At 32.4% G+C, this 142,655-nt stretch overlaps 3 protein-coding genes across 8 annotated transcripts; 1 reads left to right on the top strand and 2 right to left on the bottom strand.

The window, feature by feature from the left end:
* Positions 1-21,063: 21,063 nt before the first annotated feature.
* LOC143246805 (hydroxyacid-oxoacid transhydrogenase, mitochondrial-like) lies at positions 21,064-52,389 on the bottom strand. The gene is made up of 13 exons (XM_076493970.1): positions 52,242-52,389; positions 50,754-50,791; positions 49,854-49,912; positions 38,040-38,093; positions 37,562-37,716; positions 33,439-33,635; positions 32,494-32,571; positions 28,414-28,519; positions 26,468-26,620; positions 26,273-26,371; positions 24,011-24,089; positions 23,478-23,574; positions 21,064-21,284 (listed from the first exon to the last, which is right to left on the bottom strand). The coding sequence occupies exons 1-13, from the start codon at positions 52,295-52,297 to the stop codon at positions 21,079-21,081; spliced, it is 1,377 nt and encodes a 458-aa protein (XP_076350085.1). The 5' UTR covers positions 52,298-52,389; the 3' UTR covers positions 21,064-21,078.
* A 2,544-nt stretch (positions 52,390-54,933) lies between these two features.
* Positions 54,934-87,856, top strand: LOC143246804 (uncharacterized). Of its 6 annotated transcripts, none has more exons than XM_076493966.1 (8): positions 54,934-55,228; positions 59,785-60,428; positions 61,235-61,342; positions 68,822-69,078; positions 73,649-73,777; positions 77,763-77,975; positions 82,101-82,169; positions 87,395-87,856. In XM_076493966.1, the coding sequence occupies exons 1-8, from the start codon at positions 55,215-55,217 to the stop codon at positions 87,494-87,496; spliced, it is 1,536 nt and encodes a 511-aa protein (XP_076350081.1). In that variant the 5' UTR covers positions 54,934-55,214; the 3' UTR covers positions 87,497-87,856. The 6 variants fall into 6 exon arrangements, with proteins under 6 accessions (XP_076350081.1, XP_076350083.1, XP_076350082.1 ...); XM_076493968.1 differs by having other exon boundaries at positions 54,981-55,076; XM_076493967.1 differs by lacking the exon at positions 54,934-55,228 and adding an exon at positions 57,243-57,392.
* Positions 87,857-107,379: 19,523 nt separating this feature from the next.
* Positions 107,380-141,854, bottom strand: LOC143246803 (uncharacterized). The gene is made up of 11 exons (XM_076493963.1): positions 141,789-141,854; positions 141,347-141,591; positions 123,733-123,825; positions 123,243-123,428; positions 122,314-122,607; positions 121,585-121,764; positions 121,201-121,442; positions 120,067-120,151; positions 113,706-113,877; positions 110,633-110,754; positions 107,380-108,996 (listed from the first exon to the last, which is right to left on the bottom strand). Exons 5-11 carry the CDS (start codon positions 122,426-122,428, stop codon positions 108,935-108,937), a joined length of 978 nt encoding a protein of 325 aa, XP_076350078.1. The 5' UTR covers positions 122,429-122,607; positions 123,243-123,428; positions 123,733-123,825; positions 141,347-141,591; positions 141,789-141,854; the 3' UTR covers positions 107,380-108,934.
* Positions 141,855-142,655: the final 801 nt, after the last annotated feature.

Below are 142,655 nucleotides of genomic sequence, written 5' to 3'. Positions count from 1 at the left end.
AATAGGTAAACAAAACAACCTACTGAACACAACAATATACACACTTAACTAAAGAAAGTTCAACCAACAGGTAAACAAAACAACCTACTGAACACAACAATATACACAGATTTAACTAAAGAAAGTTCAACCATCAGGTAAACAAAACAACCTACTGAACACAACAATATACACAGATTTAACTAAAGAAAGTTCAACCATCAGGTAAACAAAACAACCTACTGAACACAACAATATACACAGATTTAACTAAAGAAAGTTCAACCAACAGGTAAACAAAACAACCTGTTGAACACAACAATATACACAGACTTAACTAAAGAAAGTTCAACCAACAGGTAAACAAAAAAACAACCTACTAAACACAATAATATACACAGATTTAACTAAAGAAAGTTCAACCATCAGGTAAACAAAACAACCTACTGAACACAACAATATACACACTTAACTAAAGAAAGTTCAACCAATAGGTAAACAAAACAACCTACTGAATACAACATTATACACAGATTTAGCTAAAGAAAGTTCAACCAACAGATAAACAAAACAACCTGTTGAACACAATAATATACACAGATTTAACTAAAGAAAGTTCAACCAACAGGTAAACAAAACAACCTGTTGAACACAACAGTATACACAGATATAGCTAAAGAAAGTTCAACCATCAGGTAAACAAAACAACCTACTGAATACAACATTATACACAGATTTAGCTAAAGAAAGTTCAACCATCAGGTAAACAAAACAACCTACTGAACACAACAATATACACAGACTTAACTGAAGAAAGTTCAACCATCAGGTAAACAAAACAACCTACTGAACACAACATTATACACAGATTTAACTAAAGAAAGCTCAACCATCAGGTAAACAAAACAACCTACTGAATACAACATTATACACAGATTTAACTAAAGAAAGTTCAACCAACAGGTAAACAAAACAACCTACTGAACACAACATTATGCACAGATTTAACTAAAGAAAGTTCAACCAACAGGTAAACAAAACAACCCACTGAACACAACAATATACACAGACTTAACTAAAGAAAGTTCAACAAATAGGTAAACAAAACAACCTACTGAACACAACATTATACACAGACTTAACTAAAGAAAGTTCAACCAATAGGTAAACAAAACAACCTACTGAACACAACATTATACACAGATTTAACTAAAGAAAGTTCAACCAATAGGTAAACAAAACAACCTACTGAATACAACAATATACACAGATTTAACTAAAGAAAGTTCAACCAACAGGTAAACAAAACAACCTACTGAACACAACAATATACACAGATTTAACTAAAGAAAGTTCAACCAACAGGTAAACAAAACAACCTACTGAAACAACACACAACACAGATTTAACTATAGCACAGTTCAACCAACAGATAAACAAAAACAACCTGTTGAACACAACAATATACACAGATTTAACTAAAGAAAGTTCAACCAACAGGTAAACAAAACAACCTGTTGAACACAAATATAACAATATACACAGACTAAAGAAAGTTCAACCATCAGGTAAACAAAACAACCTACTGACCTACAACAATTATACACAGATTTAACTATAGCAGATTTAACAGTTCAACCAACAGATAAACAAAACAACCTGTTGAACACAACAATATACACAGACTTAACTAAAGAAAGTTCAACCATCAGGTAAACAAAACAACCTACTGAACACAACATTATACACAGACTTAACTAAAGAAAGTTCAACCATCAGGTAAACAAAACAACCTACAAAACAACAACTACTAACTATAGCAAAGTTCAACCAACAGATAAACAAAACAACCTGTTGAACACAACAATATACACAGATTTAACTAAAGAAAGTTCAACCAACAGGTAAACAAAACAACCTACTGAACACAACAATATACACAGATTTAACTAAAGAAAGTTCAACCATCAGGTAAACAAAACAACCTACTGAACACAACAATATACACAGATTTAACTAAAGAAAGTTCAACCAACAGGTAAACAAAACAACCTACTGAACACAAAACAATATACACAGATTTAACTAAAGAAAGTTCAACCAATCAGGTAAACAAAACAAACAACCTGTTGAACACAACAATATACTGAACACAACAGATATAACTAAAGAAAGTTCAACCATCAGGTACAACTGAAGAAAGTTCAACCATCAGGTAAACAAAACAAAAACAACATTATACACAGATTTAACTAAAGAAAGTTCAACCATCAGGAACTAAAGAAAGTTCAACCAACAACATTATACACAGATTTAACTAAAGAAAGTTCAACCAACAGGTAAACAAAACAACCTACTGAACACAACAATATACACAGATTTAACTAAAGCAATAGTTCAACCAACAGATAAACAAAACAACCTGTTGAACACAACAATATACACAGATTTAACTAAAGAAAGTTCAACCAACAGGTAAACAAAACAACCTACTGAACACAACAATATACACAGACTTAACTAAAGAAAGTTCAACCATCAGGTAAACAAAACAACCTACTGAACACAACAATATACACAGATTTAACTAAAGAAAGTTCAACCAACAGGTAAAACAAAACAACCTGTTGAACACAACAATATACACAGATTTAACTAAAGAAAGTTCAACCATCAGGTAAACAAAACAACCTACTGAACACAACAATATACACAGATTTAACTAAAGAAAGTTCAACCAACAGGTTAAACAAAACAACCTACTGAACACAACAACAGATTTAACTAAAGAAAGTTCAACCATCAGGTATGTATACACAACTTAACTAAGAAAGTTCAACCAACAGGTAAACAAAACAACCTACTGAACACAACAATATACACAGACTTAACTAAAGAAAGTTCAACCATCAGGTAAACAAAACAACCTACTGAACACAACATTATACACAGATTTAACTAAAGAAAGAAAGTTCAACCATCAGGTAAACAGGTAAACAAAACAACCTACTGAACACAACAATATACACAGATTTAACTAAAGAAAGTTCAACCAACAGGTAAACAAAACAACCTACTGAACACAACAATATACACAGATTTAACTAAAGAAAGTTCAACCATCAGGTAAACAAAACAAACAAAACAACCTACTGAACACTGAACACAACAATATACACAGACTTAACAGGTAAAACAAAACAACCTGTTGAACACAACATTATACACAGATTTAACTAAAGAAAGTTCAACCAACAGGTAAACAAAACAACCTACTGAACACAACAATATACACAGATTTAACTAAAGAAAGTTCAACCAATAGGTAAACAAAACAACCTACTGAATACAACAATATACACAGATTTAACTAAAGAAAGTTCAACCAACAGGTAAACAAAACAACCTACTGAACACAACAATATACACAGACATAACTAAAGAAAGTTCAACCATCAGGTAAACAAAACAACCTACTGAACACAACATACACAGATTTAACTATAGCACAGTTCAACCAACAGGTAAACAAAACAACCCTGAACACAACAATATGAACACAACAATATACACAGACTTAACTAAAGAAACAACCAACAGGTAAACAAAACAACCTACTGAACACAACAATATACACAGATATAACTAAAGAAAGTTCAACCATCAGGTAAACAAAACAACCTACACAAGATACAACATTATACACAGATTTAACTAAAGAAAGTTCAACCAACAGGTAAACAAAACAACCTACTGAACAAACAAAACAACCTACTGAACAAAACAACATTATACACAGTTCAACCAACAGGTAAACAAAACAACCTTAACTACAGATTTAACTAAAGAAAGTTCAACCATCAGGTAAACAAAACAACCTACTGAACACAACAATATACACAGATTTAACTAAAGAAAGTTCAACCATCAGGTAAACAAAACAACCTACTGAACACAACAATATACACAGATATAACTAAAGAAAGTTCAACCATCAGGTAAACAAAACAACCTACTGAACACAACAATATACACAGATATAACTAAAGAAAGTTACCATCAAATAAACAAAACACTGTTGAACACAACATTATACACAGATTTAACTAAAGAAAGTTCAACCATCAGGTAAACAAAACAACCTACTGAACACAACAATATACACAGACTTAACTAAAGAAAGTTCAACCATCAGGTAAACAAAACAACCTACTGAACACAACACTTAATATACACAGATTTAACTAAAGAAAGTTCAACCAACAGGTAAACAAAACAACCTACTGAACACAACAATATACACAGATTTAACTAAAGAAAGTTCAACCATCAGGTAAACAAAACAACCTACTGAACACAACATTATACACAGATTTAACTAAAGAAAGTTCAACCATCAGGTAAACAAAACAACCTACTGAACACAACAATATACACAGACTTAACTAAAGAAAGTTCAACCATCAGGTAAACAAAACAACCTACTGAACACAACAATATACACAGATTTAACTAAAGAAAGTTCAACCATCAGGTAAACAAAACAACCTACTGATACAACATTATACACAGATTTAACTAAAGAAAGTTCAACCATCAGGTAAACAAAACAACCTACTGAACACAACATTATACACAGATTTAACTAAAGAAAGTTCAACCAACAGGTACTGAAACAAAACAACCTACTAAAGAAAGAACACAACAATATACACAGACTTAACTAAAGAAAGTTCAACCATCAGGTAAACAAAACAACCTACTGAACACAACATTATACACAGATTTAACTAAAGAAAGTTCAACCAATAGGTAAAAAAAACAACCTACTGAACACAACATTATACACAGATTTAACTAAAGAAAGTTCAACCAATAGGTAAACAAAACAACCTACTGAACACAACAATATACACAGATTTAACTAAAGAAAGTTCAACCAACAGGTAAACAAAACAACCTACTGAACACAACAATATACACAGATTTAACTAAAGAAAGTTCAACCATCAGGTAAACAAAACAACCTACTGAACACAACAATATACACAGATTTAACTAAAGAAAGTTCAACCAACAGATAAACAAAACAACCTGTTGAACACAACAATATACACAGATTTAACTAAAGAAAGTTCAACCAACAGGTAAACAAAACAACCTACTTGAACACAACAATATACACAGATTTAACTAAAGAAAGTTCAACCATCAGGTAAACAAAACAACCTACTGAATACAACATTATACACAGATTTAACTAAAGAAAGTTCAACCAACAGGTAAACAAAACAACCTACTGAACACAACAATATACACAGATTTAACTAAAGACAGTTCAACCAACAGGTAAACAAAACAACCTGTTGAACACAACAATATACACAGACTTAACTAAAGAAAGTTCAACCATCAGGTAAACAAAACAACCTACTGAACACAACATTATACACAGACTTAACTAAAGAAAGTTCAACCATCAGGTAAACAAAACAACCTACTGAACACAACATTATACACAGATTTAACTAAAGAAAGTTCAACCAACAGGTAAAACAAAACAACCTACTGAACACAACATTATACACAGATTTAACTAAAGAAAGTTCAACCAACAGGTAAACAAAACAACCTACTGAACACAACAATATACACAGATTTAACTAAAGAAAGTTCAACCATCAGGTAAACAAAACAACCTACTGAACACAACAATATACACAGATTTAACTAAAGAAAGTTCAACCAACAGGTAAACAAAACAACCTACTGAACACAACAATATACACAGATATAACTAAAGAAAGTTCAACCATCAGGTAAACAAAACAACCTGTTGAACACAACAATATATACAGATTTATACTAAAGAAAGTTCAACCATCAGGTAAACAAAACAACCTACTGAATACAACATTATACACAGATTTAACTAAAGAAAGTTCAACCAACAGGTAAACAAAACAACCTACTGAACACAACAATATACACAGATTTAACTATAGCACAGTTCAACCAACAGATAAACAAAACAACCTGTTGAACACAACAATATACACAGACTTAACTAAAGAAAGTTCAACCATCAGGTAAACAAAACAACCTACTGAACACAACATTATACACAGACTTAACTAAAGAAAGTTCAACCATCAGGTAAACAAAACAACCTACTGAACACAACATTATACACAGATTTAACTAAAGAAAGTTCAACCAACAGGTAAACAAAACAACCTACTGAACACAACAATATACACAGATTTAACTAAAGAAAGTTCAACCAACAGATAAACAAAACAACCTGTTGAACACAACAATATACACAGATTTAACTAAAGAAAGTTCAACCATCAGGTAAACAAAACAACCTACTGAACACAACAATATACACAGATTTAACTAAAGAAAGTTCAACCAACAGGTAAACAAAACAACCTGTTGAACACAACAATATACACAGATATAGCTAAAGAAAGTTCAACCATCAGGTAAACAAAACAACCTACTGAATACAACATTATACACAGATTTAACTAAAGAAAGTTCAACCAACAGGTAAACAAAACAACCTACTGAACACAACAATATACACAGATTTAACTATAGAAAGTTCAACCAACAGATAAACAAAACAACCTGTTGAACACAACAATATACACAGATTTAACTAAAGAAAGTTCAACCATCAGGTAAACAAAACAACCTACTGAACACAACATTATACACAGACTTAACTAAAGAAAGTTCAACCATCAGGTAAACAAAACAACCTACTGAACACAACATTATACACAGATTTAACTAAAGAAAGTTCAACCAACAGGTAAACAAAACAACCTACTGAACACAACAATATACACAGATTTAACTAAAGAAAGTTCAACCAACAGGTAAACAAAACAACCTACTGAACACAACAATATACACAGATACACAGACTTAACTAAAGAAAGTTCAACCAACAGGTAAACAAAACAACCTACTGAACACAACAATATACACAGATTTAACTAAAGAAAGTTCAACCAATAGGTAAACAAAACAACCTACTGAACACAACATTATACACAGATTTAACTAAAGAAAGTTCAACCATCAGGTAAACAAAACAACCTACTGAACACAACAATATACACAGACTTAACTGAAGAAAGTTCAACCATCAGGTAAACAAAACAACCTACTGAACACAACATTATACACAGATTTAACTAAAGAAAGTTCAACCATCAGGTAAACAAAACAACCTACTGAACACAACATTATACACAGATTTAACTAAAGAAAGTTCAACCATCAGGTAAACAAAACAACCTACTGAACACAACACAATATACACAGATTTAACTAAAGAAAGTTCAACCATCAGGTAAACAAAACAACCTACTGAACACAACAATATACACAGATTTAACTAAAGAAAGTTCAACCAACAGGTAAACAAAACAACCTACTGAACACAACAATATACACAGATTTAACTAAAGAAAGTTCAACCATCAGGTAAACAAAACAACCTACTGAACACAACATTATACACAGATTTAACTAAAGAAAGTTCAACCATCAGGTAAACAAAACAACCTACTGAACACAACAATATACACAGATTTAACTAAAGAAAGTTCAACCATCAGGTAAACAAAACAACCTACTGAACACAACATTATACACAGATTTAACTAAAGAAAGTTCAACCATCAGGTAAACAAAACAACCTACTGAACACAACATTATACACAGATTTAACTAAAGAAAGTTCAACCAACAGGTAAACAAAACAACCTACTGAACACAACATTATACACAGATTTAACTAAAGAAAGTTCAACCAACAGGTAAACAAAACAACCTACTGAACACAACAATATACACAGATTTAACTAAAGAAAGTTCAACCATCAGGTAAACAAAACAACCTACTGAACACAACAATATACACAGATTTAACTAAAGAAAGTTCAACCAATAGGTAAACAAAACAACCTACTGAACACAACATTATACACAGATTTAACTAAAGAAAGTTCAACCAACAGGTAAACAAAACAACCTACTGAACACAACAATATACACAGATTTAACTAAAGAAAGTTCAACCAACAGGTAAACAAAACAACCTACTGAACACAACAATATACACAGATTTAACTAAAGAAAGTTCAACCATCAGGTAAACAAAACAACCTACTGAACACAACAATATACACAGATTTAACTAAAGAAAGTTCAACCAACAGATAAACAAAACAACCTGTTGAACACAACAAAACACAGATTTAACTAAAGAAAGTTCAACCAACAGGTAAACAAAACAACCTACTGAACACAACAATATACACAGATTTAACTAAAGAAAGTTCAACCATCAGGTAAACAAAACAACCTACTGAACACAACATTATACACAGATTTAACTAAAGAAAGTTCAACCAACAGGTAAACAAAACAACCTACTGAACACAACAATATACACAGATTTAACTAAAGAAAGTTCAACCAACAGATAAACAAAACAACCTGTTGAACACAACAATATACACAGACTTAACTAAAGAAAGTTCAACCATCAGGTAAACAAAACAACCTACTGAACACAACATTATACACAGATTTAACTAAAGAAAGCTCAACCATCAGGTAAACAAAACAACCTACTGAACACAACATTATACACAGATTTAACTAAAGAAAGTTCAACCAACAGGTAAACAAAACAACCTACTGAACACAACATTATACACAGATTTAACTAAAGAAAGTTCAACCAACAGGTAAACAAAACAATCTACTGAACACAACAATATACACAGATTTAACTAAAGAAAGTTCAACCATCAGGTAAACAAAACAACCTACTGAACACAACAATATACACAGATTTAACTAAAGAAAGTTCAACCAACAGGTAAACAAAACAACCTGTTGAACACAACAATATACACAGATTTAACTAAAGAAAGTTCAACCATCAGGTAAACAAAACAACCTGTTGAACACAACAATATACACAGATTTAACTAAAGAAAGTTCAACCATCAGGTAAACAAAACAACCTACTGAACACAACATTATACACAGATTTAACTAAAGAAAGTTCAACCAACAGGTAAACAAAACAACCTACTGAACACAACAATATACACAGATTTAACTAAAGCAAAGTTCAACCAACAGATAAACAAAACAACCTGTTGAACACAACAATATACACAGACTTAACTAAAGAAAGTTCAACCATCAGGTAAACAAAACAACCTACTGAACACAACATTATACACAGACTTAACTAAAGAAAGTTCAACCATCAGGTAAACAAAACAACCTACTGAACACAACATTATACACAGATTTAACTAAAGAAAGTTCAACCAACAGGTAAACAAAACAATCTACTGAACACAACAATATACACAGATTTAACTATAGCACAGTTCAACCAACAGATAAACAAAACAACCTGTTGAATACAACAATATACACAGACTTAACTAAAGAAAGTTCAACCATCAGGTAAACAAAACAACCTACTGAACACAACATTATACACAGACTTAACTAAAGAAAGTTCAACCATCAGGTAAACAAAACAACCTACTGAACACAACATTATACACAGATTTAACTAAAGAAAGTTCAACCAACAGGTAAACAAAACAACCTACTGAACACTACAATATACACAGACTTAACTAAAGAAAGTTCAACCATCAGGTAAACAAAACAACCTACTGAACACAACAATATACACTTAACTAAAGAAAGTTCAACCAATAGGTAAACAAAACAACCTACTGAACACAACAATATACACAGATTTAACTAAAGAAAGTTCAACCAATAGGTAAACAAAACAACCTACTGAACACAACAATATACACAGATTTAGCTAAAGAAAGTTCAACCATCAGGTAAACAAAACAACCTACTGAACACAACAATATACACAGACTTAACTAAAGAAAGTTCAACCATCAGGTAAACAAAACAACCTACTGAACACAACATTATACACAGATTTAACTAAAGAAAGTTCAACCATCAGGTAAACAAAACAACCTACTGAACACAACATTATACACAGATTTAACTAAAGAAAGCTCAACCATCAGGTAAACAAAACAACCTACTGAACACAACATTATACACAGATTTAACTAAAGAAAGTTCAACCATCAGGTAAACAAAACAACCTACTGAACACAACATTATACACAGACTTAACTAAAGAAAGTTCAACAAATAGGTAAACAAAACAACCTACTGAACACAACATTATACACAGATTTAACTAAAGAAAGTTCAACCAATCAGGTAAACAAAACAACCTACTGAACACAACAATATACACAGATTTAACTAAAGAAAGTTCAACCAACAGGTAAACAAAACAACCTACTGAACACAACAATATACACAGACATAACTAAAGAAAGTTCAACCATCAGGTAAACAAAACAACCTACTGAACACAACACAATACACAGATTTAACTAAAGAAAGTTCAACCAACAGATAAACAAAACAACCTGTTGAACACAACAATATACACAGATTTAACTAAAGAAAGTTCAACCAACAGGTAAACAAAACAACCTGTTGAACACAACAATATACACAGATATAACTAAAGAAAGTTCAACCATCAGGTAAACAAAACAACCTACTGAATACAACATTATACACAGATTTAACTAAAGAAAGTTCAACCAACAGGTAAACAAAACAACCTACTGAACACAACAATATACACAGATTTAACTATAGCACAGTTCAACCAACAGATAAACAAAACAACCTGTTGAACACAACAATATACACAGATTTAACTAAAGAAAGTTCAACCATCAGGTAAACAAAACAACCTACTGAACACAACAATATACACAGATTTAACTAAAGAAAGTTCAACCAACAGGTAAACAAAACAACCTACTGAACACAACAATATACACAGATTTAACTAAAGAAAGTTCAACCAACAGGTAAACAAAACAACCTACTGAACACAACAATATACACAGATTTAACTAAAGAAAGTTCAACCATCAGGTAAACAAAACAACCTACTGACACAACAACATATACACAGATTTAACTATAGCAAAGTTCAACCATCAGATAAACAAAACAACCTGTTGAACACAACAATATACACAGATTTAACTAAAGAAAGTTCAACCAACAGGTAAACAAAACAACCTGTTGAACACAACAATATACACAGATATAACTAAAGAAAGTTCAACCATCAGGTAAACAAAACAACCTACTGAACACAACATTATACACAGATTTAACTAAAGAAAGTTCAACCAACAGGTAAACAAAACAACCTACTGAACACAACAATATACACAGATTTAACTATAGACAGTTCAACCAACAGATAAACAAAACAACCTGTTGAACACAACAATATACACAGACTTAACTAAAGAAAGTTCAACCATCAGGTAAACAAAACAACCTACTGAACACAACATTATACACAGACTTAACTAAAGAAAGTTCAACCATCAGGTAAACAAAACAACCTACTGAACACAACATTATACACAGATTTAACTAAAGAAAGTTCAACCAACAGGTAAACAAAACAACCTACTGAACACAACATTATACACAGATTTAACTAAAGAAAGTTCAACCAACAGGTAAACAAAACAACCTACTGAACACAACAATATACACAGACTTAACTAAAGAAAGTTCAACCATCAGGTAAACAAAACAACCTACTGAACACAACAATATACACAGATTTAACTAAAGAAAGTTCAACCAACAGGTAAACAAAACAACCTACTGAACACAACAATATACACAGATTTAACTAAAGAAAGTTCAACCATCAGGTAAACAAAACAACCTGTTGAACACAACAATATACACAGATATAGCTAAAGAAAGTTCAACCATCAGGTAAACAAAACAACCTACTGAATACAACATTATACACAGATTTAACTAAAGAAAGTTCAACCAACAGGTAAACAAAACAACCTACTGAACACAACAATATACACAGATTTAACTATAGCACAGTTCAACCAACAGGTAAACAAAACAACCTGTTGAACACAACAATATACACAGACTTAACTAAAGAAAGTTCAACCATCAGGTAAACAAAACAACCTACTGAACACAACATTATACACAGATTTAACTAAAGAAAGTTCAACCATCAGGTAAACAAAACAACCTACTGAACACAACATTATACATAGATTTAACTAAAGAAAGTTCAACCAACAGGTAAACAAAACAACCTACTGAACACTACAATATACACAGACTTAACCAAAGAAAGTTCAACCATCAGGTAAACAAAACAACCTACTGAACACAACAATATACACACTTAACTAAAGAAAGTTCAACCATCAGGTAAACAAAACAACCTACTGAACACAACATTATACACAGACTTAACTAAAGAAAGTTCAACCATCAGGTAAACAAAACAACCTACTGAACACAACATTATACACAGATTTAACTAAAGAAAGTTCAACCAACAGGTAAACAAAACAATCTACTGAACACAACAATATACACAGATTTAACTAAAGAAAGTTCAACCAACAGGTAAACAAAACAACCTACTGAACACAACAATATACACAGATTTAACTAAAGAAAGTTCAACCAACAGGTAAACAAAACAACCTGTTGAACACAACAATATACACAGATATAACTAAAGAAAGTTCAACCATCAGGTAAACAAAACAACCTACTGAACACAACAATATACACAGATATAACTAAAGAAAGTTCAACCATCAGGTAAACAAAACAACCTACTGAATACAACATTATACACAGATTTAACTAAAGAAAGTTCAACCAACAGGTAAACAAAACAACCTACTGAACACAACAATATACACAGATTTAACTATAGCACAGTTCAACCAACAGATAAACAAAACAACCTGTTGAACACAACAATATACACAGACTTAACTAAAGAAAGTTCAACCAACAGGTAAACAAAACAACCTACTGAACACAACAATATACACAGACTTAACTAAAGAAAGTTCAACCATCAGGTAAACAAAACAACCTACTGAACACAACAATATACACAGATTTAACTAAAGAAAGTTCAACCAACAGGTAAACAAAACAACCTGTTGAACACAACAATATACACAGATATAGCTAAAGAAAGTTCAACCAACAGGTAAACAAAACAATCTACTGAACACAACAATATACACAGATTTAACTAAAGAAAGTTCAACCATCAGGTAAACAAAACAACCTACTGAACACAACAATATACACAGATTTAACTAAAGAAAGTTCAACCATCAGGTAAACAAAACAACAAACTGAACACAATAATATACACAGATTTAACTAAAGAAAGTTCAACCAACAGGTAAACAAAACAACCTACTGAACACAACAATATACACAGACTTAACTAAAGAAAGTTCAACCAACAGGTAAACAAAACAACCTACTGAACACAACAATATACACACTTAACTAAAGAAAGTTCAACCAATAGGTAAACAAAACAACCTACTGAATACAACATTATACACAGATTTAGCTAAAGAAAGTTCAACCAACAGATAAACAAAACAACCTGTTGAACACAACAATATACACAGATTTAACTAAAGAAAGTTCAACCAACAGGTAAACAAAACAACCTGTTGAACACAACAATATACACAGATATAGCTAAAGAAAGTTCAACCATCAGGTAAACAAAACAACCTACTGAATACAACATTATACACAGATTTAACTAAAGAAAGTTCAACCATCAGGTAAACAAAACAACCTACTGAACACAACAATATACACAGACTTAACTGAAGAAAGTTCAACCATCAGGTAAACAAAACAACCTACTGAACACAACATTATACACAGACTTAACTAAAGAAAGTTCAACAAATAGGTAAACAAAACAACCTACTGAAAACAACATTATACACAGACTTAACTAAAGAAAGTTCAACCAATAGGTAAACAAAACAACCCTACTGAATACAACATTATACACAGATTTAACTAAAGAAAGTTCAACCAATAGGTAAACAAAACAACCTACTGAATACAACATTATACACAGATTTAACTAAAGAAAGTTCAACCAATAGGTAAACAAAACAACCTACTGAATACAACAATATACACAGATTTAACTAAAGAAAGTTCAACCAACAGGTAAACAAAACAACCTACTGAACACAACAATATACACAGACTTAACTAAAGAAAGTTCAACCATCAGGTAAACAAAACAACCTACTGAACACAACACAATACACAGATTTAACTAAAGAAAGTTCAACCAACAGGTAAACAAAACAACCTACTGAACACAACAATATACACAGATTTAACTAAAGAAAGTTCAACCAACAGGTAAACAAAACAACCTGTTGAACACAACAATATACACAGATATAGCTAAAGAAAGTTCAACCATCAGGTAAACAAAACAACCTACTGAATACAACATTATACACAGATTTAACTAAAGAAAGTTCAACCAACAGGTAAACAAAACAACCTACTGAACACAACAATATACACAGATTTAACTAAAGAAAGTTCAACCAACAGATAAACAAAACAACCTGTTGAACACAACAATATACACAGATTTAACTAAAGAAAGTTCAACCATCAGGTAAACAAAACAACCTACTGAACACAACATTATACACAGACTTAACTAAAGAAAGTTCAACCATCAGGTAAACAAAACAACCTACTGAACACAACATTATACACAGATTTAACTAAAGAAAGTTCAACCAACAGGTAAACAAAACAATCTACTGAACACAACAATATACACAGATTTAACTAAAGAAAGTTCAACCATCAGGTAAACAAAACAACCTACTGAACACAACAATATACACAGATTTAACTAAAGAAAGTTCAACCAACAGGTAAACAAAACAACCTGTTGAACACAACAATATACACAGATATAACTAAAGAAAGTTCAACCATCAGGTAAACAAAACAACCTGTTGAACACAACAATATACACAGATATAGGTAAAGAAAGTTCAACCATCAGGTAAACAAAACAACCTACTGAACACAACATTATACACAGATTTAACTAAAGAAAGTTCAACCAACAGGTAAACAAAACAACCTACTGAACACAACAATATACACAGATTTAACTAAAGAAAGTTCAACCAACAGGTAAACAAAACAACCTACTGAACACAACAATATACACAGATTTAACTAAAGAAAGTTCAACCAACAGATAAACAAAACAACCTGTTGAACACAACAATATACACAGATTTAACTAAAGAAAGTTCAACCAACAGGTAAACAAAACAACCTGTTGAACAAAACAATATACACAGATTTAACTAAAGAAAGTTCAACCAACAGGTAAACAAAACAACCTACTGAACACAACAATATACACACTTAACTAAAGAAAGTTCAACCAATAGGTAAACAAAACAACCTACTGAACACAACAATATACACAGACTTAACTAAAGAAAGTTCAACCAATAGGTAAACAAAACAACCTACTGAATACAACATTATACACAGATTTAGCTAAAGAAAGTTCAACCATCAGGTAAACAAAACAACCTACTGAACACAACAATATACACAGACTTAACTAAAGAAAGTTCAACCATCAGGTAAACAAAACAACCTACTGAACACAACATTATACACAGATTTAACTAAAGAAAGCTCAACCATCAGGTAAACAAAACAACCTACTGAATACAACATTATACACAGATTTAACTAAAGAAAGTTCAACCATCAGGTAAACAAAACAACCTACTGAACACAACATTATACACAGACTTAACTAAAGAAAGTTCAACCATCAGGTAAACAAAACAACCTACTGAACACAACATTATACACAGATTTAACTAAAGAAAGTTCAACCAACAGGTAAACAAAACAATCTACTGAACACAACAATATACACAGATTTAACTAAAGAAAGTTCAACCATCAGGTAAACAAAACAACCTACTGAACACAACAATATACACAGATTTAACTAAAGAAAGTTCAACCATCAGGTAAACAAAACAATAAACTGAACACAATAATATACACAGATTTAACTAAAGAAAGTTCAACCAACAGGTAAACAAAACAACCTGTTGAACACAACAACATACACAGACTTAACTAAAGAAAGTTCAACCAACAGGTAAACAAAACAACCTACTAAACACAATAATATACACAGATTTAACTAAAGAAAGTTCAACCATCAGGTAAACAAAACAACCTACTGAACACAACAATATACACACTTAACTAAAGAAAGTTCAACCAATAGGTAAACAAAACAACCTACTGAATACAACATTATACACAGATTTAGCTAAAGAAAGTTCAACCAACAGGTAAACAAAACAACCTGTTGAACACAACAATATACACAGATATAACTAAAGAAAGTTCAACCATCAGGTAAACAAAACAACCTACTGAATACAACATTATACACAGATTTAGCTAAAGAAAGTTCAACCATCAGGTAAACAAAACAACCTACTGAACACAACAATATACACAGACTTAACTGAAGAAAGTTCAACCATCAGGTAAACAAAACAACCTACTGAACACAACATTATACACAGATTTAACTAAAGAAAGTTCAACCATCAGGTAAACAAAACAACCTACTGAATACAACATTATACACAGATTTAACTAAAGAAAGTTCAACCAACAGGTAAACAAAACAACCTACTGAACACAACATTATACACAGATTTAACTAAAGAAAGTTCAACCAACAGGTAAACAAAACAACCCACTGAACACAACAATATACACAGACTTAACTAAAGAAAGTTCAACCAATAGGTAAACAAAACAACCTACTGAACACAACATTATACACAGACTTAACTAAAGAAAGTTCAACCATCAGGTAAACAAAACAACCTACTGAATACAACATTATACACAGATTTAACTAAAGAAAGTTCAACCAATAGGTAAACAAAACAACCTACTGAACACAACAATATACACAGATTTAACTAAAGAAAGTTCAACCAACAGGTAAACAAAACAACCTACTGAACACAACAATATACACAGACATAACTAAAGAAAGTTCAACCATCAGGTAAACAAAACAACCTACTGAACACAACACAATACACAGATTTAACTATAGCACAGTTCAACCAACAGATAAACAAAACAACCTGTTGAACACAACAATATACACAGATTTAACTAAAGAAAGTTCAACCAACAGGTAAACAAAACAACCTGTTGAACACAACAATATACACAGATATAGGTAAAGAAAGTTCAACCATCAGGTAAACAAAACAACCTACTGAATACAACATTATACACAGATTTAACTAAAGAAAGTTCAACCAACAGGTAAACAAAACAACCTACTGAACACAACAATATACACAGATTTAACTATAGCACAGTTCAACCAACAGATAAACAAAACAACCTGTTGAACACAACAATATACACAGACTTAACTAAAGAAAGTTCAACCATCAGGTAAACAAAACAACCTACTGAACACAACATTATACACAGACTTTAACTAAAGAAAGTTCAACCATCAGGTAAACAAAACAACCTACTGAACACAACATTATACACAGATTTAACTAAAGAAAGTTCAACCAACAGGTAAACAAAACAATCTACTGAACACAACATTATACACAGATTTAACTAAAGAAAGTTCAACCAACAGGTAAACAAAACAACCTACTGAACACAACAATATACACAGATTTAACTAAAGAAAGTTCAACCATCAGGTAAACAAAACAACCTACTGAACACAACAATATACACAGATTTAACTAAAGAAAGTTCAACCAACAGGTAAACAAAACAACCTGTTGAACACAACAATATACACAGATATAGGTAAAGAAAGTTCAACCATCAGGTAAACAAAACAACCTGTTGAACACAACAATATACACAGATATAGGTAAAGAAAGTTCAACCATCAGGTAAACAAAACAACCTACTGAATACAACATTATACACAGATTTAACTAAAGAAAGTTCAACCAACAGGTAAACAAAACAACCTACTGAACACAACAATATACACAGATTTAACTATAAGACAGTTCAACCAACAGATAAACAAAACAACCTGTTGAATACAACAATATACACAGACTTAACTAAAGAAAGTTCAACCATCAGGTAAACAAAACAACCTACTGAACACAACATTATACACAGACTTAACTAAAGAAAGTTCAACCATCAGGTAAACAAAACAACCTACTGAACACAACATTATACATAGATTTAACTAAAGAAAGTTCAACCAACAGGTAAACAAAACAACCTACTGAACACTACAATATACACAGACTTAACCGAAGAAAGTTCAACCATCAGGTAAACAAAACAACCTACTGAACACAACAATATACACACTTAACTAAAGAAAGTTCAACCATCAGGTAAACAAAACAACCTACTGAACACAACATTATACACAGACTTAACTAAAGAAAGTTCAACCATCAGGTAAACAAAACAACCTACTGAACACAACATTATACACAGATTTAACTAAAGAAAGTTCAACCAACAGGTAAACAAAACAACCTACTGAACACAACAATATACACAGATTTAACTAAAGCAAAGTTCAACCAACAGATAAACAAAACAACCTACTGAACACAACAATATACACAGATTTAACTAAAGAAAGTTCAACCAACAGGTAAACAAAACAACCTGTTGAACACAACAATATACACAGATATAGGTAAAGAAAGTTCAACCATCAGGTAAACAAAACAACCTACTGAATACAACATTATACACAGATTTAACTAAAGAAAGTTCAACCAACAGGTAAAAAAAACAACCTACTGAACACAACAATATACACAGATTTAACTATAGCACAGTTCAACCAACAGATAAACAAAACAACCTGTTGAACACAACAATATACACAGACTTAACTAAAGAAAGTTCAACCATCAGGTAAACAAAACAACCTACTGAACACAACATTATACACAGACTTAACTAAAGAAAGTTCAACCATCAGGTAAACAAAACAACCTACTGAACACAACATTATACACAGATTTAACTAAAGAAAGTTCAACCAACAGGTAAACAAAACAATCTACTGAACACAACAATATACACAGATTTAACTAAAGAAAGTTCAACCATCAGGTAAACAAAACAACCTACTGAACACAACAATATACACAGATTTAACTAAAGAAAGTTCAACCATCAGGTAAACAAAACAACAAACTGAACACAATAATATACACAGATTTAACTAAAGAAAGTTCAACCAACAGGTAAACAAAACAACCTGTTGAACACAACAATATACACAGACTTAACTAAAGAAAGTTCAACCGTCAGGTGAACAATACAACCTGTTATTCCAGACCAATTATCTTACTGCCTCAAAGTTTTGTTACAAGATGTCTAAATCACCAAAACAGATTGAAACATATACTGCATACAAATCATCTTCAATACACACTTAGATGAAACACATGAAAACCAACCTGAAATCACACAGACAGATCACCACAAGTGAATTTTAACACATTTAAACATTGATATGTCAGCCAGATCCAATAAACCTCTACCTCATAATATTAGGGGGCTTGTTATGAGGGTAGTATCTATATTCCCTCTTCCTTGATAGGATCCTACCACACACTATGTAATAAGGCCCAATCCCCCCCCTCTTGGTTCCATCCTACCACACACTATGTAATAAGGCCCAATCCCCCCTGGTTCCCCTCTTGGTTCCATCCTACCACACACTATGTAATAAGGCCCAATCCCCCCCTCTTGGTTCCATCCTACCACATGCTGTGAAACAAGGCCAAATATCTCCTTCCTTGGTGGAAAGTCTACCCTCACTTTATAACAAGGCTGAATCTCTTCTTCCTTGGTCCTATCATATCCCACACTGTATAACAAATCCATGCCAACATTTGGAGATAAAAACAAGTTATAGAGTCACATAATGAAGTAAGCGAATAAAACTATTTATATGTATACTGGTAATGATGTTTTAACTATCAAATGTGGAAAACACTGGATAGATATTGGAGCATCAGTAGAGTACATTTAGCCTATAACTGAAACTTATTTGATACCTCAGTGCTTTTTAAATAGGTTGAGCCAGCCATTGCTGTATTTAAAATCATTAGGGTTCCATTTCCATCGCTGTACTGATACAGTTCTTTGTAGATCTTTCCAGACTGGTCTTTGATGGTTTTAAAAATGAATGTTTCTTCAACTCATTCTTGGATAAACCATGTTAAGATGGTTCTTTACAGCTGGCTGTCACTAGCAGTTTTTGGAAACGTTTGTTGTAGGATATTATTACCATTTGGGTCCATGAAGTCTTAATCCATCTGTACAATGTTGACTAACCTAAGCCTAGTTTGTAGAAGATGTCTACTTGGTTAAATCCACATTTTAGTGTACACAATGTGTTTTATATTTGTTCCTATTATCTTCTTTTGCATGTTGGCAATGATATGAACATAGTGCAGTAAAGCACAAGGACTAATCTTACACATGTTTGAAACGTGGTCAGCTATCGGTCAGTTACCTCTTTCTTTCTTTGTGAACCTGACGATGACCGAAGAAGGTCGAAACGTTGTTCGCTCCTCTACATAAAAATTTTCTCAACCCAAACCAGCCGTTTTTACATATATATTTTTCTATACAAGTAGGCTTTCTCATCATCACGGATTAGTGTTGTATTGAAGTTCCATATGTCAAGGTTTACGTGTATACATAGACATAACACCACCAAAATCAATCTGAATACACACAGACATAACACCACTGAAGTCAATCTGAATAAACACAGACTTATTACTTCATGAACACAAATCAAAAGTCAAGTTCTTAACAGCTGAACATAACTGTAGTTTTATGAGAATCCCAAAACCTTACCAAATATAAATTATTGAGAACTCGTAATCCCAGCTGGTTGTTAGTTTTCAACAAGAGGTTTGAGTTCTAAGAATCCAATTTTATATAACTAAAGATAAGGTTAAGTTAAGCATCAAAACTTTTAGAGTTTAGTTTTCTTGAACCATAGCTTACCTGAGGTAATGTTCCCTTTACCAGATTAGGGATATCCTCTTCAGTGAACCCAAGCTTTCTCAGACCATCGTCTATCTCCATCTCAAACATGAATTGTTTAAGAATATCTGCAAGAATAGTGCCAGCATCCTCTTTCCGATCATTACGTGTATCTCTCCCTAGTATGGAAATTGTCCTGATGTTAGAACATGATGAAACATTCACGAGGATGTGCCACTAAATTTGGAAAGTTGCTTGAATCTCACTCTATTTTAAGGAACATATTTTGATACTTCTACTCAGATTTATTTGATAGTTTCTTTTACAGAATCTGTTTGATACAGTAGCTTCTTTAGACACTGTATCAAAGGGAACCTGAAAAAACAGTGATGGGGATAATTGTGGTGACATGCAAAACCATAGAGTAGGATTACCCTAAGTTTAAAGGTTTCACACAGAAGACACTTCAGTAAGCGTGCCTGCAAATGTGTTCAGTATAGGTCTCGTAATATAATGTACAATTTAATGCTATATAAACAAACAACAACTAACATTGCAACTGAAAGTTTGAACTGGGTTTGCTGTTATCAGCATAGTTAAATAAACTGCAGATTAATGGTTTAATCATGGAGCCTCACTATATTGCCATGTCTGATGAACATGCATTTTGTCAATTGTCCTGCAGTGTAGTTTCTATTTTCCAAAAGCTTCGTGTTATGGTTGTAATGTTTATGGTACACCACTCACACGTTTATTCTTTTCATAATTTATATATAATATGAATACTGCCCATATCAATAATCCAATCACACAGAAAATCATGCATCCAGTGATTCAACCAATATGCCTTCATATGAACATTTATTTTACAGTGAGGTACACAATGGTTGAACAGAAGATCTCATCACAGTGAAACCATACATACTTACTGGCCCTGTTTACACTTGGAGATTATTAATATTCATGTTGTTTACTTTTGTTCAGGTCATGTGGTTGGATGTTTCCACAAAATTTCTATTAGTGGGTTTTATCTGTTACAGGTTGTTCACTTTGTGTACTATATTTGGGATATGACCTGTTACAAGTCTATTTATGCATGGTTTTGGGACCTTAAGTTGATCCATTTTCTTTTCTTTTTTCCCAATGTCATAAAATACAAGGGATATCCATTTCTGAAATTACAACTCCATGATCTGTATATATCTTTATGACCAAGTGTATGAATATTTTATATTGGAAAGGGCTGCTACATACCCTTTAGAAAAATTTAGAGAAATAATGAATTTTAAGTGACATAAAACTACCTCTGAGATGTCAGACAATGTCAAAATGTTTTGATACTTTCCATTCCACTTTAGTATTTTATCATATGTGACTGTCACATGAATTACTGATTTGAATACTCAAAATGATTTTAATATAATGTATTCAACACTGATTATGTGTAGTTCTCATGACAAGTTTGCTTGATTTCAACTTCACTGTTAAAAACCTTTTAACAACTCTTTCAAAATGAAAGAGTATTAACATTAAACAGCCACGCCTTTACATTATTAAGAATTATGTCGTATTAACATTAAATAGCCATGTCTTCACATATAAAGAATTATGTCATATTAACATTAAACAGCCATGTCTTCACAAATTAAGCATTATGCCGTGATTAACATTAAACAGCCATGTCTTCACAAATTAAGCATTATGTCGTATTAACATTAAACAGCCATGTCTTCACGCGTATAAAGAATCGTCTTATTAACATTAAACAGCCATGTCTTCACATATTAAGAATTACGTCGTATTAACATTACACAGCCATGTCTTCACATATTAAGAATTACGTCGTATTAACATTACACAGCCATGTCTTCACATATTAAGAATTACGTCGTATTAACATTACACAGCCATGTCTTCACATATTAAGAATTACGTCGTATTAACATTACACAGCCATGTCTTCACATATTAAGAATTACGTTGTATTAACATTACACAGCCATGTCTTCACATATTAAGAATTACATTCAGTATTAACATTACACAGCCATGTCTTCACATATTAAGAATTACGTCGTATTAACATTACACAGCCATGTCTTCACATATTAAGAATTACGTTGTATTAACATTACACAGCCATGTCTTCACATATTAAGAATTACGTCATTATTAAAACGGTATTAACATTACACAGCCATGTCTTCACATATTAAGCATTACGTAGTATTAACATTAAACAGCCATGTCTTCACACATTAAGAATTAGCCGTCCAACTTCAAAACAACAGTTTTCCATTTCTTATAACCTTTATTTAACTGAAAACATCCTCAGTTAGATTTTCAATGAAATGCATTTTAAAATATTTTACCTAATAAAGAAGCTGCCTCCAGGTGACGTTCTGGACACATGGCTCCAGTAAATCTGAAAACTGCTGGAGCACTTATTACAACCGAAAGGCCGTGAGGCTGAAAAGTATAAGTGAGCAGCACTTAAAAAGAACTAGATAATCTCACATATCAATACGTTTCTTCTGTTTTGTTACATTTCATACCTAGCACGTAGAAACTTGAAATTTAAACATTGTTTATCCCTGAACAATTCAATGAAGTGATTACAATTCTTACTGTGGTGAACAATAAGACTTTAAAGACTCATATTACAATTAGAAACAAGTTTTTATTGTAAAAAAAACCTAATTAACAAAAAAAGAGATTACGTATTAGAAATTTACAGAATATCTTTGCAGAAGTTTTACGGTAACATTAAATAATAAAAGCATCTCATTACTACCAGTTCAAACTTTTGAGACACCTGAAGAAAGATCACATGCTTAGATTAATTTCAATACCAGTAAAAAATATAATTTGATAACTCTTATATATAACAAGTTTATTATCTTACTATAATAGGATGATCTGTATTATAACCTTTAACCTTGTGTTTCTTTACTAGTCCAGAAATAGGATAGGACATCCCATGGCTGAAATAGAGTAAATAATGTTAACTTATTAAACTGTTGAAAACAAAACATTACAAGACAGAGTTAATAAACAATCTTTATCTTTGTTACATTCTACTTCATACTGTAATACATGAACAAGTTGGTAAACATTCTCTATATTTATTAAGTTCTATTTAACGTTGTAGTACATGAACAAGCTGGTAAACATTCTCTATATTTATTAAGTTCTATTTTATGTTGTAATACATGGACAAGTTGGTAAACATTCTCTATATTTATTAAGTTCTGTTTCACGTTGTAATACATGAACAAGCTGGTAAACATTATCTATATTTATTAAGTTCTGTTTCACATTGTAGTACATGAACAAGCTGGTAAACATTCTCTATATTTATTAAGTTCTGTTTCACATTGTAGTACATGAACAAGCTGGTAAACATTCTCTATATTTATTAAGTTCTGTTTCACGTTGTAATACATGAACAAGCTGGTAAACATTATCTATATTTATTAAGTTCTGTTTCACATTGTAGTACATGAACAAGCTGGTAAACATTCTCTATATTTATTAAGTTCTGTTTCACGTTGTAGTACATGAACAAGCTGGTAAACATTATCTATATTTATTAAGTTCTGTTTCACATTGTAGTACATGAACAAGCTGGTAAACATTCTCTATATTTATTAAGTTCTGTTTCACATTGTAGTACATGAACAAGCTGGTAAACATTCTCTATATTTATTAAGTTCTGTTTCACGTTGTAGTACATGAACAAGCTGGTAAACATTCTTTATATTTATTAAGTTCTGTTTCACATTGTAGTACATGAACAAGCTGGTAAACATTCTCTATATTTATTAAGTTCTGTTTCACGTTGTAGTACATGAACAAGCTGGTAAACATTATCTATATTTATTAAGTTCTGTTTCACGTTGTAATACATGAACAAGCTGGTAAACATTCTCTATATTTATTAAGTTCTGTTTCGCGTTGTAATACATGAACAAGCTGGTAAACATTCTCTATATTTATTAAGTTCTGTTTCCACGTTGTAGTACATGAACAAGCTGGTAAACATTCTCTATATTTATTAAGTTCTGTTTCACGTTGTAGTACATGAACAAGCTGGTAAACATTCTCTATATTTATTAAGTTCTGTTTCACATTGTAATACATGAACAAGCTAGTAAACATTCTCTATTAAGTTCTGTTTCATGTTGTAGAACATGAACAAGTTGGCAAACATTCTCTATATTTACTAAGTTCTGTTTTACATTGTAATACATGAACAAGTTGGTAAAACATTCTGTATATTTATTAAGTTCTATTTAACGTTGTAGTACATGAACAAGCTGGTAAACATTCTCTATATTTATTAAGTTCTGTTTCATGTTGTAGTATATGAACAAGCTGGTAAACATTCTCTATATTTATTAAGTTCTGTTTTACATTGTAGTACATGAACAAGCTGGTAAACATTCTCTATATTTATTAAGTTGTTTCACGTTGTAATACATGAACAAGCTGGTAAACATTCTCTATATTTATTAAGTTGTTTCCGCGTTGTAATACATGAACAAGCTGGTAAACATTCTCTATATTTATTAAGTTCTGTTTCATGTTGTAGTACATGAACAAGCTGGTAAACATTCTCTATATTTATTAAGTTCTGTTTCATGTTGTAGAACATGAACAAGCTGGTAAACATTCTGTATATTTATTAAGTTCTGTTTCATGTTGTAGAACATGAACAAGCTGGTAAACATTCTCTATATTTATTAAGTTCTACCCTTCATGTGGCGTCTTCAAGTATTTTGCTAAGCATAGTCTGATCCTTAACATACACCCACTCCTTGCATTGGATCTATTCTAGATCTGGTTCCTTTTTTATTATACGAACTAGACTAGAGGATGATGGACATTTTCCATCTTATGTTTGCAACATTTTAAAGATGCATTGTAATGAAAATAACCGATAAAAAATAGCAGCCCTAAATCTAGTGTTAATAAGGAAGATTGTGTTTTCTTTGATAGCAAGATTTTTATAGCATACTTCATAAAAACTTATATTATGACCTATAATCTTGTAATGCTTTGTTTTTACAGTTCACAAGAGTAGCTTCTCAAATGAACTAACTTAAACAAACAAATTTTATAGTACATCTACAGAAACATCTTTGCACTAAAGGTCTTCACTTACCACAGATGCACCCCAGCATTACCAAATCCGATCCCAGCAAAAGTACTTGCCAAGTGCATGGATGACCGAGCCTCCAAATCATCTTTATTGTATACTGCTCTACAAAGAGTGAAACATGTTAGTCAAACAGGTATCACAGTTTGAATAACAGCTTGAAATATGCAGTCAACAAGTAAGGGTTTCAAAATCTCTCACCTTTTGAAATATCGCTGGATTATTTTCAGGGCATTAAGAGCCCACGTGTCACTAATAGGATTGCTGCCTTGATATGCTGGCCGTTCGATGGGATTTACTGGACAAGGAGATCGCTGGTTGTATGGGATAGCGGTGTAGGACTCTAAGGCATGACTATTATAGAAGAGTCAGAATAATTAGTTAGATTAGTTCATGACTATAACACATCAAACGTAATAAGACAAAGGCATAATTGTAACATGACACTATAAATAACTAATCAAACAAAGGAATCATTATAACACAAGAGTCAAGTTTAATTATTCAGATTGTGGTATGGCTCTAACAACATATATTGATAAAAGTGTGATTATAACATGAGAGTTAGGTTTAATTATTCACATTGTGGTATGGCTATAACAACATATATTGATAAAAGTGTGATTATAACACAAGAGTCAAGTTTAATTATTCAGATTGTGGTATGGCTATAACAACATATATTGATAAAAGTGTGATTATAACACAAGAGTCAAGTTTAATTATTCAGATTGTGGTATGGCTATAACAACATATATTGATAAAAGTGTGATTATAACATGAGAGTCAGGTTTAATTATTCAGATTGTGGTATGGCTATAACAACACATATTGATAAAAGTTTGATTATAACATGAGAGTTAGGTTTAATTATTCAGATTGTGGTATGGCTATAACAACATATATTGATAAAAGTTTGATTATAACATGAGAGTTAAGTTTAATTATTCAGATTGTGGTATGGCTATAACAACATATATTGATAAAAGTGTGATTATAACATGAGAGTTAAGTTTAATTATTCAGATTGTGGTATGGCTATAACAACATATATTGATAAAAGTTTGATTATAACATGACAGTTAGGTTTAATTATTCAGATTGTGGTATGGCTATAACAACATATATTGATAAAGTGTGATTATAACATGAGAGTTAGGTTTAATTATTCATATTGTGGTATGGCTATAACAACATATATTGATAAAAGTGTGATTATAACATGAGAGTTAGGTTTAATTATTCAGATTGTGGTACGGCTATAACAACATATATTGATAAAAGTGTGATTATAACATGAGAGTTAGGTTTAATTATTCAGATTGTGGTATGGCTATAACAACATATATTGGTAAAAGTGTGATTATAACATGAGAGTCAAGTTTAATTATTCAGATTAAGACACAACTATAACACAAATAAATCAGTTGATGGCAGGACTAAAACATGACAGACAAAATAATTAATCAAATTAATTTGAAGCAGTGTCTATAATAAGTGATTTTTAGTCTTCCATGATACAATTATCACAACTGAAATCACACTATTATGTTGTCTATAAAACAACTGTAACATGGCTCTCACAAGTGGCCCCAAACCATGGAAGTCTTAACAACTAGCCCATATTAGCACATTCAGAGTGCAACATAAATTGTTAGCAGCATGTTTACGTAATGCGAAATAAAACTAGTTACAATGACACTTTGTAAAAATACTGTCAAATACTGCTTTAAATACTTAGCATCAAACAATTTATCCTTAAACTAAGGGCCTGGCATGGCCAAGTGGTTAGGGAGCTTGAATCATAATCTGAGGGTTCCAAGCTCGAATCTGTATCACACCAAGCGTGCTCGCCCTTTCAGCTGTGGGTGAGTTGTAATGTGACAGTCAATCCCACTATTCATTGGTAAAAGAGTGGTCCAAGAGTTGGCAGTGGATGGTGATAACTAGTTGCCTTCCGTCTACTCTTACACTGCTCAATTATGGATGGCTCGTGCAAATAGCCTTCATGTAGCTTTGCACAAAATTCAAAACAAACCAAACCTTAAACTATAAATTAATATTTATATGCAAATTATTTCTGTTGCTATGCCTACCTTAGGATTTAGTAATTACTTTCCTGCCAATTAATTAATTTAGTTTCTTACCACAACACATCAAACCCACTGAAAGCTGCTACACGTTCTGGCATGTGCAGTGCATGTAAAGGGTCAATAATTCCCAGGGTAGGCCTCAGAGCTCTGTTTGCTATACCTAACGACAAGAGTCAGATATATTTTATGTAATAAACAGTTCAAATAAGATATTATCAACATTATAAAACTGATAACCAATGTAAGAAACTTTGTCTTCTCTTCAGTTTGTACCAGTAAGGTTTGTGAATTTGTTTATTTATTGAGAAAAATATAAACTTTTGACAATGTGAATTTCAATCAAAACTTCTCTAATAAATATATTCAAAATGTCTATTTTTTAAGAAGTCAACAAAAACCTTTTAGGTGCTTTAGAAAAGAAAAAACACAATAATGGTTAAGAGCCAACTTTAAATAAGGCTTAAACATATTTAATAACATTGGATATTTATTATTATAATATTATTATATTTATTATTGATAAGGAAAATCAACAAAGATTTCCCACAGAAAAAGACAGACGTTTTATTTTTGTAATATTTTGGTTCTGTTGCCAAAACCACCAATGTCAGTAAACTATAAATAAAGACAAAATGTTACGTTCAGTAATGAATCACAATACATTTAAATGCATCACTTAGCAACAAGCACCAACAATTATAGTGACAACCTGTCAAGCTTAGAAGGTTCCAGCAACAGATAAAACACAGCCTGACAGGTGAAAGTGTCAGAGCAACATCAAAACCCCACAGAAATGGATAAAACACAGCCTGACAGGTGAAAGTGTCAAAGGAACATCAAAGCAACAAGGAAATTTACACAACACAGCATGACAGGTGAAAGTGTCAAAGGAACATCAAAGCAACAAGGAAATTTACACAACACAGCCTGACAGGTGAAAGTATCAAAGGAACATCAAAGCAACAAGGAAATTGACACAACACAGCCTGACAGGTGAAAGTGTCAAAGGAACATCAAAGCAACAAGGAAATTGACACAACACAGCATGACAGATGAAAGTGTCAAAGGAACATCAAAACCACTTGGAAATGGATAAAACACAGCCTGACAGGTGAAAGTGTCAAAGGAACATCAAAGACACACAGAAACGAAAACAATATCAGTGAGACCATAGAATTAAGAAATTACAGTAGATATGATTCTGGTTAAAAACAATCAAGAGAATAAATAATGAAGTAAAGAAAGATTCATAAGATGGAAACCAGAAAACTGAAAGAACTTTCATCTCCACTCAACAGCTTAAGAAGATACTGTAGAAGTGTAGCACTAGTCTTCAGAAACATCCACAACATCAGAATACAATATCATGTGTACCAGTTGGTAAAAAAACCACAGTTAACAAAGCGAAGTGTCTCTGATATTGAGACTAGTTCTGACCGCGTCATTACAACTACTGTCTCCACTGTCTTGGTCAACGATGTTCATGCTACCCTAGAAGTTTTAATTCCCTACAGGACACTGGTGGTCAGGACGTTGTTTGACTTAAAGTGACATTTGAAGGTATTAAAATAAGGCAGGGTTTTGTTAAGTATTTCTTTGAAATTATTACTTTCTGTGGAGTTGTACATTCTGTATAAAATTCTTGTGGATTTGAAGAGCAGAATTTTTCATATGAAAAAAATAGCACTGTTTGAATTTTGATACTTAATGTTTTTTTTAAGATGTCACCTCATCTGGTTTCACCTGTGTAACCAGCAGGACAGAATATAAACCTCATGGTTCATTAGATTAATATTATTCTTCATGTTCTCTAGAAGCTCAACATTTATACCATAATAAAATGTTCTTATAACAAGGTTTTTCTCTGCCCAAATGTGTCAAAAATAGTTTCTCTAATACCAAGAAATCCAACATTTACTGTGGTTCTGCACTAAAATATTGAAGTATTGAAGCCATCTAACATGACATAAGCACTCATAGGTGTAATGTAAATAGATTCAACACTGAAGATAAGATGATGCACTTGAGAGAAAAAATAAATCAGTCAAACAAAAGTGTCCTCAGAATTAGGGCTAGCAAAGTAGCAGGAAACTATAGGATTATAGCTAGCAGAGTAGCAGAAACTGTAGGATTAGAGTTAGTTATGCAGCAGGCAATATCAGAATTATGGTTTGTAAAGTAGCAGACAAATATAGCTCTGTACAATCTAAAGGTTAATTATGTTACAGAAGAAGATTGGCCTTAATCAAAAACAAAATAAAATGTAAAACATTATGTAAATTAAGCATTCACACAATTAGGAACCTAAAAAACATGCCAACATACACAGCATGACAAAGAAAAATACAAGTTAATCATAGAAGACAAAAACCTTTCTTAAACCTCCAACTTTAATATAGAAATGGAAAAAGTGGCAGTGAGAATTGCATAAGAAAGAAGACAGTTGTAAAAATAAAACATGACTGCCAATAAGAAAATGTTAATTGTGACAATAATGTAGAAACAGGAAACAAGAATCTTCTATATATGCTCCAAAAACAGTTGAGCTACACAATAATACCTAATGTAGAAACAGGAAACAAGAATCTTCTAAATATGCTCCAAAAACAGTTGAGCTACACAATAATACCTAATGTAAAAACAGGAAACAAGAATCTACTATATATGCTCCAAAACAGTTGAGCTACACATTAATATTACTAACAGGTACAATTACTACACATTAATATTACTAACAGAGTACAGTACCACACATTAATATTACCAAGATGCTACAGTACTACACATTAATATTACCAACAGGTACAGTACCACACATTAATATTACCAAGATGCTACAGTACTACACATTAATATTACCAACAGAGTACAGTACCACACATTAATATTACAAACATGGTACAGTACCACACATTAATATTACCAACAGAGTACAGTACCACACATTAATATTACAAACATGGTACAGTACCACACATTAATATTACCAACAGAGTACAGTGTTACACATTAATATTACCAACAGGTACAGTGTTACACATTAATATTACCAACAGGTACAGTACTACACATTAATATTACCAACAGAGTACAGTACTACACATTAATATGACCAACAGAGTACAGTACTACACATTAATATGACCAACAGAGTACAGTACTACACATTAATATTACCAACAGAGTACAGTACTACACATTAATATTACTAACAGAGTACAGTACCACACATTAATATTACCAAGATGCTACAGTACTACACATTAATATTACCAACAGAGTACAGTACCACACATTAATATTACAAACATGGTACACAGTACCACACATTAATATTACCAACAGGTACAGTACCACACATTAATATTACCAACAGGTACAGTACTACTGCGTTAATATTACTAACAGAGTACAGTACCGCACATTAATATTACCAACATGCTACAGTACTACACATTAATATTACCAACAAAGTACAGTAACAAAAAGCCTACAATATAAAGATAATCTTAGATGTATCACTTTATTGTGCAGGTCATTACCTTACTGAATATAATCAGTACATAGATCCAAAGCATGGTTTAACAGTGAGTAGATAAACCAAACATTATGACAAACTTACCAATGACTGAGAGATAGTGTTTGATATCAGGAGAATCAATATGACTGTAACTATACACATTCAATGGACTCACTTCTCAAATTTTCCTCATGTATATGATTTTGAAAACAGGAAAGAAACTGATATTTATTTTACTAATGGTGAATAAATTCCCTTTCATGATTTCACCCCAATTCAAGCATATAACACACGGTACTTTGTCTTACAATATCATACACAAGGCTAATGTTAGACACAATGTTACACACAGTGTCCTACATAATGTTACCCAGCTGATCACTTGACACAGTAAGAATAACCATGAAGTTTACACCTGTGTTTTTATACCTTGGTAACAAACAAGTATGTTTACTGACACACAAACAAAAGCACATGAATGATTATTTTCAGAATAAAAATGTTTTAACAGTAATCTTAGTTGTTGTTGTTTTTTTAAACAAAGAATGAACAGTAACCAAATTCTTACATTTGTTTTATGGCTTTTCTCATTTCATGAAAATAAGTTTACACACCTAATTTTGCCTTCAGAGGTATATAGTCAAATACGGCCACTCCTGTAGTTTCACTTCCAGTTCCTGCTGTTGTTGGCACTAAAAGAAAAGACCATACTTCTTTAAACAAGATAATAATTTTGTTATTTTTCCAAAGAATATTCCTTTACTTTTAACAGGTTCTGTAACTCTCCTAAAGAACACTAGTACCTTGACTGGTTCTGTAACTCTCCTAAAGAACACTAGTACCTTGACTGATTCTCTAACTCTCTTAAAGAACACTAATACCTTCATTGGTTCTGTAACTCATTCAAAGAATACTAATACCTTCACTGGTTCTGTAACTCATTTACAGAATGCAAGAACTTTTGAATGGTTCTGTGATTCAACCACATAAAACAGCTTTTTTGTCTGGTTCTATAACTCACTCAAAGGTTACTGATGTTTTATATCAGTACAGTTCATAACATGTGTCTCTAACTGTTAACTTCACTTCATAAATGGCTGATTATTGTGTGAGACAGTCACAAAGACTACTTCATTCTTAATCCATAAATAATGTTTAGAATTAAACCTTTAAAATGACTACATTTTCTTTTGATGTTAAATATGCACGTCATTCTGTGACACAGTATTAACATATAGGCTAAAATTCAGTCCAACTACCGGACAGGGAAACATGCAAATTCAATCCCAGACACAAGCCACTTCTGGGCTGAGAATTAGGGCATTAATAATAAAAAATTACGGAAATTACTGTTTTAATACATCTTTCATATTCAATAATTTATGAAATATTTAAACAAAAATGCATTTTTTAAAAACATTAAATATGGATGACAGTCACAGTCCAACTGAAACTCTAAAATACAAGTAGTTTCTAAATAGAAACCAGAAGAAAATGCCCACTGAATATAAAAATGATGAAATATACTGCAGCATCAAAGTAACAGTAAAAACCCACACCTGCTATTAATGGTTTGAGGAGACATGTGACAGGTTTTCCTTTACCAATTGGTGGAGTCACATAATCAAGAAATTCTGCTTCACGATCAGAGCAGTATAAATTGGCAACTTTACACGTATCAATAACAGAGCCGCCACCAACTGCCACGAAAGTATCAAAATTATTGCTTCTTGCAAATTCAATGGCTTCTCTAAAACTATAAAAAATCAGAGTAAAACTTACATGTTAGGATGTGACAGACAGAAAGGTGTTTAATCAAATTACAGGTTAAGTTACAAAGCTCGGACCACATTAGAAAGTTTAACACCAACGACAATTTACTTTTGTTCATAAACATAACTGTAACTACAGTCATTTAATTTTTTAGAGTTACTTATTAAAGTATCTCCCTTGAAGAAACAAGTGGTAACTAATTTAAATAGGTACTAATAAACTTAATTTACATTTAGACAAATTAAACAATATTTCTAACTACAAATCATGGATCAAAATGTTCACTTTAACCCATGTTCATATTATGAAAGGTTAGTCTTTGATATTTATTTGAACATCTTCCAGTGTCATATTCTCTGGTGTTTGTGATAATACATGTATGAAAACTAATATAGTCTCACCCACTCTGCTTCTGAAAGAGTTAATCTATTCAACAATGAGGCAATGATATCTCAGGTTATGGAATGTTTAGTTTTTATTGTTATGGTTTTCACAGTGTTGTGAAAAAACAAACACCAGGTCAGTCTCAGTGGTGCTCTACTGAAGTGAGGTTTACCACAACATTAAACCAACTATAAAGTAAATCATTAACCACATGAATTCATTCATTATTGTTATGGATATTTAGAATTAGGAACAGATAAATTAACTTTATCTTCAAACATATAAATGTAATTCAGAAATAGTTTATTAGTAACATGAAAATTCAAGTGAACAACAAAGTTTTTATTTTACAATTTATATATTCATCAAGTCTGTGGTTAACAGACACTGTTTTTTATTTAGAACAAGACACAGTGTAATTTGTTCATAATAAGACATGGTGTATTTTATTTAGAACAAGACAGTGTAATTTGTTCATAATAAGACATGGTGTATTTTATTTAGAACAAGACACAGTGTAATTTGTTCATAATAAGACATGGTGTATTTTATTTAGAACAAGACAGTGTAATTTGTTCATAATAAGACATGGTGTATTTTATTTAGAACAAGACAGTGTAATTTGTTCATAATAAGACATGGTGTATTTTATTTAGAACAAGACAGTATAATTTGTTCATAATAAGACAGTGTATTTTATTTAGAACAAGACAGTGTAATTTGTTCATAATAAGATATGGTGTATTTTATTTAGAACAAGACAGTATAATTTGTTCATAATAAGACAGTGTATTTTATTTAGAACAAGACAGTGTAATTTGTTCATAATAAGACATGGTGTATTTTATTTAGAACAAGACAGTGTAATTTGTTCATAATAAGACAGTGTATTTTATTTAGAACAAGACAGTATAATTTGTTCATAATAAGACATGGTGTATTTTATTTAGAACAAGACAGTGTAATTTGTTCATAATAAGACATGGTGTATTTTATTTAGAACAAGACAGTGTAATTTGTTCATAATAAGACATGGTGTATTTTATTTAGAACAAGACAGTATAATTTGTTCATAATAAGACAGTGTATTTTATTTAAAACAAGACAGTGTAATTTGTTCATAATAAGACATGGTGTATTTTATTTAGAACAAGACACAGTGTAATTTGTTCATAATAAGACATGGTGTATTTTATTTAGAACAAGACACAGTGTAATTTGTTCATAATAAGATATGGTGTATTTTATTTAGAACAAGACACAGTGTAATTTGTTCATAATAAGACATGGTGTATTTTATTTAGAACAAGACACAGTGTAATTTGTTCATAATAAGATATGGTGTATTTTATTTAGAACAAGACACAGTGTAATTTGTTCATAATAAGATATGGTGTATTTTATTTAGAACAAGACACAGTGTAATTTGTTCATAATAAGATATGGTGTATTTTATTTAGAACAAGACACAGTGTAATTTGTTCATAATAAGATATGGTGTATTTTATTTAGAACAAGACAGTGTAATTTGTTCATAATAAGACATGGTGTATTTTATTTAAAACAAGACAGTGTAATTTGTTCATAATAAGACATGGTGTATTTTATTTAAAACAAGACAGTGTAATTTGTTCATAATAAGACATGGTGTATTTTATTTAGAACAAGACACAGTGTAATTTGTTCATAATAAGACATGGTGTACTTTATTTAGAACAAGACACAGTGTAATTTGTTCATAATAAGACATGGTGTATTTTATTTAGAACAAGACACAGTGTAATTTGTTCATAATAAGACATGGTGTATTTTATTTAGAACAAGACACAGTGTAATTTGTTCATAATAAGACATGGTGTATTTTATTTAGAACAAGACAGTGTAATTTGTTCATAATAAGACATGGTGTATTTTATTTAGAACAAGACAGTGTAATTTGTTCATAATAAGACATGGTGTATTTTATTTAGAACAAGACAGTGTAATTTGTTCATAATAAGACAGTGTACTTTAGAAAAGTTTATTTCTTAAACTACTGAAATGTGTGTTAGAAAGTGCTACACATGATACACATAAAAAGTAAATAATGTTTGAGGTTTCTCAGAATGAAGTCTCATGACTTCAGCGCAAACGGTACACGAAATCTCCCCTTTTGTTTAGGGTCCACTTCACAGATGATACAGTTATCACAGCAAGGCACATGATAAACATGAAAGGTAGAAGCTACAAGATGATGGATATACAAGTAAAGTGAAGTTGATTTTCTCTAAGATTCTTTATAAAGTCATACTATAAAAGTGGTAAGATCGTAAAGTAAAATAATTCATTAAAGGGTAAACATGCGTTTATATCTGGCAGATAAACGTTCAAAAATCACGGACTGCTCATGCTAACATTCCATAATTAACAACTACTTATGTTGATAAACCTTTAGTTAGTAACTTCTATGAATAATTTCTTAATCACTGACAACTTATGTTGATCAACCATGAGTTAGTAACTTCTCCTATGAATAATTTCTTAATCATTGACTACTTATGTTGATCAACCCTTAGTTAGTAACTTCCCCTATGAATAATTTCTTAACCATTGACTACTTATGTTGATCAACCCTTAGTTAGTAACTTCTCCTATGAGTAATTTCTTAATCACTGACAACTTATGTTGATCAACCCTTAGTTAGTAACTTCTCCTATGAATAATTTCTTAATCACTGACTACTTATGATCAACCCTTAGTTAGTAACTTCTCCCATGAATAATTTCTTAATCACTGACAACTTATGTTGATCAACCATGAGTTAGTAACTTCTCCTATGAATAATTTCTTAATCATTGACTACTTATGTTGATCAACCATGAGTTAGTAACTTCTCCTATGAATAATTTCTTAATCATTGACTACTTATGTTGATCAACCCTTAGTTAGTAACTTCTCCTATGAGTAATTTCTTAATCACTGACAACTTATGTTGATCAACCCTTAGTTAGTAACTTCTCCTATGAATAATTTCTTAATCACTGACTACTTATGTTGATCAACCCTTAGTTAGTAACTTCTCCTATGAATAATTTCTTAATCACTGACAACTTATGTTGATCAACCATGAGTTAGTAACTTCTCCTATGAATAATTTCTTAATCATTGACTACTTATGTTGATCAACCCTAAGTTAGTAACTTCTCCTATGAGTAATTTCTTAATCACTGACAACTTATGTTGATCAACCCTTAGTTAGTAACTTCTCCTACTAATAATTCCATGGTCAACAACTGCTTATATTCTCCACTCAGTTCCTGACTTCTCCTTATGATCATTGATTAGTTACTGACTTATTTGATCATATTTTAGTTAATGGCCACTTCTATTTACAAGTGAATATTTGCATACCTAAGGAGGATACATGGATTGTTTTTATACTTTGAAACAATGTAAATAATAACCTCACAAGTGAAATTAAAAATATCTAAAAACATTCTCCTAAATATAAGATACTGTAGCTCATTTTAAACAAACTACAAGCACCTGTAATCAGTTGGTTCAATTCGGACTTTGTCAAACATCTTATAATTAATTCGATACTTATGGAGTGAGTCAAGCACAGCTTTCATAGGAGGAAGCTTCACCAGGTTTTCATCTGTAATCAAGCAAACATTCTTTGCTCCAGAATTACTTAGATCCTGTTAAAATAAAACCATTCTTAGAGAAAAATGATCATGATATTACTTTATAACTGTTTTCAAACAGAGTACAAAATTATATTAAGTGTATTTTCAGTAGGATGTACACAGACTTAGGAAACAGGTAATAGTGATGGTATTATCATACAGGATTTTAAAATCATTTTCTTATTTCAGTTTCTCTTTGTTCAGATGCTTAAATTAGTGTTATATTGTCATTATTAAAAATCCCTAAATTAAGTTGTAAACTTTAAAGTGGAAAGCTACAAACAAAACCATTAATATAGTTTTAATTGTTTCATTTACAGTAAGAGTTCTTGTACCATTCCAATTTCTTTTGTGACTCCTGGTCCATACCGTACGCTTGAACATGCCATCTATTGGAATAACAAGAAGGTATAATATGTTATTAAACTGTCGTTTATGTGATAAACAATAAAAAATATTTGAAAATCTAAAAAAAACTAAGCCTTGTTTTATTGTTATCCAACATTTCTAGATGTAAAGTTGTATCAAACAACTTGTGAAAGTGCTTTAAACTCAGGTTAATACAAATGTGGACTTACAGATAACAGTTCAATCAGTTAGTAGTTCAACAAATTAAAGCTTTGTTATAAAACAAAAGTACAGTAGAAAAAGGTTACTATTGGTGTACAAGTTTATATTATCAAAAACAAATTATGTCACATTTTATTATCTAAAGTTTGTGAGAATCTTACCTTCTAACCTCACCTAAATCTTACCTTCTAACACATTAATACCACCAGCATCTAAATATGTAGGACATCATTTGGACCCTTGCCATCAACATAAATGTTATTTTGCAAATAACTGTAAGTGCAGTTTTAAAACTTCATGTGAAATAAAAGTGGTGTTTAACATATTTAATGGCTTCACTACCTCTACCTTGAGAAACATCAAAACTAATGTGGCTTTTCATATTTATTGGGCAGTGTGCTAGCACTCTCTACTTAGAGGTAGCATGGATACCCAACTTAAAGCAATACAAAAGTCATCTGGAATTTCTTTTCTACAAGTTACCAGAAGCTAGATACAAAGAGTTACCTGGTATAGTTAGCCCACCTTCAGTGTATATGCCACTTTTCAGCTATCCAGAACATTGCACGGCCAAAACTTGTGTACAGCCAAAACGAAGATTTCTTATTTTTGTTTCTCATTATCTTTCTTCAATAGGTCTCGCACTTACCTCGCTCTATCAGTAACCATAATTTTACAATAATTTGATAGAACAAAAGAGTCTTCATGACCTTTGACTTCCTATTTTATCATCATTATATGGAAAATTTATAAAGCTTTAGAATACACTCTATAACCTACTAACCCATGTACGCTATAATATATAAAGGTAAACACAAATATCAGGAAATAAATACCAAAAGCTTCATATGGTTAGCTACTTGATCTGTCTAATAACCACATGGCAGACTAAGCCTTCTTCACTTTATATAAGTTAAGAATAAAATCTATACATTACTGTTTTTCTTACTGAAAAAACAAATACAAACAAAATTTCTATTTGTAAAACATTACTTTATTGTAGGATAGTCATACAAATAACATTCTAAAGCTAACTAAAGGAAGGATATAATGTTGAAATATGAGATTCTAACACCAAACTTTTGATTCACAAAGTGGGAATTTTATTATTCTTTACATGAAGTTGAGACAATTTAGTCTCCTATGTGATCACTGGCCAGGTCAAGTGATATGCCCACTTCCATCTCTACCTTGTTTAGTTCCTTTTGTAGAATATTAAATAAAGCGCTGTGAAGGTCACGAAGACACTGCAAAGTCAATTTGTTTCTTCTGTATGTTACATAAGCTAAAAACATCATAATTCTAGTGTAAATGAAATTATCATTACCCCTTGAAGTTAGCTTTCTTACGAACATTTGACTTTTAAAAAAAACAAAACAAACTTAAATACATAGTGAAACAGGAGTTACTAGCCACTAATAAATAAACATTAGATGACTTGACTCTCACATGTAGGTACCCAGTGCTTTGTACATCTTCAAGGAGCCAACCCCATATTATGTATAAAGTGAGGGAGAAGATATCAACTGAAAAGTCTGCTTTTCTAGGACTAAAATCTTATACTCACAAGTGGGGATTGTGTCTCAGTTTTAGGTATACATTATATATAAGAATTTAGTTTCACAAAAACTATAGATGCTTGCTATATTCTCAAACAAATCTCCATGGCAATCTCCAGCTACAGCTTATTCACATTTTACATCTCTAACTAATGTGATCAAATAGTCAACAATCATAGTAAATCATCATGAACCATATGAGTTAGCTGCAACCTAAGTTTATTATCATTACAACATATAAAGTTAGCTACGACATCAAGTAATGTTTTGCCCACGGTTGAGCACATAAAAAAATGTTACCAATAAGGTAACTAAAACAATTGTAAATTTAAAAACTTGTGTGGATCATAAAGAAAAAAGAAACAAGGCTTTTGTTTTGTTTTGTTTTTTTGAAATTTCGCACAAAGCTACTCGAGGGCTATCTGTGCTAGCCGTCCCTAATTTAGCAGTGTAAGACTAGAGGGAAGGCAGCTAGTCATCACCACTCACCGCCAACTCTTGGGCTACTCTTTTACCAACAAAAGTGGGATTGACCGTCACATTATACGCCCCCACGGCTGGGAGGGCGAGCATGTTTAGCGCGATGGGGATTCGAACTTGCGACCTCAGATTACGAGTCAGACACCTTACACGCTTGGCCTTTTTGTTAAATGGGAAGCATTTTATCTATTCTCTCAAGTTCTACTCACCAAGAGCTAGAAAGAATTTTATCTATTCTCTCACAAATTTTACTCACCAAGCAATAACTCTAACTCACAAAATTAAATAATTACTTACTTGTTAAATTTCCTCTAATCACTACTGCACAAATTCTTAAAATGTACAACACTGAACCAACTTATTAACTCACTCACTGGGTGTTTAGTATTGACTGAAAGGCTTCATTAGAACTGGATATAGCAGATGTAGTGTGGTTAGCATATTCTTATACATTCTTCTGTACTTCCACAATAAGTTCTTAAAACTACTAACTCATTCACTCAGAAACACTCTCCAGTTTCCTTATATCATTACTTACACAATAAGTTACTAAAACTACTAACTCATTCACTCAGAAACACTCTCCAGTTTCCTTATATTATTACTTACACAATAAGTTATTAAAACTACTAACTCATTCACTCAGAAACACTCTCCAGTTTCCTTATATTATTACTTCCACAATAAGTTATTAAAACTACTAACTCATTCACTCAGAAACACTCTCCAGTTTCCTTATATTATTACTTCCACAATAAGTTCTTAAAACTAATAACTCATTCACTCAGAAACACTCTCCAGTTTCCTTATATTATTACTTCCACAATAAGTTCTTAAAACTACTAACTCATTCACTCAGAAACACTCTCCAGTTTCCTTATATTATTACTTCCACAATAAGTTATTAAAATTACTAACTCATTCACTCAGAAACACTCTCCAGTTTCCTTATATTATTACTTCCACAATAAGTTCTTAAAACTACTAACTCATTCACTCAGAAACACTCTCCAGTTTCCTTATATTATTACTTACACAATAAGTTCTTAAAACTACTAACTCATTCACTCAGAAACACTCTCCAGTTTCCTTATATTATTACTTCCACAATAAGTTATTAAAACTACTAACTCATTCACTCAGAAACACTCTCCAGTTTCCTTATATTATTACTTCCACAATAAGTTCTTAAAACTACTAACTCATTCACTCAGAAACACTCTCCAGTTTCCTTATATTATTACTTCCACAATAAGTTCTTAAAACTACTAACTCATTCACTCAGAAACACTCTCCAGTTTCCTTATATTATTACTTCCACAATAAGTTCTTAAAACTACTAACTCATTCACTCAGAAACACTCTCCAGTTTCCTTATATTATTACTTCCACAATAAGTTCTTAAAACTAATAACTCATTCACTCAGAAACACTCTCCAGTTTCCTTATATTATTACTTCCACAATAAGTTCTTAATATTACTAACTCATTCACTCAGAAACACTCTCCAGTTTCCTTATATTATTACTTCCACAATAAGTTATTAAAACTACTAACTCATTCACTCAGAAACACTCTCCAGTTTCCTTATATTATTACTTCCACAATAAGTTATTAAAACTACTTGCTCATTCACTCAGAAACACTCTCCAGTTTCCTTATATTATTACTTCCACAATAAGTTCTTAAAACTACTAACTCATTCACTCAGAAACACTCTCCAGTTTCCTTATATTATTACTTACACAATAAGTTCTTAAAACTACTTACTCATTCACTCAGAAACACTCTCCAGTTTCCTTATATTATTACTTCCACAATAAGTTATTAAAACTACTTACTCATTCACTCAGAAACACTCTCCAGTTTCCTTATATTATTACTTCCACAATAAGTTCTTAAAACTACTAACTCATTCACTCAGAAACACTCTCCAGTTTCCTTATATTATTACTTCCACAATAAGTTATTAAAACTAATAACTCATTCACTCAGAAACACTCTCCAGTTTCCTTATATTATTACTTCCACAATAAGTTCTTAAAACTACTAACTCATTCACTCAGAAACACTCTCCAGTTTCCTTATATTATTACTTCCACAATAAGTTCTTAAAACTAATAACTCATTCACTCAGAAACACTCTCCAGTTTCCTTATATTATTACTTCCACAATAAGTTATTAAAACTACTAACTCATTCACTCAGAAACACTCTCCAGTTTCCTTATATTATTACTTCCACAATAAGTTATTAAAACTACTAACTAATTCACTCAGAAACACTCTCCAGTTTCCTTATATTATTACAGAATTTATTCTTCCATGTCTTCAGAAAACTTGAGATGTAATGTGTTCCATGTAAAATAAAAAACTTTGGAAGTTTCAAAGTATCACACATCTTCTCTATGTCATGCTAAAACTACCTCTAGTAATTAACACAAAACATCTAAATTCAAATGTTAACATAGTTCGCAACAATACAACATCTCTCATAAGAATTTGGGGAATTTCTAAACTATGAATTGGTTGGTTAGTTGTTTAACATTTAATTGGTGTGAACTATCTGCACCAAACAATTAGTAAAAACTAAAATCATTAACATATGAATCATGCTAAAACAAAACATAGTCCAATTTTCAAATTAAAACCTCAAGAAGAATTAAAAAGACCAATAGCCCTTAAAAATTTATAAATGCATTGTGATGGTGGCACTCTCCAACATCAAGGGTGAACCCATGGTATAAATATGTTTAAAACGGTGTCATTGCTCTTGACTGTAACAATGGCATGACAGTAAAATGTTGACTATTGTGACCTCAGTGTCATGCGGACCACACATTGGTGGACAGTACCAGATAAAAGAAAGTGATGACTTTAAAACCCGTGATCAGTGTGTAGTTTAGCCAAGACAACTTCCTCCTTCTGATCCTTACAGAAGCAAGACGGCCAAAGAACAACAGAAGGATTTATCTGAAAAAGCTTGTTATCACGTTGCTCACTGCAAATCAATTGCCAACTGGTGCAGAGCCAAACTTTGAATACAGGACTGTAGTCCTTGTACAGGACAAGCACAGCAGTTGCAATACCAGAGCAAACAGACTTAGCTGCAATGTCAGTAAGTTTGTTTGCACGAATACTGCCATGGCTTGGTATCCAAAAAACTGAGGTAGATGTGAAAGAGAAATGGGCCAGTCGGTTTTTAATATTGATGAGAACAGGGTGCAATTCCAGGGTCAACAGCGAGCTGAGCGAGTCAGTATAAATAGTACAGTTTGTGTGCTGCATAGCTTCTATGTGATCCACAGCAAGAGAAACAGTGTACAATTTGACAGCAAACACAGAAATTGTGGAGGGATTCTGTAGGAACAACTGAATCACACCAAACCATGGCAGGACCCACAGAGTCATCTGATTTTCAACCATCCATATAAATGGAAACAGAAGGATGGTTTGAAAGATGTTTGGCAAACAGAAGGTGATACTTAGAATCAAGAGTACCCGTCTTTCTCAGATGACTCAAAGAAAGATCACATTTCAAGATGGTAATTAGTCATGGTGAGATGGGCTGATCAGTTGATACAGCTGTGTCGTCTAAGGACAGACCCAATTCAATCAGCTGTGCCTGGATACGAAGGCCAAAAGGAACAATGGCAGATCATCTGTTCTGAAAAACACGGGTCCACTGAAAACACAACCCCAGATGGGATGCTATGGTAAAGATCAAAGTTTTGAAGCATATAGTAAACACAGTTGCAAAGAGGGAAGGTATAGAGGAGGTTCATGAAACTCAGCGTACAACAACTGGAATGGAGAAATGTGGAAGGCCCCTGAGCAGAGCCAAAGCCACTGATCAGAGACCCAAAGTCCAGTTTTGATCAAATGAGGGCATGATAGATTTTTAGCACAGAATATTGATCCACTCCCCAAAAGGTGAAAGACAGGACACAGAGGATGTTCAGTGCCCTTTTACATTTGACCCATAGCTGTTTGATGTGTGGAATAAAGGTCAGCTTACAGGCAAAGATAAGCCCGAATAACTTTGTCTCAAGGACCATGGGAAGCACAACTCTTCAAGACAGAACTCGGGATCTGAATGAGTACCCTGTTGGCAACAGAAGTGCTTGCAAAAGGTTTTGGAATGAGGAAAGGTTAAACCATTTGCTGTGGTCTATTTGAGTAAGTGATTGAGAGCAGTCTGTAGATGCCATTAAATACACCTCATGCTCAATGACTGATACAAAATGTTTCTATGTTTTTTTCTTTATAGGACAAAGGTCTATCAACTTCCACAGATCCTGCCCTGGGTCAAGTAAGCAGGTCTCTGTCTGTGAACAAAGATTCCAGCAACTGAGAGCATGAATGAATGGTCATTTTACTTCTTCGGGCTGCAGAAGAGGATGGACCCAAGGAAAACCCAAAGCTAAAGGAAGCAGAACAACTGGGCAGTCACTGGAAGGAGTGGCAGGGACAGAGATGGAAGTAGACATAGGTTTGTCAACTCTTTTACCCATGGAGGACAAAAGACTCATCAGATGTCTTGCAAACAACTCTGATGGAGGCATGTAGAGATCTGTCTGCATTCCTGTTGTGGCAGTGGAATCGAGGTGGAGCAGCATAAATCTGAAATGGAGTTAGGAACAATAATTTCCAAGTCTCTGTATAGGAGATGTTATTTACATTGTACCTCTCTCTCCTCCACCCATTTAGGGCAAGAAAGAGAGTAAGAGGGGTGTGAACCACTATATGGTTCTAGTTTGCACTTTTAAGCATCGTAATCTTTGCCACCACAATGAGCATATGTTAAAGAACCACAACATGATGTTTTTGAGTGACTGAACCATTGACATGGAATCACCTGAGAGGGTTGGGAATATGTGACTGTACCTCACAGTTCAGATAACATTCTTTGGCTGTATCAGGAGGACGTGGTGATGTAAACATCAAGATCAGAACATTAGTAGACACCATAATTCTATCTTTGTGAGTGGAGACTCGGCACACTGTAAAAATACTTTGGCTGGAGCACTCATCAAAGATCTCAGACTCAGGAATGTTCTTTAAATCCCTCTCAACTATAACTCCTCTGGAAGAATTCAAAGTCGCATGGGGAGTAACCTCAATGAGTATATCCCCAACGGCTTTTGATTTCAAGAGGAGTTTGGTATGCTGTGATGAAGATGTTTCCACCAAAAGGTCTCCAGAGAGCAACTTCTCTACTGACTTAGAGGAGCCAGCAAACCCCTCTAATCCTTCCTGAATAAAAAAAGAGGGACATCTGCTATAATGGTTTCTCAGACAAGGAATGGATACTTAGAAATCAAGGTACAGAATCTGACTGTGATGTTCACTATACAACAGAGCCATCCATGCTTGGTTGTTTTCCAATAATCTGTTGTTGTTTTCATTTTTTCATAAATGGGGGTACTCATAATAAAGATGCTACATTTCAGTGCCAACTGACCTCACCCATCATGGAGTCCTATGATTGCACTACAATGCCAAACAAGGACACTGCAGCAACACCAAGATTTCTTGAGCACCATACCCAAACACCAGCATCAGACACAAGTTGAGGACATCCAACACTGGTATTTGATTCACCTTAGCCCAATTGGACCAGCTGGTTGACCCTGACGGGCCACCCCAAAGCTGCCCATCTACAAGAATTTAAAGCCAAAGTGGCATACTGGATTTGGATCCATCAACCACCAGGATCCTCTCCTTCCCTTCACAGGTCACCATGCAACAGGGTGGATGTTGAGATCCCAGAGGAGGTAAACTGAAAGTACAGAACTTTCTCTGGAAAGTCCTCTCACTAAGTACAGGAATCCACCTTGAGGGATTCTAAACAATGAAACAGATCTCCTCTTTATCCTGGTACTTATGGAAGAACTTTAAACATTTCTAATCCTCATTTACCAACAGTTCTGATATAAACCAAATGATATAGTAATCAAAACCCAAACCCACACTTACAGCATGAGTGTAAAAAGATATGGAGATCTCATTTCCTACATTACTGCACTGGTGACATCTAGTGGTGTCTTATAAAAGCTAAAATAAAATTATATGTGAAATCATGTTTTTTATTAAATGAAGAAAGTTTCAAGCATGTGGCAGCTTTTGTCTATCTTTCAATCTGTCCCATTAATCAAACTACTTTACAAATCTGTCAGAACTGTATCTTCACTAACTTCTGAAACATGAAACAATATGATAAGCATCACCATCAAGGTTCAGCATCATAGAGAAACCTAGTATTGAATTATCATGTTGTAAAGCTGTTTAATACACAGATAGTAGTCTTCACTGATGCTCTGATATTTAGAAGTTATTAAATAGCTTGTTTAATACACAGATAGTAGTCTGTACTGAGGTTATAATTATAAGATATATAACAGACTATTTAATACACAGATAGTAGTCTGTACTGAGGTTATAATTATAAGATATATAACAGACTGTTTAATACACAGATAGTAGTCTGTACTGAGGTTATAATTATAATATATATAACAGACTGTTTAATACACAGATAGTAGTCTGTACTGAGGTTATAATTATAAGATATTTAACAGACTGTTTAATACACAGATAGTAGTCTGTACTGAGGTTATAATTATAAGATATATAACAGACTGTTTAATACACAGATAGTAGTCTGTACTGAGGTTATAATTATAAGATATATAACAGACTGTTTAATACACAGATAGTAGTCTGGTCTGTACTGAGGTTATAATTATAAGATATATAACAGACTGTTTAATACACAGATAGTAGTCTGTACTGAGGTTATAATTATAAGATATATAACAGACTGTTTAATACACAGATAGTAGTCTGTACTGAGGTTATAATTATAAGATATATAACAGACTGTTTAATACACAGATAGTAGTCTGTACTGAGGTTATAATTATAAGATATATAACAGACTATTTAATACACAGATAGTAGTCTGTACTGAGGTTATAATTATAAGATATTTAACAGACTATTTAATACACAGATAGTAGTCTGTACTGAGGTTATAATTATAAGATATTTAACAGACTGTTTAATACACAGATAGTAGTCTGTACTGAGGTTATAATTATAAGATATATAACAGACTGTTTAATACACAGATAGTAGTCTGTACTGAGGTTATAATTATAAGATATTAAATAGCCTGTTTAATACACAGATAGTAGTCTATATTGATGTTATAATATACTTAACAGACTGTTTGACATATAGAAATTAGATTTTATTGAGGTTATTATAAGATATTAAATAGTCTGTTTAATAAACAGATAGTTGTCTATACTGGGATTATTATAATTATATTAATCAGTCCATATAGTTTGGTAGAACAACTAAATTTCAACATATGTGACACTTCCAATGGAATCCAGTTAAAAGAATCGATAGATAAGAATTGAAGAGACATTTTGAAAAAGGTGCAGAAATAAAAAAAACAACTGTGAGAAAGATTCCAGGTTTAAATACTGAAGATAATGTTCTTAGTGAAGATTCCAGGTTTAAATACTGAAGATAATGTTCTTAGTGAAGATTCCAGGTTTAAATACTGAAGATAATGTTCTTAGTGAAGATTCCAGGTTTAAATACTGAAGATAATGTTCTTAGTGAAGATTCCAGGTTTAAATACTGAAGATAATGTTCTTAGTGAAGATTCCAGGTTTAAATACTGAAGATAATATTCTTAGTGAAGATTCCAGGTTTAAATACTGAAGATAATGTTCTTAGTGAAGATTCCAGGTTTAAATACTGAAGATAATGTTCTTAGTGAAGATTCCAGGTTTAAATACTGAAGATAATATTCTTAGTGAAGATTCCAGGTTTAAATACTGAAGATAATATTCTTAGAAAGATTCCAGGTTTAAATACTGAAGATAATATTCTTAGTGAAGATTCCAGGTTTAAATACTGAAGATAATATTCTTAGTGAAGATTCCAGGTTTAAATACTGAAGATAATGTTCTTAGTGAAGATTCCAGGTTTAAATACTGAAGATAATGTTCTTAGTGAAGATTCCAGGTTTAAATACTGAAGATAATGTTCTTAGTGAAGATTCCAGGTTTAAATACTGAAGATAATGTTCTTAGTGAAGATTCCAGGTTTAAATACTGAAGATAATATTCTTAGTGAAGATTCCAGGTTTAAATACTGAAGATAATGTTCTTAGTGAAGATTCCAGGTTTAAATACTGAAGATAATGTTCTTAGTGAAGATTCCAGGTTTAAATACTGAAGATAATATTCTTAGTGAAGATTCCAGGTTTAAATACTGAAGATAATATTCTTAGAAAGATTCCAGGTTTAAATACTGAAGATAATATTCTTAGTGAAGATTCCAGGTTTAAATACTGAAGATAATATTCTTAGTGAAGATTCCAGGTTTAAATACTGAAGATAATGTTCTTAGTGAAGATTCCAGGTTTAAATACTGAAGATAATATTCTTAGTGAAGATTCCAGGTTTAAATACTGAAGATAATATTCTTAGTGAAGATTCCAGGTTTAAATACTGAAGATAATGTTCTTAGTGAAGATTCCAGGTTTAAATACTGAAGATAATGTTCTTAGTGAAGATTCCAGGTTTAAATACTGAAGATAATGTTCTTAGTGAAGATTCCAGGTTTAAATACTGAAGATAATGTTCTTAGTGAAGATTCCAGGTTTAAATACTGAAGATAATGTTCTTAGTGAAGATTCCAGGTTTAAATACTGAAGATAATGTTCTTAGTGAAGATTCCAGGTTTAAATACTGAAGATAATGTTCTTAGTGAAGATTCCAGGTTTAAATACTGAAGATAATGTTCTTAGTGAAGATTCCAGGTTTAAATACTGAAGATAATGTTCTTAGTGAAGATTCCAGGTTTAAATACTGAAGATAATGTTCTTAGTGAAGATTCCAGGTTTAAATACTGAAGATAATGTTCTTAGTGAAGATTCCAGGTTTAAATACTGAAGATAATATTCTTAGTGAAGATTCCATGTTTAAATACTGAAGATAATATTCTTAGTGAAGATTCCAGGTTTAAATACTGAAGATAATATTCTTAGTGAAGATTCCAGGTTTAAATACTGAAGATAATATTCTTAGTGAATACAAATATGAATTCAACAGTTTACTGAAAGACAGACATTATGGATTTATATATAAAATATGTAATCTCTGAACTCTGAGCTGTCAAAGAAAACAACATAGAAAGGAGTTTTAAAACATAAAAAACAATTGGTAATGTACATGAATTTATAATGTAGTTCTCTTGTTGTCAAAATTTATATCAGTCCGAATCTGTCAGTTCCAAGTCCATGGTGTGTAATTAAATCCATTTCAAAGTTCACAAGCTATTATTCATTTGAACAAAATAAAAACATTACATGTTTCATAATTATACCAGAGACATATATTGGCAAATTGTTAATGTCATTTAACTTTTGGAATAATTATTATTAGAATGACTTTTTCTACAATCCTATAAAACTTTCATGACTATCTTTCAAATAAATACTTGTTTTAGTTCTTACTTCAAAGGCATAATCTGTCTGTGGAAGCTTCTCTTTGATTTGGTCATGGCTATTACGATCTAGAAAAAACAAACATTACACTTCTAACAAGTACAAATTAAATTCTATTAACAAAATTTCATATACTATACAACGAGTGAATGTTAATCCTCAGTGTTTGTTTTGTTACAGTTTTCATTATATTATTATATAAAATAAGAGGGAATGTTAATCCTCAGTGTTTGTTTTGTTACAGTTTTCATTATGTTATTATATAAAATAACAGTGAATGTTAATCCTCAGTGTTTGTTTTGTTACAGTTTTCATTATGTTATTATATAAAATAACAGTGAATGTTAATCCTCAGTGTTTGTTTTGTTACAGTTTTCATTATGTTATTATATAAAATAACAGTGAATGTTAATCCTCAGTGTTTGTTTTGTTACAGTTTTCATTATGTTATTATATAAAATAACAGTGAATGTTAATCCTCAGTGTTTGTTTTGTTACAGTTTTCATTATGTTATTATATAAAATAACAGTGAATGTTAATCCTCGGTGTTTGTTTTGTTACAGTTTTCATTATGTTATTATATAAAATAACAGTGAATGTTAATCCTCAGTGTTTGTTTTGTTACAGTTTTCATTATATTATTATATAAAATAACAGTGTATGTTAAATATATATAGCTGTAGCCTTTTTGTTTGTTTTGAAGTTTAATGTTGTTCACGTTACGACTTTTTTTTGTTTGTTTTAATGTTGTTATGACTTCTTTCTGTTTGTTTTAATGTTGTTCACGTTATGACTTCTTTTTGTTTGTTTTAATGTTGTTCATGTTATGACTTCTTTTATTACATTAATATTCTTACTTGTTATAATTACATAAACTTGTTTCAAACATAAATACAAGAAAAACTTACAAACTTGGTTGACTGCTCCATGGGCTGGACAACGGCAACTGAAACAGAAAGTCCAAGAATAATACAACGAGAACAACAACTATACCACACATCCTTCAACACATTTTGGTTTGGTTTGTTTTGAATCTTGCTCAAAGCTACATGAGGGCAATCTGCACTAACTGTCCCTAATTTAGCAGTGTAAGACTAGAGGGAAGGCAACTAGTCATCACCACCCACTTCCAACACTTGTGTTACTCTTTTACCTACAAATAGTGAGATTTACCATCACATCATAATGCCCCCACAGCTGAAAGGGTGAGCATGTTTGGTGTGGCAGGGATTCGAATCCACAACCCTCAGATTATGAGTTGAGTGCCTTAACCACCCAGATATGCCGGGTCCTTTTAACACATTATCTTTAAAATACACAGAGATGTTGTGTGTATATATAACACAGAAATGTTGTGTGTATATATATCTAATATGAAATAATGTTTGTATAATTTCTATTTGTTCACTTCTTTTTACAACATTTCAAACAACTTTGGTTGTAACATTATATGTGAAAAACATTGTTGTCAGTAAAAAGTACTTGGATTCAATTATGACATATGTTTTCACTGTATCATGTTATATTTATCTATAATAACAATTTTGGAGAATTACCTCTGCTTGGAGGTTAATAAACTATAACTTAAAAAGTTAAATTAATACTGTACATTTTCCAAGATCAATGACCTTCAACCATTGTTACCAGTGCAGAAGGTAACTTCCCGCTTACCTACAGGTACTTTATGGTAAAGTTGTACTGTTCACGTTCTAACTCAAATATGTACATGCAAGGATCACGCTAACTATTAAAGCCAATACAATAAGCTGCAATGATAACTTACGATATGAAAGTATGTTCACTTAACACTTCTTAAAGTGAAAATAAATAACACCTCTCACTATGGAATGTTTTTCTTTGCCTTGACAATTATCATAAGAAGTTGAGCCCTCCATTAGTTTTAATAACGTTTAAAATTAGTATTTTATTTTTGAGTTAATATCGTATTATTTCTTGAAGAGTGAAATTATTACATTTAGCAAACACCGTCTCGACCAGTTTTTTTTTATTTTAATAACCTTCTAACTTACAAAAATATTAAGTTATTTACCTAGTGTCTTGTTCAGTAATTACACTGACACGAGCCGTGGTATAAATGAAATAAAAATATCAGTTTTAACTTCTTGTTAAGTTTCATGTGTCTAATTTACCTTCAGGTGTTAAATAATTCCATATAAAGAGGTTTTAGAGTACAGTTCTCTAACATATATTTGACACGTGTGTATGGGAAAATTTTTTCAGCTGCCGTACAGAAAACTGTACGGTGTCGAACGTTTGCATGAGGTTGTGTTTTATTATGTTAACCATTAATTACAAATTAAATTTTTATATGGTTTCTACCAATGCAGTTTTAATGGTAAAGATGTATTACTTATAATATATTCATCTACACTTACGAGGCTGAAATCGACACGGCTTTCACAAGTTCTCGAACTCGCACACGAGACACCATCTTGTTATACGAGGGAGAAAACTCCTAACACACGCCAAATTCCACAAATATTTATGTTGCAATGCACAAGGTCAAACTTTATGGTGAAAGTAATTTTGAAGTTCAGTACATGTAAGCATAATGAATTAATTTATTTTTTGATAGCGTTTGCTACGAGTTACGTTTACCTTGATGCAAATTGTAGACCCAATTTCACAAATAAAATTTCCAACTTAAATTCTGAAACTCTTACTAATAGCCTAATACTAGTAACGTTTAATAGAAATTTATGTTTACGATTTATGATTCTTAAAAGCAAATATATGTTGTTACTTTTTCGGAGCAATCAAAATTTATGTTTATGTTTTTTGATTCTTAATAACAAAACATGATGTTACTTTTTTGAGGCAATGACAAGGATCAAAGTTACAATATTCTTATATTCTAATACTACTTTATGAATCTATTTGGTTTTTACATCATGCGCTCTTTGATGAACATTTGAGTTAAAACATGTATAGAGCAATTAATTTGTGAAGTAGTTCGAACTAACAAACGAAAAGCATCAGCTGTTATATAGAGTGTTTTTATTTATCAAATAATTACACAATTGGCTAGTTGTGCTCTGTCCATTATAAGGAATCAAGCTTTGGATTTTAATGTTGTTCGTCCATATTCACGTGCGCCAGAAAAGCGCTGGCAGACCGGGATGTTGTTTTTTTCTTAATTTCGTGCAAAGCTACACGCGGGATATCTGTGCTCACCGTCCATAATTTAGAAGTTTAAGAGGAGAGGAAAGGCATCAATAGGGGGATTGACAGTTATATTATAACGCGCTCACAGCTGAAAATGCGACGGGGATTCGAACTCGGGATCCTCAAATTAGGAATCGAACGCCTTAACACACCTAGCCATGCCAGACCTTTTCCATAACATTTTATAATCATCATTTAGCGAGTACTGTATTTCTTTCAGTGAATTTTACTAAGTCTGAACACCACATTGAATGTCGAAATAGAAGGCATAAAAAATGAAATATATTTATAAAAATGATAAGGAAATGAAGAATATGAGAGAAAAACATAATGTATACATTATAAATAATGTATACATAACAAACTAAAAATGTAAAAGAAAATGAAAAAGAAACACAAACACTGAGGAAAGCAACCAAGAATATCAACAGTATATTTTTAAAAAATTGTACATTAAAAATTGAACATGTGAGGTACTTTAGAAGATATTTTTGGGTATTAAGTAAGCCATTTCGGCCCGGCATGGCCAAGTGGGTTAAAGCGTTCAACTCGTAATCCGAGGGTCGCGGATTCAAATCCCCGTCACACAAAACATGCTCGCTCTTTCAGCCGTGGGTACGTTATAAAATGACGGTCAATCCCACTATTCGTTGGTAAAAGAGTAGCCCAAAAGTTGGCGGAAGGCGGTGATGACTAACTGTCTTCTCTTTAGGGACGGTTAGCGCAGATAGCCCTCGAGTAGCTTTGCGCGAAATTCTAAAAAAACAAACAAAAACAATTAAGCCATTCGCTATTCAGTAAAGCGCATAGGCTGTCACATTGAATTAATGGTTAACAGGCTTGTAGCTGCTCAATAAATTATAGATGATGAGATTGTAACTTTTCAAAAAAGATGCAGGGAAACAAATAATATAAGTGTGGATAAGAATAATATTTTGACAAGAAAACGAACGGACTTATGGAATGCAGCCGTGTGTGTGAAAAGGATGCTTTAAATAGTAGTCAGAAAAATAGCCTAATGTATGGAATACCCATATTTCAGGTTATCGCTTTGTGTGTTTAATACTTAGACCGACTGTATTTCATTCTTTTGTTTCCTGGAAATCAGTGACGAAGTACTACAATTAAACGAAAATGCTACTTGAAGTTTCGGGATCCATACTTATTTTTCCATTCTTTATATTTAGGACAACTGTAGCTTAATATACCAGATCAAGATATCCATTAAATCTCTGCATGACATCAAACATTATTGGGAGCTAAAAAGTTTACAAGATAATTTCCCAACCCATAATATTACAGATAACATATCAAGTTCAGTTTTAAATTACTTTTTAAGTAAATGGATATATTGTTGGTTAGAGAGCCATATGCTCTTTTGCAAAGAAGAATGTAAGAGATTTTATAGAATTAATGGAATTACCTCCTGAATAAAGTTAGCCGAATACTGAGCATATCTTTTTGTTCTTTCCTTAGTTGTTAGAAATAAATCATCAGGTATCACGAGCTCTTGTAAAATATCCTGAAAAAAGGTAACGGATTTGTCAATTAACTAAAGATCCTGACAAAAAAAATTCGTATACGATCATTTTACAAATGTAGTTCAATAAGAAGACATAAGTATCATAATGAAGCAAGAAAGCACCAATACCTTCAAAGAAGCTTTTCATCTTATTATGTATCTGAAGCCTGGAAGACACTAAGAAATCCAAAGACAGCTCAATGTTTTCACTCGATAAGACGTAATTATTAAAAACAAATGCGCTAGTTTAGTCTGTGACTTAGGACTAACGCAAATTTCTTAAACTCACCAAACTTTCTGTATTGTATTGAAATTGATCCAAAAATAATGGTAACACCCGTGGTATACAACTCATGATAAAAACATTTGACAGAGGGCGCAATCGTTACAATAACAACATATGATGTCCTATCTATGTAATTATAAGCCTTTTTTCTTTTTTCTTTTATCCCTTCTGGAAGTTATTAATCTCTATTCGTTGATAAATATCAGACTATAAAGGACGTAATTTAAAGTTTACTAGGTAATGTAGTGAGAACACAAGAAAAGGATTTTAAAACAATAACATTTTCTGCTAATGTAATCGCGCGAAATTTCTCTGTGTCAGCGAATTTCACTGATAGTAGTATTGATAATTTTATTAACAGTGTCACTGTTAATAATGATGAATAAAAGGTAAAGGAAGCTACGTTTCATGTACAGTATTATATAATATTAAACTTTTACAGTTTAAGACAACTTTAATCTTTAGATATGTATGGTAACTAACGATTAGAAGTAAACAGAACTTAGATTTTGTTGACAGCACTAATAGGAATATTATTAGCGTTGCTATCACTGTTAAAGAACTTGTAACGTGTCATCTTACATTGATCGATTTAAAATGTTATATATGTGTCCGTGCATGTAAAATTGTGCATTGTTATTAATCATTTTGATATTTATTTCAAGTGAGACATTTAATAATTGTGAAATATCTACTTCAAATAAAGTATTTCATAACTAACTAATGGATTTAGATATTCAAAGTTCCACAGTATTTGAGAGTGTGGTGTGAGATTCAGTGAAAATTCTGTGAGTGTCTTCTATGATAAGTTTTTTGTAAAGTCATATTTTAGTAATTATGTCTTTAATTTTGAATAAAGAATGCTTATTTCACCATTTGTTATTTTATCGATTCCTGTTACTAAAATTACAACAGAATTTATTTACTTCATTCAAATATTTGTGTAACATGCTGATACTTAAAATAAGTGTACCATGCACTTTGTAATAGAACAAAACTATGAAAATTAGTTTGTTTTACCATAGGATAGATACCTCAAGATCTAACTCTTAGATTATTCTGTACATTAAAGCCAAGACCTCAACATCTAATTGTTAAATGTCGTCCTGGTCTCTAGTACTATATCTCAACAGTGTGAACACTGATCGTCTTAATTGGACTTAACTCAGTAAAAACATTCTGCATTCCCACAAACTGTTTATTGACACAACATGATACAAATAATGATTCACTTAACTACTTGGACACGGACAGTTGTCCTCCATGTGGAACTAATCAACTTTTACTTAACAATTAATTATACACATGCCACAGTATATGTTTACAATATTTTATGTAACTGGATGAGACAAACCAGTAAACATTATGTGAATGCCAAGTTAATGATAGTGTAGGCTTTCAAAATGTAAGAATTGTACTTGTTATCCACACAAGTTTTGTATGTATAATATGTACTCAATATTATGATACTGATGTTATTTGATTGTTATGTATACATCTGAAGAAAGAAGTAATAATAACCATGTTCATCACAGAACTTTAAAATAAAACATGATTTCACTTGTATAGATGTTCAAATTAACCTTATATCAACTAAACATCTTTTAAGATTATAGTTCTATAATCTATTTACACAAAGAAAATAGCATTAAATAAAGCTAGAGTTATGCATGGCCCATGTTCTGTAAATAAAGCTAGAGTTGTGCATGGCCCATGTTCTGTAAATAATTAATGCAGTATAAAGTTCCAGGTGAAAAGGACATGACATTCTGTTACAAAAACAATTGTCTTTTTTACTATATTGCAAGTAATCTTTCCTGCAAGAGAACATGAATAACAGCCAATTAGTGAATGTTGGAAGTAATATTTTGAACAACTTAAATATCTGAAGCACTACACTGTCATTGCTTTTGGCTGTCTTTCTTAACTTCAGATTGTATACTTTTTCTCCAGGTCACATATCACAGTAGTATTTACATATCACCACAAGAGGAACCTTGTATTAGACTAAATTAAAAAATAAATCATTCAGTAATTAACACATGCTAGGAGGCTGGCAAGCTAGTATTTAAAGAGCATAAAAATACATAAAAGCTTATGTAAGAATTCCGTGATTACGAGAAAACCCACTTGGAAAGAAAAATCTATATGTAAAAATGGCTGGTATGGGTTTGGAAAGCACTGTGTAGAGGAGCGAACAACATTTCGACCTTCTTCGGTTATCATCAGATTCAGACGATGACCGAACAAGGTTGAAATGTTGTTTGCTTTTCTATGTAGTGCTTTCTGTATCCATACCAGTCATCTTGACATATATAATTTATGTAAGGATGAAATAGAAAGTGAGAGCCAACACATAAACAAACTCGTGCCGTATTAACCTGCTGACTTTTATAAGAAAACTACTTGTTGTCTGAATAAGGAAAAAGGTGTCAGTTTGATGTACTGAGATCTTGAAAAATCTGTTATAAGGTGCCACAGAGAAGATTAGTTCAGGAATAATATCAGTGAGGGTTATGGAGAGACTAGGTGTTTGCACAGTAGGATGGCTAGGTAAGAGAAAAGTGATGAATAAAGTCAGACTGACCTTTCATACTAGTTGTGTGCTTCAGAAGTTGTTGTTTTCACAACTTTATCATAGGAAATTTGTGGTTAACCTTTAACTCGTGAATATTTCTAGCTTATTGAATTTGTTGAAGTAACTTAAAATGATGTGAAACAGTTAACATGTTGAACAAGTAGCTGGCAAATATCATTTAATCATAGAAAGTATAATTTAATGTAATGCATTTGGGTTATCATAACTTATAATCATACATTTAATATAAATCATAATTGTTTAACTGAAAGAAAGGCCAGTGATAGATAAGTTATAAAAGTGGTTCTCTGTTGTTAAGCTAAAAGAATTTAGAATGTTTTTATAGATGATTTTATCACAAGTCAAAATAAATATTTCTCTACAAATTGTTAGTTAGGCCTGATGTTATTTGATTTATTCTAAACATTTGTTGACTTTTTCCTTTTACTTCCATCATTTTATATTTTTTCCTTGTGTGGCTAACGAACATTTTGACTTGAATGTGTTTTTATTTATTGGTATTAGTGAGTACTTCATTATTGTTTCAATGCGAGCATAACATGTCAAGTAGGTTTTCCTGCATTCTTAGTTGAACTTTGGTGCTATTGTATTGAAGATTTGTTTCAAATAATTTGTATATTTTATTTAAAGTGGTATGTTTTTGTTGTGTCAAATAATACTTGTTTTGGTTAAAAGTTCGTGTTGATTAGGATTGAAGCTATCTACTCAAAAAATAAAAATGAATGAATCAAAAATGTTTGGTTTTTAAAACCAGTCTGTTAGAAGTAACTTAGTTTTGTCTGCTCAAGTTCGTGTTGATTAGGATTGAAGCTATCTACTCAAAAAATAAAGTTCGTGTTGATTAGGATTGAAGCTATCTACTCAAAAAATAAAAATGAATGAATCAAAAATGTTTGGTTTTTAAAACCAGTCTGTTAGAAGTAACTTAGTTTTGTCTGCTCATTTATTACATGTCCTGTAGTATCACACAACTAAGACTTTATTATGTCGTGATTACACTTTTATTATCTGATGACTGTTACCTTTAGTATTGTCTAACAAAGGGCATAGGTCAGCAACTGGAAACTTGATGATAAATTAATAAAGAGAAAAGATATGGAATATACTAGAACTTTTTCCCAACAATAGACGTGTTACTCAATAGGTAAACAAAAGCAGTAGATTAAGATAAACAGTTTGTCAGTAATGTTAAGCTTCATTTTCTCAGGTAATACAAAGTAAGTAATTCATTAACACACAGAACTAATATTGAACAAACGGGAGATTTTGAAATCAGTGATATTCTAGTGTTATATATGAGCATACCTAGAGAAATTATGCAGTAAGTTACTTAGTTTTGATATGGTTAATAACTTGCATATTAATACCTAAGTCTGTGTGTGTAGTGACATCTGAAGTTTTTATATTTTGGTAGAAAAAGGAAGTATCGGAGTTTTATGACAGTTAATATAAGCATACTATTCTAACAGGTTAAATAAAACCCTTGAAGGTTATCTAATATAAGCATACTATTCCAACAGGTTAAATGAAACCCTTGAAGGTTATCTAATATAAGCAGACTATTCCAACAGGTTAAATAAAACCCTTGAAGGTTATCTAATATAAGCAGACTATTCCAACAGGTTAAATAAAACCCTTGAAGGTTATCTATTATAAGCAGACTATTCCAACAGGTTAAATGAAACCCTTGAAGGTTATCTAATATAAGCAGACTATTCCAACAGGTTAAATGAAACCCTTGAAGGTTATCTAATATAAGCAGACTATTCTAACAGGTTAAATAAAACCCTTGAAGGTTATCTAATATAAGCAGACTATTCCAGCTTCTTGTGTCAGAGTTATATAACTGAAGTTGAATAATTTTTATTAAGATGTTTATGAGTTATATAAATGTTTTAATAAAATGTTTTTGAGTTGTATAGAGGTTTTAACAAGAAATGTTTGAGTTGTATAAAGGTTATAATAAGAAATGTTTGAGTTGTATAAAGGTTATAACAAATGTTTGAGTTGTATAAAGGTTATAACAAATGTTTGAGTTGTATAAAGGTTATAATAAGAAATGTTTGAGTTGTATAAATGTTATATTACAGAGTTAGAAATTCTGTAAAACTTAAACATGTTGTTTGTAGAAGTTTGGTCCTAGGCTGCTTTAATTGTAACCACTTTATTTTAGTAATGAAATTTCAGATAAGTACAAAGTTGTTTTGTTGTTTATAATTGTGGTTATACTGTTTGATTATTCTAGGTTTAGAATGAAGGATTATTAAAATATTGGTGAACATATAAATATTTTTATCAAATTCATGAATTGAATCCATAAAAATAAAACATTTTCCATCAACACAGGTTTCTTGACTCCTGGGAGGAATGTTGGTCTGCGAATGGTGTCATGAAGCAGGATCGAACAGCCCAGAACAAAAGAAAACAGAGTGAACCTAAACACCTTCCTCGCTGGCTTTGGTTTGTCATTACCAAACTCCTGGGTATTCATTCTGTCTCTGGAACAGCTACGATGTTTGGAACAGTGATTCACTCACTAAACTTCATATTTGCTCTAGGTTTTGTTGTGTCCCACGTGTTCCGAGTGGCTTATGATATTTCTTCCACCCACACAAAACAAGACGTTACAAATGGCTCTGTGAGCATCTTTGTAGTCTTTTGTTGGACGGCTTATGGATTTTATTCCAAGCACCTGTGTAGGCGACTGATTTCTCATACCCGTATCATGAAAGACGTACACATGCATTCAAGAACTTTATTTAAGATACATGCAACACTTCTAGTGTTTTTACTAGGACTAGTGTTTACTGTAGTTAATAGTTATGATGGTGTTTATATATTTTATGATGGCACATGTTTAAACATAAACCTTAACCCTCTGGTGTGTAAGGTGGAGTTTGTCTTGAGGGTTTTATTTTCGAGTGCAACGTTAATATGGAGCTCTTTGGTAGCTTTTGTTTTGATTTCAATATGCAGAACACACACTGTAGGTAAGTTAACTCTGGCATCATTTGATAACCGTTCATTGTTTGGGTCTATACAAGAAAAAATTAATATTATTTGATGTTCTAGCACGTTACACTTTTAAACTTGTATCACAGTTTGTGCATTAGTGTACGGTGACATAGCGTATAAAAACTTGCCATTTGTAGAACGTTAAAACGCCAAATAACTGCTTTGTGTGGATTTTTCAAATTATGAAGCCATAAACTCAGTTGTGGTTTACATTGCTGAGATAAGCTAACAATGCATTAGAACTGATAAAAATAAATTAGAGTGTATGTTAAAAATTTGTTCATCAGTAGTGGAATATTTCACTATATTCTTTACTTTTTAATTTCTTGGTAGAAGGAAAGACTTGTCATGAGTACCAAGATTATTGTATGAACTAGTAAGAATAGATATATTTTTGTAAAAAGATATTTTTAATTGTCTTTTTATATTCTATTCAAAACAAAGCTACTGTCAGTTAGCAAGGTTAAATTATGTTAGTCTTTTCAAGTTTTAACTCATACTTGTTCTCTCTACATAAAACTTATATTTCATGACAAGGAACCCTTTAGAAAATAAATTTGTAGATGGCTTGAGTAGCTAGTAAAGGAACATTGATTGTGAGTGTACTATGTTTTGGTAAGTTACTTATTCCAGCTATCTCCAAACGTTAAAGAAGATTATGTGTTATTCCTTTTTATAGGACTGTTTGTGATTTATAGTTCTTTAAAGAATGTGAAATCTGTTTCTTGAAAATTTATACATAACAGGTTTTGTACTTATTAATCATAACCTTGGGTTTTAGGTATCAGAAAGTTCATAAAGAATATTGAGTGTGATGCAGCTTCACATGTGAAGGACATTACTCATGCTAACCAGTTCCTTCCTGTAACAAATGAAGATATATTTCAAGGTACGTTATTGAGAACTTTCTCAAATTCCACAACAAACTTATTTGCCCTACACTACAGCTATTACTCAACTGATACGGCCTTTTTCTTTGTCATTTCATTGCCCATGGCAATATTTGTCTTGTAACACTTTCCACGTAAGTCTGTGTGCCCTTTATCTTGGTTCTGTGTAAACAGAAATTCTTCAGATAATGTTAGCACTTTTTCAACAAAGCATTCACCAGTGGGTTTCTCTGTGCTGTGGTTGTTAAGGGACACTTTGAGCACTCTTCTGGTTGTTAAGAGATACTTTGAGCACTCTTCTGGTTGTTAAGGGATACTTTGAGCACTCTTCTGGTTGTTAAGAGATACATTGAGCACTCTTCTGGTTGTTAAGAGATACATTGAGCACTCTTCTGGTTGTTAAGGGATACTTTTAGCACTCTTCTGGTTGTTAAGGTATACTTTGAGCATTCTTCTGGTTGTTAAGGGATACTTTGAGCACTCTTCTGGTTGTTAAGGGATACTTTGAGCATTCTTCAAGTTACATTGTTGATTTTTCTGTGTGTCCATTCCTGGATTATTACTCCCTGTCTTAATTAAAGTGAGATGGAGATAAATATTTGGTTTGGTGATGTTCTTCTGGGGGGCTCTGAGGCTGAAATTGATGGCAGTGCTGGCTATTCCAGAGATAACTTATATTCCCTTATCACACCTTCTTTTATTCTTTTGGTTTCTCAATAGGTGTCTTTGGAATAAACTGTCTCAGGCTCTTTTTATTCATTTGGTCCATCAGTTGTATGATGTTTTGGGTCTTTTCACAATTGTTTTTTGAGCCTGCATCTTTCTTGATGGCTGAAAAATCTGGGGTCAAACATTTAGTCTCCTTCCATTCCCTTACATTGTGACTTGTTCAGGAAGGTTTGCTGCTTAGTTACATGAAGAGACAATTATGTCTTATCTGCCACAGTTGTTGCAACTACATGATTTAGCCTATCAGGTGAAAGCATGTTTCGACTCTCAAAGAATATCTCTGCTCTTGGAAATTAGGGTTTTAGAGGGAGTTTGTAGTTAACCTGAATATATCAATGTCTCCTGGTGGGAAATGTTTTTGTCTACAGGCATTCAACTTTTAATGTTCAGTGTGTTGTTGTTGTTCTAAAACTAAACACATTGGAAGACTCTCAGGATCACCAAGACCATTGATGATGGGCTGGAACCATTGTTATTATGCACATTGTTATTATACACATTGGGCTTCTACATTTATCCCTGTTGCCATTCATTTTTCAAATTTCATTGGCTTCTACAGTGGGTCATAGTTCTGATCCCAGACATCAGCCTCTTGGGACATTGGAACCCAGAATAGTTTCTTCCTATATATAAGGGTTTCAAAGTTTGGTCAGAATGCTGGAAGCAACATCAGTGCTTATTGTATGCTCATGAGGGCTGGGCTAACATCATTTCTGGATGTGTGGTAAACATTTAACCTTGGATCTGTGGGCACTACAGGTCCTTGAGTCAGGATTAGCCATTTGGTTCACATATTCACCACCATTATCTGTCAAACCTGTAGGATTTCCATTTCCTGCAGATTCTTGGATTTTGGAACTTAGTTTTAAAGCTATTAATTTGGTTGGTCTGTTGGTAGAGAGAGAGTAGTGCCAGTTTTTCGGGGTTTTTAATTTTTATTGGTTTGTTGGGTTCAAGAAGACAGGAGACTGGTGTCCAGTTCTCAATCTTTCTTGTCTGTATCAATTCCTAGGTTTTTTAAGGTTCACAAATGACTCATTTTTCACTATTGATTTGGTATTTTGTTCTAGGATTGTGGATGTTCAAGTTTGATGTCCCTATCTGCACATTGCCATGTGTCCTGCCACTATTGGTTTTTTTGTGCACAAAAGTGAGGTAATTGAAGCCAGGGCTTTTACCTTTGGACTAGCATTGGCACCACATGGGTTTTACTGAATCATATGAGATTTTTCTCATCATCTTCATTCCTCAGCCCTGTGTACACACCACTTCATGGATGACTAATTACTGTTGACACCATCTCGTCAATTTCAGAACATCACACCTAGATTCTACTCTCAGAAACAACCAAGAAAGGCTTAATTATGAGAGTCAAGACATCTGTTTTCACTCCTGCTCATTATGTCATCAGTATGGATACTTTTTCCCTTGATATCACGGTTAGGCTCAGCCAACTGCCATCAAGCTTAACAGTATGAAGCAGGTTTCCTGACTTACTCACCTCTCTTTCTCTCACTGCACAGATGGTTCTTTCTCTTTTGGGATGGTGGGCATCACTTGAATCTCTTGTACCTTTGGGAGGAGCACAGCTCACAAGAGGTCCCATTCATGGTTTTTATGCTGCCTTTAGATCATAAACATTGATTCACTGAATTTCACAGCTTCCTGATTTCAGATTATTTTCTTCAGTCTTAAGCAGTTGTTAGATTGGGACAGTACTAAGATACAAGTTTCCCTGCCCAGGGCCATATTTAGGGGGGCAACTGCGCCATGGTCCAAGGCCCTGTATCACTAAACCCTGTAGTTCTAATGAAAATAAATGTTTATAAGAAAAAATAAACGAAGTATAAGAAATGTTTATTTATTTAGAATTGAGCAAGAAAATTTCATGTTAACATTTGATGCTAATAAAACAATAGCAAATAGATGTGAAAAATTTACAAATACCCATTTTGAAATCTGTATCACGATATGTTTGTGTATGAAACAGATACAATATGGTTTTTATTAAAATATATGAAGCATGATTTTTGTGTGAGAAAATGAATAAAATTACATTTTGTTTCGAGATTTTTAGAATTATTCTAAGTTTTTATTGCTGGGCTGTGAACAGTAGTTGGAAGAACAACCCCCAAAATCACTCAACACAATATGTTGTGTAGGGCGTGAGGCCCAGCTGCCCTACAGTCCCATCTTGCCCAGGGTTCCACATACAGCTCCTGCCATCAGCTGGTCCAGGAATTCATCTCTTCATGAATAGTTAGCTTCAGGGATAGGATTTATATGTCAACAGTCAGGAAATCCAGAGTCTATGCACTGATGACAAGGCTTTCCTGCACAATGTTACAGACTTTCTTGCTTTTCAGAAGGCAATGTTTCATGGTCTGTGCTTATTAATGAGAAATTCAATCTGACAGTTTCATTGTGGGGCCTCGCATTTTCCATTAAAGGGGTAATTTGTCAAGGGCTCTCTGTTTTAGAACCTTAGAGCTTCTTTCTCGGGACCACTTCTGTCACACCAAGTAAATTAACATGCTACACAGGTAGTGACTGAGGAAGCAGATCAACAGTCTTGATCTAAACAGATTCTCCCAACAGAATAAATGTTACAATGAAAGGTTTGCTGTTGGATCAGCTCTCATTTTGAAACATTAATAATTGGTGGATTGGCCAATCTTTGGAATACCCAACTACTGGCAATTTGGTCTCCAGTACCTTATCTTTTGGCTTTGGCAATGGATGCATTTTATCAGGACAGGACCAAAGGTACTAATTAAGATTTGCTTCAACAATTGTCAGGTCCCATTCTTAGCACCATATTGGCAACTTTGTTTCTGCTCCTGTGGCACTTTCACTTCTTTTGTTTGGCATCCCTGTGGAGACAACCATGACCTGATACGGTAGACCCAGCTGTCCAGAAGCTCAGGTTTCAGGTATGGAGTTTATGCAATCCTGCATTGCATCAGGGTTTAATTTCTGAGATCACCATGTATCTGTCTCAGTCTTTGTTTAGTCCTATGTTGGACATTTATCAGTAGGAATGGCACACATATCGGCAATGGTATATTGATCATTCCTGTTACCTAACTGGTATATTAAGATCATATTACATGCCCTTTTTCAACATTCATTTGACATCTTAAACCCATGTGACATGTTTCATCTTTTCCTGAATATTTATGTTTTGTTGTTGCTGACCTATAGAAGTTGCCATCCAAGTGGTTTGCACTGACTTTGTACAAGATGCTTTATACACTACCTATGTTCTCAGATCAGTTCTTCTTTCCTAAGAGAATGTAAACCAGGGAAGGGATAAGTATTTTTTCACTGATTCATCTGATCACTATTTTTCATTTTTCTTACTGATCGGCTTTTGATAATTTATTATGTGCAATGAGGGTCTTGAGGGTTTTACTGCCTGCACTATTGGTTCTAGAGATGTTAGACAACAACAACCTTTTTTATTCATTAGGATCATTCAGTATCCCAGGATTTATTAACAGTTACCTTGACAACATGGGCATGAAATTGAACCATATTTCCTATTCTGGGCTCTCTTTGAAAGCGAAGAGGTTTCTGTGAGCCACATCCAAGCAGGTTATTCACACTTAGCAGCTTGATTGAGTTGTCCACAAGATGTGAGGTCTTCCAATACTTTCATCTCACATTATTTGCATGATCTGGCAGTATCTTCATCTGAGGGTTTTTTGATTACTCTTCTGTTGTTATCTCAACTACTTTTACCAGATTAAAACAGAAGGGTGTTTTCATTGCTGTGTTTGTGTCTTCCCAAGCTTTCAGGGTCCCTTTCCTCTTTATTCATTGGATCCTACTGAATATTGCTCAGACAGTTGTGCTTTTATTAAACCAACTGTGCTCTAGCAATCACTAATTGAATACACTTTATCAAGGTTGCAACATGCTCTGTGCAAATTAGGTGCTCCTTAAGACCAAATAGAAGCTGACCTGATGGTATTGTTGCTCTATGATGGACCACTATTCATAGACTGTCATGAGTGAAGTGTAAGGGATTGTGTCCAATTTCACCAGTCTTTATATTAAATAAATTGGGCTTGGTTTGCTTTTAAAAATTGCACTTTTTCCAGAGCATTGTTCCTCAGGGCTACTCAATGTGCATTACACCCACAGAGTCTACTAGTGAAGATGGAGAGTTCTCACCACACCTGGTTTCCATTTACTGAGGTAGTGAACAGAGGCTTTCCGTTCAGAGTGTTAGGGTGAATTTTTCCACCCTTGGAGAAGATGGCAAAGTTGAGGACTCTCCAACCTGGTTCCTAGATGTTTTTTTCCCATGTCTCTGTACAAGAGGCACCACCCTATGTGGAAGCCTACTCATAATACCAGCTTAGATTTGATGCTTGGGTGTTTGGTTGGTTTGAGCGTGGCCCTTCTTTTTGGTCAATATTGATTCAGTACAAGGTTCATAGAAGAGGGTCTGTTGTCACCTGCAATGCTGACTATTCCCATTGGTTGATCATAGTTTGTTCTATTACTTCTCCATAATTCTGGAGACAAGAAGCACTTACCTCGTTGCTCATTTGGGGACTATAGATTGGTGCTCATAGTTACAGACTGGATTATTTCTGTTTCACCTCAGGTTCAGCATGGCATACTAGATACTGTCACTTAGAGCCTGGATTGTTGCCTTTCAGATTTTTTCATGTTGAGGAGAAGGGTTGTCCACTCCAGTGCTGCTTATCTTGTTGTTATTCAGGTGAGCACATAATGCATCACTCTATGGCTATAAGTCGAGATTCACTCATGTGCAATATAGGGACCATAGCCCCACAATATAGGGACCATAGCCCTATAATTCCAACCCTTAGAAGTGGAATCTCAGCCATTGACTTGGAGTCTAGCCAACAGTGAAAATAAAATCATGTAACACAGCACCCATAGTACATGATTTAGGCTTTGGGTGAAGAATATGCCTGTTCTGGGTGTAGTGTGTCTCCTCTGCTAGGGTGTCAATCTTCTTTTGACACAACCATAATCTGTGTAGACACTTTGTATATGGATAATGGTACATGTGTTAATGTCTTCCTAAGTTGAACATATATCTCCAATAATATATCTCTACTGTCTTCCTAAGAGTAGGTGCTAGAGTGGATTCGAGTCATCCTGAAAAAATAACAACATTATCTGATCGAGAGGACTATTTATCTTAGTAGGATAGAGGGTGCATTGATGTAGACGTAAAGTGCCATAAGACAAATATCTCCAAGGGGATATAAGTGGGGTATAAAAAACTGGAGAGAGCAAGAAAATAATCAGATCAATGTTTAGATGGAGTAAGGTTAAGAAATCCTGGCAGTCGATAGTAACTATAAGTGGGAGAGGAGGTAAGTGTTGTTGGAAATAAATATTATAAGTGAGAGAGGAGGTAAGTGTTGTTGGAAATAAATATTATAAGTGAGAGAGGAGGTAAGTGTTAAAAATAAATATTATAAGTGAGAGAGGAGGTAAGTGTTGTTGGAAATAAATATTATAAGTGAGAGAGGAGGTAAGTGTTGTTGGAAATAAATATTATAAGTGAGAGAGGAGGTAAGTGTTGTTGGAAATAAATATTATAAGTGAAAGAGGAGGTAAGTGTTAAAAATAAATATTATAAGTGAGAGAGGAGGTAAGTGTTAGAAATAAATATTATAAGTGAGAGAGGAGGTAAGTGTTAGAAATAAAAATTATAAGTGAGAGAGGAGGTAAGTGCTAGAAATAAATATTATAAGTGAGAGAGGAAGTAAGTGTTGTTGGAAATAAATATTATAAGTGGGAGAGGAAGTAAGTGTTGTTGGAAATAAATATTATAAGTGGGAGAGGAGGTAGGTGTTGTTGGAAATAAATATTATAAGTGGGAGAGGAGGTAGGTGTTGTTGGAAATAAATATTATAAGTGGGAGAGTAGGTACATGTTGTTGGAAATAAATACTATAAGTGGGAGAGTAGGTACATGTTGTTGGAAATAAATACTATAAGTGGGAGAGTAGGTACATGTTGTTGGAAATAAATACTATAAGTGGGAGAGTAGGTACATGTTGTTGGAAATAAATACTATAAGTGGGAGAGGAGGTACATGTTGTTGGAAATAAATACTATAAGTGGGAGAGTAGGTACATGTTGTTGGAAATAAATACTATAAGTGGGAGAGGAGGTAGGTGTTGTTGGAAATAAATATTTAACTTAAGAAAATGTTAATTTTTATGCTACTTCTCAGATGTTTTTCATTGTACATTTATATAAATTATGTATCTAGTAACAAAATGTTTGTAAAGTATTTATTGATATATGATTTGTGAATAATTTCAATCTGAGAATAATTTCGACATTTTGTATAATCAATTAAGCTTTTTCTCAAGTTTGTTGGAAAGCATAACAAGACATGTTTTGGTAATTTTGTTGTAAAGTAGCTAATTTTAAATTATTTGTTTCAAAGATTTAAATTCTTGCAACTGTTATAAGGTAGATGTTTAATTTACTGTATCATAGTTTAAATATGTAGTAAAGACACGTGTCTAACAACAAAGAACACAATCTGGAATCACAATGTTAATAGTTTATGTAGTTAAGACACATGTCTAACAACAAAGGACACAATTGTTTTTTGATGAAGTTATATCAAAAGTAAGAATTTTTTTGCTGGTTATAAAATATTTAAGATTTGAGTGTGTAAGTTGATAGAAAAGATATTTCTAGAAATGCAGGTAATGTGTTATAATTTGACGTACGTTTTAGAAAGTGTCTGGTTAGAAGATGAGTTACCAAACAAGGACAGCACTGAAGACCTTATCTTGCATACATCATCTGACCAGTTTAACCTTTCCAGCCAGTTGCATTCATCATATAATCCAGATGTTGAAAAGCCAACTTCACCCAGTGGGACACTTCTTCTAGCTAGTGAAGATGTCATAGATGGTTTATTGGAAAATGCTTTTGAACAGGAGAATTTCCATCTCATTGATGGTGTTTACTCTATCACTGAACAAATATGTGTGAGTTTTAGATTTCAAAATTAATGAACATGAAATGGAAGTGTTATACTAAGATTTTTAGCTGCTTTCTGATGAACTAGCAAAATTTGATTTCAAAGTTTGAACCAAACTTGCTGAAAAATCAGTTTCAACCAATCTTAAGATTCTTGGTATGAGGACCTTAATGGTTATTGCTTAGAAAATTAATAATAAGGAATGACTTAGGAAGTAAAACACTTATATCAGATTTATAATTTGATAAATACAATTTAGGATTTGTGTTTACTGTATTAAATAGGACACGAATATTGAAGAATGTTGGAGGTAAAAAGCATACTTTAAATAAACGCTTGTTTACGGACTGAGATGTATTACTTCACATCACTGCAGAAATATTTTCAAATATCCACAAAGCCTTGAAGGAAACCCCCTCTTCTACGTATAGTAGTGTGTAACATGCCAGTCTATGATGTAACCAACATACGATTATGGTGTACCACCACTAGGAGGGTGCACATGCCAGTCTATTATGTAACCAACATAAGATTATGGTGTACCACCACTCGGAGGGTGATGTGAGATGTGGTGTATTTGACAGTACTGCTCCCCACAATATTAACTCAATGGTTAGATTTTTGACAGTTAACATCCAGATGTTGTCTGTTGTTGTTTTCAGTGGTGACTGAAGGTGACTAATGGCCTGTGTTACTAGTATCATTGTGTACCAATTTATCTCCTGTTTCATTTGTTAATGCTTATGTTCCTACCACTTGGTACTGCTTTTGGTTCTTTTGCTGACAATGAACAGTTAACCCTATCTTTGTCCCTTGCAATGTTGTTTCCACAGGAGTTTTCTCTCCTTCTGAAGTTGCTTTATACTAAATTTAAGGGTTACCTTACTGCATGAGCTTCCTTGTTTTCTAATTATTTCCTTTTCAAGGATCCCTGATAACCATGTTTGTACTAATATGTTTTGTAATGAACATTAGCAACGCTTTCTTCTTATACTTCAAGAATCTTCATATTTTGAACTTCTGCTTGTTCAGTTTCTTTTCCATCTGTATGTATTTCTCAACCTTACACTACTGATTTTCACCTTATTCTTACTTCACTTCTTTGTCATCTGTTCACTTGTCATCTTCATGTAATGGCTTTCCATTCTTATCTTGTCTGCTTAACTGGGATAAATTCACACCTGTGTCAGCATCTTGGCCTCGGTTTCTCTAATTTTTAGCAGCATCCCCATTAACGTAATTTTTTTGTTTTTGGAATATATTTGGTCAGGGTACCTTACTTTCTATAGTTGCCTTCTTCAGTTTTATATCAGGGGCTTTTGTATAGATCCCTTTCTTTGTGATGAGTGTTTCGGGAAGGCCAGTGTCGTTAAAATCTTGAGCTAAGATGTTTGCTGCTCTCTTTGTTTTCCTTCTTTGCTTGGTTTCCTAAAGGTATTTCATCATTGAAAGTCTTGAAGGTTCACCCTCTGTCCTGCTTATTATCTCATCTCTTGGAGGGTTTGGAATCATGGACCATGGAATGTATTGTTTCTGGAGCCACTTCTTGGCTTCTGTCTGGTGGGTGTTTTGTTGCCCAACTTCACACATCTGTGAACTTCCTCTGTTCCCTCATATTTGACTAGAAGGTTCAATTCTGGCTTAACTATTGCTCTGTATACTTTTCAACCTGGTCCTGGGGGCAATTGCATGGAATGTACTTTCATTAAGTCTGTATTTCCATTTTCATTATGTCTGATATTTACATTTCTACAGGGACACTTTGTCCCTACTTGTCTAATACTTACATTTCTATTGTGACACTTTGTCCCTACTTATCTAATATTTACATTTCTATAGGGACACTTTGTCCCTACTTGTCTAATATTTACATTTCTATGGGGACACTTTGTCCCTACTAGTCTAATATTTACATTTCTACAGGGACACTTTGTCCCTACTTTCCTAATATTTACATTTCTATAGGGACACTTTGTCCCTACTTGCCATTTCACAAAGGAACCTGTTTTACAAATATGTTTTGCAATTGAATTTCAATAATATTTCAAATCACATTGGTTATCTAAGTCTTCAGGTTATCTAAAGAGTGAGGTTTTGTTGAATAAACACTAGTCTTTACATGACCCCATGAAAAGAAATCCAATGGGCTCAAATCTGGTGGCCGGGAGAAGCGGTGCAATTCTTTCAGTCCATCTGTTAGGAAATTTTCATTCAGAAACTGCCTAACTCTGAGAGTAAAGTGACAAGGTGCACCATTTTGTGAAACTGTATCTGCCATCAGTCCGAACCAAGTAAGTTCAGGAATAAAGTAATTTTGTAGCATTTCTAAATAACTCTCACTATTAACAAACCATTCTTCAAAAAGGAATGGCTTAATTATGCAGTCCTTTCCTAATGCACATTAGACATTGATCTTAGTAGAATCTCTTTCATGTTCCTCAAATTCATGTGGCTCTTCAATGTGCCCCATATGCTACAGTTATGCCTGTTGACTTTACCACTAATGTGAAATGCTGCTTCATTGGAAAACATTAAATGGTCCAAAAATGAGGCATCACTGACAAATTTTTCATTAAATTGATGCTTGGCTGTTTGGTTGGGTTGAGTTTGGCCCCTCTTTAGGTTCAATATTGGTTCAGCACAAGGTTCAGTTTAATCTTTGGATTGAATAAGTCAAAATCAATTTACATTAAAAAATTTAGAGAAATTAGTTCTTCTATTACAATGTTCCTTGGGGCTGTCCAAATGCACATTACCCCCCAGGATTTACTAGTGGAGCTAGGGAGTTCTTATCTCACCCAGTTTTCAGTCACTGGGATGGTGGACAGGAGCTATTCCTCCAGAGCCTTAGAGTGAATTCCTCTACTCTTAGAGGACAGGACAAACTTTGAGAGTTCTCCTACTTGGGTCCCCAAATGGTTTTTCCAAGATTTCAGTTGGAGAAGCACCAGTCTACTTGGGAGCCTACTCATAATACCAGTTCAGAGTTAATACTCAGCTACCTATTTTGAGGGGGTGTATGTCCCTTTTCTTTGATAAATATAGATTCTTTATGTTGTTCATAGAAGAGGGTCCACTGTCTTCTCATTAATCTGAACATTAAGTGGTGCCATCCTGGGTCTTTGGTTGAGTACAGTTGTTCCATGTCTTCTCCATAATTCTTAGGGCAATTGTAATGTACTTTGCCCATTCAATTGGAGATTGAGGCTGATATTCATAATTCCAGACTGGATGATGAGTTCTCTTCCTTTGGTTGAAGAAGACATTCCAAGCCTGGGTGTTCCCTTTAGGGCTTTGTCAGATGGAGAAGGAGATTTGTTCCACTTAAGAGTTGCTAACTTTCTTGTCGTGATTCCAGTGACTTGGAACACATCACTCTGTGGTTACAGGTTGGGATTCACTCACAAGTATGTGTATATATATAATGTTGTGGTCCAGTTGTCTTAGCCACTATTGTGGGATATAGGAACCAAGACCCCTTAATTCCAACCATGAGCAGTGGAACCTCAGCTATGTGGTTGGGACTGGCCTATAGAAATGATCACTCGTATAATTCTGTTCTTGATACAAGAACTAATATCAGGGTAAAGATCATACATGTTCTTGATGTAGTGCAATTCCTCCAACAGGGTGCCAATCTTCTACTGACACCCATGATCTATATTGGTGCTTTCTGTGTGGATAAGTCATCACTGGCCCCTCCACTTTATCAATGTGGGACTCTAGCTGTAGTGTGAGAGGTGCTACAGATATTAACATTTTCCTAAATTGAACATGTATGTCCAATAATACTTACATCCTCTCACAGTCTCTTGTTCTTACTCTCCACAAAGAGGAGGAGTTAGAGACTGTGGATGTAGTCAGTCCCGAAAAAATAATGACGTTATCTGAATGAGATGCTTATGTACAGTTACAGGATAAAGGGCTCATTTATGTAGGTGGAGAGTGTCACAAGATAAATATTGCCTGGAGCAGTTGAAGGGTATAATAGACTGGAGTAAGTGAGAGAAAATCAAGCTAATGCTTAGATGGGTAAAGGAAGAGATCCTGGAGGTCAGCAGTAACTCTAATTATGAGTAGAGGTAAGTATTAGTGGAAATACATCTTCTGTTTACCTTCCATCTGTGTAAGTAACACTGCATACCTATAGTGTTCATTATATACCTTTCTCAGGATTCTTCTGGTCTAGATAACAAGGATCCATGGTTTGCTACTTCTTACCACAAAAATGTTTCTCGCACTTTAGAGAGTTATTATAAGAGTCAAACCACACAATGCAATAAAACAAGAGTATTCAAAAAATACTTGTTGATTCTGTTGAATAGATGTGTTTCCTCAAGTTCAAAATTAGGGTTAGCTATGTGCAGGGTGAGTTACGTGTAGATAGTATTTGTGTGTGTATGAAAAATCTGAGATGAGCAAATAAATCATGGAATGTATAAATAGTGGGATTTGTTTTATGATTTTAAGGACATTAATAATTTATGCTCTTCAGTAAAGGTAATAATATAAACATGGATTTCAAGTTCTTTACTTGTTTGTCTTGTAAAATAACCAACATTTATGTTTATTTTTAGAAACCATTACCTTCTTCAAACCATGAAATGGAAACATTCTTTGAACCTGACAAGGTACCTATATCACGATTTAATGAAAAGACCTATTTATCAACAGAAGATATTTTACGTGGTTATTGGAAAATTTCCGTAAGTTTTTATTGTTTCACGGTTACAAAAATCCCTGTTTCTAATTTGTTTTGTTTGTGGATGTCACAGAAATCTAACTTGGTGTATACAATAAAAACTTGTGTCTTTTATTGAACAAACACTATTATGTGTTTACCTGTTTTAGCTATGTTTGTCATAATCTTAAATAATTAATAACAAACAGTAATTTTTCTGTTGGGTTGATTGTCCGGTAGACATTTTCTGATTTATGAGTTAGTCTTCCAACTTTGTTAAGTTGATAAAATAATAACTGCTTGGTCTGTTGACTGTAAAATGTTATATATTATACTGCTAGTATTGTGTTGCATTACCTTGAATATTGTGAACAAAGGATAATAATATTATTATAATAATATAATATTATGCTTTTGGACAAAATAATTTCAATTTTTCATAACTGAAATAAAAGTGTGTTTACTTTGATAGCAGTGATATTTAAAACTAATATAATGATTCTTTCATTCTATATCTCTCTTGTCACTTGTCACTTTTATTTGGATAATAGTTGATTCCATAATTTGTGTGTGTTTCTAAGTTTTCTAGCATCTATACTGTTATAAGTTTCAAATGGTAGCTCTTGGTGTGGCCATAGGTTTCAGAATTTTCTTACAGACCTGTGTAAGATCTTGTTAAATAGATATATATCCAAGCAAGAGACATACTTTTCTAATTGGTTGTTTGTCTGGTATTTGGATGGACATACAGTGTATCCTTTTTGCTGCATGTTTGATGAGATAACATGTCAGAGTTGTGAGGAGGAACCAGAAGGTAGGTTCTTTTTCACTTTCATATCCTGATATTTATCTGTTAACTTATTTTCATTGGCCCTGTACATGTTACTTTCAGAACTCTGTGTTGTTATTGAGTCTTTTCGTGGTGTGTCATCTCTACTTTATGAATTGTAAATGAAAGTTTGTCTATTTCCTATCATGTTATTGACTTTAGATGTGATGTTCCTTTTTAAAATGATTTGATATCTGACTTATTCTTAGAAAGATTTCACACTTTATGTATTTAAGATTTTATCTGGGTACCTATTTATAAGAAGGTTTCACATCTGACTGCTTATTATGTAGATTTGATATTTGACAACATATTCTGAGGAACATTTGACACCTGACTATTGATACTTATTAAAGACTTAGCATCCAACTATGTACTATGTATTCTTAATAAAGTTGAACATCTGACTGTGTGTTTTATTATTATTACCCATTGTCTGGGAACAGACTACATTTGCACTGCTATTAGATGGATGTTTGTGACTTGATCTTTTAATCACACCTTTCAGTTTATATTCTTGTATATTTCTGTAATCACATTATTGTGTTTATAACCCTTTTGTCTGTTTCTATAACACTACCTCTATATCTATACATATAACCCTTTGTCTGTTTCTGTAACACTACCTCTATATCTATATATATTACTCTTTTGTCTGTTTCTATAACACTACCTCTATATCTATGCATATAACCCTTTCGTTTGTTTCTATAACACTACCTCTATATCTATATATATTACTCTTTTGTCTCTTTCTATAACACTACCTCTATATCTATGCATATAACCCTTTCGTTTGTTTCTATAACACTACCTCTATATCTATACATACAACCCTTTTCGCCTGTTTCTATAACACTACCTTTATATCTGTACATATAACCCTTTTGTTTGTTTCTATAACACTACTTCTATATCTATACATATAACTCTTTTGTCTGTTTCTATAACACTACCTCTATATCTATACATATAACTCTTTCATTTGTTTCTATAACACTACATCTATATCTATACATATAACCCTTTTGTCTGTTTCTATAACACTACTTCTATATCTATACATATAACCCTTTTGTCTGTTTCTATAACACTACCTCTATATCTATACATATAACCCTTTCATTTGTTTCTATAACACTACATCTATATCTATACATATAACCCTTTTGTCTGTTTCTATAACACTACTTCTATATCTATACATATAACCTTTTTGTTTGTTTCTATAACACTATTTCTATATCTATACATATAACCCTTTTGTTTGTTTCTATAACACTACCTCTATATCTGTACATATAACCCTTTCATCTGTTTCTATAACACTACCTCTATATCTATACATATAACTCCTTTTTTCTGTTTCTATAACACTACCTCTATATCTATACAGATAACCCTTTGTTTCTATAACAATACCTCTATATCTATACATATAACCCTTTGTCTGTTTCTATAACACTACTTCTATATCTATACATATAACCCTTTTGTTTGTTTCTATAACACTACCTCTATATCTATACATATAACCCTTTCATCTGTTTCTATAACACTACCTCTATAACTATACATATAACCCTTTTGTTTGTTTCTATAACACTACCTCTATATCTATACATATAACCCTTTTGTCTGTTTCTATAACACTACCTCTATATCTATACATATAACCCTTTTGTCTGTTTCTATAACACTACCTCTATATCTATACATGTAACCCTTTCATCTGTTTCTATAACACTACCTCTATATCTATACAGATAACCCTTTGTTTCTATAACACTACCTCTATATCTATACATATAACCTTTTTGTCTGTTTCTATAACACTACCTCTATATCTATACATATAACCCTTTTGTTTGTTTCTATAACACTACCTCTATATTTATACATATAACCCTTTTGTCTGTTTCTATAACACTACCTCTATATCTATAGATATAACCCTTTCATCTGTTTCTATAACACTACCTCTATAACTATACATATAACCCTTTTGTTTGTTTCTATAACACTACCTCTATATTTATACATATAACCCTTTCATCTGTTTCTATAACACTACCTCTATAACTATACATATAACCCTTTTGTTTGTTTCTATAACACTACCTCTATATCTATACATATAACCCTTTCGCTTGTTTCTATAACACTACCTCTATATCTAATACATGTAACCCTTTGTCTGTTTCTATAACACTACCTCTATATCTATACATATAACCCTTTGTCTGTTTCTATAACACTACCTCTATATCTATACATATAACTCCTTTTTTCTGCTTCTGTATTTATACCATGTAACTCTTTTGTTCATTTCTGTAGCTCCATGTATTTGTTTGTAGCACATGTCTATAATATTATCTTTTTGTTTGTACCATCTGTTTGGAACAATATCTTTGTGTTTGTACTATGTGTTTGTGTTTTTATCACCTAACCCATTTATCTACACTTTATAATTATATTTTGCTTCATGCTAACAGCTAGTGTTTTGAAAGTAAGGTATGTTTTACACCTTATTTAATGTTGTTTCATTTACACTGTTGGATCGAACGTTTAATTTATATGTAATTATAGTCTTATTATAGAGGTTGTTTTACATTGATAAATTAGTGTATGGACTTAGGACTAACTTATCTGAATATTCGAAGAGGACTGAACCTTTCAAGATACTGTTGGACTTATGGTAAAGCAAGGTTGATTGTATTGAAGTCACCCAAGTTATGAAACATACTTATCTTTGTTAAGAAGGATGTATGAACAGTATAGTTAATTAGCTATCCTTATAACTGGGTTGTTTTGATCTAAACTTGTAGCTTAATTTGATCAGAATTTGATATTGAAATCAGTGAGAGCCTTATTTTTCAAAAGTGTTTATGTTTGTTAAATGTTTATGTAACTGTTTACCTTCATCCAATAATATTGTCTTTTTACTTCTAATCAGTAATTAATCTCAAAATGAAACTATTTGACCAAGAATGTTCCATATGAGTTTTAAAAAGTATATTTTCTGTATACTTTCTATATGAACAGTTACTACATCAGAACTGTTGACAGTTTTGCATAGAATTATGATTGTAATGTGTAATACAAACAGACTTTTGGTTAATAGTTTCTGATTAATTATATAAATTGTGTTTAATTCTGTACACATCCATGTTTTTTTCAGTGTCGATTAAGGTTCCTGTCATCTGCATTTCAGCGATGGCTTGCCAGTTATGTCAGCTTGGTTGTGTTCTGGAGTTGTATATATCTAGTGTATTGGGTGAATAATACTGCTACAGCATATGATATTGTACAGTTTGTTGTGCCTTTAATAATATTACCTCTTCTGTGTTCTGCTCTAGCCGAGGTAAATTTGGAAGGGCAGAGGCTATCGAAGGTAACTAAATATAAACAAAATGTGATCTAAGGTGTTTTGTTATAAGCCCAGTATGATGTTTGTTTAATGTTATGTTTTTAATAAAATATTTAATTGGACCTGTTTGTGTTTTGTTAAACACATTTGTTTAATGTTATGTTTTTAATAAAATATTTAATTGGACCTGTTTGTTCCAGGTTTAAATTTCTTGTAGAATTTTATGGTAACAAGTTGTAAGTTCTTTGTTTTCAGTTTTAATCTTAACACAAAATATAAATACTTACTGATTTTCAAGGTTTTTATGGGTTTTGTTTGTGTTCAATATCTTGTGTCTTTGTTTGTACAGGTACCAAGCCCATAATATATTATATGACTTGATGAATGTTTGAATGATAATGGGTTAGTGGATGAGACAGCCCATAATATATTATATCACTTGATGAATGTTTGAATGATAATGGGTTAGTGGATGAGACAGCCCATAATATATTATATGACTTGATGAATGTTTGAATGATAATGGGTTAGTGGATGAGACAGCCCATAATATATTATATCACTTGATGAATGTTTGAATGATAATGGGTTAGTGGATGAGACAGCCCATAATATATTATATGACTTGATGAATGTTTGAATGATAATGGGTTAGTGGATGAGACAGCCCATAATATATTATATGACTTGATGAATGTTTGAATGATAATGGGTTAGTGGATGAGACAGCCCATAATATATTATATGACTTGATGAATGTTTGAATGATAATGGGTTAGTGGATGAGACAGCCCATAATATATTATATCACTTGATGAATGTTTGAATGATAATGGGTTAGTGGATGAGACAGCCCATAATATATTATATGACTTGATGAATGTTTGAATGATAATGGGTTAGTGGATGAGACAGCCCATAATATATTATATGACTTGATGAATGTTTGAATGATAATGGGTTAGTGGATGAGACAGCCCATAATATATTATATGACTTGATGAATGTTTGAATGATAATGGGTTAGTGGATGAGACAGCCCATAATATATTATATGACTTGATGAATGTTTGAATGATAATGGGTTAGTGGATGAGACAGCCCATAATATATTATATGACTTGATGAATGTTTGAATGATAATGGGTTAGTGGATGAGACAGCCCATAATATATTATATGACTTGATGAATGTTTGAATGATAATGGGTCAGTGGATGAGACAGCTTAAATCAGTGTAACTCTACTCTTGCAACCATCTTATAGGTCCATGGATTTTCACAAAAACTTAACAAAACTGAGAGAATTTTATTATGTAAATGACATTTTTTGGTTGTACTCACATTTTATTGGTCAGCAATAATGTATGGAGACACCAAGGTATTGCAAGGGCTAGAAAAGCTGACCTATTTTGATCAATAGATTCCTTGTTGTTGTTACACCTAATGTTAAATTCTATTTTACTTGTATGGTTTTATTTTCTATAACGTGTTAAATACAGGCAAAAAATATGTTGTTCAGTGAGTGGCTTAAACAAGGAATTCAAATTTATATTTAACGTCTACCACATACCCAAAGTGTTGATAGCATGTCATTTAAAAATTATTGATATTTTTTAAACAAGCTAGTTTACTCATCGTGTTTGAGTTTAATTAGAGATCATTGTTAACAGGTTAACGATCCTGTAGTTCACTTATCCTATTACAGTTTAATTAGAAATTATTGTTAACAGGTTAACAATCCTCTAGTTTACTCATCCTGTACCAGTTTAATTAAAGATTATTGTTGGGAAGTATACAGGTTAACAATCCTCCAGTTTACTCATCCTGTTCCAGTTTAATTAGAGATCATCGTTGGGAAGTATACAGGGTAACGATCCTGTAGTTTACTTATCCTGTTTGAGTTTAATTAGAGATCGTCGTTGGGAAGTATACAGGTTAACGATCCTCTAGCTCACTTATCCTGTTTGAGTTTAATTAGAGATCATTGTTGGGAAGTATACAGGTTAACAATCCTCTAGTTTACTTATTCTGTTGCAGTTTAATTAGAGATCATCATTGGGAGTATATAGGTTAACAATCCTCTAGTTTACTTATTCTGTTAGAGTTTAATTAGAGATCATCATTGGGAGTATACAGGTTAACAATCCTCTAGTTTACTTATTCTGTTAGAGTTTAATTAGAGATCATCGTTGGGAGTATACAGGTTAACGATCCTCTCGTTTACTTATCCTGTTGCAGTTTAATTAGAAATTATTGCTGGGAAGTATACAGGTTAACGATCCTCTAGCTTACTTATCCTGTTTGAGTTTAATTAGAGATCATTGTTGGGAAGTATACAGGTTAACAATCCTCTAGTTTACTTATTCTGTTGCAGTTTAATTAGAGATTATCATTGGGAGTATACAGGTTAACAATCCTCTAGTTTACTTATTCTGTTAGAGTTTAATTAGAGATCATCATTGGGAGTATACAGGTTAACAATCCTCTAGTTTACTTATTCTGTTAGAGTTTAATTAGAGATCATCATTGGGAGTATACAGGTTAACAATCCTCTAGTTTACTTATTCTGTTAGAGTTTAATTAGAGATCATCATTGGGAGTATACAGGTTAACAATCCTCTAGTTTACTTATTCTGTTAGAGTTTAATTAGAGATCATCGTTGGGAGTATACAGGTTAATGATCCTCTCGTTTACTTATCCTGTTGCAGTTTAATTAGAAATTATTGCTGGGAAGTATACAGTTTAACGATCCTCTAGTTTACTTATCCTGTTACAGTTTAATTAGAGAATTGTATGTGATACCTCTTAGAATGGCATCATTTGGAAGTACATTGGTTAACCCTTTTGCAATAAGTGAGGTGTCAAAGGCCATGTCATCGCATTTGTTGTCTTGCATTCCAAATCTCATTTAACTAATATTTTATGATTTTATGTCAAGAAGTTTGAAATCAAACTGTAGATTATAATTCAAATTTTAATATTATATATGAATGAATTACTTTATTTAAAAGTTAATATTAAAAGGACACATTTAAATATAGATATTAATGAAACATGTGGTATACTTAATGCAGCACTGTTTAAAATTAGATGTTTGTGGTGTCAAAATACTTAGTTTATAATATTATACAAATTAGGAATTCAAGTTACTAATATTGACAAGTTAGAATATAAAATAAGGACCTTGTATCTTTTTATTTTGTTGAGATATAGCTCATGTACTGAGTGGCCCCTTTCAACCATAATCTGCAGGTAGTGGGTTTGAATCTCCATCAAGCAAACATGCTCATCCTTTTAACTGTGGTGGCTTTATATACTGATAGTAAATCCCTAAGAGTTGGCAGTGGGTGGTGATGACTAGCTGCCTTCCCTCTTGTCTTCCACTGTTGAATTTGGGATGGCTAGTGCAGGTAACCCTTGTGTAGCTTTGAGAGAATTCAAAAGAAATCCAAACTCTTCGATACTTCTTAATGTGGTCGGCAGTGCAGAACATCATGTGAAAACAGTATATTTGTTGACAGTTAGATTCTCTTTGTATTATATCAAAATATCTTTCAGTTTTACCATTATGAATCCTGATTTTAGTTTTATTACAGTAAATGATCTTAAGCCTACAGTGTTGAGCTGTATTTGTTTGTTGTCAGAAGAAGAGAGATATGGAAGTAGAACACAACTGCACATGAAGAAGTCTCGCAGTGTGAGACTAGATAACTGAAAATCGTGAAATGTGTATATTCTTTAAGTCCAGAAATGTACGTGCTATATTGTACTTTATTTTCATGAATGATTGATTTGCTCTGTGTTCACTGATGTGTTGACAAACCTATCTTCATAGCATGCACACACACTTCAGTGAGTATAGAACAATACACATAATACAAAAAACAAAATAGAGCTATAATAATTATTTGTTTATTTTAGTGACTATTTTTATGTAATAGTTAAAATTTTTTAAACTGTTTCCTCACTTCATTCTGATGTTTGTACAGGACCTCACAAAGTCTTCCAGTAGGTTTCTAGATTTAAGTTTCACGAAACTGTTAGAAAATATAAAAATATTTAAATTTTTTTTTTAATTACTAGTTTTTAGTTGATATATTAAGCAGTTTTCTTGTTAACTACTTTAACGAAGTTCTCTGTGTTTTAGTGTATCTGTCCAGCTGGAGACAGAATTCATTTGATCCAGTTTCTGACACAGAATCCTCTTCAGTTGACAGTAAGTTGTTTATCCAGTTGTGAATTTTTTATTCAGATTGTTCAGTTTGTGGTGTAGTATTAGTTGAATTTAAAATTAGCTTTGAGCTTTTCTCTCAGTGTCATAAATTTAGAAATTTATATACTGTGTTTTATATTATAAAATGCTATAATCTGTGTCGTGTAATAAGCAGCAGTGTGTTTAATAACCATACAAAATGAGGTGATATTTATAGTACCCAGGAAATATTTAGGGTGGACGTTTGATATTAATATGGTTACACCATGAACTATGGAACTATAATGACTGTTCTCTTTATTCCCTTTAGGCTTATGGTTACACCATGAACTACCGAACTATAATGACTGTTCTCTTTATTCCCTTTAGGTTTATGGTTACACCATGAACTACCGAACTATAATGACTGTTCTCTTTATTCCCTTTAGGTTTATGGTTACACCATGAACTACTGAACTATAATGACTGTTCTCTTTATTCCCTTTAGGTTTATGGTTACACCATGAACTATGGAACTATAATGACTGTTCTCTTTATTCCCTTTAGGTTTATGGTTACACCATGAACTACTGAACTATAATGACTGTTCTCTTTATTCCCTTTAGGTTTATGGTTACACCATGAACTATGGAACTATAATGACTGTTCTCTTTATTCCCTTTAGGTTTATGGTTACACCATGAACTACTGAACTATAATGACTGTTCTCTTTATTCCCTTTAGGTTTATGGTTACACCATGAACTACTGAACTATAATGACTGTTCTCTTTATTCCCTTTAGGTTTATGGTTACACCATGAACTATGGAACTATAATGACTGTTCTCTTTATTCCCTTTAGGTTTATGGTTACACCATGAACTATGGAACTATAATGACTGTTCTCTTTATTCCCTTTAGGTTTATGGTTACACCATGAACTAAGGAACTATAATGACTGTTCTCTTTATTCCCTTTAGGTTTATGGTTACACCATGAACTACTGAACTATAATGACTGTTCTCTTTATTCCCTTTAGGTTTATGGTTACACCATGAACTACTGAACTATAATGACTGTTCTCTTTATTCCCTTTAGGTTTATGGTTACACCATGAACTACTGAACTATAATGACTGTTCTCTTTATTCCCTTTAGGTTTATGGTTACACCATGAACTATGGAACTATAATGACTGTTCTCTTTATTCCCTTTAGGTTTATGGTTACACCGTGAACTATGGAACTATAATGACTGTTCTCTTTATTCCCTTTAGGTTTATGGTTACACCATGAACTAAGGAACTATAATGACTGTTCTCTTTATTCCCTTTAGGTTTATGGATACACCATGAACTACTGAACTATAATGACTGTTCTCTTTATTCCCTTTAGGTTTATGGTTATGTCATGAACTACTGAACTATAATGACTGTTCTCTTTATTCCCTTTAGGTTCATGGTTACACCATGAACTATGGAACTATAATGACTGTTCTCTTTACTCCCTTTAGGTTTAACGTTATACCATGAACTATGGAACTATAATGACTGTTCTCTTTATTCCCTTTAGGTTTATGGTTACACCATGAACTACCGAACTATAATGACTGTTCTTTATATGCAAAAACGGCTCGTTTGGGCTGAGAAAACACTTTACATAGAAGAGCGAACAACGTTTCGACCTTCTTCGGTCATCGTCAGGTTCACAAAGAAAGAGGTAACTGACCGGAAGCTGACCACATGTTTGAAAGGGGTTGTGTAACTGTGTGTCGAAATGTAGAGGGCGGTATTAGATGTTTGAATATATAATTTTATTTATTATATTAATATAGGTATAAAGGCGTTCCTTTATATTGGTTTATTTTGGGTTTAAGTTGTTGTATAAGTAAGGCTTCTTTAATTTTACGTTTGTTTATGTTTGTTTCTTTATTTAGTATTTGAGTGTTTTCTATGGTTATGTTGTGTTTATTTGACTTGCAGTGTTCGAAAACGTGTGAAGGTGACTTTTTATGTTCTTTGAATCTGGTTTCCATTTTTCTACTTGTTTCTCCAATATAGAAGTCGTGGCAGTTATCACATTGTATTTTATAAATAATGTTGGTGTGGTGTTTGTCAGTGTAGTTTTTACATAGTATAGACCTCAGTTTTGTGCCGGGTTTTTGAATAAATTTGGTATTAATGGAATGTCATATTTTGTGACTAATTTTTGCCAAATGTTGGTTATTTGTTTGCTGATGTCGGGAATATATGGTATACAGCAGTATATGGTTTAGTGGTTTTTTTGATTCTGTGAGCTGTATTTACTTTAGTTGGTTGATTTTGCTTTCTGTCTAGGTGTGTAATGCGTATAATGTTTTCTACGGTTTGTGGAGGAAACTTATTGATGTTAGTGAACTATTGTTTTATTTTGTCTAATTCATCGTTAATTTTATCTGGTGAGCATAGTTTATGGCTGTGTTTATTTGGTTTCTTAGTATGTTGAGTTTTTTGTTTTGTTTCATGTGCTGGAGTCCCAAGGAATGTATAGTCCAGTATGGGTGATTTTTTCGGTGGATTTCTGTTTGAAATTGTGTATCAGTTCTTTTAATTTTGAGGTTAAGAAATGATATTTGATTGTTTTCTTCCTGTTCACATGTGAAGTTGATGTTGGGATGTATAGAGTTAATGTGATTGAAAAAATTAAGTATGTGTTCTGTAGATTTGAATCCCTTTACCGTGTCATCTACATATCTATACCAGTATAGTGGTGGTTGTAATGCTGTGTTAATTGCTTGTGTTTCAACTTGTGTCATAAAAATATTGGCTAGAACTGGTGATACTGGGTTGCCCATGCTTTAGCCGTTTGTTTGTATATAGTTTTGGTTCGTAGAACATGAAGTTTGTCTTTATTCCGTGGTGAATTCTATGAGGGTTGCTAACTGGTTACTGGGAATTTCTATAGTTGGGTTAGGGTCCTGGGATATAGAGTTCTAAGGCTATCTTGCAGGCTTCAGTGGTTGGAACCTGTAAAGAGGGATATAACATCGAAACTGGCCATTAAGGCTTTATGATTAAGTTGATTTAGATTAGACTTGAAATTAAAAGAGTCTTTGATAAATGAGCTGGCTGATGTTACATATTTGGAGAATGCCCATGCTATGTATTTACCAAGGTTGTAATTAAACGATTCATATGTGGACATTATTGGTCGTAATGGACAATCTGGTTTATGAGGGTTTGGGGATGCCATTATATTATTTGACTGTGTCGTGATTCGGTTTTCGTAGGTAGGAATAAAGTGTTTGTGAAATTGTGTTGGCTTTTTTCATTTGTAGTAGTAATTTGTTCAGTTAGCGTCTCGTGTGTCTTTGTTGGATTTGTGTGTATTGGTTTAAATTTGTTAGGTGTCTGATAGGATGTTATTCATTTTTTGGATGTATTCATTCGTGTTCATTATGACTATAAGCGTTACCTTTATCTGCTTTTAGAATTTTTATGTTTTGTCTTGTTTTAGGTTTTTTATGCAATTAATGTCTCTTTTGTAAGGTTGTTTTTCAGTTTTTCTGTTTTGTGAAATTTGTGAAAAACAAATAACCAACATTTGGTAAAATTAGTCACAAAATATGACATTCCAATTAATACCAAATTTATTCAAAAACCGGAACAAAACTGAGGTCTATACTATGTAAAAACTACACTGACAAACACCACACCAACATTATTTATAAAATACAATGTGATAACTGCCACGACTTCTATATTGAGAAACAAGTAGAAAAATGGAAACCAGATTCAAAGAACATAAAAAGTCACCTTCACACGTTTTCGAACACTGCAAGTCAAATAAACACAACATAACCATAGAAAACACTCAAATACTAAATAAAGAAACAAACATAAACAAACGTAAAATTAAAGAAGCCTTACTTATACAACAACTTAAACCCAAAATAAACCAATATAAATGACTGTCTCTTTATACCTATATTAATATAATAAATAAAATTATATATTCAAACATCTAATACTGCCCTCTACATTAGGACACACAGTTACACAACCCCTTTCAAACATGTGGTCAGCTTCGGTCAGTTACCTCTTTCTTTTGTGAACCTGACGATGACCGAAGAAGGTCGATAAACGTTGTTCATTCTTCTATGTAAAGTGTTTTCTCAGCCCAAACGAGCCGTTTTTGCATATAAATTTCTCAACAAGTGGGTTTCTCGTCATCACTGATTATAATGACTGTTCTCTTTATTCCCTTTAGGTTTATGGTTATGCCATGAACTATGGAACTATAATGACTGTTCTCTTTATTCCCTTTAGGTTTATGGTTATGCCATGAACTATGGAACTATAATGACTGTTCTCTTTATTCCCTTTAGGTTTATGGTTATGCCATGAACTATGGAACTATAATGACTGTTCTCTTTATTCCCTTTAGGTTTATGGTTATGCCATGAACTATGGAACTATAATGACTGTTCTCTTTATTCCCTTTAGGTTTATGGTTACACCATGAACTATGGAACTATAATGACTGTTCTCTTTATTCCCTTTAGGTTTATGGTTACACCATGAACTACTGAACTATAATGACTGTTCTCTTTATTCCCTTTAGGTTTATGGTTACACCATGAACTATGGAACTATAATGACTGTTCTCTTTATTCCCTTTAGGTTTATGGTTATGCCATGAACTACTGAACTATAATGACTGTTCTCTTTATTCCCTTTAGGTTTATGGTTACACCATGAACTACTGAACTATAATGACTGTTCTCTTTATTCCCTTTAGGTTTATGGTTATGCCATGAACTATGGAACTATAATGACTGTTCTCTTTATTCCCTTTAGGTTTATGGTTACACCATGAACTACTGAACTATAATGACTGTTCTCTTTATTCCCTTTAGGTTTATGGTTACACCATGAACTACTGAACTATAATGACTGTTCTCTTTATTCCCTTTAGGTTTATGGTTACACCATGAACTACTGAACTATAATGACTGTTCTCTTTATTCCCTTTAGGTTTATGGTTACACCATGAACTACTGAACTATAATGACTGTTCTCTTTATTCCCTTTAGGTTTATGGTTACACCATGAACTACTGAACTATAATGACTGTTCTCTTTATTCCCTTTAGGTTTATGGTTATACCATGAACTTTGGAACTATAATGACTGTTCTCTTTATTCCCTTTAGGTTTATGGTTACACCATGAACTACTGAACTATAATGACTGTTCTCTTTATTCCCTTTAGGTTTATGGTTATGCCATGAACTATGGAACTATAATGACTGTTCTCTTTGCCATTCTTGTTGCTTTCATTTCACGTCTAGTTGTTGCAGAGATTAACAGCTGATTAAGAGTGTCACCAAAGTACCAAATGTGTGATGTATGCATAGCTATTTTGTTTATTCTTATAATGAGGTAATTGAACAAATGTAAAGAACTGTACATATAAAAGTGATGTTTGTGTCATGTTAATAATATTTTATAAGCATTTGTAATATATTAAATTATAAATTTTGATATTTTAATTTACAAATTATACACTCTCTTTTAGAAATAATTATAAAACTGATTATTGTAATGAGACTTAACTTTTATATATGAAATTTTTAATATGGGAAAAAGCATGCAGTTTATGGGAACCTGTACTTATGTTTTTATTCTGTTGTAAGAAATTTTGAAACATAAATAAAGTAACTTGTAAGCTTTAGTTTTAGTGTGGTTAATTATTATTTTAAGAATGATTCTGAAGCTGATGATCATACTTATTTAGTTCTATGTTAACCATAAACCATTGTTTAGTTTTTGCTAGCCATTAAACATTGTTTAGTTTTCTGTTAGCCACCAAATATTATTTAGCTTTCTATTAACCATCAAAAATTGTTTAGTTTCCTGCTAGCCGTCAAACACTGTTAAGTTTACAAGGCATTGTTTATGTAATGAAGTTTTAATAATCAGGAAAAAAAACATAATCTGCTCCAAGTTTGTTCATTGTTAGTTATGGTCATTGATCTAACATTTCTCCGAGTTTCCATTTTTGTTATCATAATAAGAGGTAATTTTGGCACAGTATTCAGAAAGATTGACAACATGCCAAACACAACTTTTAAAGGTGTTTTTCCTCCCATTGATTTGTGAAAAATGCCACAAGATGTTTTACAGCTACCAAGTAACTTGTATATCACCCTGTATTGCTGTTCATCACTAGGTATCGTACATACAGTTCTCTACAGTTGGTCTTCCTTTCTTGGAAATTTGTATATGCATGACTTCTGTCAGTTTTACAAATGAATATCTATCTTGATTATGTGGCATCTTGTTGCTTTTACCATGGCTGGTATATGATTTGAAGTCCTTTTCCTGGAGGTCCTGGTATCCCAAGTTGATCCATATTCCTTTACTTTCCAATGTCATTAGGTACAAGTGGTACAATTTTAATATAACATATTAAACCATCTGTAGAACAAGTGATTACATGGATTTTCACTTTACTAACTTTACTAATCGATACAATAAAAATAATTGTAACTGGTAAATTAGTGATGGTTTATTATCTTATCAAAACCTAAATACCTTTAGTAGAAAAGGTTACAGCTTATGTAGATGAAGGTAAGATTGTAGATTTGATATATCTAGATTTTCAGAAAGCATTTAACAAGATGCCACATAAAAGACTTGGAAAAAAATTTCTGTAGGTGTGAGGGATAAGTTAGCACATTGAATAGAATAGTGGCTGGATGGAACAGTACAGAGGGCTATTACAAACTGATCAAACTGGATTAATGATACAAGTGGGGTACCTCAAGGCTCAGTCTTAGGATCTTTGCTCTATTTTGATTTACATCAATGATGTAGATGAATGAATGATCAATAAATTGCTTAAATATGCTGATAATATCAAGATATTTGGTGTCACTGGCTGTGATGAGAACACTGCTAGTTTAAAAAAAGATTTAAATCATTTATTGAGTTGGCAAATAAATAGCAGATGGGTTTTAATTATAATAAACGTAAGTTAATGCATGTGTGTTGTTATTATAATTTGGATGGGAATAAGTTTTAACAGTGTTATGTAAGAAAGGGATATTGATGTTATCAGTGTCATCCCAACAGTTTTAGTGGTAAGGCAAATAGGATTTCAGGTTGTATCAACAAAAATATTAAATAGAAGTCTACAAATGTTATACAGCTCGCTGGTTAGACAGTATGTGAAATATTGTGTCCAGTCTTGGTCTTCATACCTTAAAAAATACATTGAATTACTGGAAAGTGTTCAGAGAAAGGTCACTAGAATATTGTCTGGGATGTGGGGTTATCATACAAGGAGAGGCTCAAACCTCTCAAATTGTTTTTTCTTAAAAAAAGAAAAGTTAGAAGGGATTTAGGTGTTTAAGATTGTAGGGGGGAATTAATAGTGTTGATACATCCTCTTTTCCATGTTAAACAGAGAGAATAGTAGAAGTAGGGGACACAAATATAAGTTTTGGGAGGGTTAGAGTCATTGTCAGCTGACAGTTTTATTTTTCTAGCAGTGTGGTTGGTCTTTGGAATGGGTTGTCTTCAGATGTTGTAAATTTAAATAAGTTTAACATAAATCTTGATAAAAGTATATGAATGATAAGGGTTGGCTTTGAGGTTTTAGTCTTTTAAATAGTTTTAATATAGTTATAGGATAGGACAGCCTAGATGAACCAGTAAATCCCTCAACTTTATAATATGTTACAAGACACAAACGTATTTTATTTTCACTTTACTCGCACAAAAACACAATAATTGAATTGCTTACAAGGACAACATTTCTTATTGTCTTAAAACTTTTCTCTCTATGTACTCCAACTGGTCACATGTTTTCAGTAAGTGCCATTATCATTGGCCAGTTTGCAGGAGAAACATGAATGATTTTTTTTTTTTTTTTGTATTAAACTTAAGTGATAGATGATCTAACTAAATGTATTACTCAATTGTTGGCACAGTTAACTCTATAACCTGGTTGTTGAATAGGGTACACCTGTGGTCCAGCTATAGGCCTGGCTGAATCTATGACCTGATTAAACCTGTAACCATATTGTTGGCATGATGACTCTTAACCTTCTTGTACTTACATCTGGACTTCTAGTTGAAGTCACAATGTCACAACATGGATGTTCACTGTACATTAATATAATCATCTCACATTCTAGGTCATGTGGTATTGTTGTTGGTCATTTTCTGTTGTATTTTGTAACATACGTAAGACTACCCCTTGTATTATAGTATTTATTGGATTTCTTTTTGCTTGAAGCACGGGTGGTTAGCTCTTCTATATCCTGGAGAGACTTTGTGTTAACGGTATTTAAATTATATATGATTCTCATTTGGTTATTCAAATTACATTATCATCCTTTTTAATTTTATCTCTAGGGTTTTATTATGTAAAAACTGCCTTATTTATGTATGAATTGGTACCTCACACAACATTGTTACATAAAAGTTGTGTATGACTGAAAGAAGACAGCAACTCACTTAGTTGTTACCTCACAACAATGTTATCTATAAGTTGTATGTGACTGTAAGAAGACAGCAACTCACTCAGTTGTTACCTCACAACAATGTTATCTATAAGTTGTATGTGACTGTAAGAAGACAGCAACTCACTCAGTTGTTACCTCACAACAATGTTATCTATAAGTTGTATGTGACTGTAAGAAGACAGCAACTCACTCAGTTGTTACCTCACAACAATGTTATCTATAAGTTGTATGTGACTGTAAGAAGACAGCAACTCACTCAGTTGTTACCTCGCACAACATTGTTATCTATAAGTTGTATGTGACTGTAAGAAGACAGCAACTCACTCAGTTGTTACCTCACAACAAAGTTATCTATAAGTTGTATGTGACTGTAAGAAGACAGCAACTCACTCAGTTGTTACATCATAACAATGTTATCTATAAGTTGTATGTGACTGTAAGAAGACAGCAACTCACTCAGTTGTTACCTCGCACAACATTGTTATCTATAAGTTGTATGTGACTGTAAGAAGACAGCAACTCACTCAGTTGTTACCTCACAACAAAGTTATCTATAAGTTGTATGTGACTGTAAGAAGACAGCAATTCACTCAGTTGTTACCTCGCACAACACTGTTATCTATAAGTAGCATGTGACTGTAAGAAGACAGCAACTGGTGAAAACCCATCTTTACAGAGATATGACATCACATGTGGAATATGGATTCCCTGAGCACTTAGCAGCAGGTGTTCATCTTTTACCGATGTCCAAAACTCAGTTCCATGTACTGCCGAATTTTGTTTTTAAAGTCTTGTCAGAAGACATTTCAGTAAGAGTTCCTTCTTTTGCATAAGTAAATTAAGATGGAACCTTAGACTTGAGTGGATCTTGGATTTTTGCAAACTTCTCTATATTTTTTGGAAAGTAATTGTCAAACCAGTCACTGAGGTGTGTTAGGTGCTCCTCAAAAACAGATTTTAGTTTGTAGGTCAGATCAACTTCATTGGATGTAACAAACTGCTTCTGTAACAGGGAGAAACAGTCTTTTCCATCATCTTCATTCACTTTTCTTCTCCATAGTAGTAAGTTTTTTCTGAAGGCTGGCACCTTCTCTGTGAGTTTCAGAATATGTGTTGCTTCCCTGCTGAGAGAGATTCAACACATTCAGTTTTTTGAAGACATCACACATGTGCTAATTTTGACAAAAACATCCAATAGGTTTATAGCACACTCTTTTTCATCTTCATCGAGATAAAAGTAGAGTTGCTGTCGTAATTCGAACACACGGGACAGCACATTTCAACAGGAGAGTGTCCCAAGCTACAGTAGTATAACAGAGATGTGTGTGCTCAGACCCCATATCTGCACATAGGTTTTTAAGACAACTCGCCTTCTGCAGCCGAGTTTTTATAAAGTTCACCACTTTTAACACACTTTTCAGGACTAGGTTTAGTGGAATTTTGCTTCGTATGAGTGCCTGCAATCCTCCATAACAACTGGACATAGAGCCACCACCATCGGTACAGACGGTAACAAAATTAGTCCAGTCTAAGTTGTTTTCACACATAAAAGTGTCAAGGATCTCAAGTCTTGAATCTTTGTACCTGCAGTGATACTTTTACAAAAGAGAAGTTCTTCCAAAATGTTGTCACCGTCCACGAACCATGCATCGCTCATCAACTGAGCATACTTGTCACGATTTGTCGTCTCTTCTAGCTGTAACCAGAATTCCTTTCATTGTTTTCAATTAGCTGATCGTTGAGGTCTTAGACCACGTGTTGGATCCTGCAATTGATGGTGTTGTTCGATAAAGCACCTTTGAAAGCAGTCTTCCTGCAGATTCACCAATCATACATTCACTCTATCCACTGCAGCTGGTAAAAGTAGTTCTACAATGTTACGTATCGCTACTCTGTATGCCACCTTGTAGGATGCTAGCAAAGCATTGCATGGTGTTGATGCGTGTTTCAAAATAGTACATTTTTGTTCTTTCAATTATTTTAACTATCTGGTAAAACAATCATGGGATTTGCTAGCCATGTTAGGATGATTGGTCTCTAAGTGGCATTTTAGTTTACTTGGAAGCACGCCCTCTGGAGACAAAACTTTCAGACATAATACACACTGTGGACACTCTTCATGATTGACATCTATTGAAGTAAAACCAAAATCTAGATAACTATTGTCATATTTGTGTCTTCACAACTTTTCCACTGGTCTCTGGCTTGCCATCTGTTTCTACACTCTCACAATTATTAATTTTGAAAAATCTTTCCATTTTTATGCACAAGAACTAAAATCCAAGAAAATAATTCACTGACTCACGGACACATGTTCACAACACCCTTCAGTCATTCCAATTACTAACGGATTCGGAGAGCCGACAGGTATTTATATACAAAATCTAAGAAACGAGAAAGTGCGAGAAGTTAGTTGCGTAGCCGAAAGTAAACAGATACACAGAAATCTCTCTCAAACATTCGAGAACGTCATCGAAAGGAATGTCGCGCGATCTAATGTTAAAACTGTGAGCGAACTCGAGTTAGTAGTTCGCGCGGTGTCCGACAGATGTCGTTATCGATGCGTTTCCCTCGAAAGTTTGAAATATCTCGCAGCCTCCCTCTGACTTCGCCAAAACCACCTCCTCAAACTTTATGTATAAATACTCAAATACACAAACAATACCAGATAGACTTCTACGTAGTACAATAAAATACCTCGATAAAAATTGGTAAAAAAATGAACTGTTATGCGAACTAGACAGGTATTGCATATATGATGAAGAAAATCCTAAACTCTTCTCCTTGATTAATTTATACATTAGATCATTAAGTTAAAATTAAGTATTAAATTAAAAATAAAAGTGAATAAGAAATAAAATTATATATAGTATTATAAAAATAATAAATTAGTGCTAAAATAAAACAGGCTACCTATGATCTAGACTTCTGAAAGTACAATATGCACAGACTGAGTAATGTTCATCACTCATGTATTAACTTTAAATATATCAAGCAATCCACTCTAACAATAAAAATGAAGGAGGAAGAAGTCTAGTATACCTGACCCTCCAAGGTATACAAATTTATATACCCAAACAACTAGAGAGAGTTCGCCGCGACACACAGTTTGGAAACCACTGGACTTTTACCCATTGTTTTACGTTGTCATTAAAGCCATGCAAAAAGTTGCTCGTAACAAATGTAAGGTTATTATCTTGTAATAATACATAGAATATTTATATCATCTATTACAAGGTTTTTATTATTTGCAAAATACAATATAACTTGGTTACCGTTTTAGGTACCATACAGTGAGGCAATTTCTTGTCCCAAAATGAAGGTTTTGGTGATAGCTTGCGTTTATGTGATTTTTATGTATACTTGTGGTATTTTTCAAAATAAAAAATGGTACTACGTGTTTTATCAAAGAAATTGGTAGTTGAACAGTTATAGTAGGTATGTTACTGTTTCTGTTTTTGTGTATTTATATTTGTATCCCTTAGTGGCTGATATTGATAAAATAAATGTTACATAAAGTTTTTTCTAGTGTTTGTACGAAAGAAGAAAAATTGTTTTAAATTGTTTATCGTAAGTAATGGAACCAGAGGGATTTTTAACTGAATGTAGAACATTGTAAGCAGATGGATTTTTAACTGAATACAGAACATTGTAACCATAGGGATTTTTAACTGAATACAGAACATTGTAACCAGAGGGATTTTTAACTGAATACAGAACATTGTAACCAGAGGGATTTTTAACTGAATGTAGAACATTGTAAGCAGATGGATTTTTAACTGAATACAGAACATTGTAACCAGAGGGATTTTTAACTGAATACAGAACATTGTAACCATAGGGATTTTTAACTGAATACAGAACATTGTAACCATAGGGATTTTTAACTGAATACAGAACATTGTAACCAGAGGGATTTTTAACTGAATGTAGAACATTGTAAACAGATGGATTTTTAACTGAATACAGAACATTGTAACCATAGGGATTTTTAACTGAATACAGATCATTGTAACCAGAGGGATTTTTAACTGAATACAGAACATTGTAACCATAGGGATTTTTAACTGAATACAGAACATTGTAACCAGAGGGATTCTTAACCGAATGTAGCACATTGTTACCAGAGGGATTTTTAACCGAATGTGGTACATTGTAACCAGAGGTGTTTTTAAATGAATGTTGAACGTTGTAACCAGAGGGATTTTAAGTGAATGTAGCACATTGTAACCACAGGGATTTTTAACTGATTACAGAACATTGTAACCAGAGGGATTTTTAACTGAATACACAGAACATTGTAACCAGAGGGATTTTTAACTGAATGTAAAACATTTTAACCAGACAGATTTTTAACCGAATGTAGCACATTGTTACCAGAGGGATTTTTAACCGAATGTGGTACATTGTAACCAGAAGGATTTGTAACTGAATGTAGAACATTGTAACCAGAAGGATTTTTAACTGAATGTAGAACATTGTAACCAGAGGAGTTTTTAAATGAATGTTGAACGTTGTAACCAGAGGGATTTTAACTGAATGTAGCACATTGTAACCACAGGGATTTTTAACTGATTACAGAACATTGTAACCAGAGGGATTTTTAACTGAATACAGAACATTGTAACCAGAGGGATTTTTAACTGAATGTAAAACATTGTAACCAGACAGATTTTTAACCGAATGTAGCACGTTGTTACCAGAGGGATTTTTAACTGAATGTAGAACATTGTAACCAGAAGGATTTTTAACTGAATACAGAACATTGTAACCATAGGGATTTTTAACTGAATACAGATCATTGTAACCAGAGGGATTTTTAACTGAATACAGAACATTGTAACCATAGGGATTTTTAACTGAATACAGAACATTGTAACCAGAGGGATTCTTAACCGAATGTAGCACATTGTTACCAGAGGGATTTTTAACCGAATGTGGTACATTGTAACCAGAGGTGTTTTTAAATGAATGTTGAACGTTGTAACCAGAGGGATTTTAAGTGAATGTAGCACATTGTAACCACAGGGATTTTTAACTGAATTTAGAACATTGTAAACAGATGGATTTTTAACTGAATACAGAACATTGTAACCAGAGGAGTTTTTAAATGAATGTTGAACGTTGTAACCAGAGGGATTTTAACTGAATGTAGCACATTGTAACCAGAGGGATTTTTAACTGAATACAGAACATTGTAACCAGAGGGATTTTTAACTGAATACAGAACATTGTAACCAGAGGGATTTTTAACTGAATGTAAACATTGTAACCAGACAGATTTTAACCGAATGTAGCACGTTGTTACCAGAGGGATTTTTAACTGAATGTAGAACATTGTAAACAGATGGATTTTTAACTGAATACAGAACATTGTAACCATAGGGATTTTTAACTGAATACAGAACATTGTAACCAGAGGGATTTTTAACTGAATACAGAACATTGTAACCATAGGGATTTTTAACTGAATACAGAACATTGTAACCAGAGGGATTCTTAACCGAATGTAGCACATTGTTACCAGAGGGAATTTTAACCGAATGTGGTACATTGTAACCAGAGGTGTTTTTAAATGAATGTTGAACGTTGTAACCAGAGGGATTTTAACTGAATGTAGCACATTGTAACCACAGGGATTTTTAACTGATTACAGAACATTGTAACCAGAGGGATTTTAACTGAATACAGAACATTGTAACCAGAGGGATTTTAACTGAATGTAAAACATTGTAACCAGACAGATTTTTAACCGAATGTAGCACATTGTTACCAGAGGGATTTTTAACCGAATGTGGTACATTGTAACCAGAAGGATTTGTAACTGAATGTAGAACATTGTAACCAGAAGGATTTTTAACTGAATGTAGAACATTGTAACCAGAGGAGTTTTAAATGAATGTTGAACGTTGTAACCAGAGGGATTTTAACTGAATGTAGAACATTGTAACCAGAGGGATTTTTAACTGATTACAGAACATTGTAACCAGAGGGATTTTTAACTGAATACAGAACATTGTAACCAGAGGGATTTTTAACTGAATGTAAAACATTGTAACCAGACAGATTTTTAACCGAATGTAGCACGTTGTTACCAGAGGGATTTTTAACTGAATGTAGAACATTGTAACCAGAAGGATTTTTAAATGAATGTAGAACATTGTAACCAGAGGAGTTTTTAACTGAATGTAAAACATTTTAACCAGACAGATTTTTAACCGAATGTAGCACATTGTTACCAGAGGGATTTTTAACCGAATGTGGTACATTGTAACCAGAAGGATTTGTAACTGAATGTAGAACATTGTAACCAGAAGGATTTGTAACTGAATGTAGAACATTGTAACCAGAGGAGTTTTTAAATGAATGTATAACATTGTAACCAGAAGGATTTTTAAATGAATGTAGAACATTGTAATTAGAGGGATTTTTAACTGAATACAGAACATTGTAACCAGAGGGATTTTTAACTGAATACAGAACATTGTAACCAGAGGGATTTTTAACTGAATGTAGCACATTGTTACCAGAGGGATTTTTAACTGAATGTAGAACATTGTAACCAGAAAGATTTTTAAATGAATGTAGAACATTGTAACCAGAGGAGTTTTTAACTGAATGTAAAACATTGTAACCAGAGGGATTTTAAATGAATGTTGAACGTTGTAACCAGAGGGATTTTAACTGAATGTAAAACATTGTAACCAGACAGATTTTTAACCGAATGTAGCACATTGTTACCAGAGGGATTTTTAACCGAATGTGGTACATTGTAACCAGAAGGATTTGTAACTGAATGTAGAACATTGTAACCAGAGGAGTTTTTAAATGAATGTATAACATTGTAACCAGAAGGATTTTTAAATGAATGTAGAACATTGTAATTAGAGGGATTTGTAACTGAATGTAGAACATTGTAACCAGAGGAGTTTTTAAATGAATGTATAACATTGTAACCAGAAGGATTTTTAAATGAATGTAGAACATTGTAATTAGAGGGATTTTTAACTGAATGTATAACATTGTAACCAGAGGGATTTTAAATGAATGTTGAACGTTGTAACCAGAAGGATTTGTAACTGAATGTAGAACATTGTAACCAGAGGAGTTTTTAAATGAATGTTGAACGTTGTAACCAGAGGGATTTTTAACCGAATGTAGCACATTGTAACCAGAAGGATTTTTAACTGAATGTAGAACATTGTAACCAGAAGGATTTTTAAATGAATGTAGAACGTTGTAACCAGAGGGATTTTAACCGAATGTAGAACATTGTAACCAGACAGATTTTTAACCGAATGTAGCACATTGTTACCAGAGGGATTTTTAACCGAATGTGGTACATTGTAACCAGAAGGATTTTTAACTGAATGTAGAACATTGTAACCAGAAGGATTTGTAACTGAATGTAGAACATTGTAACCAGAGGAGTTTTTAAATGAATGTATAACATTGTAACCAGAAGGATTTTTAAATGAATGTAGAACATTGTAATTAGAGGGATTTTTAACTGAATGTATAACATTGTAACCAGAGGGATTTTAAATGAATGTTGAACGTTGTAACCAGAGGGATTTTAACTGAATGTAGCACATTGTAACCAGAGGGATTTTTAACCGAATGTAGCACATTGTAACCAGAAGGATTTTTAACTGAATGTAGAACATTGTAACCAGAAGGATTTTTAAATGAATGTAGAACGTTGTAAACAGAGGGATTTTAACCGAATGTAGAACATTGTAACCAGAGATTTTTAATTGAACATAGAACATTGTAACCAGAGGGATTTTTAAATGAATGTAGAACATTGTAATCCAAGGGATTTTTAAAGCAATATATAACATTATAATAAGACATTTTTAAATGAATGTAGAACTTAAATAAAAATAAATCCTTGTAATCATGGGGATTTTAAAACCAAAATAGAACATTGTAATAAAAGGAATTTTCAAGTAAATGTGGAAGATTATTTTAAAACATGTTACACTTTTTACATGAAGAACAGTTTTACAAGAAGAATGATATTTTGCTCGTTAGTGTGATTGTTCGCAAGTTTTTACATCCTAAAGAAGATTTAGTGTTTTAAACATAGAACTGTACAATTAAAGGATTTTCAAATTAGTAATGAACCTGATTTTCAGATCAACCTAAAACATTGTAGTAATTTAAATCAGTATAGAAAGTCGTACCTGTTCTGAAAAGAAATCTTCATTATTGTAAAAACTGTAACTTGTAGTAAAACAATATTTAATTGGTGTGTAAACTCAAAACAAAACTATCAATATAGAACACTGCTATCAGAGATATTTTCAAACCAGCAAAGAGCCTTGTAATCCAAAGTTTTCAAATCAGCATAGAACTGTGAAATATGAAAAATTTTCAGAAGAGGATAGAACCTTATAATCAAAGATATTTTTATTAAGTAACTGCCCAGTTCAAAAGGAAGTTTCTATTGAATCTGAAGATAAAATTGTTCTAGATTTTTCTGATTTCTTTACAACTTTGGTTTGAAATCCATAATTAGTTATGAGTGTAAAAGGATGCTACTGTTCAGACACCACTATATGTAGTATTTTTAACAATTTTAAAGAAACCCTTGCATAACTAGATCCAATAACTCAGAGAATATTTATCTTTAATAGTCACTGTCTGGTAGACCCGGCATGGCCAGGTAGTTAAAGCACTTGACTCGTAATCTGAGGTTCGAATCCCTGTAACACCAAACACACTCGCCCTTTCAATCGTGGGGACGTTATTATGTCACGGTCAATTTCCTTATTCGTTAGTAAAAGGGAAGCTCAAGATATGACGGTGGGTGGTGATAATCAGCTGCCTTTCCTCTAATCTTGCACTGCAAAATTAGGGCTGGCTAGCACAAACAGCCCTTGTGTAGCTTTGCGCGAAATTCAAAAACAAACAAATACTGTTTGGAAGTTAAAAATAAAACATACAAGTATAGAGTTTGTTTGTAAAGAAACAACTTATTTGTAAAGCTTGAAATTAACGCAAAGCTTAACTATTTCTTTCTAAAATCAGAAATGTGTTTTAGGCTTAGTATATTTACTAAAATGAACTACTTTAACGTCCCTATTTGCAGTAGTCTGTTTTCAGATACACTAAAGTTAAAACAAAAACTGCTTAAAGTCAACCTGTCTTGAGAGTAGTGTTAATACGGAGTGTCTTTAGTGAAAATATAATATTCTGTGTCAAACAGTGGTGAAATGTGTTTAAAGATGTAATACTTTAGTTTGTCAACAGAGGACAGTAATTATGTGCTGATGCCCAAAAGTTCTAACCAGTGAGGCTTACATTTTGTTTTGAAATGTAAGTTTTCTGGTGTTTGGTTATCTCGCTTAGATTACTTCATCAACTATGCTCTGGTTCAAAAGTAGAAACTCTTAAAAATATATAAAACTTGCAACAGTTAAATCCAGGTATGTGTCACTTGTTTTCAAATCACTTACGATTGTGTGTCTTCAATTAAATAGTAAAGCTTATTAAAGTTTACATAGTAGCAGGATGTCAAACATAAGCCTGAGAGTTGAGACAAGCAAAGCACAGTATTGACCTGTGAGAGGGTAGGGAGACAAGCTGAAGTTATGTAAAACAAAAAAGAAGAAAGAAATACTTTCTACGAACATACATGAACTTTTACAGATGTTAAATTTGATTTAGGTAGTGTTAACTTATTGTTTCAAGGAATTACACTTACGAAAGCCCTTCCTGGATGAAAAGGAAAATATTTTGTTTGTTATTGTGGCACCTAGTTTTACACATAGAACACCGAGAAACAAAGACTAAAATAACCTAAATCCAAAATGTATATGTTTATTAAAATTTTAAAAGGAAGTTCGTGGACGTTATGTTGTGTTCAACAATTAGCAGGAAACTATTTAAATGTTTTAATTTTTTTATAAATATAAATAAATATCAAATATTTTTTTCAGGATTAAGTAAGCTAGTTTGTAATTTCTTCCTAGTTTGGAAAATAATATAACATATTTTAAAGAAAATATTCAAAATTAGTAAAAAAAATATTTAATTTTCAGTTAACATATTGTTGTCTCTTCGTTATGATCTTGCATCGCTAGGAGGAGAAAGACTGTTCCTATTAGCAACACTGGACAAACGGGGATGTTGGCGTACACTAGGCCTAAATAAAATTATTTGTTTTTTTTATTGTATCAACCATAACTCAGTTTGAAGGAAGACGTTTTTAATGAAGTTTAATGAGTTCGAGGAACGGTATAGGCTAATTATTATTTTAATTTTATATGTTTTAACTACTGTTAACTGTTTACAGTTGCAATGGTACCAAAATAATTCTAATATATTCGATAATGTCAAGTATGTTAGGCCTAGGTTTGAAATGAAATTGGAAGCACCAGGCCGAATGTTTGGTAATGGCCAATTACGAAGTTTCAACAGCATCCTAAATGATATAAACCCATTCTCAATTCAGTTGTTTACTGTTAAAAATGAACTAGTGAGGCATAATTCGAATTTTAACTATATACGTGGCCCTTCGTTCATATTAACCAATAGAAATGATTCGTTAATTACAAATACAATCTTAACCAGTAATGGTAGACCTATTTTTAGGACTGACAATTACACTACAGTTATGAAAAAGAGTTTGTTGTCTCCATCCCAGTTTATAAGTAACACGTGGTCTAATATCAGTGAAGAAAATTCACAAATTGGTGATTATGTTCTATCACAAAAAGCCCCAACGTTTAAGAACATTTCCCAAGAAGTTAATGCTAGCCTTAATAAGCTGTCGTTTTTAAACATTAAAAATTCATCTGACGGTTTAATATTAAAACAAGAAGAAATATCAATAGGTACACGCGTACCATCGCCATCAAAAAAGTACAGAAAACTACTAGGGCCAAATAAACTGTGTTCTAACATTAGTAATAGATGTATCACGAGAAGCACGGTCAACACTTCCTTGAAATTACCCCAGGGAAATACCACTCAGCGTATTGAATTCTGTAACACAACCACAGAAAGCACAACAGATACGAAAGACATGGGCATTGTAGGCTTATCTCAGTATGTATTGCAGCTCAAGTCTACACAAAGTGCAAGTAAAGAAGTGGAACGAAGGTTAACATGGAATGAAAATGGTAGCCGATCTAATCTTTTCTCTTCAACAGTTGATCAAATTAATGAAAACAGTGAAAGTAAAAACAATTTGCCAGAAGATGAACTCAAATCGAACTTCAACTTTAGCAGTCTTACACCCACTACGTCGCTCGTAAACATAGTGGAAAACCTGAGATTAAAACAGTTTACTGTTTCAGGTGGTTTGGAAGAAGCTGGAATGGTTGAAGGCAATGACGCCAGAAAGAACCAAACAAATTATAATGGCATAAATATGAAGGAATTAGTGCTAAAACCAACCGGGAAATATAAAAGAATGGACTACAACAGATTTGTTGAGGAAAAACAGGAGACGAGAGACAGGTATTACAGTATGCTTAAACCTGGTGACTCTAGACTGGTGCAGTACAAAAATCACGGATTTCGACAAGAGTTTGGCTGGAACAAAAGAAAAAGCGGGCCTTACGTGGCTTCTACTTTCACTGGACCGCCATATTCTTATTTTACCATTGAACATGATTTAAAACCAGAGAAAGCCAAATTAGAAAATTATAACATTACTAGCGCCAACTTTATTTACTTAAATCATAAATCTTTGATTACAGTAGCACAAGACGATACCTCTTCTGGAAGTCTCTTACAAAAACCAAAAAAACTGTTTTACAGCGATATAACAAGTAAAAACGATTTGGAAAGAACGGAATCAAAGAAACGACTACAAATAAGTCAGTCGTGGATGAGAAAGATACGTCTACAAGTGAGGAACCGTGTAGTTCGCCAAGGACTGCAAGATTTAATCGCAACCACTTCTGGGTCTTAAATGAAGAAGAAAGAATATTTTTTATTATTATTACTCCAGTTGTGGGTATTCTTTTATTGGTTATTGTGATATTAGTAACAATTATTTTAATCAAACGAAAGCAGCTGAAATTATACAACAACAGAGATGCCAATAAAAGGCAGAAAGAATACAAACCACTGCTGACTTCAACGACAATAGAAAATGATAAAATGCTGTTCAGGCATCATAAGTTGTCTTATTTACCAAGGAAGTCGTCCACTACCTTGTTCAACTTGGCTTCTCCATCGACGTCTGTCTTAAGTGTAGCTGACGGCCCGACATCACAACTTAGTCACGTTCCCAAGGTCAAAGAGTGTTCACCCGATGACCTGAGTATTGTAGACGCTTATCTTAAGTTTCACAGGTCACTTCCCACCAAGTGACGTCATAAGAGACGAGGACTGAAGAAGTGAAAGTGTCTTGAAACTGAGTGTTGTTTTAGACTTTCTCTCAGAATGAGTCTTCTAATTTGCATATACTGCTTATTGAAAAAGGTCTTAAATTTACACATCTGTGTAGTATATTTAAGGTTTATTTTTGACTATATTGCTCACTGTCATGGTGCATATAAATGTCCAGTTTTATGTTTTGTTCAAGTGCGAAGGAAATTCTGATGACTTACTATGCGAAAGGTGTAAAATAAAATAAATAATATTCATAAATAGAAGCTACTTTATTATCGTTTTCTTGGCAGTATTAACAGAAATGCTTGTAATAGTTTGAATACTAAATTAATAAAGTCTTTGTTTAGTTTTGTAGATATTGAACCTTTTAGACTGCTTAGTTTATTTAATATAACTAAACATGTCTACACACATACAGAATCGTCTATTACGAAATCTGTTTGTGACACTAGCGACACCAACGAAACATAATTAACAATAATATAAAAAGATCGTAATCTAACATTTATTATAAAATGTGGAAAGATGGCTTCTAAAGTATTTGTAAACAAAACTTCGAATATTTCGTTTTTACTGGCCATATGGAATGTCTCTAGCCTTCTAATATATTTGAGAAGCTGTTTCCAATGATCGCGAGAAACTCTTAGGTGTTTTACTAAAAAAAACTCCACGTGCCTTTAGTTCTTTAATAAAAGCGATAACAAGTAACTGTTTGTTTGTTTTGGAATTTCGCACAAAGCTACTCGAGGGCTATCTGTGCTAGCCGTCCCTAATTTAGTAGTGTAAGACAGCTAGTCATCACCACCCATCGCCAACTCTTGGGCTACTCTTTTACCAACGAATAGTGGGATTGACCGTCACATTATACACCCCCACGGCTGAGAGGGCGAGCATGTATAGCGCGACGTGGGCGCGAACCCGCGACCCTCGGATGACGAGTCGCACGCCTTACGCGCTTGGCTATGCCGGGCCAACAAGTAACCGAAAGAAAAAAATAGATTTTAATGAAAAACACTTTGTTAGGTATTTAAATGTTTTATTTATATTTATCACTCTATAAAATTATATTTTCATTAATAAACAAAACTTACATCTGTCTAAAAGTACATCGATGATACTGAATAGTTACAAAGGTAATATTTTCCCTTCCTGACATTAAAACCACATATTCATTTTTTTTTTTCAATCCCTCCCAGTAGCAGAACGGTACGTCTTAGGACTTGCAGCACTAGAAACCGGGTTTTGATACTCATGATGGACAGAACACAGATATATATGTAAGAACGGCTCGCTTGGGTTGAGATTTTTTTTTTTTACGTAGAGGAGTGAACAACGTTTCGACCTTCATCGGTCATCATCAGGTTCACAAAGAAAGAGAGAGTTAACTGACCGGAAGCTGACCACATGTTTTAAAGGGGTTGTGTAACTGAGTGTCGGAATGTAGAGGGCGGCATTAGATGTTTGAATCTTAACGATCGTATGACGTTGTACTGTTAATAGTGTTGTAACGTATGCTAGTTCAGACATGATGGTAACAGGTAAGTACGCAAAACACAAAGACTTTCACTTCTCGTATAATCGCCGTGATGAAATAATAATCAGTGATGTCGAGAAAACCCACTTGTAGAGAAATATATATATGTAAAAACGGCTCTTTTGGGTTGAGAAAACTTTTTTACGTAGAGGAGTGCACAGATAGCCCACTGTGTAATTTTGTCCTTAACTTCAACCAAAACTAATGTCAATTGCTTGTGTTTTGTGCTTAGACCTTTTCTCTCGAATCAGAGGGGTAGTTCAATTTTCTAGTGTTATCTGAAAGAGATTTTTCCTACATACACCCAAAACACTCTGACAATATATCCTCTAACAAATGTTTATGTCGTGTTTAAAGCTTGAACGTCAATCTACTTAATTATAGAAGACATACAGTATTTGAAAGAGTTATTCGTGGAATTATAGATGTATTTGAATACAACGTTTCGTCTTTATTAATGAGACATATCTCTTTGAGATTCAAAATAAACATACATACAAGTACTTCCAATCAAGCTGTTCGGCCCCTCACTGTCTCAGCCGTAAGTCTGTTGCTTTACGACACTAAAAATCGGTTTGAATACCCGTAACGTGCAGAGCAAATAAGCCCATTTTGCAGGTTTGCGCTTAACAACAACCAACCTAAATAACCGTATAAAATGATATAACCACGCTCTGTATTTTAATACAAACATGACACTCATCTAATACGTTAGGTTTTGACTTTGAGTTATAATGTTTTCTTTCATTTGGATTCTATCTACGTTCAATACGTTTACATTTGCGAAATGACGTGTTTTTCTACGTTGAATACTTTCGTTGTTGTAAAAATGTATATCGGAACGACTGTTATGGTATTAACACTTTTACTAATAAAGCAGTTTTATTACTATATTAATAATAATATTATAATATATTAATAAACGTTTCAACCTGAAGGTGACCAAGGAAAGTCGAAACGTTGTTCTCTGCTTTATTAGTAAAAGTGTCAATACCAATAGTAGGTACATTTTTATTTCAAATGGGTTTCTTGTCATCAAGAATTTTCGTTTTTACAAGTTGTGTTTATATATATTCTTCTGTATATAGAAACCTTCGCAGTCGAATCATTCTATTATAAAAATATTTCAGTATTTTTTAGTATTATACATGTCGGTAGAAAATGTTTAACATTCCTTTTTGTTTTTTACTTTATTTGTACCCTCAACAATTACTTCTTTTAATAACACCTATAACTGGTATTAATTCATAAATATATTTATGTAATTGTTTCTTTAGTTATAATGTGACGGTCGATCCCACTATTCGTTGGTAAAAGAGTAGTCCAAGAGTTGGCGGTGGGTGGTGATGACTAGCTGCCTTCCCTCTAGTCTTACACTGCTAAATTAGGGACGGCTAGCGCAGATAGCTCTCGTGTAGCTTTGTGTGAAATATATATAAAAAAAAAATGTTCCGATACTTACATGAACGTTCTACATAACTACAAGATATCGAGACAATAAAACAAGTGTAAGTTAAGAAATAACAATATAACAAAAAAGGCTTAAGTATAATTATAAACATTATATCTTTAAAATAATAATAAGGAAATAAAAACAGAAAAAAACCTGGAACTGGCTACATTAATGAGAGTAGAAAGGAATTGATGTTTTTATTTAGCCCAACGCGGATCTGCTCGAAAACAAGCCTTTGTCAGCTCGTGCGATTGTTACTTTAGGATATTTTCTTAAGGATGTTGATTCTCTCTCCCTTCGTGTGTGTGTTTTTCTTATAGCAAAGCCACATCGGGCTATCTGCTGAGTCCACCGAGGGGAATTGAACCCCTGATTTTAGCGTTGTTAATCCATAGACTTATCGCTGTACTAGTGGGGGGACCTCTTCCTTCGTGTAGAGGTCTTACTGGTTGTGGCGCTCGATTCAGAAGTTGCAGGTTCGAATCCCCCGTCACAAAACATGCTCGACCTTTCAGTCGTTTGGTTTGTTTTGTATTTCGCGCAAAGCTACACGAGGGCTATCTGTGCTAGCCGTCCTTAATTTAGCAGTATAAGACTAGAAGGAAGGCAGCTAGTCATCACCACCCACCTTCAACTCTTGGTCTACTCTTTTATCAACGAATAATGGGATTGACCGTCACATAATAACGCTCTCACGGTTGAAAGGGCGAGCATGTTTGGTGTGACAGGGATTCGAAGCCGCGACCCTCATTTTAGAAGTCAAGTGCCTTAATCACCAGGACATGCCGGGCTTTTCAGTCGTTGAGGGAGTTATGATATAACGGATAATTCCACTATTTGTTGGTAGAAGAGCAGCCCTCGACCCTCAGATTGTGAGTCAGCTGTTCTAACATAAACAGAAAGGTTAATATATTATTAATCATACATGGCTCCCATCTATCGGTTGAAATATTGCAATTTTATTTCCTCGAAAAAAAGACACTTTATACTGTAAAAGCAGTTTATGGGCCCGACATGGCTAGGTGGTCAAGGCACTCGACTAATAATCTGAGGATCGCGGGTTCGAATCCCAGTCACACCAAACATGCTCGCCCCTTCAGCCGTGGGAGCGTTATAATGTGACGGTTAATCCAATCCCACTATTCATTGGTAAACGAGTACCCCAAGAGTAGGCGGTGGATGGTAATAACTAGCTGCCCTCCTTCTAGTCTTACGCAGCAAAATTAGGGAGGGCTAGCGCAGATAGCCCTCGTGTAGCTTTGCGCGAAATTCAAACCAAACGAAAAGCAGTTTACAATAACATTAAATATAACCACCCAATGTGATTAGCATCTGTTAACAATATTTGAATCTAACCCGAAGAACGGTTGAAATAAACAATCTGTTTGGAACGTTTTTATTTATTTGTCAACTGTTTTCACCTATATTTGTATCACTCTACATCTTCCAACGTTACGTTCTTATCTGTTTTGATTATAGTAGTCAGCATTTGGTACAAGTTAAAAAAAACAACTACACAAGGATATAAATGTACTGTCACTTTATAACAGGAACAAAGCAATTTACTCATGATAAAAGTGGTGGATGCCTAGTTTACAACCTTAGGTTGGTATATGTTATACACAAACACAATATTGTAGCATTAATGACACCGTAAGTATTATCTCATTAAATCTTAAACGATTTGGGTATTCGCCTTACTCTATCAGAAGTATTTCAGTGTGCAAGCTACCATACTGCTAACATTGTAAAATTAAGTCCAATACATGGTTCAGGTATGCTGTAGTTGGATACATGACTTCCCATATATTATCTTCACGTTTATTCTTAACGAGACCTTCTCTTATAAAATTCCACTAAGTCCTAAAATATTCCTTATAACTTAAGCCTGACAAACATACTATCCAGTATTGAGGACAACCAATCAGGTGTCGTCCACCTTCTCAATAATGACAAGAAGTCTCAACACGATGGTCCACAAACAAACCAAAACCTGGTAGCACACATCACCTCCTCACTAATGGACATGAAAAAAATGGTTTCGCACATGGATTGACAACATTAGAAGAAACGTTGTTTATAATCCCTCGACAAAATCATGTATTGACATGATCTAAAGTTTTTAAGAAACGAAAGCAAATATTTTAGGGCTAATTATACTGTATAGGGTGATTACATCCAAACAAATGGTTGTTTTTACTTGTTACGAAACCAGTTCCAATATTTAACACTGAGGGCGTATTTCCTCATACTATAACGTAGCAACCAACAAAATATCCTGACGTATTATAGTATTTCTATACCAGTAAGAAAAACAACAGTACGTTGGCGAGTTAATTGTTTTTATACACTAAAGATTAAACAGCGCCATTGTAACAAGAAATAACCTCAATTCCGATGAACCATTGCTAACAAGGTACACTGTCCAGAGTAGTCCAGAAAATTATTTTAATTATTGTCTCTTCGAAGTTTAGCTGCTGTTAGGCTTAACTATCGAAGTGAAAACAATAACTGTTAATTATTCTGATGTTATACTTTGATGAGAAAAAGGTAATCTGTTGATTTTATAACATCCGGGTCACTGGAACTGTTTGGTAAAATCAAAGTTTCTGAGGTTATTTAAAGTAAAAATATATATTAGAATGACAATAACTAAACGGATTTCAAAAGGTTAACAGTAACAAATGTTTAAATAAATCTCACAGTAAATCAGGTTGTTCCAATAACATTAAAATTAATGTTTTCTGTTATTAACACTAAAACAACTTTTGAGTTCACTTCAAGAACAAAAATTAGTAAATAAATATATATCTGTCTTTTATTGTCAATCAAACTTTAAAATGAGTTCAAACACACAGGAAGGTGTCGTAATAAGTGTGAAGCAGGTTCCCAAACGTCACCGGTCTACAGTGAGTAGAGTTTTTCAATGGACGGCTGTTACATGATACACATGCGGTTTGATTCAGATGGTATGGACACGCATAGTTGTCTTTTATCTCCTAGAACAACGACAAAAGTATTTAGTAAGAAACTACAACAATGATAAACATTCTTATTGTAAATCAGTGTTCTTTATCTCATTGTAACTAGGTTTCAACACCACTCGTCACAAACACATCCCTCCCCAATGTAACAATATTCTAGTAAATACATTTATTTATCAACTATGGAGTGGGCTCTTATCATCTTATATAAGTTTATAAAAGTATTTTTCCCACGACTTACTTATATAGGTAGACTTTCAACTTTACAAACATTTTTACAAGTACGCAGTTGGTGGTCAACTGGACACTAAGAAAACCCATGAATTGATAAAGATCTGATGGCTTGTTCTGAGACAGAATATCATTCATAGTTATAGCTAAAGGTAAGGCTAATGTAACTGTGCTAAAAGTGATTCAAGTGTTACTACAGATTAGCCTAGTGATGTAACTATGAGTTTAAGAGGGACTTGGTAACGACCGTGTACTTTTGTTACTTACACAGAACATGAGGCTTCACCAGAGGACATGATATAACAACACGAGCTCACGTGTTTAGATGAACCCTGTTTCTTACTTTATGAAGGTTAATTAACACTTAGTTATCATACTTTCTTCTAACAGGTTTCTTAACGTTTATCATTAACAGAGCTGGGTTGTCAACCATTTAAATGACATATTCATTAACAGAGTTGGGTTGTCAACCATTTAAATGACATATTCATTAACAGAGTTGGGTTGTCAACCATTTAAATGACATATTCATTAACAGAGTTGGGTTGTCAACCATTAAGTGACATATTCATTAACAGAGCTGGGTTGTCAACCATTTAAATGACATATTCATTAACAGAGCTGGGTTGTCAACCATTTAAATGACATTCATTAACAGAGCTAGGTTGTCAACCATATAAATGACATATTCATTAACAGAGCTGGGTTGTCAACCATTTAAATGACATATTCATTAACAGAGCTGGGTTGTCAACCATTTAAATGACATATTCATTAACAGAGCTGGGTTGTCAACCATTTAAATGACATATTCATTAACAGAGCTGGGTTGTCAACCATTTAAATGACATATTCATTAACAGAGCTGGGTTGTCAACCATTTAAATGATATATTCATTAACAGAGCTGGGTTGTCAACCATTTAAATGATATATTCATTAACAGAGCTAGGTTGTCAACCATTTAAATGACATATTCATTAACAGAGCTGGGTTGTCAACCATTTAAATGACATATTCATTAACTGAGCTGGGTTGTCAACCATTTAAATGACATATTCATTAACAGAGCTGGGTTGTCAACCATTTAAATGACATATTCATTAACAGAGCTGGGTTGTCAACCATTTAAATGACATATTCATTAACAGAGCTGGGTTGTCAACCATTTAAATGATATATTCATTAACAGAGCTGGGTTGTCAACCATTTAAATGATATATTCATTAACAGAGCTGGGTTGTCAACCATTTAAATGATATATTCATTAACAGAGCTGGGTTGTCAACCATTTAAATGATATATTTATTAACACAGCTGGGTTATCAACCATATAAATGATATATTTATTAACACAGCTGGTGTATGAACCATTTAAATGATATATTTATTAAAACAGCCGGTTTATCAACCATATTTACTTTTGTTGGCCATCAGTTCCCTCATTTCTCGGTCACACTCAGTCTCAGAAACTTCACCATCTCCACCTCTAACCGTGGCTAAGGTCGGTCCCACCTCACTGTCACTGTCCGAATTCCCTGGTCTGAAATTCACAGACAAAATGCATTGCTACAAACATTTCTGTAGACAGTCAGCTCTAATGGATAAAAAGGCAGGATATAATCCTTATATAGAAAGAGGTCACATTTATTAAATCTAATCTCCAGAATGTTTGATAAATAATATTTTACAGAACAATAGAATGCCCATGGAAAACACTAAATATCTAGGAAAATAATGTAGTTCATTGCTGCTTAAGCGAGTTACACATAGAGAAATACTGCACGGATTGTTTTCACATAGAGAAATACCACATGGATGGTTTACACATAGAGAAATACCACACGGATGGTTTACACATAGAGAAATACCACACGGATGGTTTACACATAGAGAAATACCACACGGATGGTTTACACATAGAGAAATACCACACGGATGGTTTTCACATAGAGAAATACCACACGGATTGTTTTCACATAGAGAAATACCACACGGATGGTTTTCACATAGAGAAATACCACACGGATGGTTTTCACATAGAGAAATACTGCACAGATTGTTTTCACATAGAGAAATACCACACGGATGGTTTACACATAGAGAAATACCACACGGATGGTGTTCACATAGTTTATCTTTGTCCTTTCTTACTTCCTTTTATAGCTAACGTTTCCAGAGTCTCTGGTGTCTCAGAAAGTTTAACTTGTGTATTTAGTTGTTCAGTTATCTTCCTGTACCTGTAGGTACCACTAGTTCAAAATAAGTTTGTACGAGCAAAACTACCCTATAATAATTCGACCGTGTCAGTGTTGGATAATTTACAACCAAAGACAACAAGGTTTTGATCTGTAAGTTACTGATAAGTTGATAATATCAGATAAAACCAATGTCTAGGGAAAGACAGGCACCAATAATCATTCATTTGTTGTCATCTGGTCTACAAAGACATCCACAGTATAGTATCTCCCTTTGTTAAAACCTTTACATATTTTCATATAAGTACATCATAGTTACTGCTTAGATTGCATCCAATGGTTGCTAATGTGTTGCTATTTCCAAAGAAGACTTTAAAAAGATCAGTTTCTGTGTTGGTATAGGTCCAGATTTGAACCTGGGTCTTCCTGATGGAAGAACTCTGCCATTAGGGCTCTAATCAACTTATATAAAGACAATTCTTGATGATGAGAAACCAACTTGAAATAAAAATGTATCTCAGAATGGGTTGTATGGGTATTAATACTTTTACCAATAAAGCAGAGAACAACATTTTGATCTTCCTAGGTCATCTTCATGTCAAAAAGTTGTTCTCTGCTTTATTAGTAAAAGTGTTAATACCCATACCAACCATTCTGAGATACATTTTTATACAAGACAAATAAGTTATGGTTTTGATAGACTAGTTCAATGTTTTCAAAGTGTACCCAGGTTTTTGACCTAGTATGACTAAAGGTGTTACCTTTTAGCCAGATGTAGAAGGTTTATCTATCTATCTTTTTCTCACATGTGATTCATTATTTCAAAGTTATTCCTAAGAACTTTTACTCTGGCATCATAGGATGTAACAGACAGACTGATATCAATATCCCCATGTGTCCACTGTACCCTTGAATTTAACTTTAGTTGGTATTCTTTGTCAATCCCAGCTATTGGAACCCACGTTCACAAGGGACGTTGTAAATTATGTTTTACCTTGAATGCTGTTATAGTTCATGTTCACACATTCTCTGTAGATTTCAGAGACCTCTGACAGAGCAAAATCTGTTTTTACCTTTGTAATTTTCTTCTGTTAGTTGTTATGTATTATAATTTATTTTGGATGAGTCTCTGTGTTACTATGATATGTATGTTAATGTATTACATTTTCAAATAAACAGAAACTGTAGTTAAGAAGTTAATAAACTGTTAATATGTACCAAATTTATGTTATTTGTCAACATGACTGATGTATATACAATTTTCTTTTTAACACACATATATTTTAATATACAAACATAAATAGATGATACAATGTATAATAAAGGTTATTACTAATAGTTACTACGTATGATAGTTTATATACAAGAGTTCCACAAACTCACAAAGTGTACTGAGTTTTTATCTAGTCTGGGAATTGAACTTTTTACCAACATTCATGGATAGCAGATTAATTCTTTGTTGACAGCTAGCTAGCTTGAAGCATCTGTAAGTTTTCACCAACGACAATATCTAATGTTCTCGTAGAAATACCAATAACTGAACTTAATTCATTGAAAAGTTGAACGGTTTGTAATGTTTAAAATCTATTAAGTTTCCTGGTGAAATTCTGTAGTTTTACGAAAATGTTAATCACAATTGTAGCTTTCCAGGCTTAAAACACACTGACTGTAGCTGACTATAATAATACTCATCTTTTGGTGCTCCAGTTTTTATATACCAATTACGTGATATTCTAGAACCTTCACCAAAGTTTGCTTCACAACAATACTGTCAATCACTAGTATTACATACACACTGATTATTACGCTCAAGAACATTCTACAAATTTCGAGAACAGGTGAGACTTGCTTAATACACAGTCAATAATAGTCATCACATGCAAAAATGAAAACTATACAGAAACAAGCGTAGGCACTAAAATAAACGTATAACGGTAAATCTGTTATATTATTTATTTATTTTCTTCTTGAGCAAGTATTCCAGTGTTATAAATATTGTTCATTCTTCAAAGTTCACTGTCTGGGATGCTTGGCTTTAGACTGTTTGGTTGATTTGATTTATATTTGAGGTATCTGTGAGCTTCTTGTACAGTAGTTATATGTCTTGATAGTTATCACGTCATGTAATGACAGTTTGTTTAGTTTTTTTTTTTCTTTGTGAATTGTATATCGGGATACTTTCTGTTCTGGTATTTTTCCCTCTCATCTGAAGTGCATGACCATATTACATATATATTATGTACATGTGGTTCTTTCATAATAACCAAATTATTAAACAAGGAACAGAATAACTCACTTTTGGTTCCTTTGGTCAGATCTGTAGAGGTCGCTTTGATCTAACGATTCCTTATTCTTGTTTGACCAATGTCTGGACCAGGATTTGGATGTGGGATCAATAAATTTGGGATCGGTTATAGACTCCATCATACACATGGAAGTTGTTTCTTGGTCTCTCTGACCCATGGGCTCTAAATAAAAATTATACAATGAAGTACACAATCTATTAAAATAAAGATTTCTCATAGAATGTTTTGACTTTCTCTCTTGTTTCAAATTTTAATACGAGGATGCCACTTGTAGGTTCTCTTTTCTTTAACCACCGTGTACTAATAATTAAGTCCAAAGTCTTACCACTGTGCCACTGGGGGCGTTGTTATGATATAAATGAAATTCTTGGTACGGTCTCAAAGTCTCTCTTTCTCTATTGGGTTATATTTGGTAGATGTTTAAACAGCTTAACAAACGCTAAAAACGAATCAAGACAAAACAAACCGAAAATGTTGCTATTGTTAATTGTTTCTATTTGTGTGATGAAATGATTATAGAATTTCTATCTCTGCAGTTAAATATGGAATTTTTATATATGTAATATTGTAATAATCACTATATGTAATAATTTGATTACACAGATAAATATCTGAATAATCAAATTATTACATAATTTTTTCCATTTGAGTAATTAAATTATTAGAAAATTTTTTTATGTATTGCATATATAAGAATCCCCCGATGGTAGAGCTGAAAGAATGTGGATTTACAACACTAAGAACAGGGATCCGATTCTCCTCGGTGGACTCAGCAGATAGCCTGATGTGACTTTGCTATAAGAAAAAACACGCACTCATTTAACTTACTTGCATATATGAGACAGCCCGAAAACATGAAACTGATTTCTGGGAGGCAGTCTACCTGAATAACTCTACACTACCTGAATATCTAACTAGATTTACTGATATTAATTGTTGAACTCTACACTACCTGAATATCTAACTAGATTTACTAATATTAATTGTTGAACTCTACACTACCTGAATATCTAACTAGATTTACTAATATTAATTGTTGAACTCTACACTACCTGAATATCTAACTAGATTTACTGACATTAATTGTTGAACTCTACACTACCTGAATATCTAAATAGATTTACTGATATTAATTGTTGAACTCTACACTACCTGAATATCTAACTAGATTTACTGATATTAATTATCAAACTCTACACTATCTGAATATCTAAATAGATTTACTGATATTAATTATCGAACTCTACAAACCTGAATATCTAACTAGATTTACTGATATTAATTGTTGAACTCTACACTACCTGAATATCTAACTAGATTTACTGATATTAATTATCAAACTCTACACTACCTGAATATCTAACTAGATTTACTGATATTAATTATCGAACTCTACAAACCTGAATATCTAACTAGATTTACTGATATTAATTGTTGAACTCTACAAACCTGAATATCTAACTAGATTTACTGATATTAATTGTCGAACTCTACAAATTTGAATATCTAACTAGATTTACTGATATTAATTATCGAACTCTACAAATCTGAATATCTAACTAGATTTACTGATATTAGTTATCGAACTCTACAAATCTGAATATCTAACTAGATTTACTGATATTAATTATCAAACTCTACAAATCTGAATATCTAACTAGATTTACTGATATTAATTATCAAACTCTACACAACCTGAATATCTAACTAGATTTACTGATATTAATTATCAAACTCTACACTACCCGAATATCTAACTAGATTTACTGATATTAATTGTTGAACTCTACACTATCTGAATATCTAACTAGATTTACTGATATTAATTGTTGAACTCTACACTACCTGAATATCTAACTAGATTTACTGATATTAATTATCGAACTCTACAAACCTGAATATCTAACTAGATTTACTGATATTAATTGTCGAACTCTACAAACCTGAATATCTAACTAGATTTACTGATATTAATTGTCGAACTCTACAAATTTGAATATCTAACTAGATTTACTTATATTAGTTATCGAACTCTACAAATTTGAATATCTAACTAGATTTACTGATATTAATTATCGAACTCTACAAACCTGAATATCTAACTATATTTACTGATATTAATTGTCGAACTCTACAAACCTGAATATCTAACTAGATTTACTGATATTAATTGTCGAACTCTACAAACCTGAATATCTAACTAGATTTACTGATACTAATTGTCGAACTCTACAAATTTGAATATCTAACTATATTTACTGATATTAATTGTTGAACTCTACAAACCTGAATATCTAACTAGATTTACTGATATTAATTGTCGAACTCTACAAACCTGAATATCAAACTAGATTTACTGATATTAATTGTCGAACTCTACAAACCTGAATATCTAACTAGATTTACTGATATTAATTATCGAACTCTACAAACCTGAATATCTAACTATATTTACTGATATTAATTCTCGAACTCTACAAACCTGAATATCTAACTATATTTACTGATACTAATGTCGAACTCTACAAATTTGAATATCTAACTATATTTACTGATATTAATTGTCGAACTCTACAAACCTGAATATCTAACTAGATTTACTGATATTAATTGTCGAAATCTACAAACCTGAATATCTAACTAGATTTACTGATATTAATTGTCGAAATCTACAAACCTGAATATCTAACTAGATTTACTGATATTAATTGTCGAACTCTACAAATTTGAATATCTAACTATATTTACTGATATTAATTGTCGAACTCTACAAACCTGAATATCTAACTAGATTTACTGATATTAATTGTCGAACTCTACAAACCTGAATATCAAACTAGATTTACTGATATTAATTGTCGAACTCTACAAATCTGAATATCTAACTAGATTTACTGATATTAATTATGAAACTCTACACTACCTGAATATCTAACTAGATTTACTGATATTAATTATCAAACTCTACACTACCTGAATATCTAACTAGATTTACTGATATTAATTATCGAACTCTACAAACCTGAATATCTAACTAGATTTACTGGTATTAATTATCGAACTCTACAAACCTGAATATCTAACTAGATTCACTGAAATTAACTGTCGTAACGAGATTCATTAGGAATGTGACCATTTTTTAGATAACCATCTAGTAATTTAGATCACTAAGCTAAAAATTAATCAAATACAGTTTGTCAAAATTATGTTTGAAGACGGCGTTCATGAAGGTCCAAATAATGTATCCGCTTTTGATTCATCTGGCAGGAAGATTTCTTTTTCCATTTTAACAGTAAACGTGTCTCTAATCCACATTTTATTGGCAACAATTGGAACATATTCTCTTATTGCTACAGAAGTTGCATCTGAGATGTTTATTTCAAAATGTTTTTCTTGTCATTCAGTTAAAATACAAAATGACATTAAGTTCCTCTTTTCAATTCGTTCTGTCCACAAACAAAGTTTTTTATTGTTGGTTCAACTTTTTTCTGAACTTTAAAAATATTCATGTTGGTGCCTTATAAATTGAAGTTCAACTCATATAAGACACAAAATATGTCACGCAAAAAGGCCATCTTTGTCGACCAATAAAATTCATGAAACCTACCCTTGATGTGAATATAACATCTCTTGGTGAGAAATGATGCTATGCCATAAACAATGACATATTTTACTTTGTTTCTATAAGTTGTTTCAAATGTTTCCCTTTGATAACCATCGAGTTTCACAGAATATTAAGGGTTGTGATGTAGAATTCCTAAGTTTTCGCACAGAGAATCAGAGATACTGTAATTCAGAGAATGATATTTATATAATATATTAACTTAAGGGCATGAGTTTCACGGCTAGAACCTTCCTATGAACACAAAAATGCACCCATATACAAACCAGTGCTACTGCTTGGATCCCAGTGATGTATTTAGGTAGAGGCTAAAGAGGACTCAGCCCCAGGGTCCATGGTCTTAATGGGTCGCTATTGATAATTTTATTCTATGTAAAATTATATGGGATGTAGGGTTTAATAAAATTATTAGCCCCTGGCCCACACAACCTTAAACCCGCCACTGCTTTTTATTCTTTTTACAGCAGAAAATAATTCAATCTTCCTGTTGATGAAAAACTCTAATGGCTAACTCGAGTATTCTTGATGCTTGTATTCAAAATGGTGATTCATTTTCAATGGTTCCATGCACTCATACTTTAAGGTTACATAACAGATAACGCATAATGAATAGCAAGTGATTATAGCTATTAACACTAGTGAAACAAAACTTCAAACACTCGTCAAAATGCTTCCGGGTCCAATAATTTTTGTCGTTCTTGTCGTCACTAGAACTGTTGGTTGCGTTTCTCTTCAACTATCCATCCATCCAGGGGTAATTCGTTAAAATATCTGAAACAACAACCTAATATTCACGACAAAGAACCTCGCCACGAAATTTGGCGGGAATTCAGATCACGGTGAAGAAGATAAACAGAGGTATAAAGAAACTTCATTGTTACAGACCAGGAACTGTAGCCCTCCGTGATATCCGTCGATACCAGAAGTCAACTGAGCTGCTCATTTGAAAATACCAGAGACTGGTGAGAGAAATTGCCCAGGACTTCAAGAGATTCAAGAGCTCTGCTGCCATGGCTCTTCAGGAGGCCAGTGAGGCATACTTGATGGGTCTCTTCGAAGGCACTAACCTGTGTGCCATCCACACACAGGGGGCGACCATCATGTCGAGAGACATCCAACTCGCGGGGAAGGAGAGTATATCGAGAGAGAGGTATTGTAACTTACCCTCGCCAATAAACGAAGGAAGAGGTTAAAGAAACCTGACCCTCCTGGGTAGACAAACATCAATACCCAAATACCCATACAGAGAGAGCGAGAGCAGATACATTAAGTTAAGAACGCCCTCTCGTAGCCGTGATTTGAACTACTCAAATTTTATAGTAAACAATGTCAAAGCGCCAATGGCCTTGTTTGGGGACTACGTCAATTGACCAACAGTAAAACATGAATTCCACGAGATTCATGTAAAAAGCCAATCCAAACACGACCACAGTTATACCATGTTAAATAGTGTCATATCAAATTCATGACTGTTGCACGATACTGACCGGATGATCTCAGGTCAGTCTTGAAGTCCTGAGCAATTTCTCTCACCAGTTTCTGGAAAGGTAGTTTTTGAATGAGCATGTGATTTTTTAAAAGTATTCTCTGAGCTTCGATCAAATGTTTTAATTATACAGCATTTCGCCCCTTCTGTGGTTCAGGGGTAAGCTTTAGAGGGTACAACGCTAAAATCTAGGATTCGACCCCCGCGGCTAGCAATTTGCAGATAGCCCATTGAGCAGAGATGGAATACAATGACTGATTATTGTTACAGTATTTGTGTTACATTCTTATCATAAGTGTGAAGTTGGATTTATTCACTTATTATAAATGACTGATAGTTCACATAATATTACATCAAATTTTAAGATATAGTGTTTAAGACTCAGTCACCAGAGGGCGGGCAGACAAATGACGAACTGCAAATATTAAGACATTATTTGTTGTTAAGCGCCAGGCTACACAACAGACTCTTATTTTGTGCAAAGCTGCACGAGAGCTATTTGGGCTAGCCGTCTATAATTTAACAGTGAGAGATTAAAAAAAAGATAACTAGTCATCACCACCCACCACCAACTCTTAGGCTACTCGTTTACCAACGAATAGTACGATTGGCCGTCACATCATAAGGCCCTCATAGGTGAAAGGGCGAGCATGTTTGATGTAACGGGGTTTCGAACTCGCTACACTCAAATAACAAGTCGAGCACCTAAACCATCTGACTATGCTGGCCCTAAGTTTTATATCCATTGTGGGTATCGTAACCTTATTTTTAACGATGCGAATGTCAAGACAAGCCACGTGGCCACAGGGAAGGAGCCACGTGGGCACAGGGAAGGGGTCATTTGTCTAGTTTTCGGTTTGCCTCACACCGATATGAAATACTTGACACATTCTCGTTATTAGCTAAACCTAAAAAATGTGTACAAATTATAATTTCTCAGACAGATTTTGTATTTCGTTTTAAGATACAATATACCATACTTCATGACGTCAAACCTTATTAATTTTAATAAACACGACACTGTAATCTTAGTACATTGACGTTATTTCAAAATCTACTCTAATTAAGACAATATTGATTAATGTCCACACCTTTAACGAGAATAGCTTATCACACGGTTAATAAAACAATCAGATCACATGTGATGATTTATACAATAACTTATTTTCACTATTAAAGTATTATGGAAGGTTCGACTGAACACCAGATTGTGTTTCTAATAGATGTTTCAAAAGTTACTCACGTGGAACTTGGTAAAAGTTTCTACACTGTCCCGGGGAATTGCAGGTTCTGTCAGAAAACATACACCTTTGTTCTCTTACCCCCACCTTTAACAGTCATAAAAAATAACAAAAAAAACAGTAAATACAAACCACAGACAACTAGAACAGAAGATATCAGCGATATAAAAACCAATAATGTAAGGATACATCCAGATATATATACACACGAGTTTCTGTGGTACTGGGAAAGCAATAAAACGAATGTTACAATGGATTGTTTGCTTTAAATATGCGACAAACAGTTCGAATGTTCATCATTCCTGTGAGGTCTCTCAACTTCTAACTCATAACTGACTCCATTTTGAAAACGAATAGGTTTGAATAAACCATAAAAAATCTATCCATCCATTCATCTATCTATCAGTATCAAAAGTAAACATCCCAATTGTTATAACCATCTCTTACTGTAATCTTGGAAGACGTGTTAACCAATCAGAGAACTCTAGCAGTCTGGTAGACCGTGGAGGGTTTTACTGAACAAGAGATTTGTTTTGTTTGTTTCATACACACCTAACAGACGTAGTTTTGTCTGACCAAGCAGTGGTATTTAACTACTGTTGCCTACTGTTGTATACAACCAATTATTTGTTGTACAAATTCGTCTATTATGCTTGAGTAGATTTATTTGTTTGTTGTAAGGTACACAATGGGCTATATATGAGTTCTGCCCACCAATGATACTGAGATCTAATTATTAGCATTAACAGATCACTGACTTATCACTCAGCCACAAGAGGGCCACGCAACAGATCACTGACTTATCACTCAGCCACAAGAGGGCCACGCTGTTTGATTGTTTTGGTTTCGCGTGAAGCTACACGAGGGTTATCTGCTCTGGACATCCCTAATTTAGCAGTGTAACACTAGAGGGAAGGCAGCTAGTCATCATCACCCACCAGCCCTCTTGGGCTACTCTTTTAACAATGAATAGTTAGATTGACTCTCACACTGTAACGTTCCCAAGGCTGAAAAGGCGAAAATGTTTGGTGCGACAGGCATTCGAACCTGTGACCCTCAGATTATGAGTCGAGCGTCCTAACCCTAAAGGACTAGAAGTAACTAAATGTAATAACTGTAACCTAATGTATTCTCACCCTGCGGACTAGGAAAGGGACATCGTAGGTGTGGCTTCGTTGTGTCTCACTTGGTGTTTTGGTGCCCGACTGGAAACTGCCACCATCGCTCGTGTCCTCGTTTGGAAAACCTGGAACTCGAGTCATAGCATAAGGAGAAGGGAAATATACAGCATCTCTGGAACTGTCGAATGATGACGTAGTCTTTCCTAACATCTCTAGGCTTAGAGGTTCTTCTTTCAAGGAAAGCTGGGCTTGTGGTTCTATAGACCAGAAATATTTTAGAATAACGATAAATAACATTTTCTGATCAACTACGTATAATATCTCATCAGCAGCCTCTTCTATAGTTAATTTCTTTATAATGTCAACTTATATGACAATTTGCTATCTTTTTACATTTACCTGTTTGACCTCCCCCTGACCTCCTGTGACCTGATCCATGTCTTCTACCGTGTAACATGCAAACGATGATTGTCACAACTAACACGATGAGTCCTGCACATATAATTGGAATTATAATGGTGAGTTGTTCATACAGGTGGCGCTGCGAGCTTGGCTGGGCTGGATTCGGAGCTAATGTAGCTGAAAAATTCCGAAACAAGTTTAAAAAAGTGTTTAATCATGAGAACGAACTTGAGTATAGTAATAATAACATGTTATCAGAATAACCTATGAAATAAAAATAATATTAGCCATCAACATAGTTACAATATAATGGTCTTACACATCCGTATTGGTAAAGTTTATAAGGCATTCTTTCATCGGTTGGGTATCCTTACTCCTGACGATGTTTTCGTCCATTAACCCGATAATATATCATAAGGTTGGGTTATTTTAGAAAACGCAGTTTAGTCTTAAACTTATACCCCCACAGTGACACTATGTCTATGGATTTACAATGCTAGAAACCAGTTTTCGATACCTGTAGTGGGGAAATCACAGATAGCACATTGTGTAGTTTTGTACTTAACTTCAAACAAACAAGTCTAAGCTAACAATGCAAGTCAATCTCTATAATAAGACCACAATAATTAACGACAAGTTAAACTGAAATTAATGTTTGAGATATAACATATAAAATTACATATTCATTTCGTATTTTAACATGATAACAATTCTCCACAGTCATACCTCCTGCTTCCGTTAACGTTGAGAAGACGTACTCTGCGTCCGTAGAACCAGCACTATTGTAAGCAGTCACCAGGATACTGTACCATGTGGCTGGAGCCAGGTCTGGAATTAGCATGAACTTGGTTTCTGGGAGTACTTTACTAGCCACTGTGATCCATGACCGATCACCCCGAGGCTTGTACTGAACAGCAAAAAAATCAACTGGACATCCACCAGGTTTCCAGGAGGGCAGATGAAGAGATACCGAGGTAGAGTTGACTGTCAGAAACTCGTGCTTAGATGGAGCAACAGGAGCTGTAAAGGTGACATTCCATAAGGTTAGCTTTTCCACACATTATCTGTCTTTGGTAGATTTTCTGAATGTTCACTTGACATCATTGGTGGGCTTTCTTAACATCTTTCTTAATAAGTCACTGGTTAGTTCTAATAAATAACTAGTGGCTATCCTTAATGATTTAACTGTGTATTGCAGATTAATCTATTAACAATAAAGAAAGTACAGTGAACTAAAGAACACATTAGGTCCCTACATCACATGTTATATTTTCAATTTTACCTTTTATGAAAATAAAAATGTATGATACCATCACAAGTATTTAATGAAGACTGACTGTCCACTTTATCTCTTTATTTTTAATGAAGACTGACTGTCGACTTTATCTCTTTATTTTTAATGAAGACTGACTGTCGACTTTATCTCTTTATTTTTAATGAAGACTGACTATCGACTTTATCTCTTTATTTTTAATGAATACTGACTGTCGACTTTATCTCTTTATTTTTAATGAAGACCAACTGTCGACTTTATCTGTTTATTTTCTCAAATATTTGTTTTTACATGTATTATACTTCAGTGCATTTAAGACATTGACTAAAACTTAAAGAAACAGTGTATTTTTTTTTTTAATACAGAAATACAAAGACAACACCTGTTCCTTCAGTTTTCAAACTGACCACTTTACTAGGGCCACTCTGACCAGCAGGATTGCTTGCTGTTATGTAGAGTTGATATCGTGTACCGCACCTCAGAGAATCCAGCACGTAAGACCCGAAGTTTCCACTTATTTCTTTGGTTTTCAATTCACCATCTTGTGGTTTCCAGTGTAAAGAATAACCTAACAAAAACATAAATGTACATTAGCCCTTACTCAGTTCCACGTAAGTTACTTCTTATTCAGTTCCAGCGTAAACATAACAAACTGAAAACTTTCAGTAGAAAGAAATATACGTATATTAAAATATACGGGTAAATAATATTACTTTTGTCCATGCTCTCTATTGGGATGGTGGCATTTTAAGAACTTAGTAAGCTAAAATCCGGTGTTCAATTCTTCACAGTAGATACAGCAGTGTGGCTTTATTTTAAAACAAACAATAATTTTCTTCTGCAGTTTTAACATGACTGAAACATTGACTCACCTGTTACATGGTTATCTTTCTCTTTTGTCCACTTAATATGAACAGTGGTGGATGTGCTGGAAACTAAGGTTACATCAGGAACAGGTGGAGGGTCTGGTGACAAATACAATGCATTCTTACTGAGACAACAAGAGCAGTCGTTTCTTTACCAAGAAAATTAATACAACATATCAGTAATATTTCTTATTTGTGGATATAATACTTTCTACCAAATGTTTAAAACAAAACTCTAATTTCATTTGAAAACTAAACAATGTGATGTTAGAGTTAAATTCTAATGTAATACTGTAAATTAGAACAAAATTCTAGTTTAAAAAACAATGGTCTAGTCTACCACTGGTAGTTATAACAATGGTCTAGTCTACCACTGGAAGTCAAAACAATGGTCTAGGCTACCACTGGTAGTTATAACAATGGTCTAGTCTACCACTGGTAGTTAAAACAATGGTCTAGGCTACCACTGGTAGTTATAACAATGGTCTAGTCTACTACTGGAAGTCAAAACAATGGTCTAGTCTACCACTGGTAGTTATAACAATGGTCTAGTCTACCACTGGAAGTCAAAACAATGGTCTAGGCTACCACTGGTAGTTATAACAATGGTCTAGTCTACCACTGGTAGTTAAAACAATGGTCTAGGCTACCACTGGTAGTTATAACAATGGTCTAGTCTACCACTGGTAGTTAAAACAATGGTCTAGGCTACCACTGGTAGTTATAACAATGGTCTAGTCTACCACTGGAAGTCAAAACAATGGTCTAGTCTACCACTGGTAGTTATAACAATGGTCTAGTCTACCACTGGAAGTCAAAACAATGGTCTAGGCTACCACTGGTAGTTATAACAATGGTCTAGTCTACCACTGGTAGTTAAAACAATGGTCTAGGCTACCACTGGTAGTTATAACAATGGTCTAGTCTACCACTGGAAGTCAAAACAATGGTCTAGGCTACCACTGGTAGTTATAACAATGGTCTAGTCTACCACTGGTAGTTAAAACAATGGTCTAGGCTACCACTGGTAGTTATAACAATGGTCTAGTCTACCACTGGAAGTCAAAACAATGGTCTAGTCTACCACTGGTAGTTATAACAATGGTCTAGTCTACCACTGGAAGTCAAAACAATGGTCTAGGCTACCACTGGTAGTTATAACAATGGTTTAGTCTACCACTGGTAGTTAAAACAATGGTCTAGGCTACCACTGGTAGTTATAACAATGGTCTAGTCTACCACTGGAAGTCAAAACAATGGTCTAGTCTACCACTATAAGTTATAACAATGTTCTGGTCTACCAGTGGAAGATACAGCAATAGTCTGGTCTACCACTGAAGACAAAACAATAGTCTATTGTACCACTGGAAGTTATAACAATGGTCTAGTCTACCACTGGTAGTTAAAACAATGGTCTAGGCTACCACTGGTAGTTATAACAATGGTCTAGGCTTCCACTGGTAGTTATAACAATGGTCTAGGCTTCCACTGGTAGTTATAACAATGGTCTAGTCTACCACTGGTAGTTAAAACAATGGTCTAGGTTACCACTGGTAGTTATAACAGTGGTCTAGGCTACCACTGGTAGTTATAACAATGGTCTAGTCTACCACTGGTAGTTATAACAATGGTCTAATCTACCACTGGTAGTTAAATCAATGGTCTAGGTTACCACTGGTAGTTATAACAATGGTCTAGACTACCACTGGTAGTTAAAACAATGGTCTAGGCTACCACTGGAAGTCAAAACAATGGTCTAGTCTACCACTATAAGTTATAACAACGTTCTGGTCTATCAGTGGAAGATACAACAATAGTCTGGTCTACCACTGAAGACAAAACAATAGTCTATTGTACCACTGGAAGTTATAACAATGGTCTAGTCTACCACTGGAAGTCAAAACCATGGTCTAGGCTACCACTGGTAGTTATAACAATGGTCTAGGCTACCACTGGTAGTTATAACAATGGTCTAGTCTACCACTGGTAGTTAAAACAATGGTCTAGACTACCACTGGTAGTTATAACAATGGTCTAGTCTACCACTGGTAGTTAAAACAATGGTCTAGGTTACCACTGGTAGTTATAACAATGGTCTAGGCTACCACTGGTAGTTATAACAATGGTCTGGTCTACCACTGGTAGTTAAAACAATGGTCTAGGCTACCACTGGTAGTTATAACAATGGTCTAGTCTACCACTGGAAGTCAAAACAATGGTCTAGTCTACCACTATAAGTTATAACAATGTTCTGGTCTACCAGTGGAAGATACAACAATAGTCTGGTCTACCACTGAAGACAAAACAATAGTCTATTGTACCACTGGAAGTTATAACAATGGTCTAGGCTACCACTGGAAGATACAACAATGGTCTAGTCTACCACTGGAAGTCAAAACAATGGTCTAGGCTACCACTGGTAGTTATAACAATGGTCTAGTCTACCACTGGTAGTTATAACAATGGTCTAGTCTACCACTGAAAGTTATAACAATGGTCTAGGCTACCACTGGAAGATACAAGAATGGTCTAGTCTACCACTGGAAGTCAAAACAATGGTCTAGGCTACCACTGGTAATTATAACAATGGTCTAGTCTACTGCTGGAAGTCAAAACAATGGTCTAGGCTACCACTGGTAGTTATAACAATGGTCTAGTCTACCACTGGAAGTCAAAACAATGGTCTAGGCTACCACTGGTAGTTATAACAATGGTCTAGTCTACCACTGGAAGTCAAAACAATGGTCTAGGTTACCACTGGTAGTTATAACAATGGACTAGTCTACCACTGGAAGTCAAAACAATTACTCTAGTGTGTCACTGAAAGTTACAACGATTACTCTAGTGTAGTACTTAAAGTTACAACAATGACTACAGAGTAACTCTTGTTTAAGGTGATGAATTGCATTATAAAATTGTGGCTGAGAACGAGGGGGGCAAGACAAAGGCGGCCCTGGAGAAGTGAGCCAGGCCAGAGCCCGACAAGCAGATATCAGAGTAAAGCGACCAGATTCAGGGCTGGACAAGAATATTGCCTCAGCTGGGATCTAAAGATCCAATGCCTGAGATTTAGATGTAGTATGAAACAGAAGTGCCCTGAGAAAACCCACTTTCACAAGACAGGTGCCAAAAGTTTTACCTGTCCAGTGCCTGGATCTGAGAAGAAATACATATAAATATAAATATGTATTTCCCTTATCTATGTTTATGTATTTTGTTGAGTGATTGTTGAAATATGTTATATGGTGAAATGTATTTTGTAGGTGCACTGGCTAGTTTACATAACGACTCAGTTGGTTGATGTCTGTGTTCTGCTGAGGAGATAATTCTTCAGATTTCTCTCTCTCTAAACTAAACCTCTTCCAAGTTCGTTTGCGTTTCTTGTTTTGCAAAAAAAAATTTTGGAAAAAAATGTATGAGTATTTCCTCGGACAAAAACATGAATTACTTACTACAACACATAACACACAACAACACAATCACAAGGACTTACTCGGAGAAAGCCGACCTACTAGCCGACTATTACGTTTGTTGTTGTTTTTTGAATTTCGCACAAAGCTACTCGAGGGCTATCTGTGCTAGCCGTCCCTAATTTAGTAGTTTACGACTAGAGGGAAGGCAGCTAGTCATCACTGCCCATCGCCAACTCTTGGGCTCCTCTTTTACCAATGGAAAGTGGGATTGACCGTGACATTATAATGCTCCCACGGCTGAAAGGGCGAGCATGTTTGGGCGACAGGGATGCGAACCAGCGACCCTCGGATTACAAGTCGAGCGCCTTAACTGCGCTTGGCCATGTCGGGCCCCTGGGTAAAAGAGTAGCCCAAGAGTTGGCGGTGGGTGGTGATGACTAGCTGCCTTCCCTCTAGTTTTACATTGCTAAATTGGGGACGGCTAACACAGATAACCCTCGAGTAGCTTTGTCTAAATTCAAAACAAACAAACAGTCCTATTATTTAATAGGTTGTTGAGGTAGTGTTCACGGTGAAACTTAGTTAAACAGACAACAACTGCTTATTGTAGAAATAACAAATAATTTCTTTGTGGTGTGAGCAATAACTTAAAATTAGTTGTTTCTCTACGTTTTCATTAATTTAATAATTAATAACTACAATTAACTTACAACATTTAATGTGTATCCGTGACTCATTAAATTACTAAAACAACAAAGGAGGGACACACAAGAAATCACATCTCTTGATGACGACAAACCTACTTGAAATAAAAATGTATCTCAGAATAGCTGGTATTGGTATTAACACTTGTATTTATAAGAAGAGAACACAATTTCAACGTTGTTCTCTCCTTATAAATAAAAGTGTTAAGTTTCATACCAGCCGTTCTAAGATACAAGAAACCATATCTATTAAAGAGGGTGCGGAAACTGCCTTAGTGTACATGAAAAACATAATTATTTATATATAAACTTAAAGTATTTGTTTTCTTTATTAAGATGTTTTACAATAATTATTTATATATACACTTAAAGTATTTGTTTTCTTTATTAAGGTGTTTTATCATAATTATTTATATATACACTTAAAGTATTTGTTTTCTTTATTAAGGTGTTTTACAATAATTATTTATATATACACTTAAAGTATTTGTTTTATTTATTAAGGTGTTTTACCATAATTATTTATATATACACTTAAAGTATTTGTTTTCTTTATTAAGGTTTTCACCATAATTATTTATATATACCCTTAAAGTATTTGTTTTCTTTATTAAGGTGTTTTACAATAATTATTTATATATACATTTAAAGTATTTGTTTTCTTTATTAAGGTGTTTTACAATAATTATTTATATATACACTTAAAGTATTTGTTTTCTTTATTAAGATGTTTTACAATAATTATTTATATATACACTTAAAGTATTTGTTTTCTTTATTAAGGTGTTTTACAATAATTATTTATATATACACTTAAAGTATTTGTTTTATTTATTAAGGTGTTTTACCATAATTATTTATATATACACTTAAAGTATTTGTTTTCTTTATTAAGGTGCTTCACCATAATTATTTATATATACCCTTAAAGTATTTGTTTTCTTTATTAAGGTGTTTTACAATAATTATTTATATATACACTTAAAGTATTTGTTTTCTTTATTAAGGTGTTTTACAATAATTATTTATATATACACTTAAAGTATTTGTTTTCTTTATTAAGATGTTTTACAATAATTATTTATATATACACTTAAAGTATTTGTTTTCTTTATTAAGGTGTTTTACCATAATTATTTATATATACACTTAAAGTATTTGTTTTCTTTATTAAGGTGTTTAACAATAATTATTTATATATACACTTAAAGTATTTGTTTTCTTTATTAAGGTGTTTTACAATAATTATTTATATATACACTTAAAGTATTTGTTTTCTTTATTAAGGTGTTTTACAATAATTATTTATATATACACTTAAAGTATTTGTTTTCTTTATTAAGGTGTTTTACCATAATTATTTATATATACACTTAAAGTATTTGTTTTCTTCATTAAGGTGTTTTACCATAATTATTTATATGTACACTTAAAGTATTTGTTTTCGTTATTAAGGTGTTTCACCATAATTATTTATATATACACTTAAAGTATTTGTTTTCTTTATTAAGATGTTTTACAATAATTATTTATATATACACTTAAAGTATTTGTTTTCTTTATTAAGGTGTTTTACAATAATTATTTATATATACACTTAAAATATTTGTTTTCTTTATTAAGGTGTTTTACAATAATTATTTATATATACACTTAAAATATTTGTTTTCTTTATTAAGGTGTTTTACAATAATTATTTATATATACACTTAAAGTATTTGTTTTCTTTATTAAGGTGTTTTACCATAATTATTTATATATACACTTAAAGTATTTGTTTTCTTTATTAAGGTGTTTTACAATAATTATTTATATATACACTTAAGGTATTTGTTTTCTTTATTAAGGTGTTTTACAATAATTTTTTATATATACACTTAAAGTGTTTGTTTTCTTTATTAAGGTGTTTTACCATAATTATTTATATATACACTTAAAGTATTTGTTTTCTTTATTAAGGTGTTTTACCATAATTATTTATATATACACTTAAAGTATTTGTTTTCTTTATTAAGGTGTTTTACCATAATTATTTATATATACACTTAAAGTATTTGTTTTCTTTATTAAGGTGTTTTACAATAATTATTTATATATACACTTAAAGTATTTGTTTTCTTTATTAAGGTGTTTTACAATAATTATTTATATATACACTTAAAGTATTTGTTTTCTTTATTAAGGTGTTTTACAATAATTATTTATATATACACTTAAAGTATTTGTTATCTTTATTAAGGTGTTTTACCACAATTATTTATATATACACTTAAAGTATTTGTTTTCTTTATTAAGGTGTTTTACCATAATTATTTATATATACACTTAAAGTATTTGTTTTCTTTATTAAGGTGTTTTACAATAATTATTTATATATACACTTAAGGTATTTGTTTTCTTTATTAAAGTGTTTTACAATAATTATATATATATACACTTAAAGTATTTGTTTTCTTTATTAAGGTGTTTTACAATAATTATTTATATATACACTTAAAGTATTTGTTTTCTTTATTAAGGTGTTTTACCACAATTATTTATATATACACTTAAAGTATTTGTTTTCTTTATTAAGGTGTTTTACCATAATTATTTATATATACACTTAAAGTATTTGTTTTCTTTATTAAGGTGTTTTACAATAATTATTTATATATACACTTAAGGTATTTGTTTTCTTTATTAAAGTGTTTTACAATAATTATTTATATATACACTTAAAGTATTTGTTTTCTTTATTAAGGTGTTTTACAATAATTATTTATATATACACTTAAAGTATTTGTTTTCTTTATTAAGGTGTTTTACAATAATTATTTATATATACACTTAAAGTATTTGTTTTCTTTATTAAGGTGTTTTACAATAATTATTTATATATACACTTAAAGTATTTGTTTTCTTTATTAAGGTGTTTTACAATAATTATTTATATATACACTTAAAGTATTTGTTTTCTTTATTAAGGTGTTTTACAATAATTATTTATATATACACTTAAAGTATTTGTTATCTTTATTAAGGTGTTTTACCACAATTATTTATATATACACTTTAAGTATTTGTTTTCTTTATTAAGGTGTTTTACAATAATTATTTATATATACACTTAAGGTATTTGTTTTCTTTATTAAAGTGTTTTACAATAATTATTTATATATACACTAAAAATATTTGTTTTCTTTATTAAGGTGTTTTACAATAATTATTTATATATACACTTAAAGTATTTGTTTTCTTTATTAAGGTGTTTTACAATTATTTATATATACATTTAAAGTATTTGTTTTCTTTATTAACATGTTTTACAATAATTATTTATATATACACTTAAAGTATTTGTTCTCTTTATTAAGGTGTTTTACAATAATTATTTATATATACACTTAAACTATTTGTTTTCTTTATTAAGGTGTTTTACAATAATTATTTATATATACACTTAAAGTATTTGTTTTCTTTATTAAGGTGTTTTACCATAATTATATATATATACATTTAAAGTATTTGTTTTCTTTATTAAGATGTTTTACAATAATTATTTATATATACACTTAAAGTATTTGTTTTCTTTATTAAGGTGTTTTACAGTAATTATTTATATATACACTTAAAGTATTTGTTTTCTTTATTAAGATGTTTTACCATAATTATTTATATATACACTTAAAGTATTTGTTTTCTTTATTATGGTGTTTTAGAATAATTATTTATATATACACTTAAAGTATTTGTTTTCTTTATTAAGGTGTTTTACAATAATTATTTATATATACACTTAAAATATTTGTTTTCTTTAATAAGGTGTTTTACCATAATTATTTATATATACACTTAAAGTATTTGTTTTATTTATTAAGGTGTTTTACCATAATTATTTATATATACACTTAAAGTATTTGTTTTCTTTATTAAGATGTTTTACCATAATTATTTATATATACACTTAAAGTATTTGTTTTCTTTATTAAGGTGTTTTACCATAATTATTTATATATACACTTAAAGTATTTGTTTTCTTTATTAAGGTGTTTTACAGTAATTATTTATATATACACTTAAAGTATTTGTTTTCTTTATTAAGGTGTTTTACCATAATTATTTATTTATACATTTAAAGTATTTGTTTTCTTTATTAAGATGTTTTACCATAATTATTTATATATACACTTAAAGTATTTGTTTTCTTTATTATGGTGTTTTAGAATAATTATTTATATATACACTTAAAGTATTTGTTTTCTTTATTAAGGTGTTTTACAATAATTATTTATATATACACTTAAAATATTTGTTTTCTTTAATAAGGTGTTTTACCATAATTATTTATATATACACTTAAAGTATTTGTTTTATTTATTAAGGTGCTTTACCATAATTATTTATATATACACTTAAAGTATTTGTTTTCTTTATTAAGATGTTTTACCATAATTATTTATATATACACTTAAAGTATTTGTTTTCTTTATTAAGGTGTTTTACCATAATTATTTATATATACACTTAAAGTATTTGTTTTCTTTATTAAGATGTTTTACCATAATTATTTATATATACACTTAAAGTATTTGTTTTCTTTATTAAGGTGTTTTACCATAATTATTTATATATACACTTAAAGTATTTGTTTTCTTTATTAAGGTGTTTTACAGTAATTATTTATATATACACTTAAAGTATTTGTTTTCTTTATTAAGGTGTTTTACAATAATTATTTATATATACACTTAAAGTATTTGTTTTCTTTATTAAGGTGTTTTACCATAATTATTTATTTATACATTTAAAGTATTTGTTTTCTTTATTAAGATGTTTTACCATAATTATTTATATATACACTTAAAGTATTTGTTTTATTTATTAAGGTGCTTTACCATAATTATTTATATATACACTTAAAGTATTTGTTTTCTTTATTAAGATGTTTTACCATAATTATTTATATATACACTTAAAGTATTTGTTTTCTTTATTAAGGTGTTTTACAATAATTATTTATATATACACTTAAAAGTATTTGTTTTCTTTATTAAGGTGTTTTACAATAATTATGTATATATACACTTAAAGTATTTGTTTTCTTTATTAAGGTGTTTTACAATAATTATTTATATATACACTTAAAGTATTTGTTTTCTTTATTAAGGTGTTTTACAATAATTATGTATATATACACTTAAAGTATTTGTTATCTTTATTAAGGTGTTTTACCACAATTATTTATATATACACTTTAAGTATTTGTTTTCTTTATTAAGGTGCTTTACCATAATTATTTATATATACACTTAAGGTATTTGTTTTCTTTATTAAAGTGTTTTACAATAATTATTTATATATACACTAAAAATATTTGTTTTCTTTATTAAGGTGTTTTACAATAATTATTTATATATACACTTAAAGTATTTGTTTTCTTTATTAAGGTGTTTTACAATTATTTATATATACATTTAAAGTATTTGTTTTCTTTATTAACATGTTTTACAATAATTATTTATATATACACTTAAAGTATTTGTTTTCTTTATTAAGATGTTTTACCATAATTATTTATATATACACTTAAAGTATTTGTTTTCTTTATTATGGTGTTTTAGAATAATTATTTATATATACACTTAAAGTATTTGTTTTCTTTATTAAGGTGTTTTACAATAATTATTTATATATACACTTAAAATATTTGTTTTCTTTAATAAGGTGTTTTACCATAATTATTTATATATACACTTAAAGTATTTGTTTTATTTATTAAGGTGCTTTACCATAATTATTTATATATACACTTAAAGTATTTGTTTTCTTTATTAAGATGTTTTACCATAATTATTTATATATACACTTAAAGTATTTGTTTTCTTTATTAAGGTGTTTTACCATAATTATTTATATATACACTTAAAGTATTTGTTTTCTTTATTAAGATGTTTTACCATAATTATTTATATATACACTTAAAGTATTTGTTTTCTTTATTAAGGTGTTTTACCATAATTATTTATATATACACTTAAAGTATTTGTTTTCTTTATTAAGGTGTTTTACAGTAATTATTTATATATACACTTAAAGTATTTGTTTTCTTTATTAAGGTGTTTTACAATAATTATTTATATATACACTTAAAGTATTTGTTTTCTTTATTAAGGTGTTTTACCATAATTATTTATTTATACATTTAAAGTATTTGTTTTCTTTATTAAGATGTTTTACCATAATTATTTATATATACACTTAAAGTATTTGTTTTCTTTATTAAGGTGTTTTACCATAATTATTTATATATACACTTAAAGTATTTGTTTTCTTTATTAAGATGTTTTACCATAATTATTTATATATACACTTAAAGTATTTGTTTTCTTTATTAAGGTGTTTTACAATAATTATTTATATATACACTTAAAAGTATTTGTTTTCTTTATTAAGGTGTTTTACAATAATTATGTATATATACACTTAAAGTATTTGTTTTCTTTATTAAGGTGTTTTACAATAATTATTTATATATACACTTAAAGTATTTGTTTTCTTTATTAAGGTGTTTTACAATAATTATTTATATATACACTTAAAGTATTTGTTATCTTTATTAAGGTGTTTTACCACAATTATTTATATATACACTTTAAGTATTTGTTTTCTTTATTAAGGTGTTTTACAATAATTATTTATATATACACTTAAGGTATTTGTTTTCTTTATTAAAGTGTTTTACAATAATTATTTATATATACACTAAAAATATTTGTTTTCTTTATTAAGGTGTTTTACAATAATTATTTATATATACACTTAAAGTATTTGTTTTCTTTATTAAGGTGTTTTACAATTATTTATATATACATTTAAAGTATTTGTTTTGTTTATTAACATGTTTTACAATAATTATTTATATATACACTTAAAGTATTTGTTCTCTTTATTAAGGTGTTTTACAATAATTATTTATATATACACTTAAACTATTTGTTTTCTTTATTAAGGTGTTTTACAATAATTATTTATATATACACTTAAAGTATTTGTTTTATTTATTAAGGTGCTTTACCATAATTATTTATATATACATTTAAAGTATTTGTTTTCTTTATTAAGGTGCTTTACCATAATTATTTATATATACACTTAAAGTATTTGTTTTCTTTATTAAGGTGTTTTACCATAATTATATATATATACATTTAAAGTATTTGTTTTCTTTATTAAGATGTTTTACAATAATTATTTATATATACACTTAAAGTATTTGTTTTCTTTATTAAGGTGTTTTACAGTAATTATTTATATATACACTTAAAGTATTTGTTTTCTTTATTAAGATGTTTTACCATAATTATTTATATATACACTTAAAGTATTTGTTTTCTTTATTATGGTGTTTTAGAATAATTATTTATATATACACTTAAAGTATTTGTTTTCTTTATTAAGGTGTTTTACAATAATTATTTATATATACACTTAAAATATTTGTTTTCTTTAATAAGGTGTTTTACCATAATTATTTATATATACACTTAAAGTATTTGTTTTATTTATTAAGGTGCTTTACCATAATTATTTATATATACACTTAAAGTATTTGTTTTCTTTATTAAGATGTTTTACCATAATTATTTATATATACACTTAAAGTATTTGTTTTCTTTATTAAGGTGTTTTACCATAATTATTTATATATACACTTAAAGTATTTGTTTTCTTTATTAAGGTGTTTTACAGTAATTATTTATATATACACTTAAAGTATTTGTTTTCTTTATTAAGGTGTTTTACCATAATTATTTATATATACACTTAAAGTATTTGTTTTCTTTATTATGGTGTTTTAGAATAATTATTTATATATACACTTAAAGTATTTGTTTTCTTTATTAAGGTGTTTTACCATAATTATTTATATATACACTTAAAGTATTTGTTTTATTTATTAAGGTGCTTTACCATAATTATTTATATATACACTTAAAGTATTTGTTTTCTTTATTAAGATGTTTTACCATAATTATTTATATATACACTTAAAGTATTTGTTTTCTTTATTAAGGTGTTTTACAGTAATTATTTATATATACACTTAAAGTATTTGTTTTCTTTATTAAGGTGTTTTACCATAATTATTTATATATACACTTAAAGTATTTGTTTTCTTTATTATGGTGTTTTAGAATAATTATTTATATATACACTTAGAATATTTGTTTTCTTTAATAAGGTGTTTTACCATAATTATTTATATATACACTTAAAGTATTTGTTTTATTTATTAAGTGTTTTACCATAATTATTTATATATACACTTAAAGTATTTGTTTTCTTTATTAAGATGTTTTACCATAATTATTTATATATACACTTAAAGTATTTGTTTTCTTTATTAAGGTGTTTTACCATAATTATTTATATATACACTTAAAGTATTTGTTTTCTTTATTAAGATGTTTTACCATAATTATTTATATATACACTTAAAGTATTTGTTTTCTTTATTAAGGTGTTTTACCATAATTATTTATATATACACTTAAAGTATTTGTTTTCTTTATTAAGGTGTTTTACAGTAATTATTTATATATACACTTAAAGTATTTGTTTTCTTTATTAAGGTGTTTTACAATAATTATTTATATATACACTTAAAGTATTTGTTTTCTTTATTAAGGTGTTTTACCATAATTATTTATTTATACATTTAAAGTATTTGTTTTCTTTATTAAGATGTTTTACCATAATTATTTATATATACACTTAAAGTATTTGTTTTATTTATTAAGGTGCTTTACCATAATTATTTATATATACACTTAAAGTATTTGTTTTCTTTATTAAGATGTTTTACCATAATTATTTATATATACACTTAAAGTATTTGTTTTCTTTATTAAGGTGTTTTACAATAATTATTTATATATACACTTAAAAGTATTTGTTTTCTTTATTAAGGTGTTTTACAATAATTATGTATATATACACTTAAAGTATTTGTTTTCTTTATTAAGGTGTTTTACAATAATTATTTATATATACACTTAAAGTATTTGTTTTCTTTATTAAGGTGTTTTACAATAATTATGTATATATACACTTAAAGTATTTGTTTTCTTTATTAAGGTGTTTTAAAATCTCCCAACGTCCTGTTTCCAGTACCTTTGACCTTCTATAGTCCTACAAATCTTTCATTACATTTAAAATACCAGTGAGTTCAGTTGACTTCCAGCTGGGAGAGTGTTACGTTTTCGGAGTTAAAACGCTAAAGTCAGGGATTCGATTTCTGTCGGTGAGCAGCAGATATCCCACTGTGTCTTGTTTTGGATTTCCGCATAAAGCTACACTAGGGCTATCTGTGCTAGCCGTCCCTAATTTAGCAGTGTAAGACTAGAGGGAAGGCAGCTAGTCATCACCACCCACCTCTTATGCTACTCTTTTACCAGCGAATAGTGGGATTGACCGTCACATTATAACACCTTCACGGCTGAAAGGGCGAGCATGTTTGGTGTTATGGGGATTCGAATCTGCAACCGCTGGATTATGAGTCGAACGTCTTAACAAACTTGGCCATGTCGGGCCCCGACTATTACGAGTCCTCCTTCAGTGACCTAAACTCTGCCGACTTTGACACACAACATGTTAACAACTACATACATACAAATCATTCTTGTTTCACATCACAATTCACACTAAACAGTCATTTTGGTTCAATTAATAGAAGTATTTCACAACCACTGAACTCAAAATGAACATTAAAACACTTCACCGGACAGCATCAAATACAAATATTATTCTAAAAAAAGGCTCCAGTCTCCTATTACAACATCTCACAAACATCAGGAATCTCTCACTAATGACAGGTTATTACTCCAACACTTGGAAAAAAAAAGCTGTTATCACCAGGATTCTAAAGAAACAGGACTAACCCTGACATCTTCTGTCCCATCAGTATATTGTCTTCACAAACTGGTGGAGAAAATAATATCAAATTGCCTTCTTCATTTATGTGAAATAAATAACATCCTACTCGAATCTCAAAACGCTTCCAGGAAAAATAGACAAACAATAGATCACCTTACACGACTCACTGAATCGGTTGTCAAAGCATTCAATAACAATCAGTTAACCATGGTATATTTTTAGATGTTAAAAAGCAAAATCCAGCCAACTCTACCTGTTCCATCGTCCATACATTCTCCCAGACACCTGAGACCATTATTCAACAAGAGGTTGACAATGATCACATCAAGCAAGTTTACCAATGACGGTCCTCTTGAACCTACCTTCATCCTCTCTCAACACGAGCCAAGCCTCCTCTAACACTAATCTGTGTTGTTTGATACGTATCTATTTCATCTTAACAGTTGTCGATCTATGTACCTTTCTCCTTACAGATTGCTTCCGGGCACAGTCACAGCATTTTATTGGCCCTGGCTGTGAAAGTGGATTTTCTCGGGGTACTACGGTTTCCTCCCACATCCAAGTCTCAGGCCTTAGATCTTTAGATTCCAGCCAAGGCAATATTCTTGCCCGGCCCTGAATCGTGACGTTTTGAGTTGATGTCTCGTCGGCCTTCCGGATTGCGAGCTCTGGCCTGGCCTAATTCTCTTGTACCACATTTGTCTCGCCACCCTTTCTCACCCATCATCTCTGCAATGTCCCACCTTAAACAAATCAAATAACAAGAAAACTTCCATTAAAGTAAATAAACTTCCATGTAAGAGGACAGAAGAGGAACCACAAGCCCCTGACCACCCCTGTTGGGGAGAGAATTCCTTAGACTTTTCTCTCTAAACTAAAAAACCGTGAGAGGATGAAGAGGAACCCTGGCGCCCTGACCACCCCTGTTGGAGAGAGGAATTCCTTGACTTTTCTCTCTAAACTAAAACCGTGAGGGGGACAGAAGAGGAACCACAACGCCCTGACCACCCCTGTTGGGAGAGAATTCCTTAGACTTTTCTCTCTAAACTAAAACCATGAGGAGGACAGAAGAGGAACCACAAGCTCCTGACAGCCCCTGTTGGGAGAGGTCCTTAGACTTTTCTCTCTAAACTAAAACCTTGAGGAGGGATGAAGAGGAACCACAAGCGCTCCTGACCACCCATGTTGGGAGGGAATTCCTTAGACTTTTCTCTCTAAAGTGAAACCAGTGAGAGGGATGAAGAGGAACCTGGCAGCCCCTGACCACCCCTGTTGGGAGAGAATTCATTAGACTTTTCTCTCTAAACTAAGGTGAGAGGGATGAAGAGGGAACCACAGCCCCTGACCACCCCTGTTGGGAGAGAATTCCTTAGACTTTTCTCTCTAAACTAAAAGGCAAGTGAGGAGGAATGAAGAGGAACCACAGCCCTGACCACCCCTGTTGGGAGAGAGAATTCCTTAGACTTTCTCTCTAAACTAAAACCCGTGAGGAGGGACTGAAAGAGGAACCCTGGCACGCTCCTGACCCCTGTTGGGAGAGAGAAATTCTTAGACTTTTCTCTCTAAGCTAAAACCTTGAGGAGGGATGAAGAGGAACCACAGCTGCTCCTGACCACCCCTGTTGGGAGGAGAATTTAGACTTTTCTCTCTAAAGTAAAACCGTGAGAGGACAGAAGAGGAACCACTGGCAGCCCTGACCAACCCTGTTGAAGGAGAATTTCTTAGACTTTTCTCTCTAAACTAAAACCGTTGAGGAGGGATGAGAAGAGGAACCACAACGCCCTGACCACCCCTGTTGGGAGAGAATTCTTAGACTTTTCTCTCTAAAGCAAACAAAAACAGTGAGAGGGATGAAGAGAGGAACCACAACATACCCTGACCACCCTGTTGGGAGAGAATTCCTTAGACTTTTCTCTCTAAACTAAAACCGTGAGGAGGGACAGAGAGGGAACCACGCCCCCTGACCACCCCTGTTGGGAGAGAATTCCTTGGACTTTCTCTCTAAACTAAAACATTGAGGAGGACAGAAGAGGAAACCTACAACGCTCTGACAGCCCTGTTGGGGAGAGAATTCTTAGACTTTTCTCTAAACTAAAAGGCTTGAGAGGACGAAGAGGAACCACAACGCTCCTGACCACCCCTGTTGGGGAGAGAATTCCTTAGACTTTTCTCTCTAAAAGTAAAAGCAAGTGAGGAGGGCAGAAGAGGAACCACTGGCATCCCTGACCACCCCTGTTGGGGAGAGAATTCCTTAGACTTTTCTCTCTAAACTAAAACCGTGAGAGGACGAAGAGGAACCACAACGCTCCTGACCACCCCTGTTGGGGAGAGAATTCATTAGACTTTTCTCTCTAAACTAAAACCTTGAGAGGATGAAGAGGAACCACAACGCTCCTGACCACCCCTGTTGGGGAGAGAATTCCTTAGACTTTTCTCTCTAAAGTAAAACCGTGAGAGGACGAAGAGGAACCACAACGCCCCTGACCACCCCTGTTGGGGAGAGAATTCCTTAGACTTTTCTCTCTAAACTAAAACCGTGAGAGGATGAAGAGGAACCACAACGCCCCTGACCACCCCTGTTGGGGAGAGAATTCATTAGACTTTTCTCTCTAAACTAAAACCGTGAGAGGATGAAGAGTAACCACAACGCTTCTGACCACCCCTGTTGAGGAGAGAATTCCTTAGACTTAGTAAGAACAATTTGTCTACAATCAAACTATTTTCACTACAACAAGGAATTCTACAAACAAACAGATATCCAACCGTCCACTACGTAACTCCTGCCAGTCATCGATTTGTTCATATTCTGAGACCACAGGTCACAATATTTAATAATCATGACCACAGAGTCTTCAGACCATGACCTCCATATCAAGGTAAGTCTTAGTTAAAGACCCCCATGCTCTTAACTACTCAAAAAGCTGTTTGGACCTAAAGTTGTTCCAAATGTTCACACGTAACTCAACTGTTGTACAATTTATATATAATCATTTGTTTTTACATTTATCCTTTTATTTTATATTGATAAGTAGGTAAAGTAGTAATTTTGATATTACAGTTCTAGCTTATAATCAACTTGGAACATGATTTAACGAACATGAACAAACATGATAGATTGATAGGGTATTTGTACAAAGCTCTGAGTTTGTATCCATAATGGATGAAATTAAAATTAATACATAAGAGCAGAAGTTAACATTAGGAGTTAACACAGTATTTTTTACACTGTATCTACAGTGTAATGTCATAAATATATCAAGTGAAAACAAATGTAGATAGGATAGTTACTGTAACATACAGGTATACCAAGTAATACTAAACTGAGACGATGTCTATATAGTTTACTATAACACATAAACAAGTAATAATAAACTGGTACAACGTCTATATAGAGTTTAATATAACACATAAACAACAAGCACTACACAATGTGTAAAAATGACTGAATATTTTAGAGTAAATCTAATTTATTAATTTTAATTATAATTGCTACATATGTAACGTGGATCCTGGCTAATATAATGTAATTTTATCGATTTTCTTCTTGAATGCTGAAATTTCTTGGAATAAAATACATAATTTTACCATATTCCAGGGTCAGACCAATAACGTCGTTCGAGGCAGGGCCTGTTCCAGCACTGTTGTAAAGCTTGTATGTGAATGGCGTACTTGGTAGCACGTTTCAATGACGTCAGCTCATAGACCTGTTCTTGCACTGGTCCTTGAGAAGCCAAAGTTTTGTAAATGTAAGTTTCTGATGGACCACTAACTTTTTTTATATCAAGATAATAGCCCTCTACAACTGTGTGGTCATCTAGAAATGCTGGAGTCTGGAAAAACGGAACGTACGAACTACAAAAACCGTTAATAAGCTAAACGTCATATTTAAATTATGTTTAGTATGGCTAATGGAATATATTATTTTCGTACAAACGTTGTAAATGAAGTTAAAAGTCAAAGTTAACTTATACTTTCGTATGTTTTACTGTGATTCGAAACTGAAAAGTAATGAAAACAAAAATCTTACCTTCCATGACACTTTTAATGCTCGAGAACTTACAGGTTGAACTCGTACGTTACCAGGTGGCGTTGCAGGTGCTGTTAAGAAGAAGAAATATAATTTGGTAGTCATGTTTTATTGTCAAGTGGTATAGAGTTTGGTTTGAAACTATAACATTGGTATAGAGATTGGTATGAAACTATAACATTGGTATAGAGTTTGATATGAAACTATAACATTAATATAGAGTTTGGTATGAAACTATAACATTGGTATAGAGTTTGGTATGAAACTATAACATTGGTATAGAGTTTGGTATGAAACTATAACATTGGTATAGAGTTTGGTATGAAACTATAACATTGGTATAGTTTGATATGAAACTATAACATTGGTATAGAGTTTGATATGAAACTATAACATTGGTATAGAGTTTGATATGAAACTATAACATTGGTATAGAGTTTGATATGAAACTATAACATTGGTATAGAGTTTGGTATGAAACTATAACAATGGTATAGAGTTTGGTATGAAACTATAACATTGGTATAGAGTTTGATATGAAACTATAACATTCGTATAGAATTTGATATGAAACTAAAACATTGGTATAGAGTTTGGTATGAAACTATAACATTGGTATAGAGTTTAGTATGAAACTATAACATTGGTATAGTTTGGTATGAAACTATAACATTGGTATAGTTTGATATGAAACTATAACATTGTTATAGAGTTTGATATGAAACTATAACATTGTTATAGAGTTTGATATGAAACTATAACATTGGTATAGAGTTTGATATGAAACTATAACATTGATATAGAGTTTGGTATGAAACTATAACATTGGTATAGAGTTTGGTATGAAACTATAACATTGGTATAGAG

The sequence above is a fragment of the Tachypleus tridentatus genome, chromosome 3 (assembly GCF_004210375.1).
Source record: "Tachypleus tridentatus isolate NWPU-2018 chromosome 3, ASM421037v1, whole genome shotgun sequence".
Taxonomy (NCBI): Eukaryota; Metazoa; Arthropoda; class Merostomata; order Xiphosura; family Limulidae; genus Tachypleus; species Tachypleus tridentatus.
The sequence above is the reverse complement of the archived record's forward strand: the minus strand, read 5'-3'. Positions and strand labels throughout refer to the sequence as shown.

What these genes read in the sequence shown, in the direction of transcription:
- LOC143246803 (XM_076493963.1), bottom strand. Translation starts at nt 122,428, where the DNA reads ATGCTAATTCCAGACCTGGCTCCAGCCACATGGTACAGTATCCTGGTG. An exon ending in TCTGACCAAAGGAACCAAAA is followed by an intron (nt 110,755 to 113,705) that starts GTGAGTTATTCT and finishes TGTGAATTTCAG; the next exon opens with ACCAGGGAATTCGGACAGTG. An exon ending in GGAACTGATGGCCAACAAAA is followed by an intron (nt 108,997 to 110,632) that starts GTAAATATGGTT and finishes TCGTTGTTCTAG; the next exon opens with GAGATAAAAGACAACTATGC.
- LOC143246805 (XM_076493970.1), bottom strand. Translation starts at nt 52,297, where the DNA reads ATGGTGTCTCGTGTGCGAGTTCGAGAACTTGTGAAAGCCGTGTCGATT. An exon ending in GCCGTGTCGATTTCAGCCTC is followed by an intron (nt 50,792 to 52,241) that starts GTAAGTGTAGAT and finishes TTTCTGTTTCAG; the next exon opens with TTGCCGTTGTCCAGCCCATG. An exon ending in ATACAGATCATCCTATTATA is followed by an intron (nt 23,575 to 24,010) that starts GTAAGATAATAA and finishes TATACTTTTCAG; the next exon opens with CCTCACGGCCTTTCGGTTGT.
- LOC143246804 (XM_076493964.1), top strand. Translation starts at nt 58,624, where the DNA reads ATGTTAAGCTTCATTTTCTCAGGTAATACAAA. An exon ending in AAATGAAGATATATTTCAAG is followed by an intron (nt 61,343 to 68,821) that starts GTACGTTATTGA and finishes CGTACGTTTTAG; the next exon opens with AAAGTGTCTGGTTAGAAGAT. An exon ending in AAGGGCAGAGGCTATCGAAG is followed by an intron (nt 77,976 to 82,100) that starts GTAACTAAATAT and finishes TCTGTGTTTTAG; the next exon opens with TGTATCTGTCCAGCTGGAGA.